This window comes from Antechinus flavipes, chromosome 1, assembly GCF_016432865.1.
Source record: "Antechinus flavipes isolate AdamAnt ecotype Samford, QLD, Australia chromosome 1, AdamAnt_v2, whole genome shotgun sequence".
In the NCBI taxonomy this organism is placed as follows: Eukaryota; Metazoa; Chordata; class Mammalia; order Dasyuromorphia; family Dasyuridae; genus Antechinus; species Antechinus flavipes.
Genome location: NC_067398.1, coordinates 657,432,479 through 657,546,356, shown reverse-complemented (window position 1 = coordinate 657,546,356; position 113,878 = coordinate 657,432,479). Strand labels below are relative to the sequence as shown.

The 113,878-nt window shown below is 38.3% G+C and overlaps 1 protein-coding gene and 1 pseudogene across 1 annotated transcript; both read right to left on the bottom strand.

Annotated features, from left to right (window-relative positions):
* Positions 1-25,919: 25,919 nt before the first annotated feature.
* Positions 25,920-26,507, bottom strand: LOC127548127 (cyclin-dependent kinase 2-interacting protein-like; annotated as a pseudogene).
* Positions 26,508-43,576: 17,069 nt separating this feature from the next.
* Positions 43,577-101,502, bottom strand: LOC127544857 (adhesion G protein-coupled receptor E1-like). The gene is made up of 24 exons (XM_051971725.1): positions 101,472-101,502; positions 99,043-99,087; positions 95,412-95,546; positions 91,661-91,816; positions 86,602-86,736; positions 84,952-85,107; positions 80,710-80,874; positions 78,211-78,345; positions 73,974-74,129; positions 73,750-73,869; positions 69,991-70,137; positions 66,821-66,906; positions 65,178-65,270; positions 63,566-63,743; positions 62,345-62,470; positions 59,861-60,060; positions 58,670-58,840; positions 57,101-57,295; positions 55,850-56,085; positions 54,380-54,446; positions 53,386-53,477; positions 48,626-48,794; positions 48,417-48,521; positions 43,577-44,009 (listed from the first exon to the last, which is right to left on the bottom strand). The coding sequence occupies exons 1-24, from the start codon at positions 101,500-101,502 to the stop codon at positions 44,004-44,006; spliced, it is 3,105 nt and encodes a 1,034-aa protein (XP_051827685.1). The 3' UTR covers positions 43,577-44,003.
* Positions 101,503-113,878: the final 12,376 nt, after the last annotated feature.

Below are 113,878 nucleotides of genomic sequence, written 5' to 3'. Positions count from 1 at the left end.
TATACACAATCTGTATCTGTGTATATATGCTTGTGCTTATAATTACATCTATGCTATTTGAAAAAAATACCATAAATATATGAGTCTACACACAGCTTAGTCTACAAAAGGTACATTTAGGATCATAGATTGTCATTTGGTCCCACTCCCTCATTGTACAGATGAGGAAACTGAGGCACACAGAGGCAAGATGACTAACCTTAAGTCACATGAGACCAGATCCTTTGATTCCAGAATCAATTTTTTATTTTTTTATTTACACTATACCACATACATCTCTATTTAGCTATAGAATTGCGTATAGATTCATGGGTCTATTGTAATCACCTATAACTCCAATGGGAATCTATGATCCATTGATTAGGAATAATTAGACCAGATGGCATGGAAGGTCCCTTTCAGCTCTAAATTCTATGATCCTAAGAACCCATAAGAAAAATATATTATTGTCAAAATTTAGTCTGTAACTGTGGAATGGACAAAAGAATATCCCTGAGCCACCCTAGGTTGTTTCTATCAGAGCCAACTTCCTAGAAAAAAATGACTTCTGATCCAGGCTTTAAATGCATGAAGGAGGGAAGATACTGTGGGCAGAAGTAAAGAGAATTATCTTGTGGCTACAGGGTCTGATCAAGAAGGGTCCTAGCTTTGTGTGACCCTTTCCTTAGCTCTCCTGATTCCAGTTCCCATTCCTACCATATTTGACTTGTTCAGGGCTGACCAGATCTTTAGACAGAATAGTCCCATAGCATATATTGCTTGACATGGAATTGGAGCTTGATAAATGTTTTGACTGACTGGTAGACACATTAATATTTATGATATGATATTGTCAAGCAATATGCTATGCTCTAGGATTACAAACAAATTTAATATATATATACATATATATATATATATATACATATATATGTGTATATATATATATATATATATATATACACACACACACACATACCCCACCCCCCTATATATATATATAATGACAAATCAGAAATAATCAACAGAGAGAAGACACTAGAATTAAGGGGGTTTGGGAAAAGCTTCTAGTAGTGGGATTTTAACTGGAACCTGAAGGAAGCCAGGAAGCCAGAAAGCAGAGATAAGGAAAGTGAACATTTCAAGCATGGGGGATAGTCAGTGAAAATGCCTGAAGTCAAAAGATGTAGAATCTTGTTGGAATAACAACAAAAAGACCAGTGTCTCTGAATCAAAGATATGTGTTGGAATGTAAGGTTTAAGAATACTGGAAAGGTGGGAGGGGGTAGATTATGAAGGCCTTTGAATAACAAACAGGGGATTTTGTATTTGATGCAGGAGATAATAGAGAATCACTGGAGTTTCTTGAGTAGAGGGAGTGACTGTCAGATCTTCAGTTTGAGAACAAAACTTTAAAAGCTAAGTGCCTTCACTCAGAGTAGAATGGGGCTCTCCCCATTGTGGGATGTAGACCAAGCAATAGACTATCAGGTGTAGGATGATGGGGGGGCCAGCGCCAGCCTGGTGCTGAGATGGTGGAGAAAGAGCAAGAGGAGTATGTGAAAGATGGTATGAAGGTAAAATCAACAGCAACCGATAGAATATGGGCTTTGAGAGAGTGAGGAGTTCAAGATGACATCTGACTTATGAGTCTGCTGACTGAGAGGGTACTTGATAACCTTGACAATAATAGAGAAGTTTGGAAGTTGGAATGAAATATGATAAATTCACTCTTGGACATGGCTAAATTTAATATGGTTACAGGATATCCAGTTCACAATGTCTGATACACAGTTGAAGATGTGAGATTGGAAGTCAGTAGAGAGGTTAGGGCTTGATGAGTAGGTTTAAGAAACATCAGTGTATCTGTGATATTTGAATTTATGGGAGCTGATGAGGTCACCAAATGATAAAATATAGAAGAAGAAGAAACAAAAACCCAGAACAGAGCTCTTTGGGACAACCAATGGTTAACAGGAATGATGTAGATGAAGACCCAGCAAAAATAGCAGAGAAGGAGTGGTCAGATAGGTAGGAGGTAAAACAAGAGAGAATGGTCTCCCAAAAACATAAAGGAAAGAATATCAAGGAAAAGAGGGGGCTTAACAGTGTCAGAGGTTGCAAAGGGTTAAGAAGCATGAAGATTAAGAAAAGGATATTGGATTTGGCAGCTAAGAGACCATTAGTAACTCTGAAGAGAGCAGTTTTGATAGAGAGTTAAAAAAAGAATGAGAGGAAAGGAAGTGGAAGCATTGAGTATAAAAAGCTTTGTCAAGGGCCTTAGTCACTTGTTCAGGGATTATCAAATGAGGGGTTTTTGAGGATAGGAGAGACATAGATATACTTGTAAGCAGTAGGGAAATATCCAATAGAGAAATGCAAAAGACAAAGGGAAAGTAGATATGATGGGAATGAGGCAAACTGCTGGAGATAATGAGATAGAATGGGATTAATTTGACATGTAAAGATTGTTAGCCTTGGTGAGCTTCTCCATGTAAAAACAGATAGAGGAGATGAAAGGGGCAGAAGAAAACTGGGTGATGTGAGGTGGGAAGAGGGCAGAAAAGGGAGCTCTTAGTGAATGATCTCAAAATTTTTTTTCTTTTTAAAAATTAATTTTCTTTTCAGTTCTGAATTCTCTCTCCTCTCTATCTATTGACAAGTCAAGAAAAATACAACTCATTACAAATATGTTCAGCCATAATCTCAATTTTTTTTTTTCAGTAAAAATATGAGGTAAGATTCTCAGCTGAGAAAAGATGAGAGGAGGGAGAGCCATGGGAGGCTTGAGGAGAGATGAGGTTTGGTGAGTTGGTTAGTGAGTTAATTAGCAAAATATAAAAAGGTTACCTCGAAGTAGGGAGGGCTCATTTGAAGTTATGTGACATAATTTTGTAGCAAATCCAATCAGTGCTATTACTAGCTTTCCCCCAGTTTTATTCAGCAGCATTTGTGAAGAAGAAAAGACAGTAGATGGTGGGAGGGAATCAGGGCTTGAGGCTTGGCAGGGGAATCTAATAATGGAGTAAGGGACTCAGAAGAGGACAGTTTAGAGTTAAATCTTGACCCAGGGGTCAAGCTGGGGCATAAAGGAGAGTTTAGATGGTAAATTCTGGGAGAGAACTGAGATGGTGAAGGAAGTGGAGATCATACAGCATGGATGAAGAACAGGATTTGGGTTTACAAGGCAGAAGGAAAAGTGGAAAGCCATCAGCTTGTGGTCTGATAAGGGAATTTAGACTTCATGAACACGGAAGTAGAGAGCATTTGTGGGTGATGGCAAGCAAGGATATGACTATCACTAAGTGTGACTGAAGGGAGGAATAGGTCATGAGAAATGAGTAGGTTGAAGTAGGTTAGCAGATTTGTAGGAGTATCAATATGCATATTAAAGTCCCATAGTATGAGGGCAAGACTTGGGGGGAGAAAAGAATGTGAGCCAGTTACTGAATTGATTGAAGAAAGAAGGGATGTATCCCAGAGATAGAGGTCATCCAGGTGGCCTGTAGTGCATCAATGTCAATCTTGAATCAAGAAGACTCATCTTCCTGAGTTCAAATCTGGCCCCAAACACTCATTAGCTGTGGGACCTTGGATAAGTCATTTAACCTTGTATCTCCTTAGGTCTTCATCTGTAAAATGGGCTGGAGAAGGAAATGGGAAATCCTTGCCAAGAAAACTCCAAAAAGATCAGCCCTGACTGAAATGACTCAACTGTAAAAATTCTGGAGATAGACAATAGCTGGGATTTAAGGGGTTCAGGGAACTTTTTTTCCTGAAAAATCTTGCTGAAATGATGCCATTTGAGTTTTATTCCTTTGATTTAAGCAGTGTCTTAAAACTTTTTAAAAAATGCAATTATTTCCTAGAAGGAGATAATTTATGCCTTTGTATGAATGGTTTCAATTGGGTTTCAATTTTCATAGATTGTAGGAACTGAAAAGACCCTTAGAAAAGAGAACAGAGATCATTAGAGATAGAAGGGACCTTAGGACACATAAAGTTTTATTAATGTTTTTTTGTTTCACATTTAAGTAAATTTCCCAATACTTCTTTTGTTCTTCTTACTTAATATCCACATTGAAATCACCCTTGTAACTGAAATACATTTGAAGGAGGTCTTGGTAATCAAAAATGTCATGAATCACACATTGAAGCCAACACTCATCTTACAGCTGGGGAAACTGAGGATGACTATTAAAGAGAGTAAAGAAAAGAATCAAGATTTGAAATCACATCTTCTGTTTTTGCTACTTTGCCTCAATGTCTCCCTGCCTAGGAGCTAGAATCCCAAGCTCTCCCTTCCCTCCCTCCCTCCTTCCCTCCTTCCTTCCCTCCTTCTTTCCTTCTTTCCTTCTTTCTTTCCTTCCTTCCCTCCTTCCTTCCTTCCCTCTTTCCTTCCTTCTTTCCCTCTTTCCTTCCTTCCTTCCCTCCTTCCCTCTTTCCTTCCTTCCCTCTTTCCTCCTTCCCTCTTTCCTTCTTTCCTTCCTTCCTTCCTTCCTTCCTTCCTTCCTTCCTTCCTTCCTTCCTTCCTTCCTTCCTTCTTTTCTTCCTTTCTTCTTTCCTTTCTTCCTTCTTTTCTTCCTTCCTTCTTTCCTTTCTTCCTTCCTTTTTTCCTTCCTTCCTTCCTTCCCGCAATATCCACACATCTGCTTCTTCCATTTCTATTCTATACAGCTAGCACATTGATTACCTTAGAGGACTGATCTGATTTCACTGCTTCATTCCCCTCTTCAAAGAAATTTTAGTGGCTCCCTATTGCCTATAGGGAAAATTATGGTCTCTTTTGTTTTCCATTCATTTTTCTCCTCTGATTTTGATGAGGTCTTCAATATTAGGTATGGTTAGCAGAAGAAATGATAAAAATTAATACTTTAGGCAAGCAGGAAGAAGATTCTGATAATGGAGATCAGTTTCATTCCTTGATTCGCCCTCTAAAGGTAATTCAGTAAGAAATCCAAATTATGTCAAGACTTGAGATTAAATTTCCCCTATAAAAACAACTTATGGCCCATGGCTTTGCTGCTACCTTCCCTTGGGTCAGCCCCCTACGGCACTCTGCCTTGTGGTGTCTTTTCCCTTCCCCCATGCCACATGCTATCTGCCCTAACTCCAGTATGTTTCTCAACCCACTTCTCCTCCTTACAGTTAACTCTTTTAGGGCTAAGTCCCTTTCAGGATTTAGATTGCTGGCAAAGGGCGTGCCGCATTCTCATGGGGTGCTCCCTTTTTTACTGGGTAATTGGGAGTTCCACTGATGTTCTTTTCTTTCATATGTTCTCCCACTCTATTTCATATTTATCATTCCCTGTGTCTGTTGTATCCCTTTACTTTGTCTGTAACCTGTTCCCCTAAATAAATCTATCTTTTGCCAAAGAGAATGGCCATTGTGAATTTGTCACATGACCGAACCCCAACTTTTGGTGCCTGTCACACCAGGTGACAAACCCCACATCATAGATCACATTAGTTTTATCTTACACTGCCCTGCCCCCCCCCAACTTCATGTTTCACCACATTCTATCTCTAGACTTTGTACCTTTACATGGTTTGTCCCACCATACCTAGAACACAATCTCTCCTCACATTTATTTTTGGGAAACCCTAGGATCAGTGACCTCTGATTGATTGGTCTGCTTTTTCTTTTCTTCTGTATTTTTCATTGTCGTTCCTGGGGTTGGAGAAAAGGAGGAATGGAGGAGGTGAGTAATCCTCATTACTTAATGTATAAGCAGTTACCATAATTCTAATGTCTCACCAGCACTCGAAAAGAATCGCTTTTCTTTGTGGAAGTGGTCTTGGCAGATGTCAGAGGAAAATGTATGAGAAACCTGTCAGAGACAAAGAGAGGAAACAAAGGGATGATGGCCCCTGATCTTAGCTCCCTGGTGGCCAGCCTAGAATGTATCTGGTTGGACTTTGTCTAACTGTAGCCCAAGAGGAAGGGCATTGAAGAACTAACTCATGAAGGATATAGATCCAGGGAGGGAGTGGGAGATCAGTGGAGTGAGCCAAGTTGAAAAGTTCCTTGTACGCATTCTTCATCATTAAGAACAAGATGCTTGAAGGGGGAATCTCTCACCAATCGGGGTCGTGGATGCATCAGTGAAAAACAAACACATAAAAAGGAGAAGAGGAGGAGAAATTGAGATTTCAGTTTCTGCCCAGGAGTAGTCTATAATCAATAGTCAATAAATGTAATTATTAAGCACCTGCTAGGTATCAGGCATTGTGCTAAATAGTAGGGATTGCTGTTTATTTCTTTCAGTAGTGTCCTTCTCTTAGAGACCCCATTTGGGATTTCCTTGGCAAAGATATTGAAGTGAATGGGCCTTTTCCTTCTTCAGCTCATTTTACAGTTGAGGAAATCGAGGTAAAACAGGGTTAAGTGACTTGCCCAGCTAGTGTCTGAGGCTAGATTTGAACTCAGGAAGATGATTCTTCCTAATTCCTTTACACTACAAATTAGGGTTTCACTTATTGTTTTGATGATGTCTAAACTCAAGAAAGGGATGTAGAAAATGTTAGTAATATAGATTAAATATATAAATATGATATTGTACAGTCCTTTATGGAGAGTGGGTTGTTAGGGGGTTTTCAGAGAGGACTAGCACCTCTGGTGTGAAGGTTTGCCAAGCCTTTTTTCAGGGCTACTCATCCATCTTTGGTGTCCAACCAGTCACCCAACTCTCACCTGTGGCATGCAAATTGACCACACCCCAATAAAACCATCTCGGCAGACCGGTTGAACCAGATTGAGGGTAACCAACAGGTTCCAAACTCTCCTGTGAGTTAGGAGGAAGTCTACAGAAAACTTCCCTGGGGGAATGGGCAGATGAGAATGACTTATTCTGATTTGGAGTGATTAGAGCTTGGTCAGGTATTGAAGATAGCCAAGTCATAGACTTTGATGACTCTGGAAGAATGAGGCTGATGACTTTGTGCAATTCTGCCTCATTTTAGTCCACATCAAGACATCACCCCATGATGCCGTTGATGGTCCTCTTGAAAAACCAATGACCAACATTAACAACTAGCATCCCATTGCTTAGGAGCCAAGTCATGCTAAATTGAATTATTCTGCTTATTCCAATCCCTAGAGAGAAACATGGGCAGAGACACTAAAAAGCTGATTGCCTTCTACACATTTGCAAAGGCGTTTTAGAGCAGACAGATCCTACCAATTTTGCCTATGCAATTACTTGAGCTGATAACTCAGACCTTGGAGGGCCATCTGGTGGCTTATATAGATTTAACATCTAGACTACTTTTGCCAGTTCTGCCTCTTAGAAACGATGTGCAGCAAGCTCATAGAGGGGCTGAAGGCATCCTTTGCTTAGTTCAAGTGCAACTTTGGCAAGAGGTTTGCAAATGTCATTATATTTATTTCCCATGTATTTTATATTTACATATCTTTGCATATGCTATTTTTCTGCAGAATACAAGTTCCTTGAGTGCAGGAATGATTTCATGTTTATCTTTGTATCTCTGGGGTCAGGAATGGTATCTGGCACATAGTAGATGTTTAATAAATATTTATGGAATTTAATTAGACTACAATACTGAAGGAGGGAGATACCTTTAGGGAGGCGGAATGTCAAAGCTGAAAGGTACATCAGAACATAGAATGCTTTCTTTTTTAAAGATTTATCAATGCCTTTCATTTTTTATACCACAATCATTTCCTAAGGTACTCCCCATCATTTAGCTTTCCTTTGAAACTGAAGCCCTTCTGTCTCCTTCCTCACCTTCCTCCCTACTCTTCCATACATATTATTTCATCATTCTAGCTGTGTGGCTGGAATAGCACCTTGGAATGTCATAGCTGAGTGAGTCACCAGGTGGTACTCTAAGCTTAAGCTAGGAACAAAGTCAAGCAAATGAATACATGCAGATGCCCTAGATGTCCCTAGGACTTGGGTCATTAGGGAGTTGGCAGAGAAAGTCTGAAGTACTGATAAGATTATTCCCTGAGGCAAACAGGGAAGGGCAATGAAGGGGATCAGCTCAACCTACAGACCCACTTCCTGTGGAGGTCTTGGGTAATCCTGCTTTACTGTATCTAATCAGAAAGCAGTTTTTTCAAACCCTTGAGGTTCAATTTTCCCCATAAATCTGCCCAAGGTCTATGCCATCTTTGCTGAATCTCTTTTGGATTAGCCTGCCAGTGTTCTGCCTCATGTCTTTCTCGTCCCTCCTCCCCCAAGCCTCATCATGCCTTCTTATAGTTAACTAACTCTTTTGAGGAGCTAAATTTCTCTATGGATTTAGCCTGCCAGTCAATGGTGTACTTTCACCTCATGGCAAATTCTCATTTTCCTGGTTAATTGTGAGCTCCACAAGGAAACTTGTTTTTTCCATAGTTAAAACCCCTTTCCTTGCTAACTATGTGCTCTCCCAAATCTATTTCATATTTACCGCTTCTGGTGTACCTCTTTATTTTGTTTGTAATCTCTTCTCATAAATAAATGCACTTTTTGCCAAAGAGAATAGTCATTGGGAATTCATCATATGATTGAACCCCACATTTGATGTGCCTATATCAATCTCATCATTTGTTGCTAAACTTCAATCTCATCACCCTTCCCTCTCCAAATCCTGGATTTTTATCTAAAATCTAGGTAGAGATAAGCATATTTCAATAATAATCAGGAAGTTCAGAGGATATCAAATCCATAGAAATGAATAATATTTCTATATAATGCTTTAAAAAGAAAATGAGGAGGAAACAATGGAAAAAGAAATTCCACTTAAAAGTACTACAAAATGTGTAAAGTCTTTGGTATTTAACTTACTATTTTTTGGTAGGCTAAATTACAATTACAAAACACTTTTTTTTTCTTTTTTTGTTGCTGAGACAACTGGGGTTAAGTGACTTTTTCAGGGTCATATACTTAGGAAGTGTTAAGTGTCTGAGACCAGATTGAACTCAGGTCCTCCTGATTTCAGGGCTGGTACTCTATCCATTGAGCCACCTAGCTGCCCCAAAAACACTTTTTATAAAAACAATGAAAGATTTAAATTATTGGAGAGATAAAATTGCTCATGGTTGGGCTGAATTATTATAATAAAGATGATATCACCCAAATTAATTTACATATTTAGTGCTCTGCTTAATCAAACTACTAAGTGATCATTTTATGGAAGATAATTCACTCTCATCTTAATTGTTATTTATAACTTTAATTTTTCTCTCTTGTCTTTTTATTATATTAACATTTTCAACATGATAGTGGGAAGAAGGATATCTTTTTTTTTTTATCCTATATTCATTGTGAAAGCTTCAAGTTTCTCTGTTGAAAGTGTGATAAATGCATTGGGTAAATAAAATACTTATGGTATAGAGCACTGACTCATATGTGCTGTCTGTCACATTTGTAAAAAGTCATCTAAGGAGATTGAATTAGCTCAAATGGAAGAAAATCAACTAACCACCAAAAAAGCTTTCAATTATAGGAGTTTCTGTACTACTTGGGCACATAGATGGCTCAGTAAATGGAAGATTCATCTTCCTGAATTCAAATCTGGCTCAGACACTTCCTAATTGTGTGACCCTGGGCCGGTCCCTTAACCCTGTTTGTCTAGTTTCTTCATCTGTAAAATGAGCTGGAGAAGGAAATGGCAAATAATGCCAGTATCTTTACCAAGAAAATCCCAAATGCATCTCGAAGTGTCAGGGACACAACTCTGCCACTTATTAAGAGATTGCCATATCTCCTTTGGCCACTAGAGTGTACTTTAGACAACAAATGCCTAAGCTATTCTATCTGTTTCTTTTTAGTACTCAAATTAGAATTTTAAAAAATTTATTTATTTTAATACACATTGCTTTATGAATTATGTTGGGAGAGAAAATCAGAACAAAAGGGAAAAATCATGGGAAAGGAAAAAAAACAGAAAAAAGAAGTGAACATAGCATGTGTTGATTTACATTTAATCTCCATAATTCTTTCTCTGAATGCAGATGGCATTTTCTGTCCAAAGTCTATTGGGATTATTTTGGATCCCTTAACCACTGAAAGAACCAAACCTTTCATTGCATATTGTACAGTGTATTTCTGGTTCTGCTTGTTTGGCTGAGCATCAGTTCTTGTAAATCTTTCTTGAACATAATTGGGAAAAATAAAATCAAAACTGAAAACACCCTTGTCTTGGGTTTCATATAGATTTAGGAACTAAAATATTTGTCAAGTACTAAAATATGGAATTTACTATTTGTATTTGTGATTCATTGCTTTTACCCTGTGGAGTATTTTACACTCTCAGGTCTTTTCTTTGAGAGATGGTATTACCATTCTTCAGATTATTCAGTTCATTCTCGACTCTTCTTTCTACTTTTATATCCTGCATAACCATGAAATAGTCAGATCTTGTCATTTCTATTTTCAGAACATCTATCATATATGTTCCTTTTCTACAATCACAGTTACCACTTTATTTGTACAACATGAACAAGACATTGGAGAATGGCTTGATTTCTTATAAATTTGAGTCAGTTCTCTATATATTTTGGAAATGAGGCCTTTATCAGAACCTTTAACTGTGAAAATGTTTTCCCAGTTTGTTGCTTCCCTTCTAATCTTGTTTGCATTAGTTTTATTTGTACAAAGGCTTTTTAATTTGATGTCTTTATCTTTTACAAATAGCCTTCTCATTGGTCTCTGAACCTCAAACTCTACCCTTCTCTAATCTGTTCACCACACACTTGTCAGAGTGATTTTCTAAAATACAGGGTGGACAGAATCCAGCAATATGTTATGTGCAAATCTAGTGTTTGACAAACCCAAAGCCCCTAACTTCTGGGAAAAGAATTCATTATTTGATAAAAACTGCTGGGATAATTGGAAATTAGTATGGCAGAAATTAGGCATGGACCCACACTTAACACCATATACCAAGATAAGATCAAAATGAGTCTATGATCTAGGCATAAAGAACGAGATTATAAATAAATTAGAGGAACATAGAATAGTTTATCTCTCAGACTTGTGGAGGAGAAAGAAATTTGTGACCAAAGATGAACTAGAGACCATTACTGATCACAAAATAGAAAATTTTGATTACATCAAATTAAAAAGCCTTTGTACAAATAAAACTAATGCAAACAAGATTAGAAGGGAAGCAACAAACTGGGAAAACATTTTCACAGTTAAAGGTTCTGATAAAGGCCTCATTTCCAAAATATATAGAGAACTGACTCAAATTTATAAGAAATCAAGCCATTCTCCAATTGATAAATGGTCAAAGGATATGAACAGACAATTTTCAGAGGATGAAATTGAAACTATTACCACTCATATGAAAGAGTGTTCCAAATCATTATTGATCAGAGAAATGCAAATTAAGACAACTCTGAGATACCACTACACATCTGTCAGATTGGCTAAGATGACAGGAAAAAATAATGATGAATGTTGGAGGGGATGCGGGAAAACTGGGACACTAATGCATTGTTGGTGGAGTTGTGAACGAATCCAACCATTCTGGAGAGCAATCTGGAATTATGCCCAAAAAATTATCAAATTGTGCATACCCTTTGATCCAGCAGTGTTTCTATTGGGCTTATATCCCAAAGAAATACTAAAGAAGGGAAAGGGACCTGTATGTGCCAAAATGTTTGTAGCAGCCCTGTTTGTAGTGGCTAGAAACTGGAAAATGAATGGATGCCCATCAATTGGAGAATGGCTGGGTAAATTGTGGTATATGAATGTTATGGAATATTATTGTTCTGTAAGAAATGACCAGCAGGATGAATACAGAGAGGACTGGCGAGACTTACATGAACTGATGCTAAGTGAAATGAGCAGAACCAGGAGATCATTATACACTTCGACAACGATATTGTATGAGGACATATTTTGATGGAAGTGGATTTCTTTGACAAAGAGACCTGAGTTTCAATTGATAAATGACGGACAAAAGCAGCTACACCCAAAGAAAGAACACTGGGAAACGAATGTGAACTATCTGCATTTTTGTTTTTCTTCCCGGGTTATTTATACCTTCTGAATCCAATTCTCCCTATGCAACAAGAGAACTGTTCGGTTCTGCAAACATATATTGTATCTAGAATATACTGCAACATATCCAACATATAAAGGACTGCTTGCCATCTAGGGGAGGGAGTGGAGGGAAGGAGAGAAAAAAAAATCGGAACAGAAACGAGTGTCAATATAAAGTAATTATTAAATAAAAATTAAAAAAAATATGTTATGTGCAAGAACAGAAAGTCATATCTTTGTGAAATGAAGGACTGGAGTATTATCTATATTATTCAGCTGAACTGAAGAAGGCTGGGGTGACAATCATGGTCTCAGACAAAGTAAAAGCAGAACCAGATATAATAGAGAAATAATTATGGAAAGTGAAGTTTGCTAGATAATCAAGGAAACGATCCAATGAAGTAATATAATATAATAAGGAGGGTGATTTAAGAAGAAACATAGAAAGACCTATATAAATTGATACAGAGTGAAATGAGAAGAACCAAGAAATCATTGTGCATAGTAACATTATTGTTATTATGTTACTATGATTCTCATTTGTGAAAGACTTAGTACTCTGATCAGTACAATGATCCAAGACATTTCCAAAGACTCGGGATGAAAAAATGGTTATCTGTCTCCCAAGAGAAAATTGATGAACTCTAAATGTAAGCTGAAATATAATTTTCTTGTTTTTTAAATTATTTTGCTTTTTGTGTTGCAATATAGTTAATACGGAAATAGCTTTTGCATTATTTCATAGGTATAGTTGATATATTATTTGCTCGTCAGTGGAGGAGGAAGGCGTAAGTAGGAGGGAGAAAATATGGGACTGAAAATTTAAATAGAAAAGAATGTTCAAAATAATTAAATAAAAACTAAAAAAATAAAATACATGTTGGATTAAGTGAGTTTTCTACTGGCTAAAGTTCAGGGGCTTCCTATGACCAGCATGTATATATATATATTTTTTTTTCTTTCGATTTAAAGATCTTCAAAATCTGGAAGAATGCTATTTGTTTAGCCTTATTACACATCATTCCCTTTAGTGTTCTAGAATACAGTCAATAATGACCTCACTGATGCTTTAATGGAACATTCTATTCTATGTCTTTTTAATGACTGTCCCTCATGCCTGTAATACACTCTCCCTTTTGCTCTGAGGATCAAGAGTCTTAGTTTCTTTCAAGATTGAGTTCAAATACCACTTTCCAAATGGTCTTTCTTGATGCTTTTCTAGTTACAAATAACCTAACCAATAACCTTGAATTTATTAATAGGCAACTTAGGTGGTATAGTGGATAGATTGCTGAGCCTAGAGTCAAGAGGACCTGAGTTCAAATTTGACCTCAGACTATGACCTTAAGTCACTTACCTTTGCCTCAGTTTTTTCATTTGTAAAATAAGCCTGAGAAATAAATGGTGAACCACTGCAGTACCTCTGCTTTCCCTACAGCCTAATATAGTGCCTGGCTCAAAAACCAGCATTCTTTTATGGCATGTTTAAAATACTGAAAGATAAAATATGTTGGTATTATAGAAAACTATACATACATTTTATGCATTTCTGAGATTCCAAACTTTCTGTGTCATCTGCTGGTCTTTGTGTATTATCTGTGGCTTCCACAATACTCCCCTCACATTCTCATTTAATTTTTTATGCATTGCCTATATATGTATTAGTATGATATATTGAAACTGTAATGGGGATTTGCCATGTGGAAAAACTAACTATAGATACCTGTTGATTGATTGGTTTGCCTGGCTCTTATAGATTTGGTCTTCTTGTATTTAAACATGGGATTTAAAATTCCATGGAATTTTAAACATGGAATTTAAATGCAAAATACAACTCATCCCTATCACTCCCATTCCCTACCAGATCTTCAAGGAAGATGAGACTATTTATTTCCTTAGTTAATACCTGAGGACTCCTGTGTCCTCTGCCTCACAACTCAAAGTCCAAATAGGAAAGAGATTCAAAGGGCAGATAATGGCATTAATGTTGCACTGCTCCTAGTCAAAGAGAAGTGTTTTCTTTTGCAGTCTTGGAGCATTTATACTTCTTGTATCTCTTTTGTTTTTCTTACAAAGAAACTTCATTCCTGGCGGCAGATTTTAGGATTTTGCTTTGTCTTTTGCTAATCTGAATTATTCCAGGTTCATGTAGAGGAACCAGAGAGGTAGCAAAGACAAATCAGTATTTTTTCCCCCTGGGCTATTGAAATAGAACTAGCTTGTTTTTCAAGTTGATATAATAATAGAGGTAATGGGGCATTAATATGTTAATAAGATGAACTCTCTTCATTTATGAAGTGTGAACAGTCCCATGAATGAATTAAAAATTAGTCATTAGATGAGCAAAAATTTGAAACACAATTTTAGAATTTTATATATATAAAGATTCCAGAGACAATTGAAGAGTTTGAGGGAACCCAGAGTACTTTGTGGAGAAGACCCTGTAGGGAAAAAGGTATTTCTTTCTTGTCTTCTCTCCCATTGGTCATGATGTCTAAGAGTAATTAGTCCAGAGAGACATCTCATCAGCAATTCCAGAGTTCATGGACTTGAGAGAGTTGAGGCCAAGTTGAGAAAACAGAGACACATAGTCTCTCTCGCAGGGGTCCTCAAACTACGGCCCGCGGGCCACATGTAGCAGCTGAGGACGATTATCCCCTTCACCCAGGGCTATGAAGTTTCTTTATTTAAAGGCCCACAAAACAAAGTTTTTTGTTTTTACTATAGTCCGGTCCTCCAACAGTCTGAGGGACAGTGAACTAGCCCCCTATTTAAAGTTTGAGAATCCTTGTGACTAGACAAAGATGGATATAGGACAGTCACTTGAGAGAGGAAGCTATTTTGAGGCATGGGAACCACTGGCAGCAAAGGAGAGAGCCACTTGTAAACTCAAGAGAAAACTAGTTTAACAGAGAATTGAGTCATGAAGAGAAGAAAACTTGGGAACTGAGCTTAGCAGTCTGTCCATTGCAGAGGTACTATATCCAATAGGGGACCTGCTTAAGGACTCTATAGACAGGGAAGAGGCCTGAGAGCCCTTCAGTGTCATGGCTGTGAATGCTTTGGCCACATATATTCCCTATATTTGTGCCTCATCACCATTATTTTCTGTGTCCAATCTCCTCAGGGATTCTGTGTAAATTTGTGGAAGACTACTCCAGATTTAAGGGAGAAATATGTTGTATTTACCTTTCTTACTATGCTATCCCAGTAAATATCTTTATTAAGAGCTATTTTATCTGTTAACTGATCATTAATGGGAATCACATTAATGGGGCTTGTAACCTATAGTGTTAGAAACAAAGACCTGCAAAATTACTACTAGAAGCCAAGATAGCAGTTACTCTGCTATCTTGACTGGGAGAGCAAGTTGTGGGAGTTACCTGGAGGAGTTGTTACATTATTATTCTGTTTTCATTGTTGGTATAATAGTTTTATAATATTTTATTGACAAAAAACATTCAAGATCAAAACAACCACCTAAACTTATTTAATAACTATTTACATTTCAACGTAATTTGAAATTAATTAACATCAAAATAATTTTTCAGTCACTCTCTGCCTTTAAGGACTCACCTTTCTAATCTACTCTCTATGTAGCTGTCAATTTGATATTCCTAAAGTGTAGGTCTGACTTGGAAATCTTACCTCTAAGATAAAATTCAATCTTCCCTACCTCGCATTTAAAGCCCATTCTAATTTTGCTCCAACTTACTTGTCCAGACTGATTTCACATACTTCTCCTTCCCTCACACACAATGTACATTTCAGCCATACTACCCTTCCCTCTATTCCTTGGACACAGCATTCCATCTCCTCTGCATTTACCCAGACTGACCTCTATACCAGGAATACTTACCTTCTTGAGTTCTGTCCCTTGGAATTCCTAAGTCCTTTCAGGTTTCAGATCAGAATTCTCCTTTGTTTATTTTCATAGTTGTCAATGATCTCCTACCCCTTAATCGTTAGTATTTATTTTGCATATAACCTATATATACTTATTTGTTAACATGTTGAATATCTCATAGAATGTAAGCTACTTGAAGATAGTTCCTGTCTTATCTTTGCATTTGTAAACATATTACCTAGCCCAATGCCTTGTACATTGTAGGTGCTTAGTAAAATCTTGTTTCTTGTATGATTGCCTACATGTTCTCATTCACTTTCCCTCTCATGTGATCCTAGTTAGTGTATATGCCATTCTTTCACCTCTGCTTTGTTTTTTACTTTAAATTATTTCTTATTGATCTTTCCAGATTTTTTGTCACTTATGGTCCTGAGAGCTCCAAAGACCCTGTGCTCATATGAATTGGATCCTTTCTTTTCTTTGGCTGCCTCCATTGGAGTTCTTCAGGGGGAAAAAAAAAACAGCTTTTAAACATAATTTATCTAGGTTTCTCCAAATGTGGGTAATGAAGTCCTCAACTCTTATACAACTTGATATACTATATGTATCATAGGAATGGTGAACTCTTTATTTAATCGACTGCAAAAAATTCATAAGATCCAGAAATCTCATGAGAATCATGATAGTGACTTATTAAACTACTATGTGCCAGGTGGGACAGCTAGCTGTGTGACCTTAGGTAAGTCACTTAACCCTGTTTACCTGAGCTTCTTTATCTGTAAAATCTGTTAAAAAAAAAAAAAAAAAGCTGGAGAAGAAACTTCAGTATTTTTGCCAAGAAAACATCAAATGGTCACAAAGTGCTAAAAAGATTCAACAACAGCCACAATAACAACAACAACACATATCAGTTATTGTGTTATATACTGGGGTTTATTAAGAAAGTCATCTTTTCATTTCCAGCAGGCACATGGCTCTAGACTTCCCTAGGTCTCTCAACTGGCACATTTCCCCTCCCCCTGGTTTCCTTTTATGTGTTGTTTTTTTTTTTTTTTTCCAATTGTATAAATTCCTTCAGAATAAGACTTGTCTTGCTTTAGTTTATACTGTGGCACCTCCATATTCCTCAAACTAGTTCCTGAAAGGGCAAGAAAATAATCTGCCCCAAATGAATTTTTCCCATAAGGAGTACATCTACATTCCATAGCCTACAATCCACAATTCAATTCCCTAAAGGGGCAAATGGAGTTTTCATTTGCAGAGAAACAAGCTAGAGTGCCTCAGCCCCGCCAGGCTCTTCCTTTCTTGATTCAATTCACTTTCTGAGAGGAACTTTATTTTTTTTAAATTTCTTTTTTTAATTAAAGCTTTTTATTTTTCAAAACATATACATAGATAATTCTTCACTATTAACCCTTGCAAAACCTTGTGTTCCAATTTTCCTTCCCCTTCACCCCCTCCTCTAGATGGCAAGAAGTCCAATTATATATTGGGGAATATGGTAGAAATATGGTAGCAATGGTTAAATCCAAAATATGCATACATACTTATCCATTTTTCTTAATCAAAAAAATCAAATCAAACCAGAAAAAAATGAGAAAGAAAATAAAATGCAAGCAAACAACAACAAAAAGAATGAAAATACTATGTGGTGAACTCGGTTCCCTCTGAGAGGAACTTTAATCTTTATCTTCTCCCCCCTCGATGCACTCTGTCCAAACTTCCTGGAGGTAGGGAGTAGGAGATGGGGAAGGGGCACCTGGAAGCAGGAGGCAGAAATTATGGTCTATTGCCCTCCACTACCTAGGGCTCTCTCCTCCATCTGAGGCTCCAGGATACCAGGAGTCCTCAGTCCTCTGCTGCCTTTATTGCCTCCTCTGCCTGGGTTCTTCCACTTGGCTGCTTCTCCTGCTACCATCTCTGCTCCTGCTCCTCCTGCTTCTTCTCCTCCTCCTGAGCATGTGTGGCATGATAAATGTAGAAATATGTATAGAAGAATTGTACATGTTTAACATATATTGGATTACTTGTCATTTGGGGAAGGGAGTGGAAGGAAGAGAGGGAAAAAATTTGGAACACAAATACTGGGGAGTAGCTGCCCATGGGGAAATAGCAGGGGCAGTAACAGTCAAGGTGGGTGAGGGGCTGAGAGGGAGGTCTGCACAGTACACTTGGCCAATCTCACAAGACAACAACTAAGTATGAGAATTGCTGAGCAAATATCAAGTACTGAAGTGTTCTTTTTTTTTTTTTTCTCCCCTCGTAGAAATGTGGGATACTGAATTCTTTGAGTATGGAAGCAGAGAAGGTTAGGTCCCACTGTATTTGTATTTTCTATGATTATTACAGCACTCAGCACTTAAAAATGCCTGAACTTGAAAAGACAGTCTGTGCTCTCAAGGAGCTCACAACTTTTTTGTTTTTCCCAACAAAATATTTATTGCTTTTCAATTATTCCACTTACAAGCAGCATGGAAATTCTTGACTTCAAGATACAAAGCAGTACTGTTGAGGATCAGGGGTATTACAATGTTGTCTCTGAAAGAGCTCTATTTGAGTTTCTTTTCTATTCTTTTTGAGTTTCATGTACTCAATGTGCCCGCCATAAGGGAAGAACTCCTCCTCCCCACCCAAAAAAAAAAAAAAAGGAAAAGCAATGATTTATATAGAGAAGGGAGAATTGGACAATCTCAGATAAGATTTTTTTACACATAGGTGTAGGCGCTATATGGGAAAAGGAGTCCCTTTGTGATTGTGATTAGATATCTGTTGCCAGACATCCTGGTGTAGGCAGATATCTGCTTGTGACTGCTTGGCTCATGGGGGCCATATGCTGGCACTATATGTTTTTACTCAGCAAAACGCTTCTGCTTATCTCATCAGTACTAAACTATGGTTTAGTAGCATGGGTATCATGATGGAAACCAGGAAAAGATCAAGCCTTGTGGAGACAACATGTAAACAACTTTTTATAAGTAAGCTATATACTGAAATAAATTCAGGAAAGATTTTCTGAAGAAGTGGAATATTATCTGGCACTTGAAGGAAGACAAGAGTAGGAAAGACAGAAGAAGAGTATTTCAGACGTGGGGGACAGGCAATGAAAATAGGGTTGGGAGAAAATGTGTCATGTTCAATAAATGGCAGAACTTGGGGGGGGCGTGCGTGTGTGTATGTGTGTGTGTGTGTGTGAAGTAGTCTAAGATGCACACTTGGAAAGTACATGTGTGTGAGTGTAGGTAAACTGAAGAGCTTTGAATGGCAAAGAGATGATTTGATATGTCAGAGTTCTCATGAAGTCTACGAGACTTGACAATAGATTGGATATGAGAATTGAGTGAGTGATGAGTTGAGGATGACATCTAGATGGTGAATTAAGGTGACTAGGAGAATGATGGTATTTGCAATAGGGGAATATCTGGGGGAAGACAATGAGTTTAGTTTTAGTCATGTTGGGCTTAATATATTCTGTTCGAGATGTCCAACAGGTAGTTAGAGATAGGAGCCTGGAGGCCCTCAGAGAGATAGTTTTAAGAATCATTAGCATAGAAATGATAATTAAATCAATGAGAGTTGATAAAATCACCAAATGAAATAATATAAAGGAAAAAGAGAAGATGACCCAGAACAGTGCCTCATGTGATGCCCAAGGTTAATAAGTTTGACCTGATTGAAGAGTGATCAAGGGAGGCTGAGAAGGAGCAGGCAGATGGATAGGAGGAAAACTAGAAGAAAATGATATTATAAAAACCTAGAAAGACGAGGATCTCAAGGAGAAGAAGGTGATTGACAGTTGGTCTGCAGAGAGGTCAAGAAGGAGGAGGATTGAGAACAGACCATTATATTGGGTAATTAAGAAATCATTGTAACTTTGGAGAGAGCAATTTGAGTGAAATGATGAGGCTGGAAGCCAGACTAAAGAAAGTTAAGAGAATGAGATAATAAGGAAGTGGAGACATCTATTGTTGACAGCCTTCTCAAGAAATTTAGCCAAAAAAGGAAGAGAGAAATGGTGTCATAGCTTGTGGGGGTGGATGATTGAGAACTCTTTGAGGATGGGGGAGATAAGGATATGTTTGTAGGCAGCAGGAGAATAGCTAGTAAATAGGGAGAGATTGAAGCTAAATAAGAATGAGGGTGATGAGGGGAAGCAATCTTCTGGAAAGGATAAGATGTAATGGGATTGTTTGAGCATAAAGAGGAATTTGTTTTGGCAAGGAGACATCTCATTATGTGAGATCGAGTGAAGAAGCAGAGAGTGGCAAAAGGCATCTGGGGGATATGAGATGAGGAGAAAAGGAGAGTTTAAGAAGTCACAGTTAATGGCTTTAATTTCATCAATAAAATAGAAAGTTCTCAGCTGAGAGATTGGGGCAAGACAGGTGCCTTAGGAGCAGGCATGTGCTGGCTTCTGAGTACTTATTCCTTAAGGAGCCTTTGCTGATCCCCCATTAATACGAGTGCTTTTCCTTTGTAATTTATTTCCAATTTATCTAGCTTATTTGTATATAAATGTTTGCATGTTGCCTCTCCTAGTTTGAGCTCTTTGAGAATAGGACTGTTTTTGCTTTTTTTGTATCCCCAGCTCTTATCATGGTGTCTGACTGAACTAATAATTAATTTGCAATATTATGAAAAGGGAGCTGAGCATGCCTTGTTCTTTGAGTACTTTATAGGAAAGCCCACAATTGGTAGTGGAAAAGAGAGCAGCAATCATACTTTAATAAGAACAAGGAGGATTAGGGCAGACAGCACAGAAAATGCAGGGACAAGTGGCCAAAGGTGGGGAGGGATATAGAGACATATCTTGGGGACAGCGGATAGGGTGGTCAGGTAACCATGTGTTAGACTTGGGACCACTAGGCAACATGGACTCAAAGGTGAAGGAAGAGTGTTTGGGGAACAGGGGTTTGAGGTCTCCTTTTTATAAAGTTTTTTGGGAAAAAGATCAACTACTATGTGCGCTAGTTTGGAGTTAGTTCATTACCATATCTAGATCATCTCAAAGTTCTTAGACCCCTTCTCTGATGTTCTGCTGATTTGGAGATGTGGAGGTCTAGATTTTGTCAGGAAATTACATATTATAGGACCAGGATCTAGACAAACAGTACCTAGAATAGTTTCTCCTGATTCATATACATATTACCGTGATGTAATTTTGACCTAATATATGATACATGCTCCTTTGACCTTTGCCATGGTTTACAAGTCACTTCCAAGTTTCCCTGTGCTATTTCATTTCCTTCTATTATTTATTTATACTAACTACTTATAAACTTACTATACTGACTAGAAGGGGAGGGACTCTTCAGGGTGTCTAGAACAAGATAGAATTTTAATACACTATCACATAATAGGTACTTAATAAAAAATGTTTAACTGACTGCATAGGAAATTCTCAGGTCCTTCTGGTTTCTGGTTGATTCTTCAGGGAGAGAAGCTACTCAGCTGAGATGGAGAGAAGTTCGCCTGGCTGTGGCTTGGTCATTGCTCCTTTTGCTGAGCTTGTTGGAGAAGGGAAGAGGCAGTGCAAATGATCAGATTAGGCGAAGATGCAAAGAAATGGCTGATGGAAGAAGACATAGTTAGACCAGTGGAATGAATTTGGGATAAAGACAAGACTTAGGGTTGATGTTAGCATACAGCACCTTTTTTCTTGTATCCATTTTTCTTCCAAGTTCCCTGTCTGACCAGGAGGATTGTATGTTAGGGAAGGAAGGCAGAAATTCAACTCCTCCCTCAGCTGCAAACAATCATATCTCACTATACTTCAATATTTGTCTAAATTTTTATGCTACCTTTTCAGACCACGATGCAATGAAAATTACATTCAACAAAAAACCAGGGGGAAGTAGACCAAAAAATAATTGGAAACTAAATAATCTCATACTAAAGAATGATTGGGTGAAACAGCAAATCATAGACATAATTAATAACTTCAACCAAGAAAACGATAATAATGAGACATCATACCAAAATGTATGGGATGCAGCCAAAGCGGTAATAAGGGGAAATTTCATATCTCTAGAGGCCTATTTGTATAAAATAGAGAAAGAGAAGGTCAATGAATTGGGTTTGCAACTAAAAATGCTAGAAAAGGAACAAATTAAAAACCCCCAGTCAAACACTAAACTTGAAATTCTAAATTTTTATGCTATATTAAATTTCTCTTAAGGAACATGACCACTTACGTACTATGAATTTACTCCAAGTTGTATGATTTAAGATTGAAGGAAGATACATTAATCCAAAAGGAAAAGCAATTTCCTCTAACTCAAGCTGGGCTGAGGCATGAAGAAGAATGATAAACTGATTAGAAAGAAAATGTCTGTAATTTTGGTAATACCCCAGAGATTACTTTAGAATGTTTTTTAAACCTGGAGAAAGACTATAAAGAACAGAAAATTTTTCTTGTTTGGGTAATCACTCATGCTAAATCACTCCAGTATCTTTGCCAAGAAAACCCCATAGCACTCAGTCGCTCTCTACCTACATATTAATTACTCTTCAAACGTTTTATAGAAGTCACACATAAATCCATCTAGATTCAAGTCCTCCCTTCACTTTAAATTTTTTTGCTGAGGCAATAGGGATTAAATGTCTTGTTCACAGAAGTACAGCTAATAAGTGTCAAATGTCCAAGATCAGATTTGAACTCAGTTCTCTGGACTTCAGGTTCAGTGTTCTGTCCACTGTTTTGCCTTGCATTGTTGCAGTTGTTTCTGTAATTAATATTATGAGTAATCTTAAAGAATGTATTTGACAAATTCCCTATTCTCTTGAAATCTATGTATCAAATTGTACATTATTTACTTAATTATAGTTACCATATAGTATCTATTGTGTATCAAGCACTTCATAACTATTATTTCATTTGATCCCCACAACCACCTTTTGAAATGACTATCACTGTCCCCATTTTTTAGCTCTGGAAAATGAGGCAACACAAATTAAATAACTGACCCATTGTTACTTAGTAAGTATCTAAGGCCATATTTGGCAGATTGAATCACAGCCCTGCTTTTAAAAAAGAGAATACCTAGTGTCACAAATATTCTTCACACATAAACACTAAAAAGTCACTTTGTATTCTCTCTCCTCTTCCATTCTTCCCTGGCCTCCCCTTTATTTGTAATCTACTTTGGGAGTAGGCACTTTTAGTTTGGTTAGCTAAGTGGTTCAGCAGATAGAATGGAAGATTTGGAGTCAGGAATTACCGAATTTAAATCTGACTTCAGACATTTACTAGCTGTGTAACCTGGTCAAGTCACTTAATGCTGTTTGCCTCAATTCCTCATTTATAAAATGAGCTGGAGCAGGAAATGGCAAATCACTCCAGTATCTTTGCCAAGAAAACACCAAAACTCATGGAGCCAGACACTACTGAACAGTAACAATTTACAATCTGAGTTCTTCAGGAGCCTGGACAATAAGCTATTTGTTGAAAGAACATAAGATTACTTTTCACTTTCTTTGTCATTGGTTGGTTCAAAGAGCTGCTGAACAATCTCCTTAATTAATTCACAATTTAAAACCTTTCTCTGATTAATATATCAGAAATTCTTCTCTTGCCTTCTTTTTCTGGAAGTACTTTTGTGCTAAAACCATCAAGAAGAAGGAAAAGAACAAGCATTTATTAAGTACCAACTATATATTTTGTGTTGTACTTAGCTGAGTGAAGATCTCTCACTTGATCAAGATAACCTAATCTACTGAATATTGATGCTAAGTGAAATGAGCAGAACCAGGAGATCATTATACACTTCGACAACGATATTGTATGAGGACATATTTTGATGGAAGTGGATTTCTTTGACAAAGAAACCTGAGTTTCAATTGATAAACGATGGACAAAAGCAGCTACACCCAAAGAAAGAACACTGGGAAACGAATGTGAACTATCTGCATTTTTGTTTTTCTTCCCGGGTTATTTATACCTTCTGAATCCAATTCTCCCTATGCAACAAGAGAACTGTTCGGTTCTGCAAACATATATTGTATCTAGGATATACTGCAACATATCCAACATATAAAGGACTGCTTGCCATCTAGGGGAGGGGGTGGAGGGAGGGAGGGAAAAAAAAATCGGAACAGAAACGAGTGTCAATATAAAGTAATTATTAAATAAAAATTAAAAAAAAATAAAAAAAAAAATATTATCTGTTAAAAAAAAAAAAGACTTAAAGAAAGAGAGCAAAAATGCAGATAGTTCACATTCGTTTCCCAGTGTTCTTTCTTTGGGTGTAGCTGCTTTTGTCCATCGTTTATCAATTGAAACTCAGGTCTCTTTGTCAAAGATATCCACTTCCATCAAAAAAAGAAAGCTAGTTGTTATTGATATTCTGCCTCTGGAGCTATAGTCAATTCAGACTTGGGAGAGTAAGGCAGAGAAACTTGCCTCTTTGGTCAGAGTCCCTTCCTCCTAGCCTCTGTCTGGCTCTCTTTGTGGACTCCCTGGGGCCTTCTGCTATCCTGTGATGTATGTACTTTAAGAACTCAGCACCACTATCATATTGCAATGAGATACTGAAAGAATACTATAGTATGAGGATGAATTCCATGCCATAGCTCCTTATGTGGAATTTCCTTTAACTTAAAAAAAAATTCCCCCTCCCAATTACATGTAAAAACAAATTTTAGCCTCTTCCTCCTTCTCCTCCTTTTCTTCTTCTTCCTCCTTCTTCTCTTCCTCTTCTTCCTCTTCTTCTCCCCCCTTGTAACAAAAACAGTTAAGCAAATGAAACTAATACATTTGTTGAAGCCTTCTGATTAATATTAGTTATTTATTTAACCTGATTTTATTTTTTAGTATTTTTCTTTCTACAAAACAACTCTCTCAATTCTTCTTCACTTAAGTTCATACAAATCTTTCTTAGTTTCTTTGAATAACTAAAATTTTTTGTTTCTTCTACAAAAAGTGTTATTAGTAACATGAGGCCTTCCCTCACTTCAATCCTTCTTTGACTGCATTTTGTCATATTCTTTTACTAGATAGACAGTTGGGTTAAAGGATTTAGTGACTTTTTCTAAAAAGTTCCAAATTGTTGGAGTGATTGGACCACTACAAAGCTCTACCACCAATATATATTATGAGTTCCCATCTTCTATGGTTCATTCAGCATTGCTGAATGTATTTTTGAATTATTTTGTATGGTTTTTTTTTCATGCTTGCCAATTTAATGTGAAGTAAAACCAGTATTGCTAAAACAATATTCATTTCTCTTAGTGATTTTTTGGTAATATTTGGTAATTGCATTTCTTAATTCTGAAGGTCATTTTTTGACCACTTAGCCAGGAAATGGTTCTCATTTTGGTAGCAATTTTCTATAGCAGATTTTATTCTGTTATTTGATTAAACTATTTTTCCAAACTAATTTCTCTTGACTTTGTTTGTGCAAATGCATTTCAGTTTTATGTAATTCAAGATCTATTTTCTTTTTTTGTGAATATCTCTATCCTTTGGTATAGAATTCTACTTATAACTGTGAAAGGCATCTCCTTTCATTTTCCTGTTCTTATCCTATTGTGTGAATGTTATTATTATTTTTTAAATAGCAGGTTAAGAATCTATTTGGAACTTATTGTGGAAATAAATGTTGTTCTATACATTTTTTTTTTTTTTGCCAATCATATGATCAGTTTTCCTAGTAGTTTTTATTAAATAAGGAAGGTTATTGAATGGATTACTAAAATCAACTTTATTTTTTTTTAATTTTTAAAAAATTAGTTATTTTTATAAAGCTTTTTATTTTCAAAACATATGCATAGATAATTTGACAACATTGACCTTTGCAATTTGTGTTTCAGATTTTTTCCTTCTTCCCCTCACCCCCTCCCCTAGATGGCAAGCAATCCAATATATGTTAAACCTAGCATTAACTTTAAAAATTACTACCAGGCTGGTATTGAGAGATTCATAGTGTGAAATCTAAGCAACTTATTCTGCTAGTGAGGAAAAAGAGTTGAGTTGTGACCTTGGAAGAAAATCTATGAGGCAAAAACGGGTCTCTAAGACTTGGGAAAGAGAGGTTCATTCTCATATTGTGGAGTTTGGGCTTAAAAATAAAATCATTTTAGCAAAATTATAATACTCAATGTCCAATTTCAAGAATCATGCTTTCCACATCAAGCCTCATTGATAAGTAGCTTAAAATGAGATCCTGGTTCATAGCATGGGAGAATTCTTTAACAGTGACATGTTTGGGGAGTATTTCTTTCTTGTACATTTCTGAAAGCTTATGGGAAACTTCATAGAAGTATGTTGTAGGCCATATATGGAAAAGGGGTGTTTGATAATTTCCATTTCCATGATGATAATTTTCTAGGTTAAAGATTCCTTAAGGAATTGATGCTAATTTTTTCATTTTCACCTCTATCTTAGCCAAGTTTTCCAAGGTATCATGAAGTTCTTTATACAACACCTTAAGTTCTCATTATATATTTGATACCTTTTGAGAATGAAAAGCAGAAGTAATGCTGTTGAATTCTAGTTCTACCTTGATTCATTAAGTGCACTAATTTTGATGTTTCCTATTTTGTTTGCAACAGAAAATCTCATGTTTTTGAGAGTCTCCTATTTCGATAATAAATTGCGTCAATCTGCAACATTGTTCTTATTTTTTCTTGCACTGACAGATAAGACTTTGGGGAATAATCATGCCAGAGTTCTTCACATTCATTACTTTAGCACCCATAGTCCATTCCATCTTTTAACTTTTAAGATGCACAAATACTGATGGTGGTCTCGTACTCTTTAAGGGAGGAACTAAGAGCAGGGAAGTACATAGAGAAGGAAGGTGCAAATACCCAAAGCCTAGCCCAGTGAAGTCCACTAACCTGTTCTTACTGTGTCTTCACACATGAACTTACTAGTGTACAGTTCAGTTGTATGTTGGTAAATATTTAACAACTGGCTCTCTCAAATTCTTAGAACTACACCGATTGGTACATCAATCTGCATTTATTAATATTTCCTCCACCACTTAAGTCTAATCCTTAACAAAACAGTAAATCAAGCCCAGCTTTGTCATATTGGCTGATTTCCAAGCTGTAAATGATCACACTGAAAATCTAAAGATTGGCTCTCAGAGAGTCCATATGAGCCTGCACACTTCTGTCATGGGCTCTGTTGGCTCAATCAGGTGGTTTAACCAATTTCATGATATGGTAGTTTGGTTGAATGAATTAAAGTTAGAGAATCATTGAATTGAAGATATAATCAGAGTATTTAGTTCAAGCTTCTACCTGAAGCAAAATTTTTCTACAACATACTTGATAAAAGATAATTTAACACATTTGTTTATTTTTATTTATTTATTTTTTTGCCTTTTTTATTTCCAGGGCTTTTTCTTTCTTTCTTTCTTTTTTTTTTCATGATTTTTAAAATGATTTCATTATTAAAGCTTTTTATTTTCAAAACATATGCATGAATAATTTTCAATATTCACCCTTGCAAAACTTGTGTTCCAAATTTTTCCCTACCTTCCCTCACCTCTTCCCTAGTAATCCAATATATATTAAACATGTGCAATTCTATACATATTTCCACAATCATCATGCTGCACAAGAAAAATCACTTCAGAAAGAAAAAAATTGAGAAAACAAAATGCAAGTAAACAACAACAAAAAGATGTTATTATCCACACTCAGCTCCCACAGTCCTCTCCTGGGTATAGATGGCTTGCTTCATCAAAAGAACATAAGAACTGACCTGAATCATCTCATTGTTGGAAAGAACCACATCCATCAGAATTGATCATCACATAATCTTGCTATTGCCGTGGACAATGATCTCCTGATTCTGCTCATTTCACTAAGCATCAATTCATGTAAGTCTCTCTAGGCCTTTCTAAAATCACCCTGATGTTTCAGAGATCCAAGTCAGAGACCAGGATATCATTATATACTTCATCAACAATATTATATGAGATCAATTCTGATGGATATGGCTTTCTTCAACAATGAGATGAACCAAATCAGTTCCATTTGTTCAGTAATGAAGAGAATCAGCTACATCCAGAGAGAGAACTATGGGAAATGAGTGTGGACCACAACATAGCATTTCCATTCTTTCTGTTATTGTTTACTTGCATTTTTGTTTTCCTTTTCAGGGTTTTTTTTTTTTTTTAACCTTCTTTCTAGATCCAATCTTTCTTGAGCATCAAGATAACTGTATAACTGTGTATACATATATTGTATTTAACATATACTTTAACATATTTGACATGTATTGGACTACTTGCCATCTAGGGGAGGTTTTTCACAGGAGCAATGTTGAAAAAATTACCCATGCACATGTTTTGTAAATAAAAAGCTATAATACAAAAAGAAAGAAAAAGAAATCATCCTACTGATCATTTCTTATAGAACAATAATTCCATAATATCCATATAGCATTACTTATTCAACCTGCTCACAGGCATCCACTCACTTTCCAATTCCTTGCCACTACAAAGAGGGCTGCCACAAACATTTTTGCACATGTGTGTCCCTTTCCCTCCTTTATGTTCTCTTTGGGATACAAGCCTAGTAGAAACACTGCTGGATCAAAGTTTGATAATCCTTTGGGCTTGTTCCAAATTGCTCTCCAGAATGGTTGAATCAGTTCATAATACCACCAACAATGCATTAGTGTTCCAAAAGCTTTTTATTTTCAAAACATAGGCATAGATAATTTTCAACATTCACCCTTGCAAAAACAATTCATCAGCGATGCATTAGTATAACTCTTTCCTCACATCCCTTCCAACATTAGTCATTATCTAAAAGATAATTTTTCATCTCACTAGGAAACCTGCTACATTTTTGGACAGCTTTGATTATTATTATTTTTTACTTATTATTTCACTAAGCATCAATTCATGTAAATCTCTCTAGGCCTTTCTAAAATCACCCTGATGTTTCAGAGATCCAGGTCAGAGACCAGGATATCATTATATACTTCATCAACAATACTATATGAGATCAATTCTGATGGATATGGCTTTCTTCAACAATGAGATGAACCAAATCAGTTCCATTTGTTCAGTAATGAAGAGAATCAGCTACATCCAGAGAGAGATTTGCTAAGAGTCACACAAGTGGTAATTAAATGTTTGAACTCAGTCCTCTTGACTTCAGGGCTAGTGCTCTACCTACTGTGCCACATAGATGTTAACTTTAATTATAAGGAAATTCTTCTTAATAGTGAGCTCAGTTCTGCTTCCTTAAAAGATCTCCTAAAGTTCTTAAATCTACTTTGTAGTCTACTTTGCCTGTAGGGACAGGCAGAATGAGTTTCTTTGGCATTATGGCCCTTTAGATATGTGAAGATAATAATCCTACTCTTCCTGAATCTTCTCTTCTCCAGGCTATACATCTCCTAGTTCTTTAGGCTAATGTTCATCTGATATACTTTTATGTTCACTCAGCCATCTGATGGTTATCATTCTCTGGATACAGAAATGATCAGTAATGACATGAATTGACCCTTTTAGTAAAAATGGTGAATTCAGGAGAACTCTGAAGAAACAGTTTCAGAGAAAGACTTGATTGAGTCTCCCTTTGATGCAGTGAATTGAAAGGTAAGGAAGAAAAGGAGTAGGAGGGGGAAAGTGGAGATTGTATAGAATTTTTTCATAGCAGAAAGCTGTCACTCCTGGCCATGGAGTCAGAGAACACCTCTGATGTTTATTACTTATGTGATCTTAATTTGACCCTAAGTTTCTTTATCTGTAAAATGAAGGTAAAAAACTAGATGACCTTTGAGGTTCCTTCCACTTCTACATCTAAACAAAAATTCAAAGGTGAGTTAGTCCCTCCTCTCAAGAAGACCTAATGCCAACTGTGTGATTCTGGAATAAGGCACTTGACTTCTTGGTACTCTGTGTACCTTCTGTGTATAAGTTGGGAAGATACAGATCTGCATTGGCAGAGGGAATTTACTCTCCAAGATTAAATTAAGCCAAGAAAGTCACAGGTCTGATCCATATTCACAATGAAGAATAAATTAGTAGGTACACATTAAGAAATGCACTGAACTATGCTCCACAATCTCAGGGAATGTCTGAGGAAGGTCAGAGAAGGCTCAGTTCCCTGTTTGGTTATCAGTAAATGGCTACCAGGAGACTGTGGCTGAGAATTGGCTTCTTTGGGTTAAATGGAAAGTATCTTAGTCTCTTCAAATAAAAAATAAACCATTTATGATCTAATGATTGGGATATTGACATCTCCATGGAATTCCTAGCTAGATAGCAAATTACATAAAATGATAATTTCACATATCTCTAATGCTAATAGCGTTTCTGAAATGCTTTCCCATTTGTACAAACAAATTTAATGTAGTTAGAAGAGAAAAGGTAACTGAGGGAAAAATCTTGGCAGGAAGCCAATTAAATAAAAACTCTCCTATCCAAAAGACAGAAGAAATTGATTCAAACTTATATGATTAAGAGCTATTCCCCAATAGATAAATGGTTAAAGTATGAACAGGCAGTTTTCAAAGGAAGAAATTCAAGCTATTTGCAACAATATGAAAAAAATGTTTTCAATTACAAATCATTAGAGAAATACAAATTAAAGCAACTTTGAAGTTCCACCTCATACCTATCAGACTAATAAAGATGACAGAAAAGGAAAGTGACAAATGTTAGAGGGGCAATTAGAGATACTAATGCATTGTCGGGGCAGCTAGGTGGCATTGTGGATAGAGTATTGTGCTTGGAATCAAGAAGATTCATCTTCATGAGTGCAAATCTGACCTCAGACATTTACTAGATTTGTGACCCTGAGCAAATCATTTATTTCTACCTCAGTTTCCTCATCTGTAAAATGAGATGGAGAACCAAATAGCAAATCATTCCAGATTTTTGCCAAGAAAATCCCAAATGGAGTCTTGAAGAGTTGAACATAATTGAAACACCTGAACATGTAATGTGCTGTTGGTAGAGCTGTGAATTAGTCCTGACAATCTGGAAAGCAATTTTGGAAATATGCCTCTAAAGTCAACTAAACTTTGACTCAGCTATGCCAAAGTAATCAAAGGAAGTAAAAAAAAGACACACACACACACACACACACACACACACACATTCATATTCTTGGCTAAAAATAGGAAACTGAAGGGCTATCTTCCTATTGGGGAATGACTAAGCAAATTGTGGTATATCAATGTATTAATTAACACATTTTTATTATATTTCATATTACATTTATTGTTATATATGTAATATAACATAATACACCAATACATTAATAATTAATTAATGTATTGGAAAATTATTGTGTCATAGAAATGAAGAGATTAAAAGTTTCAATGGAACTTGGAAGACCTCAAAAAACTGATCACAATAAAATAACAATTTATCTATCTATCTATCTATCTATCTATTACCATATTGTCATTACTTTTTTTTCTATTTCCTCATCATCTCATGCTTAGACTTATGTAATAGATTATTTGATGGTTTTGCCTGCCTCACATTTCTGTCCATTCCAGTCCATCTTCTACTCAGATGTAAAGGGATCTACTTAAAGTGTGGTTTACTACATCATCCCTCATCCATCCTTCCCATTCACTAAACTCCAATGGCTCCCTTTCACCTCTAGAATCAGATCCTATACAGACACACAAAAACATAGACAAAAAGATTGAGACAGAAAAGGTTATTGTGTGCAATTTCCCAAAACTTGTAGTAGTTGAAGGTCTTTTCTTCAGGCAAATTTGGGCTTCACTTCTATTTTTATATATTTTAGTATAATTTGAAACTCTATCATTTAGTCACACCTTCCACTTTTGTATGGGAATCTATACCTATTTCCAAACCGAAAAAATTTTTTCATATTTTATTGTTGAGTAGCTTTTTGGTGTTTCCTTGGGAAGGGTACTGGAGTGCTTTATAATTTTCTTCTCCAGTTCATTTGAGAGATGAGGAATTGAGGCAAGCAGGATTAAGTGACTTGCTCGTCACACGGCTAGTGTCTTAGGCTGAATTTGAACTTAGGTCTTTCTGATGCTAGTCCCTGCATTCTCTCCATTGACTGTCTAAGAAATTTCCTAAGGGGCTATTAATTTAACAATATGCTCTTCTCTGGTCTCTCAAGAAAAGAAATTTTCCCAAGGAGAATCCTTCAGCATTTTGTTATTCTAGGAACCCATAATTCTTCTCCACTCCTACTAAGCCACCCTACACCCTGGGACAAAATTTCTAAATTTCCCCAATCCTTGGGGTAGGCCCAAATTTAACCTAAAATTAAGCTTCCCAAATCCTTGGGGAAAAGTTTGTAAGCCTCAAAAACAAATTATATACTGAAACACATCCAAGCTGGAAGAAAAAGAGGTGGAGAGACTTCTATTTTACAAGACAGTCTTCCTCAAAAAAGTCTCTCAATGAAGGTTAACTAAAGATCTCTAGGGAGTTTTTATGAAAAGTGGAAGTGGGGTAGGAGGCTGATGGGATTTAGGGGTTAGAGTTCATATCATGACTTGACCTAGCTGGTTCTTTCAAAAACTGTGACTGATGAAAGATGAAATGACTGAGGAAACCATCAATCTTCTGAGCATATCAATTATCAAGCAAAGCATACCCATTGCTCTTCCTCAGTTTAGGGTTGGACCCAATACAGGGGCAGACAGACGCTTAGATATTAAAAACAATTAAATAAGGTCAATTAATTAAAAGGAAACAATATAACATTAGGTAATCTGATTACTAACTAAAGGAAAGATTAAAGATTTTCCAGGTTGGGAAGGGGAGAGTGAACAAGAGTAGTTCTCTAAATACAGAAGAAGAGGTGTCTAACTCCCTCTAACTCCCCCAATATCAGTATGAAATCAAAAGAACATGGAAATACCTGCTAATTGATCAGTTTGAGGCCAGTTTTCAGATACATTATATGGGTTTCTTGAGATGTCATGTATGAGAAAGTTCTATTATTCTTTGGATCTACCATGGGTTTTTGATCAGCACAACTTGGGTTCTTGAGTAAAGATATCTAAGCAACAGGGAAATAAGACTTCCCAGCCACGGAGAACTAAGTTCTGACAATGCAATGAGGCTTTCTTTCAATTCCCAAAACTAAATAATTCTCAGAAGACAGAAATTGGACTAGACTCAGAATTGAATAGAAAGGGAACTGATCCAAGGCAATCCCAATAGACATTGGATAGAAAATACCATTTGCATCCAGATAAAGAACTATGGTGATTGAATGTAAATCGACATATGGTGTGTTCACTTCTTTTTTCTGTTTTTTTTTTTTTTTTCTTCTCCCATGGTTTTTCCCTTTTGTTCTGATTTTTCTCTCTTAACATGATTCATAAAGCAATGTGTATTAAAAACAAATAAAGAAAAAAGAAAAAAGGAATGAGCTAGCTCCAGAATGGAGTCACATGATGGAGTCAGTGTGGTTCACTCAAATCCCACAATTAACCACTTGCTGTTCTAATTTCCTTAAGTTCCTCAGTACTTCAATTCTGTTTGACTCTTCATGACTCCATGGTCCATAGCACATCAATACTCCTTGGGATTTTCTTGGTAAAAGTACTAAAATTATTTTCCATTTCCTTCTCCAAGGGATTAAGCCAAACATAGATCATGTGACTTGCTCAACATCACAAATCTAGTAAGTATCTGAGGCTGGATTTGAACTCAGGTCTTCTTGACTCCAGACCTAGCACTGTATCCATTACTCCAACTAGCTGTCCATGTAACTATTACCATCCCTATTTTACATCCCTGAATAAATGTTTGTTAGGAAAGACTATTAGACTCTTAGAGGTCATCTACCAGGACCATCTCATTTTATTGAAGAAGCAGCTTAGGACCAGAAAAAGAAAGGATTATATTTTAAATAGTAAATAGTATTTAAATTTAAATAGTATTTTTCTAGTAAGATGTAAAGATAGTTTTAAACATTTATTTTAAAAAATAATAATAGTTTTTTTATTTTTCAAAATGCATGCAAAGATAATTGCAAAACCTTGTGTTCAAAATTTTTTCTTCCTCCGTCCCCTATTCCTTTCTCTCCCAGACACCAAGTAATCCAATATAGGTTAAACATTAACATTCATTTTTCATAAGATTTTGAATAATCAATTTTTTTTTCTTAACCTCCCTTTCATACTCCCTTCCCAAGATGGCAAGCAATCTGATGTTACACACCTGCATTCATATAAACATAGTTTCACATTAGTCATATTGTAAAAGAAGAAACAGATCAAAAGGAAAAAACCACAAAAATACAAAGTGAAACTAGTATATTCAATCTGCATTCAGATTCCATAGTTCTATTTCTGGATGTGAATAGCATTTTTCATCATGAGTCTTTTGGAATTGTCTTAGATCATCTTGTTGAAAAGGGCTAATTCTATCATAGTTGATCATTGCACATGTTGCTGTTACCGTATGCAATATTCTCCTGGTTCTGCTCACTTTATTCAGCATCAGTTCATGTAAGTCTTTCCAGGTTTTTCTGAAATCAGTCTGCTGGTCATTTCTTATTAGCACAGTGTATTCCATTATATTCACATCCCACAGCTTGTTCAGCTATTCCTTCAATTTTCAATCCTTTGTCACCACAAAAAGAGCTGCTACAAATATTCTTGTGGGTTCTTTTCCTTTTTTATAATCTATTTAGAATGCAGACAGTAGTGATATTATTAGATCAAAGGGTATACACAGTTTGATTGTCCTTTGGGCATAGTTCCAAATGCTCTTCAGAATGGGTCAGTTCATAATCAGGGCATGTGTACAGGAGGTTTCTCAAATCTTCCACCTTCTCATCAACTTATCAGGAATTCCAGCATATGTCAGGCTTGAATGTTTCACTCTCGTCAACTGTTTCCTAGGGTTTCAGGCCTTAGAATTGGCACAACTCACCATTATGGGCCCCTAGAGTGGAAGCCATTGGCATATCTGCACTACTCATGCAAACACTGAAGCTCCCTGCTTCCTGTGTCCAGCATGGCCATTGGGAAGGACCCCAGAAGGCAAAGGAAGGAAAGAAGGGGAGAAAACCAGCCTGATTGGCAGCAGCTAGTTTTCATTGGCTCACTTGGTCCAATCCCCACCAATGTGGGAGAAGATATGGCAAGCATCAGAAAGCTCCAGAACAGCAAAATGCAAATTAAGACAACTCTGAGGTATCACCTCACACTGGCTAAGATGACAGAAAAAGATAATGAATGTTGGAGGGGATGTGGGAAAACTGGGACACTGATACATTGTTGGTGGAACTGTGAAATGATCCAGTCACTCTGGGGAACAGTTTGGACCTATGCCCAAAGAGTTATCAAACTGTACATACCCTTTGACCCAGCAGTGTTGCTGGAATATAAGGCCAAAGAGATCTTAAAGATGGGAAAGGGACCCACATGTACAAAAATGTTCATGGCAAGAAACTGGAAACTGAGTGGATGCCCATTAGTTGGGGAATGGATGAATAAGTTATGTTATATAAATGTTATGGAATATTATTATTCTGTAAGAAACGACCAGCAGGATGATTTCAGAGAGGCCTGGAGAGACTTACATTGAACTGATGCTGAGTGAAATGAGCAGAACCAGGAGAGCATTATGCACAGCAACAAGAACACTAGATGATAGTCAATTCTGATGGAGTGCTCTCTTCAACAGTGAGACAATTCAGGTAGTTCCAATGAACTAACTCATGATGATAGCTATCTACACCCAGAGAGAGGCCTGTGGGAAATGAGTGTGGACCACAACACAAAGTTTTCACTTTTTTGTTGCTGTTGTTTGCTTGAATTTTATTTTCTTTCTATTTTTTCCCCTCCTTGATCTGATTTTTCTTGTTCAGCAAGATAATTGTATAAATATGTATACCTATATTGGATTTACATATATTTTTACCATGTTTAACATATATTAGGTTACTTTCCAACCTGGGAAGAGTGGAGGGAAGGGAGGTGGAAATTGGAGCACAAGATTTTGCAAGAGTCAGTGGTGAAAAATTATCCTTGCATATATTTTGAAAATAAAAAGCTTCAAAAAAAAAAAAAAAGAATGCTTTAGAAGCCCTCTTTCCTTAAAGGGCCTTTGGTGAATAACAATTCATAATAGATAAAGGGGTGACAGGAAGCAGAACAGGACAGAGAGTATAGTCTGAGCAGAGCGTGCAGAATAATACCTGATTACAACAGTTATCTTTGTTGGTGCTGTATCCCTTACTAAACTATGATCTCCATGATTATTGGGGCTGGGTCTTTAAACTTTGCTCCTCCCTCATCATGTTACACACTTTTTTTTTGCACACAGGTGATCCATCAATGTTAGTTTAAAGGGTTTATGGGATTATGTAATTCTAATAAAGAAGCATCATGGCAAAGTGGAAAGAGAGAGATGATAAATAGATACACAGACATGTATTTCTATATCTATAGCTACACACATGTATGTATATATATGTATAGATATGTAGAAACAGAAAGACAAAAATATAAAAATACAGAGATTAGAGAGACAGAGAAAAAGAGAAACAGACAAAGAGAAAAGAGAGAGCATTTATTAAGCGCAGACATTGTGTTAAGTGGGGAAGGTATAAAAAAAGTGGAAAAAACAATCCTTGTCCTCAAGAAACTTACTATCTAAGGAAGATAATATACCAAGGAGGATTAGGAAAAATGAGGGAGGAGCTAAGGGTGTGCACACAGTAGGGAAAGGTGGTTGATGAGGAGATGGAGAAGTCTGGAGAATAGGAAAGAACTGCAAGTGAAGAGCCAGAAGACCAGAATCTGAACTCCATTTTTGCCACTGCTTATCTGTGTGGCTTTGGGCATGTGACTTCTACCCCAGCCTCAATTTCTCACCTTTAGTATGAGGACAGTGGGCTAAATGACCTTGTACCTCCCCACTGCTCCCTTTTCTCCCTTTTTCTGAGCCTCCTCTATAAAATGGCACCTGGGTCACTTGCCTGGCTAGGTTGCTTTAGGTAAACTTAATCACTAGACAATGGGAAGTATTATTTTTTTTCCTTTCACCTCGGGAAAGTAAATGATGCAGGAAGGAAGTGCTAAATGAAAGGACTGAAGCATTTTTATGTCATTGCTTCATGGGTTGTCTGGCTGACCTTTGGCAGTCATGTTTCTGGGAAAATCTGCCAGTTTTCTCTGTCATCCGCATGTTCTTCTTTCTCTTGAACAAGACTTTGTTGAAGTTCACACTTGAACTTGTTGTTGAAGTTTGTTCCACACAGTGTAGGAGTATTGGATGCTCAGGAAGTGAAAGAGAGGATCGTGATGAGGAAGGCAAAGAGCTGGGCAATGTGGTAGGGAAAGTACGCTAGATTTGGAGTCAACTGAATACTGACCATTACCCACCATGTTGCCACCAGCCTGTCACTTCCTCTACCTTGTTACTGTTACTTCCTCTAGACCATTTAGATGCTGAAGAAAATGACCTCTAAGGTACTCCCTGCTCCAAATCTGTGAATTGCCTTGTCTGGTCACAACAGAGAACATGGGTCAGGAGCAGTGTGGGGAGGGAGGGAGAAGCTGGAGGACAGACTGACTAGATTTGCCATGAGGGGAGCTCCACGTGGAGTTCTACCAGATCTCTGGACAGTAGATAGTTAACTCTGGGGCGAGCTATCCTTTGGCTACTTTGGCACAAATGTGCTCACCTCCTTTATATTTTTAGCATCATTCTTAGTCTTTCTTGGCCCTATGAACCACACAGGAGCACATGTGCATACACACTTATGTTACTCAGGTGTTCCTCCCTCAGAAGGGTGAGGAGTCATGTCTATGAGCCATTGTTCCACCCCTGTCCCTCCCACATGAATGCCCAATATTGCCACAACTGCATTGACAAAGAGTTTTTCCCAGAATCTCAGTTAAACCGCCGTTGACAAAGAGTTTTTCCCAGAATCTCAGATAAAGCAGAGAGCCTACGTGATGATTGAATCACTGTCAATGATCTAGGTATGATCTTAAAGATCAGGAGAGTTACCATAAGAAGAGTGAAGGGAGAGAACATGTTTTGGTTAAAATTTAAAAGTGATTTAGATTTCTGGGCAGATTCTAGACTATATTGTTAAAAGGAAGATAATGATTATCTGGAAAAGGAAGCAGCAAGCTCCAAGAACTAGCCTAGTTTCATCAAGAATAGATTATAACATCCTAATCTTATTTTCTTTTCTGATGGCATTGTGACACTGGAACAATTAAACAAGGAAATACTGTGAATAGAATATTCAGAACCATTTGCATGACTAAATACATATAATCTGATGTTCACTGATGTGATGTTGATTAGTCAATTTCAATTCTTTGTGAACTCATTTGGGGATTTCTTAGGAAAGATATTGGAGTGGTTTGTCATTTTTTTTTTCCAGCTACTTTTTTTTTTTTCTGAGGCAATTGGGGTTAAATGACTTGTTCAGGGTCACACAGCTAGGAAGTGTTAAGTGTCTGAAGTCACATTTGAACCCAGGTCTTCCTGACTTCAGAGCTGGTGTTCTATCCACTGTGCCACCTAGCTAATTTTACAGGAAACTAAGGAAACTGGATTAAATGACTTGCTCAGGGTCATCTAGCTAGGAAGTGTCAGGACAGATTTGAATTCAGGAGAATGATCCAAGCCCAGTGCTCTATCCACTGCACCACCTAGCTGGGCTACCATAAAACTTTCTTAGGCTACATTAAGAGAAATAGCATCCTGAATGGGGGATATTCCAGTACAGCCTGTACTGTGCTCCATTCCATTCCATTTCGAGTGTGACAATTTAACAAGTTTAGGAGTATCTAGAAAATGGTGATCAGGATACTCTGAGAGGAACAGTTAAAGAACAGGAGAGTGTGTATACTCATAGATTAAAGGACATGGGGTACAAGTTGGAGGAGGCTGAGAATATGACAGGCATCAAGTATTTAGAAAGATACCTGGGAGGATTAGATTTTTAAAATTTTTATTTTGAATAGTGTTTTATTTCCTATGTAAAGATAGTCTTCAACATTCATTTTTGTAAGACTTTGAGTCCTTTACCTTCTCTCCCCAAGAAAGCAATCCTATATAGATTAAATATGTGCAATTCTTTTAAACATATTTCTATACTTGCCATATTATGCAAAAAAAAAAAAATCAGACCAAAAGGGGAAAATAAAACATGAGAAAGAAATAAAAAAGAGAGAAAGAAACAAAAAGTGAAAATACTATGCACTGATCTATACTCTGTCTCCATAGCCCTTTCTCTGGATACATATGGCTTTCTCCATCACAAGTCTATTGGAATTGGCCTGAATCACCTCATTGTTGAAAAGAGCCAAGTCCATCAGAATTGATCATCATATAATCTTCTTGTTGCTGTGTACATTGTTCTCTTGGTTCTGTTCACTTCATTCAGTATCAGTTCATGTAAGTCTTTCCAAGCTTTTTTGAAATCAGCAAGAGGCATTAGATTTGCTCCCCTTGAACCCACTGGAAGAACTGAGAACAATAAGGAGAAATCCCCAAATGGCAGATTCAGGGGTAGTCACTGCTTGAGCTAGTAGATCTTTCTTTCTCATTCCTCTGGTGTCCAGGTAGAACTGGCATTCTGGAAATGAAAAATGCAAGACATGTGGAGTGGAAATGCAGGGACACAGTAGCTAATTATTACACTCAATGAGACTTTTAAAATACAGTTGACTGTTTTTTGTGTGTGGTTTTTTTTTTTTTTTTTTTTGACACAAGGAAGAGGAATGCTGGAGAGAAACTATATGAATAGTGCAGTCAGAGACTCCTCCTTTTCTCTCCTCTTTGACTTTCCTCAGTTTCTTCATCTCTACAATGGGAAAGATATGTTGAATGAGATGATCTCTAAGGTGCATCCAGGTCTTGATCTATAACCTTACAATCTTCTTCTCAATGTCCTGTCCTGTTGGAGACAGGAAACAAAGAGCCAAAAAGAACGTGACTACCTGTGCGTAAACTCTGATACGGTTAGCTAAAACTTTATTGTGAACAAACAATATGTCCTAAATTCCTGGGACAAGATAATGTGTGTCCCAGGAAATTGGCCATTTCCGCCAGGAACTAGATAACGAGTATGCCCCAGGATGTCAGCCACACCTGTGGTCTGACATTCTTCTCTTTACATTGCAACCCCCCACCCAGAAAACGCAGGCAGTCAAACCATATATAACTAAGATCCTTTTCTTTCAATAAATGAGACTCTTTTCCACCGCAATGTAGTCTCCCTCCTCCTTCTCGCCCGTTTCTCTTACAGGTCTTGTCCTCCTCGACACCCCACAAATGATGAGGTCCTGCTGGTTAGGACACTGTCCTGCTTGGCTCTATCACTTTCTCTTAGACATTTGGGGTAAAAGATGGCAGCTACTAGGAAGGAAGGAAAGATTTATCAAGTAGCCATTAGATCCCAGGCCCTGTGCTAAGTGCTTAATAAATATTTCATTTGATCTCTACAAGAATTCTGGGAGGTAGGGGGGTGCCATGACTTTCCCCATATGGTAGATGAAAAAACCAATAGGTTAGTCCAGAATCATCCAGCTAGGAAGGGTCAGAGGCCAGATTTGACACAGGTCCTCCTGGCTCTGGGCCCAGCTCTTTGTCCAAGAAGCCACCTAATTGTCTCTAGGCTAGCAGCTGCCCATAAGGCAACTTTGCTCAACAGGCAAGAAGCTCTTTATATTGACAAAGCGGGCAGGCTGAAATTCTCTTCCTTCAGGAACTAAAGCAAACTAGTCCTTTCCTTTTTCCTTGCCATTTTGTCCTTGAGTATAAGGCAAAGGATGCTGGGAGGGTTTCTTTATTAACTAGGTGGGTTACAAGTATTGAAGAAAGGAAGCATGGAATGGGGAGCCCAAACCAAGTTGTCCCCTTGGGGAAAATGAAGAATTAAGTTCCAAGAGGCTCTGACCACAGGAAATGAAGGTGGCTGAACTATTCATTATCTGAGTAGTGACAGTCCTTACTGGAAGTTGTGAAAGGGCCAAATGGGACTTGATATCAGGAAAAACTTCCTGCCAACTGGAGCTGTCCAGAAGAGGTGTGTGCAGCCTGCAGAGTTGGAGCCTCTCTGGCCCTGGAGGTTTGCATTCAGGAGCCATATGGCCTCTTGCCAGAGATGTCATTAAAGAGACTCCTGCTCAGGAAGGAGTTGGTTTGGTTTGCCTCAGAAAGTTCAGTAATGTAATAGGGTGAACTGTTAAATTAGCCTAATCTGTGATTAGTGTAGTCCTATATTCGAGAATATAAAGGTAAGTGCCCCCATCTCCTACTGGCTGATGTGCTTGTTGCATCTCCTCCCTTATCTATGCTGGGTGGGTCATGGTGATAAAGCATTGTGTCTGAAGCCAGGAAGATCTGAGTTGAAATCCACTTAAGGGACACTTAATAGTTGCGTTGCTGGGCAAGTCACTGATTTTTTCTCAACCCTAGTTTCTTCAACTATAAAATAAGTATAATAACAGCACCTACATCCCAGGTCAAATGTGATAATATGGGTAAAATATGAAGCACAGAGCCTGACATAATAGGTGCTAAATACTCATTCCCTTCTCTTTTTCTATTTTAATTGATCCTCCTATGGCATAGTCTTCAATGTTCTCTACCCAGATACCCTGTCCTGAACATTTGTCATCTTGTTAGTGTCATATTTTTCTCTGTGCCCCTCAACTTTGTGCACTCAGGAGAACTGCCCCATTTGCCTCACCTTTGTTACAGTTCTGCTCTGAGGTCCCACCTGCCTCTCAGAAGCTGTAATTCTCTCCTTTCCAATTTGGCAATTCTATGATCTTAGTACATGGCTTGGCAGGAACTCCAATAAACTACAGTCACTACTTAACACAGTCCATCCCCTGATACATCACAAGATGTCCATGGAAGGGAAGCCTGTTTCTTGGATGCCTCATTCTGGGCCTCATACCTTGCCTAGTCTTCTCTGATCAGAAGAATAACTTATCTAAATTAAGCAAAGAGCTGTATTTGAAAGCTTTGTGCAAGCAAACAGTGAAAATGTTCTTTTAAGTTTCCTGGGTGCTGAAGTGTTTGGGAGGAACACTGGCTGGGCTAGGGTGGGGCTGAGAACAAGTGCCCCATGCAAGGCAGGGCTATGAGTAATCAGTAATCACTGTCTCTCTTCCCTCCTGTGAACTCAAAGCACTGTCCTGAAAGTGGGGGCAGAGATTGAAAGACTTCTCACTGAAAGGCAGGGATTCATCTCCATCATTATTACCTGTTACTCCATTTAAAAAATTCAGCCTCAATGGTAATGAGATCCCCCTCTTCATCCACACAATAATTAATTTTTTTTTACATACTAAGATTTATTTTTCAAACATTTATTTACTCTCTATTAAATACACAGTGAAATTCCATTGTCAGGGACTCAAAAGATCAATAGGACATAGCATCTGCTCTCATTTAATTTATACTCTAACAGGAGAAGTAAAGACAGCTAGATGGTACCATAGTGCACAGAGGTCCAGCCTAGAATCTAAACTCATCTTCATGAGTTCAAATCTGGTCACAGACACTTACTAGCTGTGAAACCCTGGGCAAGTGCCTTAACTTTGCCTCAGTTTCCTCATCTGTAAAATGAGTTGAAAAAGGAAATGGCAAACCATTCCAATATTTCTACCAAGAAAACTCCAAGTGGGGTCACAAAGAATCAGACACACACACACAAAAATTAAATAACAATAACAACAATGGGAAAGGACAGTTGCACAAATTATTAGGATGCAATCCCTTGTGAGTTAAGGAGAAAGGCAAGGCTCAGGTAAAATACTATGAGAAATAAAAAGAAAGGGAAATCTCTTCCAATTGGACATATAATGAAAGGCTTAGAAAGTGGAAATTTAATGGATGATGATGGAAATGGGAAAGGGAGTTAATTTGGAGGCATGAGGGTAGTTTGAACAAAGTCCCAGAGAAGAAGAAAGGAAAGATGAAAAAAGGAGATTGATAATCATTCAGTTTGACTGAAATATCAAGTGTTTGAAGGGAAATCATGTGGGCAAGTAAAATGGAGCCTTTGGATTGAATTGGTCATTTTTGAGAATAATGGAAAATTTGTCTTGGGGGAGAGCAGAATCACTTCTGCTATCACAAATAAACTTCTCAGAGTGAAAACTAATGTCAAGAGATTGTTCTATTCATCACTAATCTAAGACTCTTAGGGTTCAGAGCTAGAAAGAACCTTATTAATCAACAGCATAATTCTCTAATCTTATAGCTAGAAAATTGGGGCCCATAAAAGTTAAATGACTTGCTCTAAGTCACTTATAGAATGGGAGGATTTAGAGACAGAAGAGATCTAAAAAAGTATATTTTTGGGGGCAGCTAGCCTGAATAGAGTTGCAGCCCTGAAGTCAGGAGGACCTGAATTCAAATCTGGACCCAGACATTTAACACTTCTTAGCTGTGTGACCCTGGTCAAGTCACTTAACCCCAATTGTCTCAAGAAAAAAAGTGTATTGTTGAGTCCAACTCCATTTTTCAATAGAGAAGGAAACTGAAACAGAGAGAATGGGACTCCTCCTAGATCATACAAGCAGCAAGAGGCATTTGTTCATTTAAAGCAAGTTGTTTTAAAAAAAATTAAGAATTTTAATAAACTGATATAGAGTGAAGCAAATGAAGCTAGGAGAATCATTTATACTATAACAGAAACTCTGTAAAAATGAAGAATTTAGAAGACTAAAGAACTCTGATTAATACACAAGACTCAAACACGATTCCAGAGAACCAGTGATGAACCATCATCACTGAATTGGACTCATATTTTTGAAGAAGGCTGATGTGAGAATTTGTTTTTTTGTTTTTTTTAGTTATTCATATTTATTCCAAGGTTTTTTCTTTTCTTCATTTGGGAGAAGAAATGGAATGAAAGAGAAAAAAAAATTTTTTTTGACAATTGGATGGAAGAATGTACTTTGCAAAAAATAAGAAATATAAATAATATTTATTAACAAAATTGACCAAACTCAGGAAATTTGGCCTTTCCTTCCTCAAGGTAGAAGGCTATCTCTGTAGTCTTGGATTTCTGGAGCAAAGGAAAGCACAGAGGGAGACATGATTTAGGTGTCTTCTATGTTCCTGACAACTCTGTCTGGTAACTATCCTGCCACATTACCGCATGAAACTTTGGACAGTTTATAAAAGAATTCCAGTGAATTTGTATTTGCTGACCCTTCCCTTGTTATTCTGTGGTGTCTTCAGGAGCTAACAGAGACATCAATCCTGTGAGAGAAAAAGAATAATTTTCCAGATTATACAAAGAAGAACCAGTATCACAGTGCTTCCCCACTTCATTCAAGGAAGCTTCAGTTTCTCTCCCTGTAATCTTCAGCTACTTCAGCTGGGTGGGCACTGAGGATCATTAAAGGAATTCCAAGCCAACTAGACTTTTTACGTATCCTAACTACGTTCTACATTTTATTCAGTCCAGTCTCCCAGAATCAGCTCCCACTATCTCTGCCTATCAATGACCTACCTATTCTTCAAGCTCAAGTCCAGATACCAACTTTTCCAGAAAATCTTCACTTCTATCCTCAGCCAAAAACATTCTCTCTTTCCTCTAACCTCTCATATTTTCTGCTAATGCTCCAGCCCACAATAGTACTCTTCTTTGGATTATATTTATATTCAAAAGTATAAATTCCTGAATGGTTGTTACCATGTTTTGTTCAATTTTGTGCAAATACATAAATAGATCTATGATCTCATTAATTCTGAAATTCCCTCAAATGATGCAGATTTGCAGCCCATCCATGCCTGCCCATCCCAGGTTCATGTTTTCTCAAAAGTTCACAACAACTAACTTGCTGAATGCCTTCCTCACTTTCTTCTAGGGCCCATTCATAAATGATATATGGAGTCCCAGTGTGTGCATATTGAAATCTGGGTAGTAGGCTTCATCCATTTAGTCTTCTTTGAGTAATATTAGATCTTCTAATCTTCTTTGAGTAATATTAGATCTTCATTGAGTAATATTAGATCTCTTCTAGGATGCAGAGATGAATTCATTCATTATGATGTAAATTATCCATAAATAGGAGTATCAAAGGGATCTTACCATCCATAAAGAATCCTTCCTTGACCTAGACTCTGTGCTTGACCTCCTTCATCATAGTAATAAATAATGCCTTTAGTCACTCTACACCTATCAGTTTCATCCGATATTTATTATCAGAGTCATTGTACAGGGTTATTTCATTGTTATATCTTCCAAAGAATGATCTTGATACACAAAAGGATATATCTTGCTCTAAAAAAGCCTATAAGGTGAATCTTCTGAATCAAATGATTTTTCATAATCAACAACAACAAGCACAATGGGATCTTATGTTCTTGAAATTCTTTATTATTAGTCACAAAATAGTAAATATTTAATCCATTGTTGAATAGGGCCTGTGAAAGCCAGCTTGTTCTCTTCCAAAAATTTTCATAGAGAATGTCTTGGTTTGTGTATGGATGACCTTCATATAGATTTGATATCTATGGTTGAGTAGGCATCTGGTTTAGTGATTATTGATGTTCTCCTAATAATCTTTGAAAGGCATTAAAAATGTTTTGTTGTTGTTGCTGAGTTGTTTTAGTCACATCTGACTCTTTGTGACCTCATTTTGAGTATCCTTGGCAAAGATATTGAATTGATTCATCCTTTCCTTTTCTAGCTCATTTTACAGATGAGGAAACTGAGGCAAACAGGGTTAAGTAACTGCCCAGGATCACACAGCTAGTAAGTGTCTGAAGCCAGATTTGAATTCAGGAGGATGATTCTTTCTGACTTTAGGTCTGCTACTCTAACCACTGCACAACCTACTTGCCTTTATTAATGAGGTTACATATTTTATTTCCAGATCTTTGATATCTTCCCTTTCTTCAGATGCCTTTTTAAAAAAATAACAATTTATTTTAATAAATAATAAATGTATTCCTTAAAATTTTTAATGAGTAAATATATCCCCTTATTTTTATTAAAAATATAAATAAAAATAATAAAATACAAAAAATATTTAAAAAAACAATAAACATTTTTCTACTTTATTGGACCCCTTTTTGTGACTATTAGTAGCTCAATACCCTCACAATTATATGACCTCTAGCAGGATACTCTCATATACTTCTATTTCCTCATCTTTGTACTTTTTAGGGTCATTTTTACCTCTATAAGCACCTGAATGATCATAACATAGAATCCAAATGTGGCACACACTGTCATGTTGGAGAAAAGTTTGCTGAAATTATTTTTAAAAATCTTTTTCATGTGTGTATATGTGTGTGTTTGCACATGTGTGTGTGCTCATTCAACCCAACACACTTTTGTTAAAGTGTCTGCTATGTTTAAAGCATTGTAATGACCTTGAAAATATAAAGATGACAAACAATGCAATCCTTGACCTCAAGGAGACATCATAGGAACACAGAAAATTATAGTACAGGAGAGAATGTGATAATGACAAAGGAGGGATCAAGGCAAAGCAAGATAAGAAATTTGAAGAAGGAAAGATCATTTCAGTTGGAAGGATTTTCATTGGCTCTTTATGGGAAAAATGGTCCCTGAGTTGGATATGGAACAAAGAGAAAGATCTGAATACATGGAAATATGGAAGGAGCTCATTGTAGATAAATATGGATTGTAAAAATGCAAAGGGACAAGAGAAAGCAGAATAAGACTGGTCAAATCTGTCAAATTTGGCAGAAATTTAGAATTTAAGAGAAGAGGAAGAGCAAGACATGGGCCTAAGTAGATCCACGATCTCATAAGTGAGGGTTCTCCTTCTAATGAGAGAGATGTCAACTCATTCATGCTGGACATTCATGGGGTTGAATATTCATAGCCTCTCATATAGAATTATACAGCTAGAGTTGAAAGGAGCTTCAGATTGCAGTGAGACTAACCCTATCATTTTACAAGTGAGGCTCAGGACTTGCCTAAGGTTTTCCAGGAAATTAAACATCAATTTACTTAATTTGCTTAATAGGATATGAACTTTCTTCTAATTCTCTTGACATCTCTTGATAACAATGAAGCACATGGGCTGGGCATCAGTTTCTCTCTCTCTTTCATACATCACTGGCCTATTTTTTTTCCCTGGTCATATGTTTCTGATAACATCCTTTACAATAAAGGATTCTACACAATCAAATTATGAAAATGATTAAACCCTATCCTTGTATCCCTAACAGTACTTAACACAGCATCCTCATATAATGAATATTCAATATATACTTTTTGAATGAATAAATGAATGAATGTCTTGAATGAGTGAACGAATGATAAGCAGAGATCTTTGCCTACTGAATTTTTATTCATTCCCTAAAACCTAAATCATATACCATATCTTATATGCTATAGTTAGTCTTTCCCAAATCCCCTGACAGTAAAGCTCTTCCCTTTCTGAACTAAAATAGAATTTGGTCTTCTGTCTGTCTGTTGGGCTTATGTGATATTTTTACTGGAATTAGTTTTGTTTATACATCTATCAGACTGTAAGTTCCATGAGGGTAGGGACTGTGTCTTACTTTAATTTTGTATCTTTCCTTTTCAGAATAAAACCGTAATTAATTAATAAATATTTATTGAGTGAATAAATGAATAGGACTTTTATTGTTCAGTCAGTTTTTACTCGTGTCTGACTCTTCATGCTTCCATTTGGGGTTTTATTGGCAAAAATACTATAGTGGTTTGTCCTTTCCTTCTCATTTTACAAATGAGGAAACTAAAGCAAACAGGATTACATGACTTACTCAGAGTCACATAGTTAGTACAAATTTGAAGCTGGACTTGAACTCATGAAGATGAGTCTTCCTGGCCCAATCTAGCTGTTGTGTAAGGCTTAGGAAAGAATGTATAAACCATAAAGTTTAGGAAACAATGTTTAATGGATGAATAAATTAACATTAGGGCTCAGAATTCCTTGTTGAATGAATAAATAAACAGATTTATTAATAGGGCTCAGTAAATATTTGTGGACTTTGATATTTGGTCTGTTATAACTATTATAGGTCCCTACTCGGGTATAAACCCATAGGGCAAAGACAACATTGCTAGCTATCTTTATCTCCTCAGTCATCATCTTCATTCCTCTGTCATTGTGCTTCTTTCTGTTTTATACAGATTTTAACACAGTGGTTCTCAAACTTTTGTTTTCAGTATCTTTATCCTATTAAAAATTATTGAGGATCTCTCCAAAACATTTTTGTTTATCTGGATTATATTTATAGCTATTTACCATATTGGAAATAAAAACTATTTTTGAATTTGTACACCTTCTAAAAGGATTTCAGAGATCCCCAGGATTCTCTAGATCATACTTTGAGAATCACTGTTTAACACTATGTCCCCTTTTAAATTCCTTCATCTCCTCCTCCTCTACTCTCCTGCTTCCCCCTCCTACTCCCTTTAACTTCTTTTTATGTGCTGTTTTCTTACTTTAGCATATAAGCTCCTTAAAGCTTTATGCTTATATTAGTATCCCTAACACTAACACAGAGCCAGTGCATAAGTGCTTAATAAAAGCTTGTTGCCTGCCAACTTTTGGAACCCTTACCTCTGTGGTACTCCTTCCTGGCCACATACTCCTATGAGGTGAATTCTTTTCCTTCCCCAGACCAGCCCCAAGAGCGTGAGAAATCCCTTACCATTTTGGAAGTGGATGGCACTGAGGGTAATGAGATTCCTGAAGTTTGAGAAGTGGTGTTAGATTTCGCTTTCCTTGTGAAACATTTTTTATATTCTTCTCGTACCTGGAGATTGAGAAACAATTATACATTATATACATTTCTGGGTTTCAGCTGCTTTCATGAAGTGAAGGCTGCGTGGAAAAGGAAGTGGTAGCTATGGCTTTTACCTGGCGATTGAGGACACAGTGGATGATGAAAATGAAGGTTCCTTGTAGGCTATTGATGATGGTAAATAAGTAAGCCATGGTTCTTGCTATGGGACCATTCTGAAAAATTCCCAGAATCCAGGAGCATCCCAGGATGAAGAGTTGAGCAAAAGCTTTCAATGTCAGTAACCTGTGGTGAGAAGATTGGGAAATGGAATCATTCCCCTAAATGTCTTAGAGACATGTTAAATTTAGAAAGTGTTGAACTAGAATATCTTTTAGCACTTTTAGTCTTTCAAAAGTATAGAAAGATAAGAACTTAACACATCTTATCTTTTAGTCAGGATCAAAGTAATTTCCCTGAATGCACAGGTCTGTCATGTTACACTCCCCCTCCTTAATAAGCTTCAGCGTCTCCCTATCACATCTTGGATCAAATTCAAAATTCTCTGTTTGGTATTTCAAAGTCCTTCATAACCTGGCTTTCAGTCTTTTTACACTTTATGCACCATGATATACTGTTCAATCCATGGACAGTAGCCTTCTATTAAGAAGATACTGTCTCTCAGTTTCAGGCATTTTCCCTGGTTGTCCCCATGCCTGGAATGCTCTCATTCCTTATCTCTGCTTTATGGCTTCCCTGGATTCCTTCAAACCTCAACCAAATTCTACTCTTCTACAGGAAGCCTTTCCTAACTCCTCTTTTTTTATTATAGCTTTTTATTTACAAGACATATGCATGGGTAAATTTTCAGCATTGACAATTGCAAGACCTTTTGTTCCAACTTTTCCCTTCCTTCCCCCCACCCCTTCCCCCAGATGGCAGGTTGATCAATACATGTCCTAACTCCTCTTAATTCTAGTGCCTTTTTTCCTATTCATCCTGGCTATAGTTTTGTTTGTTTGCATGTTGTCTCCCTCATTAGAGCAAAAGCTCCTACAGGCCCAGGGCTGTCTCATCACTTTTTGTATCTCCAGAACTTAGTATAGACTCAAATGTTGTAGATACTTAATAAACATTGAGTGACTTATTTGTTTGATGTCTTCTCCATTAGAGTGAGGACTCCTAGGGTAGGAGCATCTCTAGAATTTAGCACAGTACCTGGCAAATAGAAGATGCTTAGTAAATATTTATTGACTATTGAATATCAGGAATAATCTGACTGTAATGTGAAATAGCAGATTTCAAAGGGTTTAAGGAGAGAATGGGTAGAGGCTTGTAATTTAAAGTTCTATAATAAAAATCCGAGGAAGCTAGAGAAAAAGTTCTAGTGGAAAAAATTCCACTGAGGGGAATAAAGAGTAACTGCCTAAAGAAATTGGTGAGATTGCCCAGGGAACTAAAACCAGTTAAAATTTCAAAAACATATTTGTGAATGATTAAATTAAGGGCAGGTCATTAAGTTGAAAACACAAGAGAACTATAGATGTCTAAGAACAGTGTCAGGAGTCCTGAAGTTTAGAATGAGATGATGATGGTAAAAAATAATAAAGGCAATCAAAAGGAGATTGTGTGTGTGTGTGTGTATGTGTGTGTGTGTGTGTGTGTGTGTGTATGCTGTAGAAGGTTGAAGAAGGATTAGAATTACATATGGTTAAATGGTCAAAGGATATGAACAGACAATTTTCAGATGATGAAATTGAAACTATTACCACTCACATGAAAGAGTGTTCCAAATCACTATTGATCAGAGAAATGCAAATTAAGACAACTCTGAGATACCACTACACACCTGTCAGATTGGCTAAGATGACAGGAAAAAATAATGATGAATGTTGGAGGGGATGCGGGAAAACGGGGACACTGATGCATTGTTGGTGGAGTTGTGAACGAATCCAACCATTCTGGAGAGCAATCTGGAATTATGCCCAAAAAGTTATCAAACTGTGCATACCCTTTGATCCAGCAGTGTTTCTATTGGGCTTATACCCCAAAGAGATACTAAAAAAAAGGAAAGGGACCTGTATGTGCCAAAATGTTGGTAGCAAGCCTGTTTGTAGTGGCTAGAAACTGGAAAATGAATGGATGCCCATCAATTGGAGAATGGCTGGGTAAATTGTGGTATATGAATGTTATGGAATATTATTGTTTTGTAAGAAATGACCAGCAGGATGAATATAGAGAGGCTTGGAGAGACCTACATGGACTGATGCTAAGTGAGATGAGCAGAACCAGGAGATCATTATACACTTCGACAACGATATTGTATGAGGATGTATTCTGATGGAAGTGGATTTTTATGACAAAGAGACCTAACTGAGTTCCAATGGATAAATGTTGGACAGAAACAGCTACACCCAAAGAAGGAACAATGGGAAACGAATGTGAACTATTTGCATTTTTGATTTTCTTCCCGAGTTATTTTTACCTTCTGAATCCAATTCTCCCTGTGCAACAGGAGAACTGTTTGGTTCTGCAAATATGTATTATATCTAGGATATACTGCAACATATTTAACATATATAGGACTGCTTGCCATCGTGGGGGGGGGGGTGGAGGGAGGGAGAGGAAAAAACGAAACATAAGCGAGTGCAAGGGATAATGTTGTAAAAAATTACCCTGGCATGGATTCTGTCAATACAAAGTTATTATTAAATAAAATAAAATTTAAAAAAAATACATACGGTTCAGAATAGAGAGGAATATAGTATTTGACAACAGAAGACAATGTAAAAAATAGCAGAAAAAATCCCCAAAAGGTTAGGGATCTTCTGTGAGGTGACAGATAAACAAACAGACACAGATAGAGATTTTACAGTTATAGGGCATTTTCTGGCATGGGGGCTTGGAGCAAACAAAAGGGAATTATTATTCCAATTCTATAATTTCCAATAGCAGAAAGAGGAATTTATTCCTGAATCTTTATAATTAAAGGAATCAACAGTTTGGGCAGAGAGGGCTGTGATAATGTAGGGCAATGAAAGAGGTGGGGCTTTGTTATTCCCCTTTATATTGGCTGTGGTTTTTCCCCTCCTATAATCAGTGATCCTGGGCAAATCACTTAACATAATGCAGTTTGCCTCAGTTTTCTCATTTATAAAATGATCTGGAGAAGGAAAGAGTAAGCCCCTCTAGTATCTTTGAAGAAAAAGTATCTTTCTTAATAAAGATAAACCCAAATGGAGTTTCAAAGAATCAGACATGACTGAAAAACAACTCAACAACAGCAAGGGGAGATAGGATAGGAGAGCAGTATCTTTCTTAATAAAGATAAACCCAAATAGAGTTACAAAGAATCAGACATGACTGAAAGAGAACTCAACAACAGTAAGATAGGATAGGAGATCACAACAGGCTAGAACACTGAAGTTTTTACATGGTAAGGTATCTTTCTTAATAAAGATAAACCCAAATAGAGTTACAAAGAATCAGACATGACTGAAAGAGAACTCAACAACAGTAAGATAGGATAGGAGATCACAACAGGCTAGAACACTGAAGTTTTTACATGGTAAGGTAAAAATTAATGAGAATAAATGTAAAGTGGGCTGTGGTTTAAAAAATCAGCTTTCCAAGTAGATGATGGAGGGATATAACTGGAAGAAAGGAAAATATGAAGAGAGGAGCTAGCTTCTTTTTTCCTTTTATTGAGCAAATATTTATGCATCTAAATGTGTTGAAGCACAGTTGAATGTCAGAGGAACTAATACCAACAACTGATTTACATACATGTCAGGTTGATAGTTATGTTTAAGGAGTTCAGCTGACAGGATGCATCTGTTTTTGCACCAATATTCAGCATCAATTGAGGGAGAGGAGACTGTGTCAACCACACCATAGCCATAAAGCAAGTAAGAGTCATCTCCAACCACAAGCTAATAATTGCCACAGAAAGTCTCTGGGGCCAACTCAATGGGGCAGATTTGCTCCAAGTAGCACCCTTGCAGCCCTCCCCCAAAGAAATTAGCAGATGGTCCTTCTGTTCAGAGAAAAGAACAAAAGCTAAAAACACAGGCTAATAACTGGGGCAAAGGAAACACTGCAAAGTGATTTGGAAAACCAGAAAAGTGATCATTTTCTGATGTCTCATCAGACCCCAGTTTGTCTAACATGGCACAGTATAACATGTATAGCATAACATGACACAGCTGCTCCCTTCAGTTCTATCCTGCCACGAGAAATTAGACTCTGTCCCCGGGGGCAGATGAGCTGTTCTTGCCCAGAACCAGGCTGCCAGGACACTTCCTGGCCATTTCCAAACTATGCTGCCTGAATATGAGCATCATCTTCATCTCTGTCTCAAAGGAACTCAAGCTTTGTCTCTCACACTGGGTTTTGAGAGATTATCTTTCACTTTATCTAGCCTGGAAATGAGCCAGCATGTCACTTCTCAGCCATTTCCAAATCATATGACCATATGTTCGTGTTCCCTTCTGTCCTCTTTTCTAGTGCCTCTATTTTCTTTCTCTATTAAAACTGGACCTCTTTAAAGGAAGGAATTTTCTTGCTTAATTCAATTTATAGCTCCAGTGCCTGGCATATAATAAACACTGAATACATTCTCTTTCTCATGTTCATTCATCCTATAATGCTCTTCAAGATACCATCAAGATCTCAGGTCTCTACATTAACCTGTGACCCCAACTGTCTTTGGAATATGATGGAGAGAAGCTATTAAGAAAGCCTCAGTTCTAAGATGAACATTGAAGAATCTCAATCTGGGATTGTCCCATCCAGGCTCTCTGTGGCATCAGGAAGGGATCCATCCTGTCCAGCCCTCATTCCTGTAGTGTTTCCACCTTGATCAGAAGCATTTGGTCCACTGGGCCTTTAAACCCACCTGTTGTATTTGAGGGTTAAAACTTCTCCATTGACATTGGACAACTTCTTTCTCAGGATCCAAAGGGTCCATGACAGGAGGACTGAATTAATCTGCAAGAAAATCAGAAATTTTAGTAAAAAGAAAACCTATTAGTTCCAAGGCAGCCCATTGCACTTTGGGATAATTCTAATTTTTAAGATTTTTCCCCCTGCCACTTCCCCTCATTGCTCCCATTTCTATCCCTTGGAGCCAAGAAGAATAAATTTAAGTCTTCTTCCCTATGATTTCCCTTCAAATACTTAGAGAAAAGTTTCATATTTCCTTCAAATCCTTTAAAAAATAAATTTCTAAGCCAGCTATAATGATCAATAACTATAATCCTTGCCAGCTGGGGATGGTGAGACAGGCAGATTTCTTGAGCTCAGGAGCTGGGAGCTAAAGTAAGAGATGGACCTTGGGTAAGTGCAAGAGGTGTCCATTTTAAGTTTGGCATTAATATGATGAGGCTGTTGGGGATGGGGAAGGAAGCAAACCAGTTAAAGTCAGAAAATAGAGCAGGTTAAACATCCTGTGCCTATTAGAGAGGGGTTCATTTTGTACTTTCAATCTGGATGAGATAGAAGACCCAGTCTTAAAATTAAAATAATTAAATATATTTAAAGTAATCACTAAATTATTAAATTTAAGTAAATGTCTAGTTTAACACTTAAAATTGTTAAATATTTTTAAATTAAATTAAACATTTTAAGATTTAAAAAATTAAAAATAAATTCTAATCACATAATACAAGGAAAAAACAGAGGAGATAGCATCTTGGGACTCCTAGAACCATGCCATTAGATCAGCTGCCCATTTCCCTGCTTTGTAAGATTGATCCATTCAAGTCCAGACCCCAGTGATCTCCCAACCTTGTTGTGATGAAATGGAGCCCAGGCCTTGGGTTGAACTCCTTTCTCCTGACCCGCCTTCCCAATTTTCCTCAGGAAGACACTTCAACCAATGACTTACATACCATTATTACTGTGCAAACAGGTCCCACAAAACTCCAGATGAACCCGGTGTCTGTATGTAACCAGCAGCTTTGGAATGACAAAACAAAGTCAGCATTTATTACTCAGTCAGTGATAGGGTTGGGGCAGGAAATGGGGGTGAAACAATCCAGCCCCACCAAGCCCTAGCCCTCATGTAACAGCTGTATTTTGTAAGGAAACTATTGCTTCGGAGAAGTAGGATCTGGGCATGGTTTCATTGGATGTTACAGATGTAAAATTTTCTAGAACCCCGAGTACAGAATGTCATAGATGGAAGGGTCACAGGAATAGAGTATGTCAAGGCTGGAAGGGTTCTTTCCACAGAGAATTTTAAAAGTGGAAAAGAACTTAGATCTGAAATTCTTAACCTTGTGTATGTGTGTGAAGAAACTTACACACTTCTCAAAATAATGTCTTTAAATATGGAAAATAAAATGCATAGCATCAAAAGGAAACTAATTACACTAAAATATATTTATAAAATATATAATATATATTCATATATAAATAAAAAATGTATTTATAAAGTATACATAATATATCTGAAGGCCCCAGATTAAAACCTTTTGGCAAAGGCGAAAGGGACCTTATAACCCAGGATATTAACCCTAGGAAGTCTTCCGGATGCAGAACACAAAATGTTAGAATAAAAAAAAAAAATCTCAGGGGCAGCTAGGTGGTGTAGTGGATAGAGCACCAGCCCTGCAGTCAGGAGGACCTGAGTTCAAATTCGACCTCAGACACTTAACACTTCCTAGCTGTGTGATCCTGGGCAAGCCATTTAACCCCAATTGCCTCAGAAAAAAAAAAAAAAATCCCCCAAATTTCAGAAGCAGAGTTAAGGAGGATCTCAGAATGCATCCAGTTCAAGACAGACTTGAGTAAGATTTCCATCTCTAACATGCTTGACAAGGACTTATTTAAGCCCTCTGATAAAGACTTACTGAAAGAGAAAGCTGGTCCTCCTTTAGGGCTGGCTCTCATTGATACCACTCTTCTATAGCTTAGTCTTATCCTACAACATTCCCCCTCCTTCATTCCTAGTTCTGCTCCTTAGGGCCAAGAAGAACTTAGCTAGTCCTTCTCTCATACATCAACCCTTCACGTTGTCTCCCATAAAATCCTATCCTGTTATAGGCTAAATGTCCCTCAAGTACTCCAAGAAATAACTGTTAGAACTAGAAGGGAACTCAAAATATAGAAAATTAGACCTGGGAGGAACCTCAGGACATGGAATGTCAGAGCTGAGAGGAGATGTTAAAACATAAAATATGGCATATCAGAGCTTAGTTATAAGCTAGTTCAACCATAAGAATTAAGGAGGAACCAGTGCCCTGGGAGAGGAAGGATTGTTTATGGTTCAAAGGAAGAGAAAGCAATGGAGACAGATTTGGACCTTGGAATTCTGACTCCCCACTCCAGCCCAATAAACTTCCCTTCCCCATACTCACTGGTTATGCATCCCATAGCCTTCCCACTGGCTTCCTGTGGCCACCTCCACTATCAGTGCTGGGAGACCGTAGCTAAAGGCACAGAGGTAGAGTACTTTGATATTGTGGGAGCCAAAGAAATTCACAAGTTTGAGGTTTCTGGCCATCAGAAAGAGCATCACGGCCTCCACCAACATCCAGGCAAAGCAGGCCAGGAAAAGATATTGTAGCAGACCAGCAGTGACTGCACACACCATCTGCAAAGAAAGGAGATCCTTCATACTCCCCTCGAAGAACCATGGAAGGGGCCATGGTAGAATGTGCCCAGCCAAATAAACCAGTAACCCTGAGGACAAAGTACCTCCACTGGCCAGAGAGCTGGGAAAAACATGTTGCAGGTTTGGCCTGGGTCAGAAGGATGGTAGGTCTCCCAAGACGCCCCTTAGCCTGCTGTCCCCCTCACTATCCTTTTGGCTAAGGATCACAAGATCATCTAAGTTGGGCTGTCGAGCTAGGAGAGACACGAGCAATCAAGTCTAGATTCCTTAGATTATAAAGGAGAAAACCAAGGCTTGGAAAGGCAAAAAGACTGACTTGGAGCCATAGAAAGAGTACATGACCAAGTCAGCATTCAAATGTGGATCTTTGGATTCACCTGTAGTGCTCTTTCAGGTGGACATGCTGGCCCAAGAGCTTGGCCAGCACAGGCCAAAGAAGCAGAGTCCTCAGTCGCAGAGAGGCTGGGGGATACAGATCCAGGTACACATGCAGAGAATACATCCCTCAGAGTGCTTGAGTCTCAGACTTCATCCATCTTGCCATAAAGAGATCTCAGGTGATACTCTTACTTTTCTATGTGTTCATCACACTTAGCTGAACTTCCATGATGCAATGGGCCAGGCTTTCCTTGGCCAAGAGAATTAGCATCTCACTGGGGAATTAGAGGTGGAAGAAACCTTCAAGACAGTTGTATCCTAAGCCTCTTGTGTTACAAATAAGGAAACCAAGGCACAGAAAGGTTATGTTATTGGTCTAAGAACACAAACCCAGTCAATGTTTAAGATTTAAATCCAGTTCTTCTGACTCCAAGTCTGGTGCTCTATCCACTGCGCCATGCTGCCTCTCTATTTGCCTGTGGTCTTAAAGTACCAAGCGTGAAACATATATAGGAAATAGGTGGTTGGGGAGTCTCACCAGAGGATGGGGAGGAGAGAGGAGGCTGACCAGAAGGATGGGGAGAGGACCACGTGGCACAAGGCAGTTGGGACGTACCTTATTCTCCATCTTGGCCACTCCTGTGAGGAAGAGGAGCTTAGCCAGGAAGAGGCAGATGCATAGGTGCAGGTGGAGGGTGGTGTTGTGATTCTGGATGGAGTGGCACAGCAGGAAAGTGGCAATGGCCAAGGCAAGGCACACTAGTGAAAGAATCAGCCCCACGTGGCTTATCACAAACAAGGCAAAGTCCATCTGAAAGGAAGGTGGCCCACAGAGGTCACTTACACAACACCAGATTTACAGGTTCCTCCTAGACAGGCACCTTCAGGGCTCATGCTCCACCACTCTCCCCCATCTTAGCAAAGTGTCTTCCTGCCACACTAAATAGCAGAGACTCTAGCTTGTGCAAGGATTCTAAACTGGTTAAAATAAATTGAAAGTCTGATTTCCCTCTTTATCACTCCAGGGTGTCATTTTCCTAAAGACTTCCTTCTTTTCTCACACCATTCCCCTCTCATTTCTGTCCTCTCCAAATCTCACCCATTCTTCAAGGTCCAGCTTTCCCAGCGAGCCTTCCTGGACCACACCAACCCAAAAGAATCTCTCTTCCTCCTCTGAGTTTCTACAGCTCTGAACATCATCCTACTCAGCCCTTATGAGTGTATGTCATTCATTTTCTGTTAGTAATGATACTTGTCTTCTAGCTAGACTAAGCTCTTTGAGGGCAAGGACTTTGTCTTATGCTTCTTTGTACCAACTATAGCCCTACCCACATCTAACCAGTTCCTGGTTTACTTGCCTACCCCTCATTCTACTTCTGTGACTTCTCTCCTGTCTCCTCCTTCTACCTATCCACTTTCTACTTACTATCACCATTCAACCCTGGTCTTTTATTACCATTTATCTGGACAGTTGTACTGTCCAACCCAGTATTCTCTAATCCACTTTTTGTAGCACTTTCAGAAGAATCTTTCTTATACATAGAAATGATTATTTCACCTCCTCAAAAATGTTCAAGGGCTCTTTATTGCCTCCAAATCAAATTCAAAGTCTATAGTCCAGTATTCAAGACCCTCTACAATCTGGCACAATTTTGCCTTCTCAGCCTTATTGTTCAAATTGGCTCACTCTCTGCCACTAAATCATGACTTAGAATTTCAGGTGTCCTTGTCTAGTTCCTTTTGCTCTTAATTCCTGGAATGTCTCCCCTACACTTTTTGATATATTAAATACCTTCTTATCTTGTAAATCTCACCTCAAATGCTGATTCCTCTAGGAAATGATCTGTGGTTCTCCCTTAATAATAATAATAATCTTTACTTCCCTCCCCAACAGGACTTTGATATATTTCAGTATTTGAAGCCAGACAAATATGTATATTGTTTTATCTGTGCTTATGTCTTTAGTACTTATTACAATAGAAGTTCTGTGAGGACAGGACCCTGTTTTATCTAAGCTTTGGATCTCCTAAAGCACGGATCACAATGATATCTAGTTGATGTTTAATAAATCTTTGTCAAATGAATTAATAAATGAGTAAATCATTGACACTTTGATACTTGTTAGTTGATTTGTTTGACCAGAAGAAATTACCCTGGAGCTGCTCCCCCAATCATTCCCACTGACCGTAATTTCCCCAGAGGCCATGATAACAGCCATGTTGGCCAGGTGATTGCAGCTGCACTGGGTGTGTGTTTCAGTAGAATGAAGTGTCACACAGCCTTTAGGTGTCCACCGCCCACCTTCAACATTTATATCCCAGGAGATGCAGATGGATGTGTCCGATCTCTTCTTTGGCTACAAAAGTATAAGCCCAAATGGACAAAATAGTTCATCCCTAATATATTCAATGTTAATAGCAAAAGTAGCATGATAGAAAAACTGTATTTGAGGCTCACTTCTGCACCAGATAGCTGTGTTACTGCATCTGATCTGTGTCCTGTCACTGGGTCTCATTTTCCTCATGGGGATAGTATACATAAATGATTTTGAATTTTTGTTTTGTTTTGGTTTTTGCTGAGGCAATCATGGTTAAATGACTTGCCTAGGGTCACATAGCTAGGGAGTGTTAAGTATCTGAGATCAGATTTGAATTCAGGTCCTTCTGACTTCAGGGTGCTCTATTGTGCCACATAGTTGCCCCACATAAATCACTTTGTAACTGTAAAGTATTGTGGGAGGCATTGTTAATGGCAATGAGAGTTGCCTGGAGACTGCAGGGGTATAGGAGATGTGGTAGAATGGAAATACTGAGATCTCTAAACAAACCCATTCCTCCCACTAACAGAACTGAAAGGGAAGCCCAAAATCTAGTAGTATCAGAGGGAAATGCCATGAATATAGGGCTGGGCATGTAGAAGGTAGAGAATGGAATTTTTTACATCTGGAGCAAATACCACAAACCATGAATTGAAAGGAATGTGTCATCAGATAAGTCAAAATGCAAGTCACTACCCCTCTGGCAGGGGGTAGAAGAAGGAGGGGGAAAAAAGATCCTGGGTTCCTGAGGCAAGGTTACCAATGTGGAGGACAGAAGGCAAAATTAGAGCTCACCATAGCCCACCATGCAATAGCTTCCTACTTTAGCTAGCTGGTTATTAAACTCTATTCCTAAATGCCAGGGGATTATAAGAGCCATCAGCATCCTATAATTGTGATGTCTTGGAGAAAAATCCCTAGTAACTTCACAGGGGAGGCATTCGGTACATATTTATGAAATGACTGATGGGGAGAGATTCTACCTATCAATGATTTATCAGGGGCTCTTAGCAGGGATTGCAGGAGGATCAGTTCAAAGACAGAGATAACCATCCTTACTTGGAGATTCTCCAAAGTATAGATGATTGGATTGGAGAAACTGTCTTTCTTATTGCCAGTGATAATGCCACCTACAACGCGAGAATTCATCCAAAGTTTCTGAGGAGAGTTGGTTGAGTTAGCCTCTGGATTGTAGAAGAAATTTTCATTCAGAATGGACTCCATGCCCAGGAGAGAGGTAAAAGCTACTCCCGTGATACCTGATCAACATTCCATAGAGAAACACCTCAATCAATCAATAATAACATTTATGTTGAGCTTACTATGTGCTAGAAACTGTGCTAAGCATTTCACAATTATGATCCCATTTTACAGATGAGGAAACTGAGACAAACAAACCAGGGTTACCCAGGTAACCTGATTCTGGGTTTGAACTCAGGTTTTCCTGCCTCCTAGCCTGGCACTCCATCCATTGTACCAGCTAGTTGCTCTAGTTAGATGTTAACTCCTTAAGAGCAGATCCTGTGATCGAAGCTATCTTTTTTTTTTTAGCAAGATTTCATACAGTAGCCTGAACATTCATTGGTTGTTGAAAAGAAGAATCTCTCTCTCTCTGTCTATTTCTCTCTCTTATTCTCTGTTTTTCTCTCTCTCTTTCTCTCTCTGTCTCTGTCTCTCTCTATATATATGTTTTTGTAAAATGTACCTTTCTCTTAGTGCAGCACCTATATATACCAAAATAAAATGAAAGCACTTATATATACCAAAAGTATTCATAACCCACAACAGTATTTTCTATCAGACTCTCTCCTAAGATACTCCAACATTGCTGTCTCTTGGATCTCAATCCCATCTGAATTTCCCAGAGTACCAAAAATTTTAATTAGGGATCTAAATAGCAATATTATCTGTAAAAGCCAAAACCGAGAAACAGGAAATGGCTGAACAGGTTATCATAGATAAATGCAACAGAATATTAATGGGCTGTAAAAACAATAAATATGTAGAATTGAGAGAAACATGGAAAACCTTGTAGGAAATGCTGCAGAATGAAAGAAGTCTAATTAAGAGAAAATAAATACAATGCCCACAACTTGTGCCAATGAAGGCAACTCTGGAAGGCTATAAGACTTGTAGCAATAACCAGGGACAATGCTGATTCCAAATGATTAAAGTTACAGTTTTGCTGAACCTTTTTATGAGAACCCAATAAGCAGCACTTATTAAGCTCTACTGTTTTCTGGGAATTTGGTTAGGCACTGGTGCTATTCAGACACAACTGAAGAGTCCCAAGAAACTCTTAGAATTACTCTTTTCTTTCAAAACTCAGTTCAAGCCCCTCCTCCTGCATGAGTCCTTTCCTGGTTGCTCCATACCCCTAACCCAACCCACTAGTGCTTTCTCTCTCAAAGTTATTTTACATCTATTTTGAATATAACTATTTCTATTCATATTGTCTCCTCTATTAGAATGTAAGCTTCTTCAGAGCAAGGACTCTAGACTTTGTAACTCCAGAGCCCAACATAGTGCTAGGTACATATAAAGCACTTAATTTTTTTTCAGTTAATTGATTGATTAGAGTAACTTATATTTCATTGAGAAGCTATAAGTTAACACACAATTACATCCGTGATTATTTGAGGAGAGAAGAGAGAGAGTCAGCAATAGCAACTAGGAATATTAATAATACTAATAATAGCCAGCAATTATATAGTACCTACTATGTACCAGGCACTCTCAATAGATCCTCACAATGACATGGGGAGATAGATGCTATTAGTATTCTGTTTTTAGAATTGTAGAAACTATATAACTTTCCAGCTAACAGAGACAAACAGCGTTTAATTTTAGTTTTGAATGTAGGTCTCCCTATTTGGGATAGCTAGATCTTACAGTTGAAGGAGTGCCAGATTTTGAAACAGGAAGACTCATATTCCTGAGTTCAACTCTGGTCTCAGACAATCCTCAGTTGTGTGACACTGAGTAAGTCACTTCTCTCTGTTTACCTCAGTTTCCTCATGTGTAAAATGAGCTGGAGGAGGAAATGTCAAACCACCCCGGTATTTTTGCCAAGAAAACCCCAAATAGGATCAAGAAGATCTGGACAACAACAAAAGATTTATCTCTTGTTGTGACTCACTGGGACTTGTCCCATCCCTATGGCCAGTCTACATGGCTACTGAGAATTCTCTAAGGATTTAGCTTTCATTGGAAAATCTCCATCTTGCATACAAAATAACAAGAATATTTATAATTCCTACCTGATCGGGTTGCTATACAGATCAAATAATTCCATGTGAGGTTCTTAGAAAATCTTTTGGTGCCTGCACAAAGGCCAGTTATTAGTAGCATTTTTACTGCCAAAATTTATCACTGAAGGAAAGGAATAGATTAGGACTATAGACCTAGTTTTCTGGTGTGACCAATAACAGACGCACAGTAATGACACTAAAATGGACCTCTTTCTGCTTTGCAGTTACATTATCCTATTTCCTTCCATCTGTCTCAGACCCTCTCCTAGAGTCCCTTAAAGTATGGACTCACCTGACAATGAGCCTGAGGATATAGATTCACTGATGGTACTGCACTCAATCTTCATGGAATCACCTTTGGCTGACAAGACTAAGTTTTCGGCCAGGCAGTCATCTTGGATAACTCTGCTTTCAATCTCTAGAAAGAGAGGGAAGAGCTCATCTTGGAGAACATCTCCCAGCAACACAATAACCTGGAATGCTCCAAAGAATTCAGTTTCATTCCAAGAAAGAGCCAGACTATGTGTCATGGGAAGAGCAGAGGATTTGGACTCAGAAAAATCTGGGTTGCAAATGCTAGCCTTGCCACTTACTGTATGACCTAGGACAAGCCATTCATCTCTCTGTGTCTCAGTTTCCTCTTCTATAAAATGAGGGGAGTTAGATAAGATGACCACTAAAGGCCCTCACAGCCCTAACGCCTAGGATCTTATGACTCAAATTTTCAGTAAAAAGAAGGAGGGTCAGCTGATGTCTCAGAAGGGATTCCAGAGGGCTTTGATTTTGAATTCAAGGGAAGAGTCAAAGATAGCAGAGAAATGAAGGCAGAGGCTGGAGGAAGGGGGGTATAGAAAACTCTCCAACCTAAAAGATGGAACTGGGAGGAAGCAAATTAGGGGGAAGAAGCTGGAGCTAAGCCAAGAGTGCTGCAAGTAGGGAGAGGCAGGGTCTACTTGCCAGTTTGTCCCAAATCTATCAATGCTTTAAAACCCAAAGGCAACAGCTTGGAGCAGAGGCAGGGGGCAATTACTTTTGGGGAGCTCTCTGCTGTGACTACAGGTTTCTGGCTTGGTCAGATCCAGAGTGTTGAGAATCACACAATCCTAGAAATGGAAATACCATTTCCTTCATAAAGCCTTCCCTGATCACATCCCCCTAGTCAGTAATAACTTTTCCCTCTACAGACTTCAAATAACACTTGATTTTGTATCTCTTTGATGCCCTTCTCTTGTATTATTTTGTGCCATGGTTTATTTAGATTTATGTCTCATTCATTATTGAATTTGACAAGAATAGAAGCTCTGTTTTATATAAACTTTGTATTTCTTCAGAATCTTCAGAAAGACAGTTCTCTACATGTGGTGTATTGAATGAATATAGGAAGGAAGGAGAGAAAGGGAAGGAAGGAAGGAAAGGAGAGAAGGAAGGAAAGGAGGGAGGCAGGGAGGGAAGAAAGGAAGGAGGGAGAATAAAAAGAAATGGGCTTCAGCTGATCAATGGTAGTGATTTCTACCTAGATATTCATTTGTCACTGTCTGACTGGCATTCCCAGATAGACTTTCAAAAGCTTGCAATGTGGTACTCTCCACACTGTCCAGGAAAATTGTTGCCAGAGTTGAGGTCTCCTTCTCATTCAAGTTGTGCCATGTGGATGTCTCTTCGAGAACAGATGCCAACTTCTCGGCAGCTTTCTGTCAGAAGAAAAGACTTTTCTCAATACACACTTACTGATTTTTATGTAATGAGAGAATCAAGTGTGCACAAGAGTCCATTCAGCATCATCTAAACTTAGTCACTAAGAAAGGCAACAGACCCTTAGGGACAGGAAAAAGTTCATTCTCCTTTTGATTTCTTCTGCCTCCATTGTCATCTGAAAGGCAATCCTGATCAACTTCTAGTACAATCTATTACCTCTATGTGAAGGAATAAAGACAATGAGAGGAAAAATAAGAAGGGGAGGGCAGGGAAAGAGAGAGACACACAGAGAGATGAATAGAAAGGAAAGGAGAGGGGAGGAGTTTGAGACAGAGGCAGGGGAGGAGAGTGGGGGGGGGGGGGAGGTGAACTGAATCTTTCCATAACTCTGAAATAAAGTCTCAGAACCATAGCCTCTAACCCACCTCCATCTTGCTTCCTTCAAGCACAAAAATAAAATCATGGTTTAAACCAAATACTTAATCCAGATATAGAATTGTAAATGAAGAAGTCAGTACCAGGATTTCCACTACTCAGAACAAGAGGCAAAAAGTAAGGCAAGCAATGTGAAATATAACTCAAAATTCAAAGAGGGATTAATGTAAAGACAAAGCTTGGAGACTCATAGAAAATATTGCAGAGATGGGAGACTATAGGCATGGAATGTTCCATATGCTGTCAGATAGGATTGATGCTGAATTGCTCCTCTCACCCTTTACTTTTTCATCCTCTGTTACAAGGGATTATTCATTAGATAGCAGAAAAGAGATGGATATATTTGAAAATGAAGGCAATGTAAAAACAAAAGAATCATACAATTATTTAATTAATAATTGAGAACAACTTGGTTGGGAGGGAAGGGAGAGTGAAATCCATTACTAGTACATTAGGGAATAGATCCTAGTATTGGAAGAGATTTCAGAGGTCATCTAGTTCAACCCATGACTTTGGGGATCACATAATCTTTTTACTTCCTCCCACACTTGCCTTTTTTGGGGTGAAAAAATACTGCTTAAGGAAAGAAGGAAGGAGATAGGGTGACACACCTAAAAAGGAAGCAAGGAAGGAGAAGGAACTCTGAGGAGTTAAGTCCATAGGCACTTGACTTGATTAGGAAAGGATCTGCATGGGACAGATTGTGGATGTCTCTGTGAAATGGAGGGTGCAAACTGCAGCCCATGGTCCCTATACCTTTTGGTCCCTAAAAGTCCTCTTCCTTTACTTCTCTGGCATCTTCCCAGAGTATCGTCTTGCCTCACTTACTACACTGTTGAAGTAGAGTACCCATTACATTTTTGCACTCTCCTTATTTCTGTCCCTGGCATAAAGTACTTGTTGCCCCACCTTAATTTCAATGCTGGTCAGCTCTTACTAAGCTTCTTTGTTCATGTCTCAATGAATTCCCATGACCCTTCTAACTCAACTCTTACCTCTAAAGACACAGTGGTGGTCTTATTCTCACAGGTGTCTTCCAGAACATTGAAGATGGAGTCCAGTAGCATGCAGAAGGAAGCCTGTGTGTAAAGGAGGAAAAATACAAGGGTTATGTTAAATTCGAGGTCATTAAAACTTTGAAACCTTGAGTCCAACCTCCCAATCCATAGACAGCATGATGCAATGAAGAGAACCCTGGATTTGGAGGCAGAGGTCTTGGATTCAAATCCTAGCTGCCTTTCCTTGGAATTGCCCTGGAGAGCCAGAGATCACCTCACCAAAGATGATGAGACTTTGGAGAAAGATGGCAGAAGAGAAAACATCATATAAAGAAGTCAAAGCTCACTATCTGATGAAAGCTGGACCTTTACCATTTAGCAAACATGTAAAACTCTCCAAACCAGTAAAACTATGTAAATGGGACCCTAAGAGGGACGACTTGTACAAATCGTAAGCAACTCCATAAGCTTCCCTGAGGAAGTTACACAGTTACTTTTGCAATGGTGGTCATCAACCCTGCCCCAAGAGCTGCCATGGACTATTGGTCCTTGAAACTGACCCATTACATTACTAAGAAGCCCAAACAACTGTCTTGTAGTCCCCCTTCCATCACACCGCTATTGCAGTCTCTCTGAGATTACCTCCCTTTAGTCTGTACATGTCTTGTAGACAACATAGTTGTTTTTCTCATTGTCCCCCATGGGAATGTAAGCTTCTTGAGGGCAAGACTGAATTTTTTGGCCTTTCTTTATATCTTAGAGCCTAGCACAGCATGTGGCACACAGCAAGTGCCCAATAAAGTGACCAATAGACAACTTGGCTTGCCATTCTTTAGGCTCTAATAACCAGAGATTTCAGGTCCCACAACCTTTGACCCAAGACTAGCCACAGGAATAAGAAAGGTTACAGAAGATGTCAAGGATGAAAATGTTGTTGAGCATGTGGCCAGTCCTTCAATATATTTTGTGCCTAATCCTTAGGCAGCTTCTGGCACCATCACTAGCAAGAGTTACCCAGAAACACCCACAATACAGAGAAACAACAACCTAAAAGCATCATGGGAAACTAGCCAAGCCTCATTAATCCCTACAGGGGGATTTCTTTGCCATCTTACCCAAGTCTTTTGCTTGTCTTCATTCTAAAATTCTCACTTTAACCACTATAATGCAATGTCCCAAGTTAAATACTATTCTCCTTCTTTTTATCTACTGACTAAGAGTGGTAGAAAACCAGGCACTCAACTCAGGGCTTTTGGCAGCAACTGGATGGCTCAGGAGGTAGAGCACTGAGCCTGGAGTCAGGAAGAACCGAGTTCAAATCCAACCTCAGACACTTGTTCGACAGTCACTTCGCCTGTTTGCCTTGATCCACTGGAACAAGAAAGGACAATCCACTCCAGGCTCTGCCAAACTGGGATATTCTGATCCATGGAGTCACAAAGAGTGAAGCAAGACTTTACCCACTGAACACCTAGAACTGCCTCTCTGCCTCATAGATCTATTTCCATCTTCCAGAGAAAACCTTCATTTAGGGCCAGGTCCTGCTCTTTCTCCTTCCCTCCATATCCAAGGGGGTTTTTGCTTCTGATCACAAAGGAAAGACTTTTAAATCACTTTTTAGGAAAATCATCACTTACATATTCTGGGAGCCCAGGGACAGTTGAGTTGCTGTGGCAATGCTGCACCTGTTCCTGATCCAAGTCTTCTTTGCACTTGACAAGAGTCCCTAGGAGGCCCCAAATAAGTATGTTTATGCTTCAGCAAGGTGAAGTTTAATTAAGAGTCCCAAAGCATCAGTCAGGTCAAGGTACAGGAGAAGTGAGGGTTACCATGGGGTGTGGGTGGGCAAGGAGGGGAAAGAGAGGAATTGTATGCCTCTCTCCATGTGGTTAGACATCTCATTGTCTCAGGAGAGGATCTGGTCCATGACTGTCCCTACCCACACTCCTCAGTCCACCTATCACGTCTGTGTTCTAGATTGGTATTGGGGAAAGAATGCTATAGTTGAATCCTAGAGGGTTCAGAATTTCCAGCCAGTTGTCTGGCTCACTTTCACCTCTGTAAATATCTAGGGTCCCTGTGCCATGTACCCTCTGGAACGCCCCTCCCCCCTCCCCACTTTTCATATTTTTTTGTATAATGTCTTCTCTGATTAGATTGTAAGCTCCTTGAAGGCAGGGACCATCTTTTTTCTTAGTTGCATTTCTAATGCTTAACACAAAGTAGGTGCTTAGTACATGTTTATTGACTGTTGATGTAAGATAATTCTTATTCTATCTACTTCATTTGGTCATTTTAATGAAAGCATTTTGCAAACCCAGAGTTATTGTATACATGGGAATTGCCATTATTGTTCTTTTACCTGATAGCCAGAAAAGTCTTTTTCAAAATAGATCTGGCCATGTGATTCCCCTTCTCAAAAACCTTCAGTGACTCCCTGTTGCTTTTAGGATGCAGTAAAATATGAAGTCCTCAGCCTAGTGTTCAATGAACCAAAATTTGGGCCCAACATATCTTCATAATCATTTTTATAGTTTATAGGAATTTACTCCTCTTCATTCCCTATTTGTTAATGAATAAACTGAATTATTAGCTTTTAGGGAGACTCATTATTCCATATCTCCCCTCTAAACTATCCTTCCTATATTAAACACACTCTCTTATCACGTCTACTTCTTAGAATCGTATTTTTTTTCCCTTCAAGGTTAGGACTTCTCAGACTACCTTACATATATTCTACATAAATGTTGTATGTACCTAATTATTTACACATTGTCTAAATGAGAATATTAGAGTGTAAGCTCCTTGAGGACAGGGAATTTTTTTTTTCCTTTCTATCTTCAACATTTAACACAGTGTCTGACACATAGTAGGTGCCTAATAAATGCTAATTAACTTAGGAGAAATCTAACTTCCAACTTCTGGAACTAGGAACGGTGGTCATAGAAAGGAGAAATGGGAAAACAACCAACTAAAAACACAATAGCTCAGATGAATTTGAAGACATGATCCCTTTCCTCTTTGGAAGTATTTGCTTATATCAGTCTTCCTTACTCTGTTTACTTCATTTGGCCATTTTAATCAAAGCACTTTGTTTCTAGAATCAGAATCTCCCTCCTCCAGGTCCCTTATTCTAGGATACTTTCCCTGATCACACCATCTCAAAAAATATCTCCCTCCTTTCAGGTCCTTCCTCACTTTCTGTTCAGATCACTAATTCAGCATTAATCATTCACTGATTGCCGCAGCATATTAGAGATCCACAGAAATCTAGCGTTTCAGAATTGAAGGGAATATCAGCAGCAATCTAATGAAATCATACTTGAAAGGAGTTTTGGCTGTAAACAATCTGTCCAGGCTAGGTTTGGTGGCTTCCTGAAGGATAGTCCTGTGACACTGAATGCTATGCATAGTATGAATAAGAGATATGACACTGAGTGATTGAGATACTTCTGAGCATGAGATGTTCCACACAGGTGGGAGACAAAACTTTGCATTTAGAAAAGAAGAAAACTTAGAGTTTGAAAAAAAAAAAAAAACAAAACCCAGACTGGGAGAGGAAAGATGCAAAATTTGGAATAGGTAAAGGGAAAACCCTGGAGTTGTAGACCTATGGAGAAAGTCAACTCTTCCTCCTCCCCAACATCTCTCTACATTCCCAGAGGCTGCTAAGAGAGGTATCTCTGGTGATATTGTTCCCTCCTTGACTGAACTGAGGTTTTACTTCAATACTAACAGAGTCTATTTATTCTGCATAATTTTTCCACATTTCTATATTGCTGCTTGCTTAGTTAAATCTTTTTCACTAGTTTTAATTATATTTTGTGTAATAAGCATTTGGTGGGAGAGAACTGTCTAATTTGGTTAATAATAAGCTCACTCTTATCTTTCACTTTAGAGAAATAAAGAAAAGTCATTTTCACCTTGAGCTGTTAAAAGTGCATTCGATGATCAATTCTGACAGACATGGCTCTTTAAAACAAAATTATTCAGGCCAATTCCAATAAACTTGTGATGAAAAGAGTCATCTGCATCCCGAGAGAGGACTATGGGCAATGAATGCGGATCATCACATAGGATTTTCACCTTTTTGTTGTTGTTTGTTTACTTTTTGTTTTCTTTCTCTCTTTTTTTCCTTTTTGATCTGATTTTTCTTGTGCAGCATGATAAATGGGAAAATATATTTAGAAGAATTGCACATGTTTAATATATAATGGATTACTTGCTGTCTAGGGGAAAGGGGTAAGGAAAAGGAGGGAGAAAAAATTTGAAATATAAGGTTTTGTAAGGGTAAATGTTGAAAGCTATTTTTGCATATATTTTGAGAATAAAAAGCTATTATTAAACAATAAAAGTGCACCTCTTAAATGCAAATATCAAATTTATAACAGATGTAATTCTAGCCCAATATCCATTCCGGAGATAAAAAAATAGAGAAGCCATCATCTACTGTTCTGCCCCAAAGTGGAAATGTCAGTCTCTTTTTGAATGTGGATTAGAGCTTTTTTTCTCTCCTTTATCCTTGCTCTTCCCAAAATGGCATAACCAGAACAGAAGAGATGCTCACTTGCTTTTATGCTGCAGCCCAGCCTCTGAATGAAGCCCCCAGGCCATTCTCTAGTTCTGGTGTTCCACAAGTGGATGGATAAGGTATCTTTTACCTCATCCAAATATCATCTTTTTTGTGGACTAAGATCATGGTTTTCCTTTCTGCTTTCATCACTCCTGGCTAAAGAGTCCTCAAGGTCCAAATTCCCTGCCCTACTTTGCTGAAGATCCCAGACAGATTCACAGGAATGCCTTTACTCACTTTTGCACTGTGTTCCCTGGTTTCGGAAGCTCACTTCTGAAGTGCTGGACTTATAGCCAAGGTTGCAGGTGCAGGAATAGTTTCCTGGTGTGTTGGTACACATAGCATGTGCTGGACAAGCTGTGACATCCATACATTCATCCACATCTGGGGATTGAAGAAGAAAATGTCATCATTCCACAAATTGATCATTGCAACCAAGCCCCTGGAACCCCAAAGCAAGACAATCTCCATGTACCTCCAAGTCCAGAGTAGGGGAAATATGATCAGACTCCTCAAATAACATCAGATTTGGTTGACATTATTTTTGGATAGTTTTACCAATGTAGTGGTTTTTTCTTTTTCTTTTTTCCTCTTTTATACTTTGTTATAAGGGATGGCTCTCTGGGAGGAGGGAAAGGGATATTTTGGGAAATATTTTACTTGTGAAATTGTTCCTATCTCTCTTCTATTTAGAGTCAATAAAATAGCTCATTCTTCCAGCTGTTTTGAGCCAAACAAAATTCTTTCTGCCAGTGTGGTTGAGGAGGGGGTACTCTAAGGGAATAAATAATAGAAGAGTTAGTAAATGATCACTACCTAGAGACTATACAGAATGTGACTCTGTCAGGGGATAAGTTCTTTATCTTCTCTCTTCTCCTACACCCTCCCCCCTTTTTCTCTCACCAGAGCCTGTCCTTCCTGCTTCCCTGTCTATAATAACTAGAATTCTCTCTCAAGTTCTAGGTTTTATAGTTAACAGAACTGAATCTTCAGGAAGACCATGGGTCAGTCTTGGTGCATGCTGTGAGAGGACTCTGAGCAAGTACTTTTACCTCTCAGAGAAGAAGTGTCAAAAATCACAGGTGGAACACTCCAGAGTGCAGCCCAATTACATTTAAAATGTACTTGGGAAATTGTGACTAGAATAGATAAAAAAAAATACAATAAAATATGGATAACAGTACATGTGTAAACAAAGTTAACATGCAGCTGTAGGGATCCTCACACATGGCTTAATGACTCTCATTTCTATCTAACTTAGACCTCACTGTTCCAAAATTATAAGTTGACAATAAAAACCAAATCTATATTGGTTAAAGGAATTTCTTCAATGCAAAGAATTTTCTATACCATTCGAGGTACAGGATAGATTTTTTTTTTTCATGTTTAATGTTAAGTATCTAACGAGGAAGAAGAGAATCTAAACCTATGCTTCAATTGATATGTGAAACTCCCAGACAGGAAACTTCCGCTAATAATAATTAGCAATTGCTCCAAAGTCTTAGAAAATTGCCTATGGTATACATGTCCAGGGATCACCCAACCAATGTGTAGCAGCAACATTACACCATACTGCCTCTCAAAAAATTTTTTTTCTTTTTTAATGTTAATTTGTTTTAATGTTAATTTAAAATAATAATTAGTATTATGTAGTCATCAGTATAAGTATTATGACAATTTGGACACATAATTGAAACTGGACTTTCTCTACCTAGGATGCCCTCTCTCTTTTGTTCCCTTTCTCTTCATTCTTCAATAATTGTTTTGATTTACAAAGCACTTTTTATACCTGAACTGAGCATGGTATAGTGGGAAGAGCCCTGAAGAGGAAAACAGGAACTGGGTTTAAATCCTGACTCCATCATTACCTGTACTATCTTGAGCAAATCACACATCACTCTGTGTTGTAGTTTCTGCATGGGGAAGAATAGGAAAGGAAATATAGGATCAAATGACTTCTAAAATCCCCTGCCTACTCTTTTTTCAGGACAAAAAATTAAAAATTCAGGGATGCCCATCAACTGGGGAATGGCTGAATAAATTGTGCTATGTGATTATGGTGGATAATTATTGTTCTATGAGAAATGATGAGCAGGATACTCTCAGAAAAACCTGGAAATTCCTCCATGAGCTCAAGCAAAATGAAATTTAATGTGTACAGAGTAATAGCAAAGTTGTGGGATGATCAGTTGTGAATGACTTCGCTATTCTCAGCTATCCATGCTCAGAGAAAGAGCTGATTGTATCTGAATACAGGTTAAAGCATCCTTTTTTTAACTTTATTTTTTTCAATGTTTGGGTGTTTTGGGGGATAGGCGATATGTTTTCTTTTGCAACATGACTTTTATGGAAATGTTTTGCTCAACTTCACATAATGGAGGGATTTGGGGAGAAAGGGAGAGAATCTGGAACTCAACATGTAACTGAAGAAAATAAAAATGTTAAAATATAAAAAAAAAAACTTGCTACTCTAAAATGATGATCCCATAATCACTTGTTCTTACCTGTGAGGTTGATATCACAACTATTATTATCTCCACATACCAAATAAGAAAACTGAAACTTAGAGACACTGGATGTGTCCAAAGTTACAGTTAGTAAGATGGAGCCTTGGGATCTGACTATGTCTCCTGCTCAGTCTATCACAGAGGCTCCTCTTTGAGATCCCTCTCAACTCTTATCTTCACCAAATGACCACCTTCAACCCACTGAGATTTTGCTCTTTCCCTTCCCTGATACCTTAGTGCTGAACCATCCACCTCGTAACATCTTTGGGATTTTTGTTGGGTAGTATCATTTACCGTTTCACCTTACCTAGTTTCTCATATAAAAGATGTCATACTATGAAAGGTTTTTTTTTTTTTTTTCTGTCATGGGAATGCATACCCTTCCTTTCTTAAGGTGCTTCTCTGGTGACTTTTCAAGGCATGGAGGTCACTCTTAGCTTTGCAAAGGCTATACCAAGAGATCACAAGTTTTGGCAGATCCTGTCAACCAGGAAAGATGTTCATATGGATTTGGCAAACTCCTGTGGATTAGTTTAGCTAAGTGCAGAGAAAAACTAGATTTAGGGGCAGGGAGGGGAGTCCACATCAGTGCAGGAAGATGTCTATTAAGTTAGAAATATCAGCTCAAATAAAAAGGGAAGCCAAAAGGAATTCCTGCATGTTGATTTTGTAGTGTTTTCTAAGTAATGTTTTGTATATGTTATTGTGTATTTGTTTTGTTGAATATTTTCCAGTTACATTTGTATCTGCTTCTGACTACAATCAGGAGTATTGTGCCACAAGTAGCCCACATATACCATAATTAACACTTTTATTTTATGGCATCTGCACTGAAGTATTATCCAAACATCATGGATTTTCTACCTGGTAAATATTGGAGAAATTGCCTATTCCCATCCCTTTATTTGATATGCAGGTGGATTCTGGAAGCAACTTAGACTCACTAACCAGAGCAAATTGTTCAATTTTTAGTGAAAATACTACAAATTAGGACTTAAATAATTCCTCTGTTGATTGTCTAGACATAACAAAGTGATAGAGAAAGTGTTAATTGTTTACTGAAGACGGGAATGTGCCCTGCTGCTGGCTGGTGTTATATTTCTGTCATTCAAGCAGGATCCATGAGGATATACAAAGAGTTAACCTTTGGAGTGCTAAAAAGAGAATTAATTGTTGAATTATTATTATAACTTCTGAAAGCAAAGAGAGAAATGAATATGCAGATATAATCCAACATAATCCCAGAACCTTGAAGTTTTTATTTTCTTAATTCATGTTCTTCCAAGTATATTGTAGAAAACAAATCTTGTCTTTCTAATTAGATTACAATCTCTCTGAAGACAAGGATCATCTCCCACATTTGTTTGTATACTTTCAGGCAACCTTTCAGAAAGGAGAGACTTAGAAAACAAAACATTATTTTTACAATGGCTGAACAAATGAATTCAAGAAAGCTGCAAAATAGATCATAACTTAATGTTATTGGTACCTTCACATTGAGAGTTAATAAAAGTGAATCCAGCTCCGCAGGTACAATCAAAACTTCCTGGAGTATTCCAACAGGTATAATGCTGGGGGCAAGCTGTTTCACTGAGACACTCATTGATATCTGCAGTGCAGGGAGGATATGTTTGCAATAAGTCACTAAACACCAAGCCAGATGAGATAATCCTAGACACCAGATCAGGTCATAAGTGGTACCATGAGTGTTACCTGTACATTGGAAAGACCCTGTCCTACCAGGCTTCCAAGAGTTTCCACTGGGAGAAGAGAATCCAGACAAACAGCTGCAGGTATAACTTCCAATGGTATTGGTGCATTTGGTATTGGGACCACAACGATGGGGATTCTCAGAACATTCATCCACATCTAAGTAGAAGGTGAATTTGGTCAAAAGAGTTGCCCAGACCAAGGTTGCCAAGGTTATTGTTGTAAATGGGAAACAAAGCATTTTGTTTTTCAGTCATTTCTGTAATATCTGATTGTTCATGATCCCATTTCAGGTTTTCTTGGCAAAGATACTAAAGTAGCTTGCCATTTCCTTCTTAGGTTGCTCTATAGATGAGGAAACTGAGCCAAATAAGGGGAAGTGACTTGCCCAAGATCATACAGTTAATGAGTATCTGAGATCAGATTTAACCTGAAGAAGATGAGTCTTCCTGACTCTAGACTAATTCTGTGTCCACTGTCATCTATCAGAGCATTTGCTGAAAAGTTAGTGTTGGAAACCCCAGAATAAGTCAGGATCTCTAAATTGAAAGAGACCTCAAAAGTTCCCTAATGTAATCTAGACCAAAGCAGGAATCCCTTTCATATTTCCCAACAAGTGGTCATCCAGATACTGTTGAGAGATCTTGGGTGATGGAGAAATCAGTGACTCTTGTGCTAGCACATTCATTTCTGGAGAGCCAAATTGTAAGGAAGTTTTTTTGTTTTGTTTTGTTTTGTTTTTAAGTAAATGTGTGCCCTTTAAGACTAAAGTCAATTTGCAGGCCATAATGGGCACATTACAAAGGTATAAACATACCTCCAATTCCAACTATATTTCAAATTTACTAAAGACAGAAATTCTTGTCATGTGAGTGAATCTTTTCATACTTTATACAGGATGTGAGGCTTTGAAGAACTCATTTTCATGAAAAGAGAGAGGAACTGGAAAGAAAGAAAGAGAAGAAGAGAGAGGCAGAAATAGAGAAGCAGAGACACATAGAGAGAGTGAGAAAGAGACAGGAGCAGAGAAAGAGAAAAGGCAGGGAAAGAGAGAAACAGAGAGAGAGAGAGAGAGAGAGAGAGAGAGAGAGAGAGAGAGAGAGAGAAAGGAAAGGAAAGAGAAAGATGGTTGTTGAACATAAGAATCTCTCTCTCTCTGTATGTTTTTCTGCATACACTAATAGGAAAATCTTGGAATTTTGTTTGTTTGTTCTTAATGGAAACACTGGTGATTATCAGACAAATGGTCATTGCCTGATTATACTCTAACCTGCAGAGATAAAGATTGGGAACAGATTCTGGATGATTACCCCATGTTAGGGGGAGCTCAATCACCAAGGAGACCTAGCCCCAAAGCAGGAAGATTTGTCAAGAGAAAAGTCTAAAGTTCAATTCTCCTATGTTCTACTTACTGGTATTTGGTTAGTCATTGTCCTTTATCTTAAAAAAACCCAAATAGCATCACTATGGTGGAGTCAAAGTACAGCATGTCCAATTGTGATTGATCAGACCAATAGGACCTTGGAAGGCTCTACCACACATCGACCACAGATAATGCATAGGAACATTTGGAGTAGATGTGTTTAAAAGTGCACATCACACTTTCCTTTTAAACTACTGCAATTTTGCTCTGCTCATAGAATAGGTGACCTGTCCATCAGGGTTGAGATCTCTGTAGTAGTGTTTGAATACCTGGCAATTTAATTGAAAAAGGACCTTAATATCTGGCACTTTAACCAGCCAAGTGATCTCCATATAAGTGATAACCCTCAGAATCCAAGCCTTAATAGGATTTTGTTGATCCTGGGCTAAAGGTCTTTCTAGAAGAACACAGCAGAGCCCCAGCTAAGGATCAGCTCTGGGCTTGGGCTCATCAAAGGGCAAAGTCAGTGTGAGAAATAGATGGGCATTTGTTTGGTTTCTACACTTATGAAGAATGAATTGGAGAAATGAGACTTGAATTGGAAACCCACAGGGACATTCACAATACAAGTTATCTCCACTAAAAGATTGTAAACTCCTTAGAGTCAGGGACTGAATTTCACAATCAGGGATGGCATTCTGAGATTGGAAAGGAATCCTTTGTTCTTTGCTCCTAGCTTTCCACTGTTATCTTCCCCTCTAGAATGGAATCTCCTTGGGAGCAGGGACTGGACTGACTGGGAAACACTGCTCTATTAAGTGTTTGATACCTTCAGATTTTCGTGCCTCACATTTTTAGGAAGGGCCCATTGGAAATCCCAGCCACTGGGGAAAGAAACCAAGGGATTGGGGAAGGGAGCTTGCATTATGGAACTGTCCCTTGCTTATGTATGTGTGTCTCTGTTTCAAACCATGCTTTGTGTTTCAGAGACTGTGCACCCTTTCTCCTGAGAAAAAAATAAACTTTTTTCTGCACTTAAACACAGACTCCTGATTGATTGTGTTAGTGGTTACTATATCCCACACACCCAGGATGTTCATTGGAACCACCACAACATATGAAGAGATGCCCAGCTGAGAAACCCACACACTACAGACTCCTGAAGTTAAGAGTTGCCTTAGCCACATATATTGCATCAATAAGTACTTTCCCACCACTGCACTTCAAGTTCATTTCCTTTATCCCCGTGGACATGGCATCTATTTTTGAAAGAATGTGCTCCAGATTTTTCAAGGAGAATCTGCTTTGTAACAAAGACAAAGCAAATGGCCTTAGTAAGCCAAATCAGTCAGGTGCTTTTGTTTATTCATCTGAAAAATGTGCTGGAGAAGGAAAGGGTAAATCACTCCACTATCTTTGCCAAGAAGACCCCAAATGGGCTCACACAAAGTCAGACACCATTGAAATTCAATCTACTAACTGATAGTTCATTTTGATGACAATGGAATTTTGTTCTCCAACATTAGAGTTTTCTCAAGCACACCCATGATCATTCAAAAGAATTAAGCATAATCATCCACACTGGAAAAACAAAGTGAAGCAAGAATGCACATTTTACATATTAAAAAGGCAGTCTGATCGTGAATAGAGGGATGACCTTGGAGTTAATCTACCATTACATTTAACTTACATTAACTGAAACTGAGCAAAAGAGGAGAACCTTTGCAGAAATGGTGCAGCATTTTCAGTGATCCTAGGATCATAGTTTTAAAATTAGAAAGGACTTTGAAAGTTATTGAGTACAACCACTTCATTTTACAAGTAGAAAACTGAGGCACAATATTAGACACAAAGTGGCAGAGCAAGGATTAGAATTCAGGACAGTTGAGGGCAGTGACTCAGATTTATAATCCCACATAATCTGCCAGAGGGGTGGAAGCTAGTGGATCTCAAGTTCAGGAATTCTGAGTTGCAATTAACTAAGAAGACTGAGTGTTCACACTAAGTCTTGCACCAATAAGTTGAGTGCCCAGATAGAGGGACCACCTGATTGACTAAGGAGGGACAAACCAGATCAAATAAAAAATGAATCATCTCGAAGTTCCTGGGCCATTAAAAAGGGACATTGACCCCATGAGTTGCAACTGAACTTCCAGTCTGGCTGGGATTGGAAACTCCAGTCTTTTTAAAAATTAGATTAATTTTTTTTAATTTAAAAAGAAAAAGAAATTCTCCTGACTTCAAATCCATCCTTTTTCCTCTTGTCTCATGCTGTGACTCAGGGTATTCACTGCCATGAAGACCCATACTTTTATACTTATATTCTCCTTAGTGATACAATATGACTGACAATCATGAAACATCCCAGTCTGAGAGGAATTCACATTATAAGTTATCCTAAGACTAATGGAAGAATGTAGAGTGTATTAAAAAAAAAAAATGAGTCAATCATTGCACAGGAATGAGGGATAAAGGATGTTATTATTATATTATATTATTATAAGCATTCAAATATTTTGTGATTACCTGAAAAACAAAAGTTTAAAAAAATCAATGGGAAATTCTCTAGTGGACTGAATGACACCTTTGTGGAGAATTCATAGGATGCTACCAGAGTGATCTGGGGTTTGAAAGTACAAAAGGGATGTGATCCATACAGCAAACTGAGAGAAAAACAGAGAGTGGGAAAGAGAGACACAGACCGAGGAAGAGACAGACAGACAGACAGATGGAGAGGAAGGGAAACTAACCAATCATCTAAATAGAGCCAGTTTCAAATTCTTGCATTTCTAGATCTTATTAACATGTTAAGATCTTGTTAACATAATATTAAAACTAGACAAACATTTTATAGGAATCCCCTCCATCCCTCCTCACCTTGGCACTCCATTCTGTTATCATTACTTTTCATCATTAAAAAACCACGTTTGCAGTCACAAGTGTAGTTTCCTGGGATGTTGATACAGATGGAATATGGTGGGCACATCATGGAATCTGCACACTCATCCTGATCTGGAATAAAGATTATATCACAGCTGGAATATGAGTAGTATAATGAAACCCCTCATTGAATCAATAAATATTAATTCAATGCTTATTGTGTGACAGGCACTGTACTAAACACTGAAGATAGGAGGAAAAAAAAACTCTTCCCTTAGAAGCTCACAGTCTAATTAGGGAGACAACACGCAAAATGAATATGTACAGACCAGTTATATTCAGGATCAATAGGATATAATTCAAAGAAAGAAGTTGTTGAAATGAAGAGGATTAGGGAAAGTATTCAGTAGAAGATGGGATTTTATCTGGAACTTGAAGTAGGGAGAGCATTCCAGATAAGAGAACAGGCAGTGAAATGCCCTGAGATGGAGAGGCAGCTGATTGGTATAACCTTTCTCAGCCTCAGTTTCTCAACTGTAAATGGAGATAATAATAGCACCTACCTTCCAGGGTTATTGTGAGAATCAAATGAGACAGTGTTTACAAAGGGCTTTGCAAATCTTAAGTGCTATATCAATTCTCACAATTCTTACTATGTCCTGATAATTATATTGAAATTAGTACTACCATATGTCCAAGTAGACTGAAATTCCTCTCAGTACGAAAATTATCTCTCACACTTGTCTGGATACTCTCCCAAACACTTGCACACAACTGGTCACATAGTTGGCACTCAGGTAGGAATCATTTTGATGATAAATAATAAGAGACTTCTGGGTCATATAAACAACAACACGGTGAAATGTAGACAGTTTCTCCAACTCTCACAATTTCTCCAAGTTACCCACAATAGAATTGATATATAGCAGTAATAATTATAATAATAGGCATTTATAGAGTACTTTAAGGCTTGCAAAGAACATAATACATGTTTTCTAATTTGATCCTCACGTCAATTTTGTGAAATATATAGTATTATTATTCCAATATTACAGATATGAAGATTGAGGCTGAAAGAGGTTGTTCTCATAGTCCCAAACCAAGTTAAGTGTTATAAGCAGGATTTGAATTCAGATTTTCTCCACTTCAGGTTCAATGTTCTATCTACTACATTACCCAGCTACTGAATAAATAAATAAATAAATAAAATCCAAGAAACTTCCAAACTAATAATGACTGAGTTTCTCCTGTACCTTCTCCTGAGCTGGCACCATAGGTAGAGTTTTACCTGCCCAGATACTGATCCACTTGGAACTGGGACTCTAAAGATAGAAACTTTGGGAAAATACAACTGCATCAACACAAAAGGTAAATTTGGTCAAAACTTACACCAAGGTAGCTGGGCTGATTGTTGCATATGGAAATCAAAGTATTCACAGAGAAGTTACTATCTCTCTATGGTGCCAAGAAGGAAATCCAGAACCTGGGTCTCTGAGTTGGAAAAAGCCTAGAGGTCACCCGATCTGACCTAGACCGGAGCAAGACTCCAGCATCTCCTAGAAAACCTCAAGTAATGGGGAACTCAGGACTCCTCAGAAGCCTGCTGCAGTGCTGGAGAGCTCCTTAGACTGAGCTGAAAATTGCCTTTCTGCACCTTCTCTGCCTGCCTCTCACCCTCTGTTTCTACTTTTTCCTTCTAGAACCAATCAGAACAGTTCAAATTCTTCTTTCCCATGTGACCCTGGAAGACTCTGAAATCGCTGACCATATTTCTTTCCATCTCTTCTTAGACACTCTTCCAGAATCAGCAACTGCTACTAAACCATAGAAGCCTTTCTGCCCGAGCGTCTCTGGGCTGAGAAGATCATCTTTGTTTGACTTTTAAAGCCCTTCTCAATCCACCTGGAGCCTTCCCACTTTTCCAGTTTTCCTATCCTTTACTCTCCCTTCCATGCACTCGAGTATCTGCTGACATTAGCTTCCTAATACAAAGCACTCACTCTCCCCATTCTCTGCCTTTTTACTGGCTGGTCTCTGTAACTACAATGTTCTCCCTCATCTCCACCTAATGTCTACTTCCAAAACTCAACTCCTCTACCAGATTCCTGTCCCCCACGCTTCACATCCACAAGGCCCTTACCTCTGAGATACCTTCTAAATACTCTGTATGTATCTACTTATTTAGCTGTTGTCTCTCCCATTACACTGTGAGCTCTTTGTGGACCAGAGACCACATTTTTGCCTTTGTTTGTATCCTCAGCATTTAGTAGTGTTCCTGGCACATAGTAGTTACTTAATAAATGCCTTTTGACTTGACTTCTCCCCAGACAAGCTTGTATCACCCACCAGGCCCTGTCTGTCTCTCTTAGAAGTAGGTTTCTGCCCATGAAGCCTCAGCATCTCCTGGCTTGTCCACATGATAAATCTGGGTTAGGTTAACCAAGGGTCTACATCCACTCCCACCTACCCCCCATTCCCAGTTCCACCATCTCTCGCCTTCACATTTCTCATTTGAGTCAGTGAAGATTCGCTCTCCAGAGGCCAGTGCAAATCCAGGGTTACAGGAACAGTAGTAATCCTTTCCTGTATCTATGCACCTTGAATTATTAGGGAAGGTCATGGGGTCCAGACAGTTGCTGGATATTGGAAAAAGTGGAGGGCCTAGATCCAGGAAACCCATGAGACACTCAGATGCAGGTAGGTTACATGGGGCTCTCCACATTTAAGTATACCAGAGAGAGGACTGTGGGAACTGAGTGTGGATCACAACATAGCATTTTAACTCTGTTTGTTGTTGTTTGCCTGCACTTTGTTTTCTTTCTCATTTTTTTCCTTTTTGATCTGATTTTTCTTGTGCAGCAAAATAATTGTATAGTTATGTATACATATATTGGATTTTAACATGTTTAATAGATATTGGATTACTTGCTACCTAGGGAAGGGAATGGGGGGAAGGAGGGGAAAATTTGGAACACAATGTTTTGCAAAGGTCAATGTTGAAAATTCATCCATGCAAATGTTTTGAGAATAAAAAGCTTTCACAAAAAAATTTGTGGTAATAATAATAAATCACAAGTCCCATGCCTGGAATATATCATCCCTTCCTCACCTGTGATTCTTAGAATACTCAGGTTCCTCTAAGGGTCAGCTCAGAAATCCCTTCCTCTGAGAAATCATAGCTGATCCTTCTCATTGTCAATGTCCCCTCCCTCATCAAATTCACTTTCCTTGACTTCACATAAGCCCAGAATTTCAGAACCAGAAAGATCATCAATGGACTTATAGTCCAACCTGAAGAAGAATCCCTTCTAATCCCTATCTCGAAGAAGGTGACAGGTGTGCTCTGGCTCTCTTTCTCTCTCTCTCTCTCTTTTTTTTTAATTTTTATTATTGTTATAATTCCAAATTTCATTACAATTAAAATTTAATGATTATAAGTCACATTCTAAAATCATTTAAAGCCTACTGAGGTTTACTTTCCTCAAAATAATGAAGTAATTATTTCATTAGAATCATGTCATCACAGAATTGGGGGAAATCTTATAGGTCATTGAGTCTAACAGGACCTGAACAGGAATCTCTTAAAGCATCCCTGACAAGTGCTGCATTAGCCTATGCTTGAGGACTTCCTGAGGGATGAAGAATTCATTACTTTATGAGGCATCCCTCAGTTCCCTCTTCTTTTTACAAATTAATATCTTTATTATTTTTCAAAATATATGCAAAGATACTTTTCAACCTTCACTCTTGTAAAACCTTGAGTCCCAAATGTTTCTCCCTTCCTCTCTACTTCCTCCCTTCCTCTAGACAATAAGTAATTCAATATAGATTAAACATGCAATTCTTCTAAACATATTTCCACATTTATCATGATGAACAAGAAAAATCAGATCAAAAAGGGAAAAATGAGAAGAAAATAATAAGCAAGCAAACAACAACATCAATAAAGTTGAAAATCCTATATTTTGATCCACATTTCGTCCCCATAGACCTCTCTTTGGATGTGGATGGCTTTCTCCATCACTAGCCTATTGAATTTCTGGCCCCTTCTTAAAGGGCATATCGGAACAGAAGGCTCAGGTTGGTTCCTTATGATCCACACCCCAGGAGCTCTTTTGCAGATGAATGTCCACTTAGTGAGCTTTGAAAGAAGAAACTAGGTCTGCTCTCACTGTCTTCTCCCCTTCTCAGTGTGTGGATTGGCAATACATTTGACTCTATTCCCTCATCCGTCCCAAGAGAAGCTAAGTAGGTCTGGGACTATATTTCACTGCCATTTCTGCTCTGTATTTCTTTCTTTGTGCTGAGAGAGTTGTTTCTGGTATTATTTAAATCATGTGCTCAAGAGATACAGAGTCATCTAATCGACTGTAAGTTGCCTGGCAGGTAATATTTCCTGCAACTAAACCCTTTTGAGAAGAAAAGATAATCTCTGCCAAAGGGGAGAGTCATGCATGTCTGGCTGACAAGGAAATATAGACCTTGACTTGCTGTTCAAATACTTCAGATCCATGGTGAGTGTGAAACACCTATTAAATCCTAAAGGTCTCCTGAAAGACTTCTTTCTGCCTTCTTGTAGAGGATAATGGAAATTACTATTTCATATTTTATATGTTTGTGAGTGTGTGCTTATGAGACTTTTGTCTTTTAATCATCTTTTTGTGATGGATGAAATAAATGTCTCTCCCATATGAGTTATCTACTTTCTGCTCTTTGAAGAATTTTCCTAGAAGGATCTCAGTTACAATCCTTTTAGGAAATCCCTTTTGGAAAATCCCTAGATGTGAATCATACCCTAGCTTTGTTATAGAGATTTTTTTCTGTAGTTGTATTCTGAGTGGGAGTGGAACGAGTCAAATGGTGTCCTAAAAGCCTCTCATACATGGGCATGGGAATGCATGTTCTTCCTTTCCTAAAGTCCTTCTCTGATGACTTTCCAAGACATAGAGGTCACTCGTAGCTTTGCAAAGGCTATACCAAGAAACCACAAGCTTTGGCAGATGCTGCCAACTCTGGAAGATATTCAGATGGGTTTAGTAAGTTCCTGAGGATTAATCTAGCTAAGGGCAGAGAACATTATCATCAAGTAATTTACTACCAAGTAATAGACTGGGGGTGGGGGAGAGGGTTAAGGTCTACAGCAATTTAGGAAGCTGTCTATGAAGGCAGTAATATGAAGCTCAGATAAAAATAGGGATCAATAAGTATCCCTATTCTCCACATATTGACTTAATTTGTAAATGTAATGTTTTCTGTTTTATTTTATTTTTATTTTTTTTGTTGAATATTTCCCAACTATATTTTAATCTGCTTCTGGCTACTATCAGGCATGGTCTGCCACAAGCAGCCCAAATGTGCCATGACATATCTATGTATCATGGCATCTGCATTGGCAGTATCATGCAAGCATCATGGATCTCCAGCGGGTAAACACCAGAGAAGTCACCTACCACAGTTCCTTTGTTTTACAGGCAGAGATATTCTGGAGGTAGAGTAGCTAACCACAACTAATTGTTCAAATTTCAGTGCAAATGCTACAAATCAGGACTTGACTAATTATTTTGTTGGTGGTCTACACTTAAGAAAACGATGGCAAAAGTATTAATTGTACAGTTTAAAGTTAATGTGTGCCATCCCTACAATCTTTTTTTGGAAAGCTGATTGCTTTTTCCTTTTTTTGTTTCTTTCTAAATTAATTAATTAATTTTTAATATACATTGCTTTATGAATTGTGTTGGGAGAGAAAAATCAGAACAAAAGGGAAAAACCATGGGAGAGAATTAAAAAACAGAAAAAAAAGAAGTGAACATAGTTTGTGTTGATTTACATTTACTCTCCATAGTTCTTTTTCTGGATGCAGATGGCAAAATCTGTTGGGATTACTTTGAACCGAGAGCTGATCGTTAAACATTTAGAAGTATACCTTTTTACATGGAATAATCTATTACAATACAATCCTAGAATTTAGAGGGACGGTATTTCCTTTAATTAATGTTACTTCCTTCAGTCCATTTTGATACCATAATAATCTGCATTAGTTAGATTTGTGAGCATGAAGAAACAAGAGCAGTACCAGGAAACTGCAGTAAATGGAGGAAAAGGAAATAGCAGCTAGGCAACAACACGGGCAAGAATATGCCTTCCTGGGAACTGTGTTATATTTTTGGCAGTTAAGCAGGATCCATGAGGGTGCCCAAAGAATTAACCTTTGCAGTATTTAAGAAGTGCTAAAAAGATTAATTGTTCAATCAATTAATTAATTGTTGAATCAATTTTACAACTGAAAGCAAAGAGAAAAAACATATCAAGATTTTTCTAATCACACAAAGTAGGTGTTTTAGAACATTTAGAACATTAATTCATGTTTTTCCAAGGAGATTGTAGAAAATATATCTTTTCTTTCCAGTTAATTTACAACCTCTCTGAAGACAAGGACCATCTCCCACATTTGTTTTTAAACTTTCATGAGGCTTCTCAGAGAGAAGGCACTCCAGAGAGAAAACATTATTTTTAAAGTGAATAAATAAATGAACTCAAGAAAGCTGCAAGATAGATCATATCTTACTGCTCTTGGGATTTTCATCTGGAGAGTTCCCAAAGGTGACACCAACACTGCAGGTACAGTCATAACTCCCTGGGCTACCCCAATAGGTATAATTCTAGGGGCAGGCTGTTTCAAGGCCAGTTGAGACAATCCTAGGCACCAGATCAAGTCATCAGTGGCACCATGAGTGTTACCTGTACATTGGAAAGGCCCTGTCTTTCCAGGGATCCAAGAGTTTCCACTGGGAGAAGAGAATCCAGACAAACAGCTGCATATATAACTTCCAATGGTGTTGGTGCATTTGGTATTGGGACCACAACGATGGGGATTCTCAGAACATTCATCCACATCTAAATAGAAGATGAATTTAGTCAAAAGAGTTGCCCAGACCAAGATTGCCAAGCTTATTGTTGTAAATGGGAAACAAAGCATTTTGTTTTTCAGTCATTTCTATAATATCTGATTGTTCATGATCCCATTTGGGGTTTTCTTGGCAAGGATACTAAAGTGGCTTGCCATTTCCTTCTTCAGGTCGTTTTACAAGTGAGGAAACTGAGCCAAACAAGGGGAAATTACTTGCCCAGGATCATACAGCTAATGAGTGTCTGAAGACAGATTTAACCTGAGGAAGATGAGTCTCCCTGACTCTAGACTAATACTCTATCCCCTGGGCCATCTATCAAAGCATTTACTGAAAAGTTAGTATTGGGAACCCCAGAAGAAGTCAGGATCTCTAAATTGGAAGAGAACTCAAAGGCTCCCTAATGCAACCCAGACCAAAACGGGAATCCCTTTCATAATATATCCCAACAAGTGGTCATCCAGATACTGTTGAGAGATCTTGGGTGATGGGGAAAATCAGCGACTCCTATGCTAGCACATTTATTTCTGAAGAGCCAAATTGTAAGGAAGATATTTTTTGAGTTCTGAGTTGCAATTAACTAAGAAGACTGAGTGTCCACACTAAGTCTAGCCCCAATAAGTTGAGTCCCCAGATAGAGGGACCACCTGATTGACTAAGGAAGGACAAACCAGATCAAGTCAAAAATGAAATATCTAAAAAGGGATATTGATGCCATGAGTAGCAACTGAACTGCCAGTCTGGCTGAGATTGGAAAATCCAGTCTTTTTAAAAATTAGATTAATTTTTTTTAATTTAAAAAAAAAGAAATTCTCATGACTTCAAATCCATCCTTCTTCCTCTTGTCTTATGCTGTGGTTCAGGGTATTCACTGCCATGAAGACCCATAGTTTTATACTTATATTCTCCCCAGTGATACAATATGACTGACAATCATGAAATATCCCAGTCTTAGAGGAATAGACATTACAAGTTATCCTAAGACTAATGGAAGAATGTAGAGTGTATTAAAAAAAAATGAGTCAATCATTGCACAGGAATGAGGGATAAAGGATGTTATTATTATATTATTATAAGCATTCAAATATTTTGTGATTACCTGAAAAACAAAAGTTTAAAAAAATCAATGGGAAATACTCTAGTGGACTGAATGACACCTCTGTGGAGAATTCATAGGATGCTACCAGAGTGGTCTGGGGTTTGAAAGTATAAAAGGGATGTGATCCATACAGCAAACTGAGAGAGAAACAGAGAGTGTGAAAGAGAGACACAGACAGAGGGAGAGACAGACAGACAGACAGAGAGACAAAGAGAGACAGACAGAGACAGAGGGAGAGACAGACAGACAGACAGAAGGAGAGGAAGGGAAGCTAACCAATCATCTAAATAGAGCCAGGTTCAAATTCTTGCATTTCTAGATCTTATTAACATAACATTAAAACTTGACTAACATTTTATAAGAATCCCCTCCATCCCTCCTCACCTTGGCACTCCATTCTGTTATCATTACTTTTCATCATTAAAAAGCCACGTTTGCAGTTACAAGTGTAGTTTCCTGGGGTGTTGATACAGATGGAATATGGTGGGCACACTGTGGCATCTTCACATTCATCCTGATCTGAAATAAAGATTATATCACAGCTGGAATGTGAGTAATATAATGAAACTCCTCATTAAATCAATAAATATTAATTCAATGCTTATTATGTGACAGGCACTGTACTAAACACTGGCATTAGAAGGAAAAAAAAAAAAAAAACTCTTCCCTTAGGAGCTTACAGTCTAATTAGGGAGACAACATGCAAACGAATATGTACAGACCAGTTATATTCAGGATCAATAGGATATAATTCAAAGAAAGAAGTTGTTGAAATGAAGAGGATTAGGGAAAATATTCAGTAGAAGATGGGATTTTATCTGGAACTTGAAGTAAGTCAGAGAAGCTAGGAAGCAAAGATGAGGAGGGAGAGCATTCCAGAGAAGAGAACAAGCAGTGAAATGCCCTGAGATGGAGAGGCAGCTGATTGGTATAACCTTTCTCAGCCTCAGTTTCTCAACTGTAAATGGGGATAATAATAGCACCTACCTTCCAGGGTTATTGTGAGAATCAAATGAGATAGTGTTTACAAAGGGCTGCAAATCTTAAGTACTATATCAATTCTCACAATTCTTACTATGTCCTGATAATTATATTGAAATTAGTACTACCATATGTCCAAGTAGACTGAAATTACTCTCAGTAGGAAAATTATGTCTCACACTTGTCTGGATACTCTCCCAAACACTTGCACAGAACTGGTCACATAGTTGGCACTCAGGAAGGAATTATTTTGATGATAAATAATAAAAAGTACAGGCTTATATTCTAATCATGGAAATATAACCCAGAAACAAAAGAGTACAAGTCAATAATAATAAATTCTTAATTTAAGTTTCCCCATAGAACTGAGATACCAGCAGATATAGAATTCAAAGCCATCATCACCTTTAAAAGAAGAACTGAAATGCTAATTAAGAAGTGGTGGAAATAGGAGGGGACAAAATCTGCAACTTTTTAGCTATCACAATTAAAAAAATAGTTCAGTGCTATATTCCCATGAGTGTCTTCACTCATAATTCCAAACATTCCTATCTCTCCTTTATTTAGAGTCAATAAAAAAGTTCATTTTCCCAGTGTTTTTGAGTCTAAAGAACTTATTTCAATCAGTTGGAGTGGGGAGGGTGTGCTCTAAGGGAATAAATAATAGAAAAGTTGATCACTGCCTAGAAACTGTACAAAATGTTACTCTGGCAAGGGATAAGTTATTTTCTCTCTTCTCCTATAGCCCTTCCTGTTTTTACCTTCACCAGCCTGTCTTTCCTGTTACCTGCCCATAATAGCTAGAATTCTCTCTCAAGCCCTGAGTTCTATAGGTCACATAATTAAATCTTCAGGAAGATGTGGGGTCAATCCCAATTGATGCACAGTGTGAAAGGACTCTGAGCAAGTGCCTTTGTTTCTCAGTCCCTCAGATAAGGGGTGTACAAATCATAGCCTAGAATGTATTTGGGAAAATAGAATAGATAAAAAAATACAATAAGACATAGATAATAGTACATATGTGAACAAATTTAACATGTAGCCGCTGGGATTCTCACATGTGGCTTAATGAGTCTCAATTCTATCAGACTTAGATACCACTGTTCTGAACTGGTAAATTGCCACACAAGAACCAATCTACATTGGTTAAAGAAGTTCCTCCAATGAGAACAATTTTCTATACCAATGAATTCATGAGAAAGAGTTTTTTTTTTTTTTTATGTTTAATGTTAAATATCTAACAAGGAGGAAGAGAATCTGAATCTGAGCTTTACTTGACAGGAAACTTCCTCTAACAATAGTTAGTGATTGCTCCGTAGTCTTAGCAAATTGCCTACGGTGTACATGTCCAGGGTTCACCCAGCCAGTATGTAGCAGAAGCATTACATCATACGGCTTCTCAAAAAGCATTTCTTTTTTTTAATGTTAATTTTAAATAATAGTCTATTCTTGGATCACTGTATTGCTGAGATTCGTAAGTCAATCTTAGCTGAACATAGCACAGTGTCGTTATTACTGTGTACAGTGTTCTCTTGGTTCTGCTCATTTCACTTTGCATTAATTCATGTAAGTTTTTCCAGGCTTTTAATGAAAGTAGCCTGTAAGAAACAAAATATCTTACCAAGAACTCCATAGACTTACTGATGAATGTAGGAAAGATTTATTTTACAAAAATGGTTGCCTAGAATAGTAGACACATTTCTGAATCTCCAAACGCAGTATTTTCCTTTTCTGAAGCACAAGTCCTCCCCTGTTACCCCATTAATTGGATGTTACAGGAGTTACACATGAATCTCTACTCCTCATTACATAGCCAGACTCTGCCCCAAAGGAGCTTATATTCTAGAAGGGGAAGGTAACAGAGGAAGGCTAGAAGCAAAAAACCAAAAGATTATTTTCAAATCTCAGGCCACCTTCTCTGATTACAAAAGTCAGTTCCAGCCACCAAGGAGCTTAATATTCTTTTGGAGGAAGATAGCCTCCACCCTTGATTATTCTTGATTGTCCTTGTGGGTTTCAGTTTTTTATAACTGTTTCCTCCTTTTTTCTTTTTTTAATCATTTGGTTTCCACATCCTTCCCTAACCCCTCAAATTTGGATAATACTTATTATATCCCACTTAATAAAAGTCTGTTAACCCCTGCACAGATCTCCTTACACAGAATGGATAATTAATTCCTCAATTCTCTGCTAATTCTGACAGGGATGTACTAGAAGTAAAATCACCTCCAATTTCAACATTTGTTCCTTCTTTTCCAGCCAATAACTAGTTCAGAGTCATTCTATTTTCCCATGCTATTTTGCTGGTGACATCTAACTACTCTGCTATTCCCTTCATTGCCTCTCTGGCATAATTTATCCAAGAATATTTACCCACCAGAATAGGAATGACCCAAATCCCAAACTAATTAGATTTTTAGCCTTGAATTTATCAATTACTATCCTTGACTTAATTCTTCCTGATTCAGTCTTACTTCGTCAAAAATCAAGTATAAAAGTGATGTAAATTGTGTCCCGTTTAACTTTTGGGGGCCTCCTGAAACTGTGTCCCCTTTAATCTGTGGGGGAAGTGTGATTCTGGGTCTCAAGCTCTCCCCTGGGAAAATCACACCTTTTCCAGACAATACCCTGAAGTTAAGTGGTCTCATTCAATTGGAGATCTTGATCAATCATTCTCTATTGAATTGCCACAAACAACTCTCAGTAGTTCAAATTCCCAGTTAAGTAATCTTATTCAATTTTAAATTGAATTGAATTGAAAATCAGTCTCTCAGTCCCCCATCTCTGGGCCAAAGATCAAAGGAAGCCCTGATATATTTAAGGGCTACATGCTCAGATATCTTTGCAGACATCTTAACAGACTTTGCCCACTGGTGAAGATATTCTCTTCTCAGTGTTAACCTTTGCTATCTTCCTAATAGGACCTTTTGCCCACTAGCAAGTCTGTCTTCCTAGCAAGCTGGCTTCTCAGTGGCAATAAATCCCTTTTTGCCATACAGATTTCGGGTTTGCAAATTCTTTCACATAGGACCTGTGCCTCCGACCAGAAGGGATCTCCCCCAGTTCTTGCACCCCATCATTTGGTTCCCTGACCTCATCATTTGCACCTCATCATCTGGGCATGAGGCAATCTGTAGCACAGACATAGAAACTGCTTTTTGTTCAGACTCTTTCTTTATCAATTCTGCCCAGATATTGGTGTCTACCTGTATGAGACAGTGACCCTTACCCAAACTAAAAATCAGAGACTCTCCAGGTAAAAAAATAAAAGCAAAAAGAGATTTATTATGGTCTTGCAAGAAAGAGCAACTCCTAACAGACAAAGTGTCAGTAAAGGATTGCAAAGTACAAACAGCAAAACAAAATTTATAGACCAACTTGCCTTTCACCAACCTTTTCTCCCATTGTCTGGGAGAATCCAGGCTTATGGACTAAACATGGGAATCTATCCCAGAAACAAAAGAATATTAAATAAATAACAAACTCTTAATTTAAATTTCCTTAGAGAACTCCTATACAAGCAGATATTCTTGCATGAGAAACTTCTGTTACCTGAATGCTAAATCCATTATCTCCTTAATTAGCACTAAAGTACTTAGGTGCTAATTAGAAGGTGGGAGGAAATAGGAGCAAAAATGTTCATCCAAGACAATCGAACACCTACAGCTTTTTGGCTATAGCTCAACTTCTTATTGTAAAGTCTAAACTCACAATTAGGGAAGAGTTAAGGGTCACATTCCCATGAGAGGTCTTCACTCTACCCCATTCATATCGATTGCCTTAAATCCTTGACTTGATTCCAAATCTTCCTAACAGATCTATATCTATTACATCTGTTCTCAAATTGCTCTTTGATTTGTATTTTCTAAATGTTTGTTCTAAATAACAAACAACATTATTCCAAATTGGACAAGCAGTTCCATAAAATCCTCTTTCTCTATCAGGACACAAATATATATATTTTAACTACTTGTCTATAGCTAGTCAAGCCTCTAAAATTCTATAATTTTACAAGCATTAAAGTAAATTGTTTGTGGGATAGCTTTCTCATCAATATTAACCCAAATCTTAACACAATGTCCCCTATCCTGAGTCCCAAATAATTCTGTGGCAGGGGAATAGATTGATCCTCTATAACCTCCTGCCTTCACAGAATTGATGAATTCCATACAGAGGAGGAGGAGAGGAGAGGAGGAGGAAAGGACAGGAGGAAGAGAGGAGAGGAGGAGGAGGGGAGGAAAGGAGGAGAGACAGAGAGAGAGACAGAGAAAGAGAGAGAGAAGAGGAGAGGAGAAGAGGGAAGGGGAGGGGAGAGTTCTCAAAGGTGATGCCAACACTGCAGGTACAGTCATAACTTCCTGGGCTATCCCAACAGGTATAATTCTAGGGGCAGGCTGTTTCAAGGCCAGTTGAGACAATCCTAGACACCAGATCAAGTCATCAGTGGCACCATGAGTATTACCTGTACATTGGAAAGGCCCTGTCTTTCCAGGGACCCAAGAGTTTCCACTGGGAAAAGAGAATCCAGATGAACAGCTGCATATATAACTTCCAATGGTGTTGGTGCATTTGGTATTGGGACCACAACGATGGGGATTCTCAGAACATTCATCCACATCTAGGTAGAAGATTAATTTGGTCAAAAGAGTTTCCCACACTAAGGCTCCAAAGCTAGTTATTATTGTGAATGGGAATTAAAACAATTTTCTGTTTAATTATTTCCATCATATCTGATTGTTCACGATCCCTTTTGGGGTTTTCTTGACGAAGATACTCGAATGGTTGGCCATTTCCTTCCCCAGGTCATTTTACAGATGCAGAAACTGAGGCAAACAGGGTGAAGTGACTTGCCCAGCTAGTGAGTGTTTGAGACCAGATTTGCACTCAAGAAAATGAGTCTTCTTGCTTCCATCCTGGTACTCTATTCAGTGCCTGCTATGAAAGCATTTACAGAAAAGTTAGTATTGGTGACTCTCCTTTATAGAGCTAAGAAAAAACCCAGGACATGTTAAGATCTCTAAGTTGGAAGAAACCTCAAAGGTTCCCTAATGCAACCCAGACCAAAGCAGGAATCCCTTTCATATTATTTCCCAACAAGTGGTCATCTAGATGCTGTTGAGAGATCTTGGGTGATGGGAAAAAATCAGTGACTCCTATGCTAGCACATTCATTTCTGGAGAGCTCAAATTGTAAGGAAGTTTTTTTTTCTTAAGTAAATCTGTGCCCTTTAATTTTCAGCAAATTAACAGGTCATAAAGGCGAGTTACAAAGAAGTAAAACTGCCTCCTACTTAAACTATATTTAGAATTGACTAAAGAGTTAGGCTCTTTGTGGTGTAAGTCATTTCTATATATTTTACAGGATGTGAGATTTTGAGGAATTTTTTTTGAGAGAGAGAGAGAGAGAGAGAGAGAGAGAGAGAGAGAGAGAGAGAGAGAGAGAAGAGAGAGAGAGAGAGAGAGAGAGAGAGAGAGAGAGAGAGAGAGAGAGAGAGAGAAAGAGAGAGAGAGAGAGAGGAGACAGAGACTGAGAAAGACAGAGAGAGAGACAGAAACAGAGACAGAGACTGAGAGAAACAGAGAGACAGAGACAGAAAGAAAAGCTCAGACAGAGCAGAAAGAGAAAGAGACAGAGAAAGATTTGCCTCAAGGACATAGGTCATCCTTGTACCTTTTCTGAAATCCTTCTTTTTCATATACTAATAGAAAAATCTTGGAGTTGTTAATTGCTTGTTCTGTTTTATTTTTTAGTGGGAACACTGAATCTTAGAGAAATTAGTGACTATCAGACAAATGGTCATGGTCTGATTATGATCTAGCCTGCAGAGATGAAGACTGAGGAAAGGTTCTGGGTGACTACCCCAAGTTAGGGGGAGCTCTGTCACTAAGCCCTAAAGCAGAAGGAGTTGTCAAGAGAAAAGACTAAAGTTCAATTTTCCCATGTCCTACCTGGTAAGTGATAGTTGGTTGGTCACTATCCTTTATCTTAAAAGGACTCAAATAACCTCGCTGCGGTGGAGCTCAAGTACAGTGTGTCCAATTGTGACTGATCAGACCAATAGGAGCTTGGAAGGCTCTACCACACATCAAGCACAGATAGTGCACAGAAACATTTGGAGTGGAGATGTCTCTAAATCTGCATGTCTTGTTTTCCTTTCAAGCTACTGCAAATCTCTTTTGCCCACAGAGTTGGTGGCCAGTCCATCAGGATTGAGATCTCTGCTGTAGTGGTTGAACACTTAGCAGTTTAATTGAAAAAGAACCGTAATATTTGGCACCTTAACTACCAAGTGATCATCAAATAAGTGATACTACTCAGAATCTAGGCTTTAAGTGGGCTTTTGTCTATTCTGGGCTAAAGGACTTTCTAGAAGAACACAGCTGAGGATCAGAGCTGAGTTTGGATTCATCAAGGGACAAGCTCAGAGAGTCCATTGGAGACACTATAACATATAAAGAGCAAACCCATTTGAAACCCATATAATACAAACATGGAGGCCCCTGCAGTTGTGAGTTGTCTTGGCTACATATATTACATAAAGTGTACTTCCTACCACTGCACTTCAAGATCATGTTCTCTATCCCCATGGGCATGGCATGTATTTGTGAGAGAATGTTTTTCAAGTTTTTGAAAGGGGAGGATGTTTTGTAACTACTAACTGCTATGCCATTTAAGCAAATGGATTTACTAAAAGCTAAGTCAATCAGTTGCTTCTGTTTCTTCAGCTGAAAAATGAGCTGGAGAAGAAAATGGCAAACCATTACAGTGTCTTTGCCAAGAAAATCTCAAATGGGTCACCAAAAGTCAGACATGACTGTAAACAACCAAACAAGTTCAATCTACTAGTTGATTTTTCAGTCTAATGGCAGTGAAATTTTGTTTTCCAATATTACAGAATTTTCTCAATAAAACCTATGATCTTTCAAAAGAATTAAATACAATCAATCATCCACATTGGAAAAAGAAAATGAATAAACAGTGCAGATTTTCCAGATTAAAAAGACAGTGTGCTTTTGAATAGAGGAATGACTTTGGAGTTTGGCTATCAGTACATTTCACCTTGAACTAACACTGCAGTTGAATAGGAGGAGCAGAACCTTTGGAGAAATGGTGCAGCATCTTCAATGATCATAGCATTATGGAATTACAACAAGACCTTAGAAATCATTCATTTTACAGCTGAGGAAACTGAGGCCCAAGATTATGAAGATAGTAAAGGGCAGAGCAGGGATTAGAATTCAGGACAGCTGGGTGTAGTGGGTCAGTCCCACAATCCTAGGTGATGGGGAAAATCTTGAGTTGAGGATAATGGATCTTGAGCTCAGGAGTTCTGGGGTGAAGTTGGCTAAGAAGATTGAGTGTCCACACTAAGTCTAGCACCAATAAGTTGGATCCTAGTGGATTGACCAAGTAGGTTGGTCAAGGAAGGACAAAGCTGACCAGATGAGAAATAAAGCATGTCAAAGTTCCTGCACCAATCCAATTGGATCAATTGGACCAATCTTGAACCAATGAGATTGAATCAATGAGAGATACATGTAAAGTTTTATGTGTAGATAGTTATGAATAGCTCCTAAATTTCTAGTTAGGGTGAAATAGGAAAACCTAGTCTTTTTTTAAAAAAAAAATTAGATTGAATTTTTAAAAAAATTAAAATAAAAGAATTAATGACCATCTCAATTCAGCTTATTTCAGCTTGTCCCTGCCTCTCAAGATGTTCACTACTATGAAGATCCATATAACTTTCCTACTTCTATTCCCCAAATGATACAGAATGACTGCCAGTCATAGAACAATCTTAATGAAATTCATATTGCAAGTTATTCAAAGGGCAATAGAAAGATGCACAATGAATAAAAAGATACAAGCTAATTATGGTGCAAGAAGGAGGGATGAAGGATGTTATTATTACTATATTATATTATTATAAAAGTTCAAATGCTTCGTGAGTACATAAAAAACTAAAATTAAAAAAAAGTGAAGGAATTCTCTAATGCACTGAATGACTGCATTATAGAAAATTCATGGAATGCCATCCATAAGAGGCACGTGGGATGGGAAAGCTAGAAAGGAATGTGAGTCATACTGCCAGCAGAAGGAGTGGGCGGGGAGAGAATCTAACCAGCCATCTAAATAGACCCATGTTCACTTCCAAACTTAATTTTATTAAAATTAATTTGCATTTTACAGGAATTCCCTCCAGTCATAACTACCTTTGAACTCCATTCCTGGATCTTTCCTATTCCTCATTACAAAACCACTTTTGCAGGAGCATATACAGTTTCCTGGAGTATTGATACAGATAGAATACTGTGGGCATACTATGCGATCTGCACACTTATCTTGATCTGAAATATAGAGAAAAGGATTACACAGGATCATGGCTAGGATAGGAGTAATACAGTGTAATCCCAGTCAATTAATAAATATTTATTGAATGCTTATTATGTGTCAGGCACTGTACTAAACAAGGGGAATACAAAAAGAGGCAAAAGATACTGTCTTCCTGTAAGGAGTTCACAGTCAAATCAGATAGACAACATGCAAAACAAATATGTGCAAACCAGTTATACACAGGATAAATAGGAAATAATTCAAAGAAGGAAATTGCTAGGTTTTAGGAGAATTGGGGAAGGCTTACTGTAGAAGTTGAGATTTTATCTGGGACTTGAAGGAAGCTAGAGAAGCGAGGGGGCAGAGAGGAGGAGGAAGAGCATTCCAGGCATGGGAGATAATCAGTGAAAATGCACAGAGCCTAGAGATTTAGTATCTTTTTTCTAGGATAAGCAAGAAGGGTTGTATCACTGGGTTGAAGAATATGTAGAGAGAGGGTATAAGGAGTAAGGAAACTGAAAGGGGAAGGAGATTATGAAGGACTTTGAAAGTCAAATAGAAGATTTTATATTTGATTGTGGAGGTAAAAAGGAGGCATTAGAGTTTATTGAGTTGGAGGGAGATGTGATCAGATCTGGTTTTGGGTAGACTTTGATAATTGAATGGAGAATGGACTACAATAGAGACTTAGGGCAGGGAGATCAAGCAGAATTCTGAAACTTACTAGGTAGGGAGCATAAGGAATGAGCCCAGATGAATAAAAAAGTGTGTGTGTGTGAATTGCCCTGGAAACCAGGATAATGGTGGGACCATATCTCCTAGGAACTTTGGTTTCAAGGTGATGGTTCCAATGTATTCTCCAAATCCCAGATTTTAACAGTCCTTTCACCCACTCGATGGCTCTTTTTCTTATAAACTATGAATTTACAAATCTAATTAAATTGCTTCTTTAACCACGAATTTGGGATCTGAGTGGTTATTATTGAGAAGAGTTACTAGTGGCTGGGAACCAATGACTGAGAAGTAACTACAGGGAAAGTTTGGCTTATACCCATTTTCTCCACCAAGTGCCTTAAGCCTGAGCTAGTCTACAGGAACTCCCCATGTGCAGGTAGAATGGGCTGTCACATATCTAAACCTATCCTATCACCTGCTACCTACAGCTAAGGAAACTGAGGCTGAGATAGGTTAAGAGAATTATATGAAGTCATCCGGTTTAAGGAGCACTGCCAGAATCCCCACACAGGCTTCTGACTACAAATCCAGTGCTCTTCTTGATACCACATCATTCTGCTTCAGCACCCAAAGACTGCTATTCTTAATATCATAGGAAACTGGGTGGCACAGTGGACAGGCTGTTGAATTTAGAATTTGGAAGTCAGGAAAACCTGAATGCAAATCCTACTTCAGACTGTGTGACCCTGTGTAATGCCTCAGTTTCCCTGCCTTAGTTTCCCTGAATTGTAATACTTCAGTTTCCTTGATGGTCACCTCCCCTTCCTTACCCCATTTGGACTCAGAGAATAGGGGTCTCAAAGCTCTGGCCACTCTTACATTCCAAGGAATGTAAAACTCCAGATGGCTTATCTCAAATGCTTGGTTAAATCAGGCTTCCCGTCTCCTGCTTTCAACCCTCAACCTGTCAGAATTTAAAAGTTGTGGTCCTTTCCTGCAATTTTCACTCACCCCGTGCTCTGCCTGTCCTTGCCTTTGTTTCCTTGATAGCTGGAGATCTATAAAAGTCTCTGGGATTACTTGCTGATTGTTGGATGTTTTGAGACAAGAGTCCCTCCCATACAACCAGCTGGCTATGGCTAGTCCAAATTCTCCACTAATAAAATATTTAAAATCTAATCTCTGTCTTGCCTCAGTTTCTCCAACATTACACCTGGACAAGAATTTTAATCTTTTATAGCCTCAGTTTCCTCATGTGTAAAATGGAGACATAAGAGCACTTACCTCTTAGGGTTATTATAAGAATCAAATGAGATAGTATTTACAAAGTGCTTTGCAAATCTTAAGTGCTATATACAGTCTTATTATTTCCTTACAATTGCTTTGAAATTAATATCTCCAATGAGGCTGAAACCCCTTACATTAAGAAAATTAACTCTCATACTTATAGTCTATATCAAGGATCCTCAGGGGCCAGTTCACTGTTCCTCAGACTGGTGGGGGGCCGGACTATAGTAAAAAGAAAAACTTGTTTGTGGTTAGTTTTGTGGGCCTTTAAATCAAGAAACTTCATAGCTGCATCTGGCCCGCGGCCATAGTTTGAGGACGCCTGGTCTATATAGTCTCTATCTAACCTATATAGGTTACCCATGAGTCTTCACTCACTCCCACCTATCCCCCCTCTCTCCATTCTTAATTTCAAAATTCACATTTCTCATTTGGGTCAGTGAAAATATGATCTCCAGAGGCCAGAGAAAATCCAGGGTTACAGGAACAGTAGTATTCCTTTCCGGTTTCTATGCATCTTGAATTATTAGGGCAGGCCATGGGATTCAGACAGTTGCTGGATGATGGAAAAAATGGAGGTCCTAGATCCACGGAAATCATGAGACACTCACCTGCAGTTAGGTTACATGGGGCTCTCCAAATTGAAGTGTGGTAATAATAATAGATCACATATCACAAGTCCATTGCTTGGAATACATCCATCCCCTCCTTATCTTTGCTTCTTAGAATAATCAGGGTCCTTTAAGATTCGGCATAGAGATCCCTTATTCTGAGAAGTTATAGCTGATCCTTCCCATTGTCAATGTTCCCTTCCTCTTCAAATTCACTTGCATTTATTTCACAAAAGCACAGGATTTCAGAACCAGAAAAGGCATCAATAGCCTTGAAGAACCTGAAGAAGAATTCCTTCTAATCCCTACCTCTCTCTCTCTCTCTCTCTCTCTCTCTCTCTCTCTCTCTCTCTCTCTCTCTCTTTTTTTTTTTTTTTTTTTTTTTTTTTTTAGATTGGAAACCTTCCCCAGGAGCTGATCATGTTTTTGGGCCACTCCCTGTGCTAGGTGTTCTCTGATCCCTTCTTAAAGGGTATATAGGACCAGGTTGGAGCTTTTTTTGCAGATGACTGGCTACTGAGTCAAAAGAGTTTTCACTTAGTGGACTTTTAAATAAGAAACAAGATATGCTTTCACTGTCTTCTCCACTTTAATTGTGTGGATTTGACTTTATTCCCTCATCCTTCCCACCTACATGCTTGGGGCAGTTACAGCATATCCTTGCCTTATGGGCCCCATACTTTATTTCTAGTGCCTTTGTTTGCTAGATGTCTCCAATATCGAACCTGAGATAAACCTTTTTTATATAGACTATTTCATGGAGAGCTTGAAAATGTCTCACTCCACTCCACTGACCAGAATAGGGGAGGATATCTGCCTATCAAAGTCCTGGGAAGCCATTCAGTACTAATGAACTTCTTAGAGATTATAAAGCCTTTGTCTACATTCCCCAGCCCTGCCTATTCCTCCTAATTCCTTTTTGAAGGAAGCAGCTTACCTTCAGAGGTCTGTGTCCTTGTCCTGGAAGTGAGACAGACTAAACCTAGAAGAAGATAGAAAAAGTATATTCTGACAGCCATCATGTACCAACAATCACTTATTAATTACCTTTTGTATGCCACATACTGTTCTATTATCATCACAATAAAAATCTTCCTCCATGTGAGATCTCAAAGGCCTAGCAGTATGCCTGTCTGGGCTGTCATTTCATTGATTCATTCATTCCACAAACATTGATGATATAACTACTATGTTCAGAAACATGAAGTTCAAATAAGTACATTGAGAGAAGGGAGCTGGATTTGGGTGGGAAAGGTAGGGAAACAGTAGGATCCAGTCAATGAATAAGAATTCATTAAGCACCTACCATAAATATACTAGGCGCTACAAATAAATGGAATCAAATAAATCCTATCGTGGAGCTTATATTGTGAATAAAACACATATGATTTGGGGCTATCCTATATTATCCAAGAAATCACAGGAGAGACCTTGAAGATGGTAAATTTCCCTGCTAGTATTTTATTAACATGTTTGAATCAATTAGGGATATTTGCCTATAGTACTTGTTTTTTCTTCAATAGTATTTTATATATGAATATGAGAAGCTAAGTTTCTACAGATATTAAAACAAGATGAAGGGAAGGGTGAAATATCTTATTAAGTTACTTTTCCAACCAATCACTGTGTGAGTCAAGGAGATGAAGAAAACTGGAAAAATAAGAAAGGATCAGATCAAATAATCCTTGGGGTTATAGAGAGACACCAGAACTTATTAAGCAGGGGCCTGGAAGGAGAAGAATGAAGCCTGAGATTAGGGAAACTCTTTGGAGGCTGCTGAAAGGATGAACTAGAATAGGAGCAAGCTTGAGGTAGGGAGATCAAAGAAAAGGCTATTGCAATAGTCTATTCCAGAGGTAACAAGTTCTCCTGAACTAAGGGAGTGGCTGTAGGAATAGAGAACACCAAGAAGATATATGTGAGAGAGAAATGACAAAGTTTGACAATAGATTGGTATATAGGATGAGAGAGAGAGTAAGGAGGATGGTATCTGGGTTTGCAAGCCTGGATCATTGGGAGGATGGTGGTGACCTCCATAGTAATAGGTAAGTTAGGTAGGTGGGTTTGGGGAAAATATAGTGAGTTCTCTTTTGGGCATGTTGAGTTTGAAAAATCTCTGAGAGATTCAGTTGGAAATATCCACAAGATAGATTGCAATTTGAGATTGTCACTTGGGAGAGAGACAGACTAGGGCTGTATATCTAGATCTGGAAGTCATCTGAACAGAAATAGTAATTGAATCCCTGAAAGGAAGAAAATCAGCATTTATTAAATACTTACCATGTTTTGAGCACTGTGCTAAGTGATTTATAAATAATTTTTCATTGTATCGTCACACAACACTGAGATAGGCACTACCGTTATTCTTATTTTTATAGTTTAGGAAATTGAAGTTGTGACTTTTCCTAAAGTCACAGAGCTAGCAAATATCTGAGTTTAGATTTGAACTCAGGATAGTTCTCTCTATCCACTCCCATCATCCCGAGAGATGATGAAGTCACCAAGAAAGAAAGTAAAGAAAGAAAAGAAAAAAGATGGTTTAGGACAAAGCCTTGGGGTTCATCTACCATTAGGGGAGATTACAAGCATGAAAAACCAATAAAGGAACCAGCAAAGAAAACATCAAGCAGATAGGAGGGAAACCAGGAAAGAAGGGAGTCCTAAAATCCCAGAAACACAGAGTGTCCAAGAAGAAATGGTCAATATACCAAATGACGCAGAAAGTCCAAGGAGGAGGATTAGGAAAAGGCCATTTGATTTCATTAAGAAATTGTTAGAGGGAAAAAAAAAAAAAAGAAATTGTTAGAGGAGTAGTTACACTACAGGAACTGAAGTTAACAAAGAAACTTAACACAGTTAAGACCAGAGAGAACATTTTCAATTGAATCATCATGCTAGAAGGCAAATTACAGAGACTTAAGAAGAAAGGAAAGGAAGTTACTAAATGTAGATGGCTCTTTTCCCAAGTTTGGTTGAAAAAAGGAGAAAATAGGATGCTGGGTAGTGTAATTGATAAGTTCTAGTGGGGATCTTGTAAGGATGGGAGCTAACTGAGCCTATTTGTAGGTAACAGAGAAGGCATAGAGAAGTAGTAGAGAAGGAGAGAATGAAGAACCTAGAATGAGGAAGGGGATGATAATGGGGATAATCTGGAGAAGACAGGAGGCTATGGGATCCAAGGATTATATAGAGAAGCTGGCCCTGTTTTTTCCTCTCAAAAACGAGGGAATTGGGTTAGAAGAATCCTTTTAATAGATAATCCTATGACCCTCTGTTACGCAGCTCCAGAGAAAGGAAAGCACTTTGTTCCAGGTCCTATGATGAATGAGTGGCTCATTCCCTACCCCTATCTGACCTCACACTCACCTAGCAGAAGAACAATTCCTCTTCTCTGCATGATGCTGATGTATCTGGGTCTTCAAAGAGGAACCTCTTCTTCTTTAGCTTGCTTTTGAGTGATAAATGAAAGGGCGGGGAAAACTCTTGACCACAGGAGAAGGGCCCACCAGCAAATGAATCTTGTTTTGCTGAGTGTTCACCTCTAAAAGTTTTCTATTTTAAAATAAGTATTTATAGTTAATTCTAATGTTTCTTCTTGGAAAAATGGCTGGAAGCCCAAGAGAAGAGCACAATGTGACAGTGAAGACAAAATTTCTTTTGGTCTAAGGAAGTAGAACCCAGGTAAGAGAATGTAGCTCTCTGAGGGAACTAGGGAGGTGAACTAACCCTTGCTTACCCCCCACCCTTCTCACATCAGACAATGAAAGGAAAGTGAGTTCTAATCCTAACTCTGCAACAAGTTTGCCCATAGTCTTTTCTTCTTTATTCAACTTCACAGATATTTATTAAACACTGACTACAAGAACAATACTTTGCTAAGCCCTTTCAATTTCATTGAAAAGAGGCACAGAACTGATCTCAAAGAGCTTAAATTCTTTTTTTTCTCAATAGTATTTTATTTCTCCAATTATATGTGTGAGGAGAATGAGAAGTTAAGTTTCCACAGATAACAAAACAGGATGAAGGGAGGGGTGAAGTATCTTGTTAAAGTATCTCCTACTGATCACCATGTGAGAAGGAAATAACTAAACAACAAAGTTCCTGACAAAGGGGCCCAGGCTTAAACTGGCCCAAATCAGCTAGAGTCAACAACAGGACACAAGCTTTTTGGCATATGGAATGGGTGAATAAAAAGGATTGTAAATCAACCAATTGTAACTCATTGTGAATCCAACAATGTAATTTGGATTATAAATCTGACCAATTCTAACTAATTCTGACTGTAAATCCAACCAATCTGAACCTTGAAGGGAGCATAAGGAACTGAACTAATAGTTTAAAGCTTGCTCCTGATTCTGTATTCCATGGGTCCTTCTTGGGAGGATACTGGTTTCTGCTGAGAATTGAATAAAGGATTCTTCTTTCACTCTAAAAGAGTATTGACTATAATACTTGGACAAGCTTGCAACCAGCAAAGCAATGGGCAGTGGCAGCTTGTCCCAGGCTTATTCTTTAATTCTGTTAAAGTTCTGATGAGGTTCAGCGCAGGGCAGGGAATTGTGGGAACTCCCTTCTGGTTGTCACAGGTTCTATGTAAATGAATTTACAAACCCGAAAAGTTAAACTGGCAAAAGAAGTTTATTATTAAAAATCTAGCAGAGAAGGTTTCTAGCAGAGAAATCTCAACAGAGAGGTGAATAAAGTCTTGTTAGGGAAATAGGTAAGAGAGATAAAGAGGGAGTAACATTGAAAAGAATGTCATTTCAGCAGGCAGAGGATCGCAGTTTTGTCAAAGGGAGAGAAAGGTTCCTTGGCATAATTCCTGCTTTGGGGTCCTCTGCAAGGAGTTAGGTTGAAGGAAGCTTGTTATATGGGCAACTTTTGGTGGGGGCTGGGAGCAGTTTGAGTTGGAATCAGAATAGAGAATCTTGGAATTGAATGAGTGTCCCTGGGCTAATCTCCAATTCAATAGAGTTGGATAGAAATCTCAATCTCTAGCTCTGGCTAAGTAGGAGTGGTCCTGGACTTAACTAGTCCCACCCAGATAACAGAATGAAACCACTTTATCTTGATTCCCTGGGGCTGGTCTGTCAGGAGAGAGCTTAGCATTCCCCCCAAAGTCAGAGAGAGAGAAAGAGAAAGAGTTTTGGGGCTCCCTTCATCAGTTCCACAGGGTCTTTTGATAATATAAGGAAAGATAGTTTTCTATGTTCAATTTTATAAAATTTTGAGTTCTAAATTTTTTCACCTTCTCTCTTTACCTCCCCTTTTCCTGAAAGTAGGATGCTTCTGGGGGCAGCTAGTTGGTACAGTAATAGAGCACCAACCCTGAAGTCAGGAGGACCTGAATTCAAATCTGGCCTCAGATACTTAACACTTCCTAGTTGTGTGACCCTGGGCAAGTCATTTAACCCTAACTGCCTTAGCAAAATATATCTATATCTATACATGTGAATCTATCTTTAGATGCCTACTAGTGTGAATCTTTTCAAGTCACTTCACTCCAACTGCCTCCAATAAAATAATAATAATAATAACATATATATATATATATATATATATAGAGAGAGAGAGAGAGAGAGAGAGAGAGAGAGAGAGAGAGAGAGCTCAATCTATATTCAATCTCCACAGTTCTCTGGATCTAAATGGCATTTTCCCTCCCAGGTCTGCTGGAACTGTCTTGGATCACTGTATTGCTTAGAAGAACTAAATCTATCATAGTTTATCATCACATAATCTTGCTGTTATGGTGTATAAAGTTCTCCTGGTTTTTCTTCCTTCACCCAATATCAACTCATGTAAGTCTCTCCAGGCTTTTCTGAAATCAGCCTATTATGCTAATCATGTCTCATAGAACAATAGTATTGCATTATATTCATATACTATAACTTACTTTTTTCTCAATAGTATTTTATTTTTTCAAATACATGTAAAGATAGCTTTCAACATGTTATTTTTGTAAGACTTTGTGCTCCAAATTTTTCTCCTTTCCTCCCTTATCTCCTTCTTCCCCAAGACAGCAAGCAATCTGATATAGGTTAAATATGTGCGATCCTTTTAAACATATTTCCATATTTGTCATGTTGTGCAAGAAAAATCATACCAAAAGGGAAAAAAAACCCCGCAAGAAATAAACAAACAAAAAAAGATGAAAATGCTATGCTTCAATCCACATTCAGTCTCCAAAGTTCTCTCTCTGAATGTGGATGGCATTTTTCATCTCAAGGCTATTGGAATTAAAATGACTGCATTGTTCAGAAGAGCCAACTCCATCCCAGTTGATCATCACATAATCTTGTTGTTACTTTGCACAATGTTCTCTGGCTCTACTCACTTCACTTCATTTTATATATGTGGAAATTGAGGCTTAGAAAGGTTAAATAGCTTATTGAAAATCACATTGCTAGTGTCTTTTTTTTTTTTTTTTAACTTTTTATTGACAGAGTCCATGCCTGGATAGTTTTTTTTTTTTTTAAACAACATTATCCCTTGCACTCTCTTCTGTTCCGACTTCTCCCCTCCCTTCTTCCTTCACCCTCTCCCCCAGATGGCAAGCAGTCCTATACAAGTTAAATATGTCACAGTATATCCTAGATACAATATATGTGTGCAGAACCGAACAGTTCACTTGTTGCACAGGAAGAATTGGATTCAGAAGGTAGAAATAACCTGGGAAGAAAAACAAAAATGCAGTTTACATTCATTTCCCAGTGTTCTTTCTTTGGGTGTAGCTGCTTCTGTCCATTCTTGATCAACTGAAACTGAGTTAGATCTCTTTGTCGAAGAAATCCACTTCCATCAAAATACATCCTCATACAGTATTGTTGTTGAGGTATATAATGATCTCCTGGTTCTACTCATTTCACTTAGCATCAGTTCATGTAAGTCTCTCCAGGCCTCTCTGTATTCATCCTGCTGGTCATTTCTTACAGAATACTAATATTCTATAACATTTATGTATCACAATTTACCCAACCATTCTCCAATTGATGGGCATCCACTCATTTTGCATTTTCTAGCCACTACAAACAGGGCTGCCGCAAACATTTTGGCACATACAAATCTCTTTCCCTTCTTTAGTATTTCTTTGGGATATAAGCCCAGTAGAAAACACTGCTGGATCAAAGGGTATGCACAGATTGATAATTTTTTGAACATAGTTCCAAATTGCTCTCCAGAATGGCTGGATGTGTTCACAATTCCACCAACAATGTATTAGTGTCCCTGTTTTCCCACATTCCCCACAACATTCCGCATTATCTTTCCCTATTATTCTACATTGCTAGTGTCTTTAGGCAGGAGTTGGAATAGGGTCCAATACTCTATCTACTCTATGACCTTGCTGTCTATAAAGTGAAATAAGGCTGGAGAAGTAATACTACAGAATATTGTGGTGTTTTTCTTCTTTTTTATAATATATGATGGTTCTCTGGGAGCAGGTTTCTTGGGAAGGTTTTCTAGAGGCAGCCTTAGTTTCGGTTCAGAGTAATAATCACTCCAAAGGAAGCCAGGAGTTAAAGTAGTTCTTTATTGTTCCTTCCAAAATAGCCTAGTTAGCTTTCTTTGGTTCCAAGAGCTCTTGTTGCTAGCTGCAGCCTCTCTCTGAATCTTGGTTCTGCCTGACTGCAGATTAGCTTCTCAATCTCCAGAACTGAACTCTCACTCTGTCAATCTTCTGGAGTGACTTCTGGCTCTAGCTCAACTCCAACTCGTGGCTTCTTCTGAACTGATTCTTCACTGACTTGTGGCTCTCAATATCTCTAACTGACGCTCCCCTCTCAATATTTTCAACTGAACTGACCTGACTGAGCTCAGCTGTTTTTGTGCTCTCTCAAAGGTTGACTCCTCCTCCAAGAGTGGGATTATGGGAGGTGTGAATTCACAAAGTTACAAAGCTAACTTTGTGTATCTCCCATATTTGTGAACACTTGTGAATCTTCCAAACTTGTGAACTAATGTGTGTGAGCTAATGTGTGAACTCTCCATAGTGTAAACCTAAACACACAAGCATTGCTTCTATCCATTCCATTGAGTTATCCCCTTGTTTCAGGTTCTGGCCCATAACAGAATATCTCAAATATGAGGTTACATATTCTGGTTTTTATCCCAGAAACAAAAGATGGTAACTATGGGTTTCATATGAGAAAAACACAAAAACTTGATGTTTTAGATCAGAGAGTTTTGTGTTAATAACATGGATATGGACAGACAGAATGGGATTCCTGACTCTATCCTGTAATCCCTGGGCAATAACTGCCCAGACCAAATGGTCATTCAAATATCCTCTGTGCTGTGGGATCCTTTCAACATCCAGGTAAGGCAAAGTCAACAGAGGGTGTTGAACTCCAAGCAGAACAGTATGGTCTGTGTTACTGAGAGCCAGGAGGAGCAGGGCAGGCCAGGATGTTGTGACCAAATCTAGGGGAGCCCAAGTTAACTGCTCCACAGGTGGATTGGTCTGAAGGCCTGCCCTGCCTCTTGGCCTGGGGTTTCTCAGACTGATAGCTCTTTCGTTGGGGCTACTTTTTCTCTGGGTGACCTTGAACAAAGGTTCATGAAAGGCTGAAGGAAGCACTGTTCACTAGTCACTTTTGCTTAGCAAAAATAATGGTTTAGGGATAGCTAGTTAGTACAGTGGCTAAAGCACACACCTTGAAGTCAGGAGGACCTGAATTCAAATCTGTCTTCAGATGTCTACTAGTGTGAATTTTTTCAAGTCACTTCACTACAACTGCCTCCAATAGAATAAAAATAATAATATTTATTACATTATAGTAATATATATACATTATAATAGTTATATGATGATGGTGATGACGATGATGATGATTTAAATGAATTCTTGGAGCTGGAGTAAGTCATTGTGTCTGTTAAAAAACCTCTGGAAACTACTGAGGACTTTGAGCAAGGTACAAATGTAACGAAACGTGATGAGAGCTAAGGACTAGGAAAGAGATTTCTGCAGCCTGTAGAATGGACTGGAGCAGAGAGGCTGGAGGGGAATGGATGTTTAGACTGGAAAAAAGCAGAGGGTGGACCCAGGGGAGAGGGCAATAGGTCTTCAAACAGTTCGAGGGCAAACAAGTAGAACAGAGATTAGTTTTGCTCTTACTAGCCCTAGAGATGCCCGGGAGCTGTGGGGTGGAAACAAAGAGGCTAGAGGTTTAGTGTAGGGTCAAGAAAATATTCTTAATCATTAGGGGAAATCCTAGACATTGCCAAGTATATAATAGTCTGCTTAGGAAGGCAATGGATTTCTTCCCCAACTTCATCTCATCCAAGGCTGCTTACAGGGTCAGTCTGCAGGGATTCATGAACCATCTGACACTTTCTTGCTTTGTTGGCCATTTCCACTTTCAGAAAGTAGAGGAAGCAATGAGAGAAAGTGCCTCTTTTCTGACCATTCACAACTGAATGGGATGTGGAAGTAAAGACAAGCTGGGAAAGTATTAGTTTCTCCTAGGACAGAGGAGGAGAGGAAGCTTTGAGCAGTGACTGGTGTGAACCTGACATCAAGGAGCCCTGCATTTGAATCGTACTTCCAACACTGACTAGATCGGGAACCCTAATCCCTCACCACAATCATGACCCCCAGCCTCTATTTCCTCCTCTATAAAGTGACAATAATAGCATCTACTTCACAGAGCTGTGGGAATAGACAGCACAATTTCTGAATAAGTTTTTGTAAATCTTAAAGCACTAAATAAATGTGAGCTGTTATGTGTTTTTGTTATTATGAGAACTTCAGGGCAGTTGTGGGGAAAAATGTTTTGTAAACTTTAAAGAATTTTTTTTTAAAGAATTTTTTATTGATAGAACGCATGCCAGGGTAATTTTTTACAGCATTATCCCTTGCATTCATTTCTGTTCCGATTTTTCCCCTCCCTCCCTCCACCCCTTCCCCCAGATGGCAAGAGTCCTTTACATGTTGAATGGGTTGCAGTATATCCTAGATACAATATATGTGTACAGAACCAAACAGTTTTCTTGTTGCACAGGGAGAATTGAATTCAGAAGGTATAAATAACCTGGGAGGAAAAACATAAATGCAAGCAGTTTATATTCATTTCCAGTGTTCTTTCTCTGGGTGTAGCTGCTTCTGTCCATCTTTGATCAATTAAGGCTCTCTTTATCAAAGAGGTCCACTTCCATCAGAATACATCCTCAAACAGTATCATTGTTGAGGTATATAATGATCTCCTGGTTCTGCTCATTTCACTCAGCATCAGTTCATGTAAGTCTCGCCAGTCCTCTCTGTATTCATCCTGCTGGTCGTTCCTTACAGAACAATAATATTCCATAACGTTCATATACCACAATTTACTCAACCATTCTCCAATGGATGGACATCCTTTCATTTTCCAGCTTTTAGCCACTACAAACAGGGCTGCCACAAACATTTTAACACATACAGGTCCCTTCCCTTTCTTTAGTATCTCTTTGGGGTATAAGCCCAGTAGAAACACTGCTGTTCAAAGGGTATGCACAGCTTGATAACTTTTTGAGCATAGTTCCAAATTGCTCTCCAGAATGGCTGGATGTGTTCACAATTCCACCAACAATGTATCAGTGTCCCTGTTTTCCCATATCCCCTCCAACATTCCCCATTATCTTTCCCTGTCATTCTAGCCAATCTGACAGGTGTGTAGTGGTATCTCAGAGTTGTCTTAATTTGCATTTCTCTGATTAATAATGATTTGGAGCATATTTTCATATGTCTATAAATAGTTTCAATTTCTTCATCTAAGAATTGTCTGTTCATATCCTTTGATCATTTATCAATTGGAGAATGGTTTGATTTCTTATAGATTAGGGTCAGTTCTCTATATATTTTGGAAATGAGGCCTTTATCAGAACCTTTGATTGTAAAAATGTTTTCCCAGTTTATTGGTAAACTTTAAAGAATTGAAAATATATGATCTATAATTATTGTTTTATTTAGTAAAGCAGGTTTCTAAAAGTCTAGAGTAGGAAAAATATGATCAGATTCCTCAAATAATGCCAGATTTGGTTGACATTATTTTGGGATAGTTTTACCAAAGTAGTGTTTTTTTTCTTTTTTTCCTTTTATACTTTGTTATAAGGGATGGCTCTCTGTGGGGAGGGAAAAGGATATTTTGGGAAATATAAGTGACAGAGAAGTAAAACACACTAAACATCAATTTTTAAAGTCAAAAAGATAAAGTAGTCCTACCAGAGCTTTTATCATTCAATTCAATTCAATAAACACTAAATACTTTGTATATGCTGGCATTGTGCCAAACGGTATAGAAATGAAAAAGACAGTCCTTAATCTCAAGGAGTTTACAGTTTGGTAGAAGAAAATACACCAAAAGACGCTTTTCTTTTCTTTCATATCCATTAATATCATTATTTCTTCTTGTTGCACCATAGAGGAGAAAAAGAGAATCTGGGTTACAGAAGTTTGGGGATGATATGGCTCAGTTCTCCTCAGGGGCTATTGCTGTCCCAGTCGGAATTTCTGGATGGGATTGTCAGGAAGGAAGCAGAAGTTGAGAGAAGAGATCATTTTCTAATCTGCCTCATTTAAGGTATGAAGAAGGAAATTAATGAGTTTGTGTATATATATGTATGTATGTAAAAATCCCTATAGCTGGGACACCTCAAACATCTAGAAAGGTTTGTCTGGGTTGTCAGAGCTCCACACTCTGTGTGGACTGGGGTTGCCTGGACTTGAAATTTCTTGCCACATCTCAGCAAAGTTCCTTCTTGACTAAGGAATCTTTATCACCTTTTCACCCTCCCTGGGATGCCAGAGCAGGTGAGGCACTATAAGACTAAGAATTCTAAGGCTCATGACAAAGACAGGACAGTTCATCTATCCCTAAATCTACTGGAGGGAAATTGAGAATAGACCCATCCCCTGGTTCCCCTGGGACTTCATCTCTTAAGCCAGATTCTGAAACCTCCTGGATCCCACTTCTGTCCCTCCCATACAATTTCCCCTTTTCTCTCCCTCAGGATACTGAATTCAGACACCCCTTCCTAAACCCATTGAGAGAAGTAGCAAATTATTAGGGTGGACCACTCAGCATGCATGAGCCTTTTTCAGTGCCAGATGTTTCCCAGATTAAGGAAAAACTTGGCCATTACTCTGAGGATCCCACTAGATATATTGAGGGCTTTAAATCCTTCTCCCTCCAATTTGATTTTACCTGGGGAAATGTTAATATCATTATTTCTTCTTGTTGCACCATAGAGGAGAAAAAGAGAATCTGGGTTACAGAAGTTTGGGGATGATATGGCTCAGTTCTCCTCAGGGGCTATTGCTGTCCCAGTCGGAATTTCTGGATGGGATTGTCAGGAAGGAAGCAGAAGTTGAGAGAAGAGATCATTTTCTAATCTGCCTCATTTAAGGTATGAAGAAGGAAATTAATAAGCAGGTTTACTATAAAAAACTTAAGGAAATTATCCAAGGAAAATCCTGCCCTCTTTCAGAGGCCCTTTGTAGAGGCTCTAAAGAATACACTTACATGGACCTCACTTTTCCAGAGGGGACCACTGTCCTCAGCATGCATTTTATTAATCAGTCTGTTCCAGAAATTCACAGGAAACTGCAGAAGTTAGTCATGGATCCTCAAACTCTCCAGATACAGCTGTTGGAAGTAGCTCTTCAGAGATTTCAATAACAAGGATCAAGCAATGGCAGAGGAAGAAGGTAGAGCCAAGGAGAGGATCAGAGAACAGGCTCAAATTTTAGCCACTGCCATAACCAGAAACCATGGGAGTTCATACCTCAGATGCCATGGGTGGGGCCATTGGTCTTTCGGTTATCCTTGGAGGAAATCTCCAGGCCCATCTCCTAAGAGCAAATAGGAGAGGCGCAGGAAGAGAGACTGCCCACAGTGGGGTTGAGCTGCCTCTTCCTAATGCTCTGTCTTCAGATCTCCTCAGGATCAGGAGAGATAGTGCCCGGGGTTTGGCCAGGCTCCCCCTTACTCCATCACAATGGCTAAACCCCATAGTAACTTTGGATGTGGCTGGTAAGTCCACTTGAAGAGGGAACCCCAAAACTAGAAATCCTCAAAGGAGAACACCTCCTTCAACTCTGCCTCAGTGAGGGGACTCCAACCCAAGCACAAACAGTTTCATTTTTGTTATCTGGATAGGGTTGGCACCCCACCGAAACGCATTGAATTCAATTCAAATTCTAACCCTGGCTGAAATCCAGCAAGGAGCCAACCTGGGACTCTACCCATGAGCCCCCTTCAGCTTATAGCCAAATCCCCCTATTATAAAAGAGCCAAACTAAAACCCTCCCTTTGCAGAGGTTCCTAACATGACAGCTATACTATGCTTGGCATCCCAAGGAGCTTCTGCCCAATGGATACTGTTTTCAGTGCCCTCTTCTCTTCACCTAACACCTTTTACTAACTAGACTTTAACCTTACTTCCAATCCCCATAATAAACTTCTTTTATCAATCTAGGTTTTCGGGTCTGTAAATTCCTTCACAGAGAACTGCTTGCACTGCTAGAAGGGGATCCTCAGAACTCCCTACCCTTGCGTTGCCACAAGACCTTATTTAACTCCCTGACCACCAAAAACCTTAATTTCATTTGGGTACCCCAAATCTAAACCTCATCACACTGAATTTAGCTATTTTGAGACCTTCCCTCTGCCTTGTCAGTTTGCTGACCTGTTATTCAAATACTCCTTTTTAAAAATAATTTCCTCCTCTTCTGTCTCCTTGTTGGGAAGTGACTTAATGGTGAAATTAGGGATTCGATTTTCTCTTCTCAGACTGGGTGCCTTTTTGTGCTTCTCTCAAAGCCTTCCCATATTCCATCTGAAATCTGGGAGGAAGTAGATTACTCTGTCTGGGACTCAGGAATCCCTCGACGGGCTTCTCATGTCCCCCCAGCTTTTGTGTGCTTCTAGGATCCTAGCATGCTCCCTCATGTTGCGAGTAACCAATGAAGAGAGAAAGGGATTGCAACCTCTCATTGAAAAATTTCTTAAACACAAGCCTTTTGTTCCTTGTCAGTTTCCCTGTAATATTCCTATTCTCCCTGTTAAGAAATCAAATGAGGAGTTCTATATCATTCAGGATCTCAGAACTGTTAATAAGCAATTAACTTTCTAGACTTTTGAAGCAATAAAGTTTCTTTGTCTAAGGCCCACATTGCCTGTCAGTCTGTTCAGTATTTGGGCCATGAACTAATTCCCATTTCCCATTCACTCACAGAGGAGAGGAAGTAGGCAAACTGGTCACTCCCTGAACCTCTCAAAGAAAGCTAAACTGACTTCTGCCCCAGGGTTAGCCTTGCCTGATTTAAATGGGTAAAAGAAAGTAGAGTACTCTGTGGTGAGCCTCAGCAGCTTCTTTGGGACTAAGCTACTCACCCCTCCTCTGCCCAGAGGCCTTAATGCATTGCCCTCATCAGAACTTTAGAATTGGGGAAAAGAAATGAGAGGAAACATCTATAATAACTCCAAATAGTTTTTAATGTCTTGCATACTCATGGGGCTATATGGAAAAAAGGGGACTTTTGACAGCTAAACATTCCCCCACTAAGGATGCAGGGGAAATTCTATAATTACTACAAGCTGTCCATGACCTAGAGAGCTTTCTGTTATGTTTTGTAAAGGGCACCAGAAGGGGGTTCACTTCAGGCCAACAGAAACAGACTTGCAGATTCAACTGCCCATGCTGCTGCCTGGTTGCCCTTGACCATGGTGATTCCCCAACTCCCTACCTCCTACAACTCCCTTATGTACCTCCCAGGAACAGACCCTTGCCAAAGAAAGGGGAGATATACCCTTTCTCCTTCTGGATGGTTTCGAACACCCTTAGGCCAGCTTCTAATCCCAGAGGCAAGCCAGTGGAAACTTCTTTTTGGCCTCCACCAAGCTACTCAGTTGGGAGAAAATGCCCTCCAGCCTCTAGTAAAACCTATTTTCACTGGTCATAAACTGGGAGAAACAATTAGAGAGGTCTGCCTCATCCTAGCTTGCTTTCTTTGTTTTTTTGTTTTTATTTTTGTTGTTATCCTCCACTTCTTTTGCCAAATTAATTGTTTTTTATGTAACTACTTGTGAGTTTTGCATCTTCCACACTTCAGGTCATGAACTTCCTAACCAGAATACTGTTGGCTACCTAATCCTAAAACTCAACAACCCCTGGATGCTGCTGCCACCATCTTCAAGTCTCTCCTCCTCAATCTGGACTCAATTAGGCAGGGCCAGCTCTACAAGAGATGTAGACCTGAAGCAGCTCCAGAAGATGAGACCTTCCTCTCTTTCTCAAATGAATTTGGCTTTCCGTTGCTTGAGGGGAGAAACCCTAAGGCTACCTGGCCTTGGGAGTACCACAAATAATGTTGACTATCAGAGAAGAATCTGTTGGTCAGTAAGCCATAGAGCACAATGATGGGAAGTACTCCATCCCTACCACTCCTCCACTGTACCTCTGAGCCATAAAATTAGTATATCAAACTGATCTTTCTTTCTCTTTTGTATTAAAATTATCTTATTTTTGGTGAGTTGCTAGATGTCCTTGAAATTTTATTCCACTTTAATTGGTATTATAATTATAATAAATTTTTGTCCCTTAACTTGGAGATTGAGTATGCAAATTCTTTCTTTCTTTCCTTTTTTTTTTTTTTTAAATAGCTTTTTATTTACAAGATATGCATGGGTAATTTTTCAGCATTGACAGTTGCAAATCCTTTTGTTCCAACTTTTTCCCTCCTTCCCCCCCCACCCTTTCCCTCAGATGGCAGGTTGACCAATACATGTTAAATATGTTAA

What these genes read in the sequence shown, in the direction of transcription:
- LOC127544857 (XM_051971725.1), bottom strand. Translation starts at nt 101,502, where the DNA reads ATGCAGAGAAGAGGAATTGTTCTTCTGCTAG. An exon ending in CTGTTTGCACAGTAATAATG is followed by an intron (nt 53,478 to 54,379) that starts GTATGTAAGTCA and finishes ATTTTCTTGCAG; the next exon opens with ATTAATTCAGTCCTCCTGTC. An exon ending in ACTGTGTCCTCAATCGCCAG is followed by an intron (nt 48,522 to 48,625) that starts GTAAAAGCCATA and finishes CTCAATCTCCAG; the next exon opens with GTACGAGAAGAATATAAAAA.